Source organism: Phaenicophaeus curvirostris, chromosome 5 (assembly GCF_032191515.1).
Source record: "Phaenicophaeus curvirostris isolate KB17595 chromosome 5, BPBGC_Pcur_1.0, whole genome shotgun sequence".
Classification (NCBI taxonomy): domain Eukaryota; kingdom Metazoa; phylum Chordata; class Aves; order Cuculiformes; family Cuculidae; genus Phaenicophaeus; species Phaenicophaeus curvirostris.
The window spans coordinates 50305896-50430459 of record NC_091396.1 but is presented as its reverse complement, the minus strand read 5'-3'; the positions used below and the strand labels follow the sequence as shown (position 1 = coordinate 50430459).

The 124564-nt window shown below is 37.2% G+C and overlaps 1 protein-coding gene across 7 annotated transcripts; it reads left to right on the top strand.

The window, feature by feature from the left end:
* The first annotated feature begins 8409 nt into the window (after positions 1-8409).
* On the top strand, positions 8410-122368 carry EML5 (EMAP like 5). Of its 7 annotated transcripts, none has more exons than XM_069858649.1 (42): positions 8410-8849; positions 33129-33288; positions 36538-36636; positions 37108-37176; positions 39947-40132; positions 49055-49190; positions 51160-51361; positions 52414-52551; positions 53405-53661; positions 56357-56569; positions 58253-58420; positions 60261-60367; positions 61367-61485; positions 67559-67745; positions 68137-68242; positions 69309-69402; positions 71450-71550; positions 76072-76274; positions 77362-77473; positions 78473-78600; positions 80280-80421; positions 82231-82383; positions 83228-83359; positions 84482-84570; positions 85350-85526; positions 86408-86609; positions 87439-87565; positions 102232-102310; positions 103701-103830; positions 104522-104620; positions 106724-106744; positions 109106-109279; positions 110408-110616; positions 112604-112761; positions 113434-113548; positions 114022-114210; positions 114398-114567; positions 115806-115968; positions 116859-116962; positions 118639-118792; positions 119564-119664; positions 119975-122368. In XM_069858649.1, the coding sequence occupies exons 1-42, from the start codon at positions 8653-8655 to the stop codon at positions 120009-120011; spliced, it is 5907 nt and encodes a 1968-aa protein (XP_069714750.1). In that variant the 5' UTR covers positions 8410-8652; the 3' UTR covers positions 120012-122368. The 7 variants fall into 7 exon arrangements, with proteins under 7 accessions (XP_069714750.1, XP_069714749.1, XP_069714751.1 ...); XM_069858648.1 differs by having other exon boundaries at positions 114395-114567; XM_069858650.1 differs by lacking the exon at positions 106724-106744 and having other exon boundaries at positions 114395-114567.
* The last annotated feature ends 2196 nt before the right edge of the window (positions 122369-124564 follow it).

Here is a 124564-nt window from a genome sequence, read left to right as displayed (position 1 = left end):
TAATTAGTTTCTTACGAAACGTTTATGGAAGCGGATAGTAGGACAGAACTCACCAATATCATAAGACCTTTTTCATTTTAAAAACATAGATGGTATAGGCTGACTTTGCTCCCATGGGGGTCTTCTGTGCACCAAGCAATCGTACTTTTTTCATGAACTAGGGATGCTAATTCCTGGGCCTAATCTCTCATCATGAATTCATATTCTTACAACAAAACCAAGAACAGAACCTAAAAATAGTTCCTAAAATTCTGTTGCTGTTCTAAAATTTCTTATGCAACTCTGTGGAGAAATGTCCTTTATCCGTCAGTAGCAAGGTCATTTAGATGCAGGTTTCTGCTTCTGTCAGTTACTTATCTCTCTCAAAATGCAAGAATGCAGAAGAGAGATGTAATCTGCTGTTGTAATTAACAAGGGCTTGAAAATGAACATTGTTGTTACTGCACGTCTACCTGCAGATTTGCCTCAGCTAGAGACGTCTGGCTTGTCTTTGAAAAGATTTAGCATCATGAAAGATAACATGCAAAAAAAGGATTCATTCTAATGATTCAGATTGATTTGATATTGGGGGTATGGAGAGCAACAGAGTTTTGGTTTGTGTGCTTTGAATGAAACCGAGCAGGACTAGAGATCAGGCAATGCCAAGTCCCTGCTTTTTGAGAAAGCATATAGTTGTGGCAGAAGAACACAAAGTGGAAGTTCCCTCTTTACCTCCTATTTTCAGCAAGGACTCTGCCATCTGAAGTGGAGTTCACATAATATTTGCTTGTAGAACCCATTTCTCACTGACTGTTGAAAAATTAGGACAGGTCATGCAAATGAAATTGCATTAAGAGCAGAGTTTTGTGCTGAGGCTTAGATTCAGCATCAGGGTAAGTAATTTGTAGTTACAGCTGCAGGTTTCATTCCGTGACCAGCTAAGGCTATAACATGCATCAATGACAACTATTGCTATCATGAATTAGAATACTGCTGCTTTTTGCAGATCATACATGATATCTTAACCACAGTTACCATGGCCTAACGGAAAAGGGATCATCCAGTAGCTGATAACAGAACTTGGGTGGCAATACTGCTCAGGTCCCAAACCATTAACCTTCAGACAACTTCAGGTCTGCCCTGTTCTATTTATACAGGGACTGAATACAATCTTTGTGATCAGATCCAGAGCTCCTTCAGTGTACAGGATGAATAGGATATTTTTCAAGTGATATTGTTGCCTTCTTTTTTATCTTTAGTGCTTCCTGTGAAGCACTATTTCTTGTTTGATGCAGATGCTCTGTATGCTGTGCTGAATATAGACTGGTGTTCAACGCACTAGCAGAAATCAATGCAGCTATAAAAAAAACAGTGGCCTATGAAAATGGCTGCTCTGTTATTTCCATTTAAAGATCAGTTGCAAAAAATTGTGAAGGATCCACTGATGACTGGATGCTTGGCTTAAAAAAAAATCTGGGCTTGACTCTTTCTTTTCATGTTTAGAGTAGCTAGACTAGCACACTTACCTGCAGTGGATCCTAAATACCATAGAGGGAACTCTCTTAATAATGCTAAGTTAACACTCATATCTGAAAAGCTTGATGTAAATGGGTTTGCTCAGACACACACACACACACACACACACACACACACACACACAGATATATGAAAGTGGTGGAGAGAGAATGGAGATTACCTGGTACGCATTCTACTGTTTTAATTACAAAGCCATTCCAGCATCATAGTTCATTATATACCTGTTAGTTCCCATGAAAAATTATGTAAGTGCCTTACAAAAAGGTGCCTTTTAGGGGTGCTAGTCTGTTTGTCTGTTTTGTTATTGATTTATCATTTTTAGAGCGAAAAAGATCTATTTCCCTACTGTAAGGAGTGGGAATTTTATAGAGACCTGTGAACAGTAAGTCACAATAAGAAGTTATATCATGTAACAGTCTCTTGCTCATATTTTCTTTTACAATTGGAATCAGTTAAAATGAAGTATTTGCTGTCTTTATAGTAAGATGGTAGACTGACTTAAGTGTACTATGGCTGTAGGGAACCAGCCTACAGAGTTAAGGATCTAAATAGGAGAATCATTTAAATTGGAAGGAAACTTTGGAGGGTGCTTAATTCAACCTCCCACTCAAAACAAAGTTAACTTCAAAGCTGGATGAGGTTGCTCAGGCCCTTGCCAGCTAAGATTAGAGAATCTCTGAAGATGGAGAATCCACAGCCTCTTTGTGCCACCTATTCCAGCCCTTAACAAATCTGTTCAAGTGCTTAGTCAAATCTGACAGCATGGAGTCATACAGTGAAATGAATTAATTCAAGGTTTGCATTCCTGGATTAATAATGCTATGCTGTTTCTTAAGTTTCTCAGCAACACAAGAGTTAGTACTGTTACTTTTTTAATGTTTAAATATTTTCCTTCCATTCTTCTGAATATTTATATTAACACTGGTAAATTATATACATTTTCTAAACCTGCACTATTGTATGTTGATTCTATGTAGTAACTTGGATAAACTTTCCTGATTCGTTTTGACAGCTAAGCTTTTTGGGAGCTTTTGCAAAGTGAGTACTGTGTATTATATTTTGAAAAACTTGTCAACTACTATGTAGGAAGATGTCATCTTGACCTGACAATTTTTTAATCTGATAATAAGCATCAACCAGCTGAAATATTAAGTCATCCCATCCAGAAGTGTTGACAACATGCTTTGGGGTTGATCATCCTACAGTATTCTAGTTGTAAAAAAAAAAAAAATTGAAAACAGGTAGAAAAATTAACACTGCATGCAAACAACGTGTTGCTTTATATTGTTTATGATATCATATGATGAGCTAGAGTTAGCTGTCACATAAGCAGAATTTAAAATAAATTGCATTCTATATTTTAGTCAAGAGTTCAAATCATTTGACTTGAGAGTTCAGAATCAGATTTTTATCATAAGTCTATGATAGAAAATGCATTGGGATTTAATCAGCCTCTATGTGCCTCATTTAAGCCTGTTTAGGTTGTCATATGTTTTATTAAGTGCTGGTCCTTGACACAAGTTCTTCAAATCACCTATATGAATGACTTCAGTACACATGTAATTGTGTATGCAAGCTGAAAAAAGCTGTTTAGATCCAACTCTGTGTGGTGACTAGAGCCATGTTGTGTAAACACAATGTCATTGCTGAAAGAAACTGAGCGCTCCACTAAGTGGCTTCAAAATGCATTCTGGTGTCAGAGTGCTGGCAGTCTGAAACACAATAGTTTTTCATTGTTTATAGACTAAAAAGAAATTTTTTTAGTGGACTGTTCCCATGTGCTAAATTACAGAGCCAATTTTTAAAGTCTATGATAGACTATTTTAGAAAGAATACATATTTTAGTGCCTGCTTTTTGAGACTAATATTAAACATCATTTTACTACACAAACTTCAAATGTGAAAATAAATGTATAACTAAATGCAGAAATTCTTTTATATTTATTTGGAAAATATAGAACCTGAGATGGAAAATCTTAGACTGAGATTTTTGCCAATGAAATCATGGTAGAAACCCTTCTTTCAAGTTTCAAAAGAGTGAGAATTTGAACTCTGGATTATGAGAGACATCCTAAAATAAGATATGCGGGTAAAAATGTCATGGCTAAGGAAGCCAGTATATGGTTTTCAGCAATTGTGTTCCCTCTGCAGTTTCCGCTGGTATTGTTTACTGTGTTACTTCCTTACTGTATTTACTTGTATTACTTCCTGTCCTAAACAGATTTATCTCATATTAGAATGTCCAGAAGAAATTGTTGCTTTCTATACTAATAATAGATGAATTTAATTTCAGTAATGTTTGTACCTTGTCTGTCTCTTTACCAGCCATACGTTAGGAAACTATTGTGTGAGAACATTTCTAAATCAAATTTCTGTGACTAAATTTATTGCAGCCCTGGTTGCTGTCTGCATTGTGAAAGTGGCATGTTCATTGTCTTTTCAATAGGGTGCCAGTTTCTTCCAGTGCCCAGGATGAATGTTTACAAAATGAACACAATTCCTGTGATTATTAAGGTGCAATTTAACTTGCAGAAGCAGGACAAATTAATATCTGTAATATTTAATTTTATACACGCATGATTGTTTTATTTTAATTTCAACCATTGCATCTAGTTCATCCATCAGGACAAAAAGGAAATATATGGATTTATAGTTGCCAAGTTTATAACAGAACTTGCTTTTATAATGGTTACAGTATTGGATGGTGCTTCAACATAGGATACAATTTTAAGGAGAAATTGCATTATTCTCTTCTGAGCACGTCAGCTAGATTTTGAAATTCTCAAAACTTGTGGAGGTACAGTATAAAGTGACCATACCCTGTACGTGCTCCCATATTGTATTTCCCAGACTATTTTGTGTTGAGGAGAGATGTGAAGAAATCAGTGACTATTTTTCAATGCCATTTTCTTAAACTTGATCAGTTCCTTTGTTTCTTGATAATGCAGTAGATATTGATTATTTTTGAGGTTTCTTTTTTCTAATGCTACTTAAAAAAATCTCTCCACTGTTAATTTAATAACATATCTTAGTCCTTTAAAACTTCTTAATAACTTGCATCTTATGTGTTGGCTTATATGGTATAAGATCTCTTTCTAAATTTTCCATTTTCTGAAGGAGAATAAACTCAAATAGTCTCTAAGTTTGAGATGCTGTTGTTTTTCCTTCTTATTTTTATCCAGCAACAAACAGACCTTTGTGATCCTTAGTGTTTACCTCAGTGCTATGAAATGATTGCAGGTAATTATCATAATTTTCTCTCTTAAATATGTTTCTTAGTTCTGCAGAATAGTATTTTCAGACATTGTGTTCCCATAATAGATTGACACCTTTTTATCCCCAAGGATGTTGAAATTAATGTTGTCACTGTTGCTCATCTGTTTCGTGTTATATAATTACTACTTGAACCAGCTACTCTGTATTACTTAGGACTTAACAGAGAATAATCCCTCATCTTGTGTGCTCTGGAATTAGCTGTTCCAAGAGCATTTGTTTAAGAAATCACTTCTTTAAGCCTTGTTCCACTAAGCAGAACATGAGCTACATTGTAGATTTATTTACATTATGCTAGGAAGTACATGTTCTTATAAGTACACGTTGTGAGACATTAAAATGCCAGTTATTTGATTTATTTAGAGAGCTGATGCACTTGTGTCACTGAATACTAACGAAACGTAATTTGCCATGATCTATCTGATGTCATAGGGAAGATATAAAACATCATAGGAAAGATACAAAACACATAGGCAGATGAAGCAATAAGGCTAAACACCTCGTTTCCCTTGTAAAATACCTTACTGGAAGCACATAACAAGTCATATTTGGCTAAAAGCTCGTTTACTTCCCGCTATAACCCTACGTCGTAAAACTCAGCTTTCCTCTCCCTGGGAACGCGGCCGGGCCTCGTGGCTCGTGTCTGCCGGGATCAGCACCAGGGACAGCGCCGTCGCCCCCCGGGGCCGCGGGGCTGCGGAGGCGGCGCCGGGGTCACAGGCTTTGCGAGGGCTTCAAAAGGTCACGCCACGCTAAGTCTCTGCGTCTAGCGTGAAAAAGAATGGAGAAAGAGTGGTGTCAGAGGCTAAATGTACCCGTGCTCGTGTACGCCACTGACAGAGGGGTGTCCTGGAGGTTCCTGAAGCCGTGGCTGCCCAGGACCAGTGATGCTGGGGGGAGAAGTCCAGGCTGGTAGAGACCAAAAAAATTATGTGTGTCAGAGCTGAGTGACAGGTAAAGCAAGGGGAGACTAAGGTGTGATACTACACTGCTTCCTATTCCTGGCAAAACCAGAAGCTGTGTGTGTAAAATTTCACTTGCATCCCTTATGGAACCTTACAGGCATAAGGCTAGCAAACTACCACAATAGTTTTCCTCTTGGAATTTTCTCTCATTTCCTCATCTTTGGGATGGTAGAGAATTCTGGAACAAGCAACGGAAATACTATCTGTTTGTATGGTGTGTGGCGTGCAGCTATTCCCACCCTCCTCGCATTGCATGTATGTAGTTTTTCCAAAGACAGTTTTGGGTTCTCCTTTTTCATTACAGGAAATATGATCAGCAAATTCCAGTTACAGCCAATGTCATTACCCATTAAAATTTCTTCCTGATTCTGTTTGGTTTTGGAACATGCAGCTGGAAACAGGCTAATCAAATACACTCTTGTTCTCATTTCTGAGTTGTAAGACCGCCAGATGAAAATTTTAGCTCCATTGAAGTTAATACCACACATTATTATTGATCTCAAGAGGTCCCAAATTTCACTTTAAGCAATTACCCAACAAAAGTGTATATGTATATAGAGTAGACATAGAGACACCGCAATTATGTTTTTCTGTACATTAATGTTTAAATATGCAATAAATGTGCAGTAAAGAGAAAACTAACACATTCTCAACTTATACCATGAAAATACTCCCACTTTCAAATGAGGTTTTACAACAGCATAAGTCAAATATGTATGAAATGCCTCTGTCTGCCGATAATCAATCTAATTAACATTTAAAAGCTTGGAACAAATTATTTCAGTCATCATGTACGTTCATTATTTTTTGAACCTACTTTCTTCATAATCTTTGGCTTATAGAGGGAACAGTCTTGGAGCTGTAATATCTTACTTTTAGTCTCAATATATTTGTAACTTTATGGAACGGCATAAAATATTACTAGCAGTTTGATTAAATGTATATTGACATTCAAAACATTCTGTGGAATTTAAGAGGAAGCAATGCAGATATGCAAAATTTTTTGGTTTTGTTTTTAAAAACGGTAGACAGTGTTCATTTCCATATTATTTCCACAAAGAGACTTCAGCATGATTGTTACGGACTTTTTTCCCATGAAAAGAGGTGGGATAGCAACACAGAACAGCTATCAGATTAGAAAGAATAATTCATTTTCTACTTTTAAGATGAGCTAGTCAGGAATTTTCCAGTGTGTTTCCTGACTAGTCTCCCATCCCAGGGTGTCCTGAGAAACTGCAGCTGCCAAAGTTCCAAGGTGCTCTGGTTGTTTACGAAGCAAATGGAAAGGGAAAAGTTTCCATTTTTGTGGAAGTAACATTTGCTTTATTTGTTGACAAATACATACAACTGTTTGTCGTGATTAGGGATAAAAGCCCTTTTATTTCTTTCTTTCAAAAAAAATAATTTTAATGGAAAGAGAAGTTTCTTTGGCTATGTGTTTCAACGAAGTTTCAGGCTGTGTTAATCTCTGTGGAATTCTGTTATGTGCCTAGCATTGTTTTCAATAAATGTGTGGGACTGAAAGCTGCGTCTGATCCTGGTGTCATGAAAAATCTTTATTGTCAGGGCTTGAGAAAAATACTGTCTCTCGGTGTTCTAGACTATAAAAATATGTTAATATAAAATTAATTGACTGCATTGCTTAAATGCATGTTTTTGCAAAAGAATTCTTCATCTAAAACAATGAAGGGAATAAAATAGTATTAAGTTTACTGAAGAAAGATTTAAGAGGAAGAACTCTTACTAGTAAAACTGCAACTAGAGAAGCATGGAAAAATGTCTCCAACACGAAGTAACTAGTTCAAAGTAGATGTTTTGTGGATGAAATGTCAATATGAATAATGACATAGTACAAGAGAAATAGAAGTTAAGAAAATGGAGATTTAAAAAGAAAACCTGACAAAATACATACAGCTGGAAAATCAAATCTGTGCTAGAAGTAACAGGAAAATGATTGGTTGGTTTTATTTTAAGTTACCAAATCAGATGAGTTTCCCAGTAGCTGTTAGAACAAATATTCAAGTTTACAGTGCAAAGACGTTTCTATCATCTTGATCATGTACACGCATTTAGGCATCTAGGTGCAAAGCTGGGCAGGAGCAGGCTCTCCTGACAAAGATTTTGGAGGTGTCAAGGGGCTCCCCTGCCCTGCTGTCCCAGGCGTTGCAGAGAAGTCACTTCCCCATTTGCGAGATCGGAAAACGGTGACTTTCCCACCTAAAATGCTTGGAGATCTAAGGCTGAAAAGTTGTGTCGTGGGGAAACCGAGGTACGGATGGGGAGGCAGCTTCTGTGTGCGGTGCAGGAGGCAGGCGGCGGGGCTGCAGGGCTGAAGATCAGTCATTACCGAATTACAGCTGACGTTTTCTCCTCGGATGAAGCGAAGCTGGCGAGGCGGCGGCCCCGGAGAGCGCGGGTGGAGGAGGCTCATCCCGCCGCTACCGGGGGTCGGCGGAACGGCGAGGAACCGGCCCGTTCCCGAAAGGGCAGTAAAAATTCAAAACTAAACGTGGGGAACAGAAACGTGTGGAACGCCCCTCCGCCCCCCGACCCAAGCGGGCGCGGAGGGGACCCCGCCACCTCCTGCCGCGGGTACCCGGGGTCCCTCGCCCCGTCCCCGCCGCGCGGCGCTGTCCGCGGTGCTGGCCTGGGCGCAGGCGCAGGGCGGCGCCGGGGGGGCCGTGGCGGCGCCCTGGCTCGGGTGCCGGGCGGCGCCTGAGCGCGGCCATGTCTGGCGGCTTGGGGCGGCGCGGTGGGCCGGGGCGGCGGCGCCCTCTGTGAGGCGACGAGCGGCGGCGGCGGGCGCTCATGTCGGCGGGCGCGGATTAGCGCGGCGGACGGCGAGCGGAGCGGGGCGGGCGGCCTTCCCGCCGGTCTCCGGCCGTGGTGGGGGGGACACATGGCTGACCGGAGCGCGCCGAGCTGCCACCTGCGGCTGGAGTGGGTCTACGGCTACCGGGGTCACCAGTGCCGCAACAACCTCTACTACACCGCGGCCAAGGAGATCGTCTACTTCGTAGCGGGGGTCGGCGTGGTCTACAGCCCCCGAGAGCACCGGCAGAAATTCTACCTGGGGCACCAGGACGACATCATCAGGTACCGCTGCGGCCCCAGATCGCGATCCCGCTTCCCTGCGGAAGCCCCCCGGCCCCGCATCCCAGCGCCGCATCCCGCCCCTCTTCCCGGCCCCGCTTCCCGCTGGGAGCCCCCCCGGCCCCGCATCCCGCCCTTCTTTCCGGCTCCTCATCCCTCCGGGAGCCACTCCGACCCCGCTTCCCGGCCCCGTTTCCCTTCAGGAGTCCCCCGTCCCCGCATCTCGCCCCGCATCCCAGCCCCGCTTCGCTCTGGGAGCTCCCCCCGCCCCGGTCCCGCTTCCCGGCCCCGCATCCCTGCCGGAGCCCTTCCCGTCCCCGCATCCCAGCCCCGCGGTCTCCCCGCTCCCGCCCCGTCCCCGCCGCCGCCGCCGAGGACGCGGGGAGCGGGTGGGAATCGCTGCGGCAGAGCCGGCGCTTCCCCCGGCGAGGGCGTCCGGCGGCCGCCCCTGTCCCCCCCCCCCCTCCCCGGGCGCGGAGCCCGCGCGGGGGCAGGAAAGGTCGCTGCCCGGTGCCCGGCGGGAGGAGCGGGAGGAATCGCGTGTGCGCCCCGAAGGACTCGGGCTGCGGGGGAGGTTAAGCTGCGGCAGGTAGAGACCTTTGGCTCGCGTTTAGAAAGCGACGATTACATGAGGAATTAGCGGCCTGCCGGTTAACTCCTGGAACTTTTAGGGTGATCTTAAAAGATCAGCCTTTCTTCCAAAATTGAGGTTTCCCCTGGAGCTCGGTAGCGGCGCGGCAGCGAATGCGGTGCTGAAGTTAATTTTGAAAAGAAAAAAATTACAAGCTGATGTTGCAGAAGAAAGGTGCTGGTGTTATTTCTTAAAATGTGTTTTGACTCGGCATGGTTTTATAGGCCTGGTGGTGGTATGAGATCGAGGAGAGAATTTGAGGAGTGTGAGGGGCAGATGTGAGCCTGAGTCATCAATCCTTCCACTTCCAGTAGGTGTCATTGCGGATGGAATTTAAATTCTGATTTCCTTGGCTCTTTCTGTTGCGGTAAGAGCCATCAGTAGACAGTTTCGTAGGTAATTCGTAGCACAAAACTTGTTTTTATGATGCTTAGCGCATCGAGCCACACCTTCTGTGTGTGTTACTCATGAGTATCAGGTATTGATTGCAGTGAGCAGAATAGGTGCTGGGTCTTTCATTTAAGCTTTTAGACGCACTAGAAAACTTGGCCATAATGGCCACTTCCTTGTTTAACTCTTCTTCTTGAAAAAATTGAAGTTCATTGGAAGTATGGCTGTGAATGTCACTTAGAAGGGTGTCACAACTATAGTACATTTCTCCTCGGTGCTAAAAATGTGAAGAAGAAAGTAGGCAGACCATGTACCATTATAAACCATTCAATGCTAGGGGTGTTGAATCGGAAGCTTGAATCACTGTTACTTGCATCATTTAATGCTTTATTAACATTCTCGTTTTAGTAGAGGAAAAAGTGCTTCTTAAGAACTGCTGGCCATCCCTGATGTCAGGTGTTGCAGGAAATCCAGGTCTGCAGCTTCCCATTGTGTTAAGGAAGCTGTGGGTCGTCAGTTGTTCTAATCTAAGGTTCAAGCTTGCCCTAGTGTAATATTGCACATTTAATACAAAGTATTCATAAGTGCTTCTGAGCTAGGCATTCATTTCAGTTAGGACTTCTTACAGTGTAAGAATTAGGTGGCTTGAGCTACAGTTGCGGAAGTTGTTTATGTTTTCCTCTGGTGACAGTTTTTTGCTCACTCTCTCTGTTTTGGTGCAATGTGCTACCTTTGGCCAAAATGTAACACAAGTCATGATTCAGAATAGTAGTAAGTGAAAAAAAAAAATGTCAAAAGTCAACAAACCAGAGAGAAGGAATATAATGACTTCGCCTGATTTTTGTGGGGATGTACTTGGATTTGTGTGGGCCTGATATACTGGAGTTTCTGCTGCTTTGCATTGTACTGATGTTGAGAGAGAATGTAATTCTAAATATGTTAAAGCATTATAGTTTTATGCAGTTAGAATTTTGCATGCTTCTTAAATGCATTCATGAGTGCTGAATGCAATGCAAAATACTATACAGAAATGTTGGTATGCTTAAAGAAGAATACTCGATTTAAAAGCAGCATGGCTATTTCTAATGGTAGGATTAGACTTGCAGTAATCAGTGCTTCACTTGCTGTGTTTTCTAAAAGCAACACGGTACCATTTAAATGTCACCATCCCTTATGTTTCCTGACTGAACCTGGGTACCTAGATGTGTTAGTTCTCAATATTTGAAGCTGTCATAGTAGGAAAGTCAAGTATTACACAAAATGTATTTTTAAAATACCAGAAAACAGGTGCAAAACTGGGATTATATAATAGAGTAATCAGTGTTGCTGAGTTTTCTCTTGAAGATTGTAAACTCACGATTTTTTTTTTTGCAATAAAACAACCATCTTTTGCTTTGGGGTAGGTTTTGCAAGTAATGTTCAAATGCTGAGGCATTTGTGGATGTCTTAGCAAAAGAAGTGGAAGGATGGAGTATCTTCTTACAAGTATGGGATCTCATTTGTGCAAGCAGATCTGATGTCTAAAAATCTTATATATTTAAAGGATCAAACTTCCATGAGCACAGTTCTGTAGCTACAGAGATTATACAGTGTATATTGCATGCTACGTGGGGATATTATTAGTACTCTTTGTTATGAGAACTTTTACAACATTAGCATGCTTTGAATGACATTCTAATTTTAAGCATCAGCCAGGAAGAGAGGAATTACAATTCTTAAGTCAGAAAACCGGTCTTTAATAACAGAGAACAGCAATAGATTAGCAGATAGCTAGAGGATGTTTTCCTTTGGAAAATTTCTTCCTTGCACTGGCAATTTGCCTTCTGCAGTGAAGTTTACCTCCTGTCATTAAATAAAAAAGTATAAATCAGCTTTAAGAATTTTTATATGATTAGGTGATTTAATGCAACTTATTTCCAGTACAAATGTCTAATCTCAGTTTTAATCATGGTGTCCACACCCTCCCATCCCCAGCATCAGTTAACTGGATACTGAAAAAAAGAGAGTGCTTTTCCAGTGTTTTCGTAGCTCAGTTCTATGAAACAGGCCTTTTTGGAATAGAAGAGGGCAATTAGGATCACTTGAGGCCTCTTTTATTAGTCTGTTTTTTAACTGAACAGTCTCAGTCATTTAGTTCCAATCTGTCTCTAAAAGGAATTCTCCTGCTTTCTGAGGAGCTTTTGGGTTTTAATCTTTCAATTTTTATCGCTTCTGAGAATTATGTTCCAGAAATCAATCTACTATTCTGGAGCATAGGGAGTATCATGTTTTCGATCTTGTATTTATTATGCATCTGCATATTTTTGTTGTTGAGGTCCTGGATGCGTTTAGGCACTTGCGGAACACGTCACTTAGATGCAGAAATGTTTTGGAAACTCACATGTTTTGGGAGTGCTAATAACTTGAGTGTTTTTCTTGCATTTCTAGGAGCACTTTAGGAGGAAATTTTTGTACGTGAAATCTCAGATGATTTCCTTTGATAGCGGTGTCCATCACCAGCAGCATAACTTGGATGTCTGCTGTGTTTGCAGAAGAAAAGATCCCCTATCCAGCCTCGGCTGTGTATATGTAGGTGACACTAATTTTGAATGGAAGTGTGACTTATTTCTGCAAAGTTACTGATTTAAACTGTATGCTCTGTGAGATTACATAAATTGCCAGACTAGCTTATGAGGTGTAGATGAGGTTTGCATTATGGTAGAGGAGGAAGAATTGATGTCTTGGAGTGGTTTTTTCTGTTGTTCTCTCTGTAATTTTAGTGGTTTAAAGGAGCATGGATTATTTAATGTAGCCTGTCCCTCCCTTGCCTGAGAGACCTTAGGGGGATCATATTTAATCCTGATCTGTATAAAGATTTCAGAAGATGCCCCCTCAGAGTATTAACTTATCATCCTGGAAACTTATGCTCCTGTTGAGGCTCCTTATTTGTCTGGGCTACCTAAAGCATGTTTATGTACTTTATTTTCTCTGGTGGAAGGTGAGAAAATCGGAGACTCTGACCTCATTCACCTTTTAAAATGGCTGTCTGCTGGCAAAAGCCTTTGATGTTACCAGGACTGTTCTCTATACAGGCATGTTTCAAGGAGACTGTTAGAATAATTTTTCCTTTAAATGCTTTTTTTTTTTTCCCCCTTAATGCTAGCCATGGTGGCTGTCTTTTTTTTGTGAGCTTCAGAGTACTGGAAATTTACAGGAATTAACTTTTCACCTGGCATTGCTGATGCTGTTGAAAAGCAAAAGCAAAAACTAAGTGCAAACTAGTGCATCTTTTTGAGATGCATGCTTTGCACGACATCTGTTCTTCAGTTAAAACTTTAACACACACTCATAAGCCTGTTCTTGGGCACCATTATCGCTGTCCTGATGCAAAACAATTGCACAATCATGCGTGTCAAAGAAAGAAGAGGAATAGCATTTCTCTGTCAAAGGGAAGCAAATTAGGAAGGACTGTTATCCTTTTCAGATCTGTCAGGTGAGTTAGCTGGCAAATAATAGTGCTGTTGTATATTCTTACTAGAATTTCATTACGGTAAACCAACTACTTGATTGAGGTGTCTGTGAAACATTTAGGTTTTGTTGCTAAAGGCAGCAGCTTGTGCATCTTAAGCTAGAAAAAATGCTTGGGTTTCTGCTGATAATGCCGTCTCTAACTCTGTGTAGAGCAACTATAGGCTATGTCTAACAAGTTTGTTACCCTGCTTTTCTAAAGATGTCTGTGTTTTTTTCTTGTTTCACACTAAGTTGGGGTAAAGAAATCACACATTGTTTGCCTTGGGACTCATGTGGACTTCTGTTTTTAGGGCAGACACAGTTTAAAAAATCATTCAGGAAACATTAGAATTCTTTACTATTCAGAGGTCTAGTACCAGAAACTAACCACTCCCCTGCTACAACGATAAAGAAATTGGTACTATCTTCAGCTTGGTTAAAAACACCTGGTTCTTTCTGTCTTTGTGCCCTTCTGTATCCAAGACTGTAGACAGGTAAATTCCGTGCTTACAGAAAGCAGAGGTAAACGCAAGGGAGGTAGAAAGAATATCAAAGCATTTCTCTGTATTCTGACAGGTTTTGGATGTTCTCAGCAAAATAGTTTACTTGTCTAGAGCATAGCTTTTGTTAAGACAGTTTTTCTTATTTGTTGCTGTGAATTCTGTAGGAATAATCTTGGACTTTGTCCCTAAGGAACAAAAAAGCAGCAAAACCTCTGGTCACTCTAACTGTGGTCTTTATATGCCCTTTCTTTTATGTCACCTTTTTATATTTCGGAATTTGGCTTAGTCTACAGCAGATGGTCCTGCCTGATATTCTGTGATCTTGCTCCTCTATTCCAAGGCAAAATACACCATTTCTTCCTAGTGTGAACCTTTCCAAGGTTCTAGTGAAAACCAAAATCACTAAAACTGTGTCTGCTTCAGGATGTTAGCACTGTCCACCAACTGTTTGAAGGAGATTTTTCTACCTATTGTTGTATCCTTAATGTTAGTCTAATTGTCAGCATCTAAGAAATTGTTGGACTCCATCAGATGCTTTCTAAGACTGTTACTAGATACTAATGCTCTCCAGGTGGCAGGTCCAGGCTTCCTCTGTGTGGCTGTCAGCTGTGGTTTGAAAACAGAAATTCTAGCAGTGCAGTGATAAGTCACATCGTGGTTTTGAATGATGACTCTGGTCTTACCCTCTCTTTTTGTTAACTATGCATTGTTATGACTTTGGGTGACTGGCTGTTGGAATTTTTCTGTAAAGATGCTGTGTGTTTCTACCACCTTCTTATGTCATTCTGCCTCTATTTGTTACATTTTCATTAGATCCATGTAATGGGAAAACCTTATGAAAGAACATAATATCTTTTCTCAGAAAAAGAGCCAAACAGAAGGTTTCACAATAATGTAAAGGGAAATTATTTTATTTCCATCTTTTTTATTCCTCCAGTAGATTGGCACCGTGACATCCATCCTAGTTCTCAAAACCTCAACAAATAATTTAAGTAATTGAAAATTAGGATATCTGCTGTCAGGTTTATTGTATTGTTCTTGTCTGGAATGAATGGTGTATGTCTCTGACCTAACTCCAGATGACAGTCAAGCACAAATATTAAGCAATAAATATTATATATAGCTACAAAATTTTACCAGGTGAAATTCTGTCAATTGGTTTGGCAGCAGATCTATGCATTTTCACCCATAATTTCATGATTAGTTGTGTATTTTGTATTCCAGAGGATGTAACTGAATGAATACCACAGTTACCATAAGGAGAAATTTCTTAATTTTCTGTTACATAGGCAACCTTTTTTAATTACTAATGTGATAGAGGAAAAAACAAGCTTCAGCATGTTCTGTTGAAGAAGTCTTCATATGCCCTTGAATTCTATTCAGTCCATATCTTTCTTTCTAGAATTCTATTTATTTACAGAAATGTAATCTCCCAAATGATTTCAGCAACTGTAGCCTATGAAGGAGGCCAGTCATCCCCCTTTATATCCTCTAGTAACTTCACTGGAGGAAAATGGGAGTAAAATCCATCTTATGGTTATGCTTCAAATGTGAAATAAGTCATGCACTTGAAACTATTGCTTGTAAAATACTTAGGAAACCTAAAAAGTGCCTATATTCTGGATTATTAGGGAAAGTCCTGGGAAACCAGTCTTTTTTCTTAAGTCCCAGAGAAAGTCTTGGGTAGGAATCCTTCCCCGCTACTTAGTACTGGTGAGGTCACACCTGGAGTACTATGCCCAGTTCTGGGCTCCCCAGTACAAGAGTTGCATTTGTTACTGGAGAGAGTCCAATAAAGGGCCACAATGAGGGACTGGACCATCTCTCCCGAGGAAAGGCTGAGGAACTGGGACGTTTTAGTCTAGAGAAGAGAAGGTTCAGAGGGAATCTTCCCAGTGGAAGTAAATGCCTGTAGAGAAAGTGTAAACAAGAGGGAGCCAGACTCTGTTCAGAGGTGTCCAGTGACAGGTCAAGTGACTTTCCAACCAAAAATCAAAATTGGAGCCCCAAGGTGAATAGTAGGGGCTTCCAGAATTAGAAATTCAGTTCAAAGCTTCAGGATTTTGACTACAAACTTCCATTTATGAACTACTTCCAACATGCAAATTAAAATAAAAATAATTACCTGTAAGTTTGTAGTTAAGGAAATTATTTTTGAAATTATTTTCCCTTGAAGAGAATTAGACATAGAGAATAGTTTGTGCATTTTTTGTTATGCAATGGAATGTTTGCTGTGAAACCCGTTAGCTTTAATTGTTTGTTTCCTGCAAAGAAGAGCAGGCTTTGAAACATGTGCTGGTGCATCTCTACTCAAATGTGACAATTGGGGTTCATTCTCCGTTTGCATTTGATGAGGAAAACGTGTTCTTGTTTCAAAGGAGGAAAGCAGTGTAATGATGAAATCATGTCATGTCTACCATTCAGAGACGTTTATTACAGCAACCCAGATCACTTGAATAGATTAATTCACCAAGCTAATGTACTTCTTTGTGAAGACAATGTTTTCAGGGACTGGTAGGTTTTTTCCCGAGAAAGTTTAGATTTGCAACTTAAAAATCAGGTCTTCTCCTTAGCTTATTTTTAGGCTTATATGTGGTGCCGGCTTTCTTTTGTTTACACTAAAGATAAATCCATGTACTCTTACTTTTTATTCTCCAGATGTTTTTTAAGGGCATAATCGGTTTATTTCTCTCCATTAAAGAACTCATGACTTAATGGGACCTAGATTATCACAGAATCACAGAATCACAGAATTACTAGGTTGGAAAAGACTCACAGGATTATTAAGTCCAACGGTTCCTGTTAATCACTAAACCATGTCCCTCAGCACCTCATCCACCCATCTTTTAAACACCTCCAGGGAAGGTGAATCAACCACCTCCCTGGGCAGCCTCTGCCAGTGCCCAATGACCCTTTCTGTGAAAAATTTTTTCCTAATGCCCAGCCTAAACCTCCCCTGGCGGAGCTTGAGGCCATTCCCTCTTGTCCTGTCCCCTGTCACTTGGGAGAAGAGGCCAGCTCCCTCCTCTCTACAACCTCCTTTCAGGTAGTTGTAGAGAGCAATGAGGTCTCCCCTCAGCCTCCTCTTCTCCAGGCTAAACAACCCCAGCTCTCTCAGCCGTTCTTCATAAGGCCTGTTCTCCAGCCCCTTCACCAGCTTTATTGCCCTTCTCTGGACTCACTCCAGAGCCTCAACATCCTTCTTGTGGTGAGGGGCCCAGAACTGAACACAGTATTTGAGGAGCGGTCTCACCAGTGCCGAGTACAGAGGGAGAATAACCTCCCTGGACCTGCTGGCCACACCGTTTCTGATACAAGCCAAGACGCCATTGGCCTTCTTGGCCACCTGGGCACACTGCTGGCAATACAGAGTTTAATATTTCCTGGGTTCAGATTAGAAAGGGACTACAGTGTGTATGTTGTTTGATGTGCCTGCATACCACCAAAACCTTAATTTTGCTTAATTAAAACTACATTAATAGAAATAACAAAAATTTCCAACCAGAACTGAACATCTAAAACATAGCAGAAGTTGATTAAAGGAGAAAGACAAATCAAGGAGCTACAGGCTTTCGAGCTTGCCTTCATGCACAAGGCTTTTCATAGCCAGCAGTCACATCATTGTCTGGACTGATTCTGTAGGCACTCACAGGCAGGGTCAGATCAGGTCAATACCTAAATGTGAAAACGTCTTGGTGCTGTAGAAAATGTTTTTCTTGATTTGGTAGTTGGCTCTTTTTCTCTTTTCCCAGAACTAATGTGACAACACAAGGCTCTAGAACTATGACAAGCAGTATAATCAAAGACTTAATAATGTTTGATTAATAAAAATTTTAAAGGATTTTTTACAGAGATTTTGAAGACCTTGTGATTTTTTCCAAACTTTAATCAAAGTAATTATGTTTCTCCTCACCTATGGTTTCGGTGTCTTAATTTCTTAATCATTGTCTTCACATAGGTAAGAAGGTGGATTATATTCCTGGATGATTTTTAATAGTATTATGAAGTCAACTTATTATGTTTACAGTGTCATTATGATAGTGAGAGGCAGTAGCTTAGCATAGTTGAATAAAATAATTATTTTGAAAGATTTGTCTGAAGTCAAATGTGAGTTTTTTTAAATGCAAAATTTAAAGTTTCAGTTAAGAAGTAAAATAAACTTCAGGTTTAGAAGTAAATTACTTAGGAATTGTTTTATTTTTTCCATCTTTAAGTATTTTAGATTGAAAACCATCGTCTACTGGTTCTGTCTGACATATCAGAAAATTACTTTAAATTTTACTTTAATTATTAACACAAGCAATGTAGGCTTTTTAAAAAAAATAGTTTTCCAGCTTTTGTTTGAAGCGATGCATAAAAATTCCACCAGATAACAAAAATGATAAAAAATTATTTCTAGTTTTATGTCGTGTATAATTTTTGCTTTTTAAAGTTTAAGCTGAGGTTGACATAAAGCTAAAAGAGCCAGAGAATTTAGTTTTACATTTTACGATATCTCAAGGGGTTTTATTACTTCAAAATGTAGTTTACCCAGTTTTTCAAAACGTAGTTTGCCCAGTTTTTCTAAATATTAATGCATCACTTGCAGAGTTAAGTCTGTGACTTAGGACAGCACTTTGGTCTAGCTTCAATGACTTCAAAAGAAAAATGATTTATTACTCATGAAGTGGCAAAGCTGTCTAATCTGGACTGATAAGGATCAGTCATATACTCAATTTGAAATTTAGATTTCTTAAGATACACTTAGAATTATAATGCTGTTATAGTATTATCAAGGAAATTTGTTTATTCACAATATATTTATTTAAGTTGGAATCTGTTTCTTTTGGTACTTTCACATGGTAGACAAGGTTACTGAGTGCTTGAAATAGCTTGAAAAGAAAAATAAAGCTATAATATTCCTTTAACTTCCGAGGCAGACTGTGAAAGTTCCCTTGGCTGCCTTAATAATTCAGTTGAATGTTTAACCTAGATGCTATTGAATATTTTCTTCAAAATACATATAGAAGATTTTCTACATGGTGAAATTCTGGTGTGCATACCACCTGTTGTAGTATGAATTTCCCCTGGTACATCTGTGAAGCACCTTGCAGAATGTTACAGATATATGTATATATGTATATGTGTATAAATTACGTTCATTAGAGTGCAGATTGCTGTGCAGATTGCTACAGTGGCTACAAAAGACTTTTCTACAAGGAGTAAACAATATCATTATTTTTATTGCTGTTGTAGCTTTTATGATATTAATAGACCTTCAGTATGCAGTGCTTGATTTGCACAAAAGGTCAGAATTGGCCAAGATTGCCTTGCCTTAACTCTCGGTAGCAAAAGATATGACTGAATTTTTTGAGCAGACTTAAGATACCCATGAGTTATATATTGCAAAAGGTAGAAACCACAAAGAATTCTAGCATGTGCACCATCTGATAACAAATCCCTGGAACATTTTTTGTGTTGACCACCTTTACTTTCATTTCAACTTTTCATCTTTCAGCTTCAGTTTTGGTCATGAAAATGGAAAAGATTATGTCAGCATTACAAAGAGAGAGAGCAAATTCATATATCAGCTACTAATGAATATGGGAGTGACGGAAGGAAACGGGACAACATGCAGTGATCAATATGATCCAAGTGAAGCCATTTAATCGAAGTTCGTAACACATTTTATACCTTACTTAACTCAAGCAAGCCATTGTTTTGCAAGCTGATTTGACAATTCTCCATTAGCAACAAGTAATCATTAGTTACAATACATTATTATATTTTCCCATGAGAAACAGCTATGTGAGCATTTCAGTCTACAAATTGATAGACTACAAAGTAACAAGTCAAGGACTACCCCGTGAGAAATGAGAGGAGTATAAGGCAGAACAACTCTCTGTTGTTGCAAAGAGAAACCTTGAAGACAGTGTGTCAGTTACAGCAGCTGCTTCTTCTGCAAAGTTAGCTTTAATTCTGGTGCAAAAGCTGTGAGGCCTTATGCTAAAGTGCCTTTATTTCATTTAGCATAAGCTGCTCAGTGCTTGGGGTGCTCATTAAATGTCCTCTGGTTCGTAACCATCCATCATAGGAGTTGAGCAAAATCACTTTTGGAGACATCTTATCAGCCTGTGAACATGAAGATCACGTGTCCTCTGCAAGCCCCATGCTGACATAGCTGTTGTTTTGGTGATAGGTGAGATATTCCACTTCTATGCTGCGTTTCAAGCAAGATGTCTTTGTGTGACCATTTGCATTAGAAACACAGTTTTTCTTGGTGTTTTACCTAGCTGCTAGAGAATACCTGTATTACTAAATCTGTAGAGAAATATTCTCTCTCTTCTTCAGAATAACTTTCCTCAGTCTAGCTGAAAAAGACTGGACTTGAACAGGCAATCCTCGTTACTGCTGAGAAGCTTCCTGGTAGACTCCTTTTCTTTTGAAATGGATCTGTGAGATTATGCCTGATGCTTATCCTTCAGTGAAAGCCCTGGGTATTCAGACGTTACTTCAGAAGATACAGTGAGCAGTCCTTCCACCTGTTTTTCACAGTTTTTTAATATCACTTCACTGCTTGGTCTTCCAAGCTTTTTCAGGGGAGTTTTCTTTAAAGTGCCTATTGCTTTGGCCTGCAGACAGGAGGGATCAAGACCTGCATCTGTATGACCAGATCAGTCTGATTCTTCTGCTTTAAAAACACACGTTGCTTCCTCTCATTTTAGGCAGTAAAAATCCCTTCTTTTAGCTCCCATCCTAACAGCAATATCCAGCTACTTATTACTTACATTTTCATTTTATATTCATACCTTTGACCGATAGTTCGGGGTGCTCACTTTTTTTGAAGTGACTTGGTGTTGTATGTCTGGATTAGCATTGTTCTGAATCCTAATGATGTTCCTGTGCTGAAAAGTAGTGGATTCATACAGTGGGAGTAATTATTCCTCTTGAGCTGGGAATTGGAATGCCTCTTTTTCTGAGCCACTTTAGCCTCAGGACTTTTTTTACTTTAGACTATCCAAATATAAACAGAATTATTAGGTTCTGAGAGAGGTATGTGGAAATAAAAGAATCTTAAACAGACACTTTAGATTAGTTCCAAGAGATCTCTCTGTGTTTGATTCAACTAACAAACTGCTGGGATGTGTATCCAGTCTCAGAACCAAGACTATGTCTTCAGAAAATCCTCACCTGTGCATCTTTTAGAACAACCTGTGCCTCATCACTGGGTAATGGGCAAGATTTATGGCTGGCACAGGAGAGCACCTGGGCAGACCCTGGCATTCTGTTCAGATTTGAACTTTCCTCTTCACAAGGATTGCTGTGACTTCAAGTTGATGTTAATTGGTGGTTTGAATTCAAGAGGCAAGTGAAGTGTGTCCAAAGAGTAAGTGCCATAGCTTTGGAGAGAATCATGTCATTTTGAACAAGGTCATCAGCTTTATAGGTACTCCAGGTGGTACTTCCATTGATGATTTAGTGAAGCCTGTGACAGATGACACACGGGGAAATTTTTCATTTGCCTTTTACATTGTGTTACAGTTTCAACTTCCTTTGGCTTCATACAAGGTGTATTTATTAGATATTTGACATCAAAGTATAAAGAATCATAGAATCATAGAATAGTTAGCATCAGAAGGGACCTTAAAGATAATCCAGTTCCACCCCCCCTGCCATGGGCAGGGACATCCCACTAGATCAGGCTGCCCAAGGCCTCATCCAACTTGGCCTTGAACAACTCCAGGGATGGGGCAGCCACAACATCCCTTGGCAACATGTTCCAATGTCTCACCACTCTCATGGTGAAGAAATACTTCCTAATGTCTGGCCTAAATCTGCCCCTCTCCAGTTTATACCTTTTCCCCCTCGTCCTATCACCAAAAGCCTTTATGAATAGTCCCTCTCCAGCTTTCCTGTAGCCTCTTTCAGGTACTGGAAGGTCGCTACAAATGTCCTCAGAACCTTCTCTTCTCCAGGGTGAAGAAGCCCAATTCTCTCAGCCTGTCCTCATATGGAAGGTGCTCCAGCCCTCAGATCATCTTTGTAGCCCTCTTCTGGACCTGTTTAAATAGCTCAGTATCCTTACATTGAGGATTCTAGTAATGGACACAGTACTCCAGATGAGGTCTCACAAGAGAGGAATAGAGGGGCAGAATCACCTCCCTCGACCTGCTGGCCACACTTATTTTGATTCTTCTTTTGACCCAGGATATGGTTGGCCTTCTGGGCTGTGAGCGCACATTGCTGGCTCATGTCGAGCTTCTCATCAACCAGCACCTCCAAGTCCTTCTCTGCAGGGCAGCTCTCAATCACATCATCCCCCATCGTGTACTAAAAATGGGGATTGCCCCGACCCAGGTGTAGGACCTTGCACTTGGCCTTGTTGAACCTCAAGAGGTTCTCACAGGCCCACTTCTCCAGCCTGTCCATGTTCCTCTGTATGACATCCCGTCCTTCGGGTGTGGCAACTGCACCACTCAGCTTGGTGTCATCTGAAAACTTGTTGAGGGTGCACTCAATCTCGCTGTCAATATCATTGATAAATATACTAAACAACACCGGTCCCAGTACGGACCCCTGAGGGACACCACTAGTCATGGATCTCCATCTGGACTTCGAGCCATTGACCACTACGCTTTGAAAATGGCCGTCCAATCAGTTTTTTATCTACCCATCAAATCCATTATCTATCCAATTTAGAGAGAAGGATGTTGTGGGGGACTGTGTCAAAGGCTTTACAGAAGGCTAGATAGATCAAATCTGTCGGTTTACCTGTGTCCACTGCTGTGGTTACCCCAGTATAAAAGCCGCTAAGTTGGTCATACGGGATTTGCCCCTGATGGAGCCATGCTGGCTGCCATTAATCACCTCCATGTCCTCCATGTGCTTTAGCATAGCTTCTAGGAGGATCTGTTCCACATTCTTCCCAGGCACAGAGATGAGGCTGACAGGTTGTTAGTTCGCAGGGTCGTCTTTTATGCCCTTTTAAAAAATGGGCACAATGTTACCCTTCTTCCAGTCACCAGGAACTTCTCCTGATTGCCATGATTTTTCAGATATCATGGACAGTGTCCTGGCAACTGCATCTGCTAATACCCTCAGGGCTCTGGGATGCATCTCATCAGTTCCCATAGACTTATATGTTAGGGTTCCTCAGGTGGTCATGAACCTTATCCTCCTCTACAGGGGGAGGAGATTTACCCCCCTGGTCACCATCTTGCTGTCCCATGATGCAGGAGGGGTGAGGAGAGTGCTTATCAGTGAAGACTGAGGCAAAAAAGTTGTTTATTACCTCAGCCTTCTCCTCATCTGTTGATATGAGGTCACCATTCCCAACCATCAGTGGGGGTACATTCTCTTTGACCTTCCTCTTTTAATTGATGTACCTGTAGAAGCCCTTCTTGTTAGTCTTTGCTTCCATTGCCAAGTTCAGCTCCAGCTGTGCCTTGGCCTTCCCGACTTCCTCCCTACACAACAGGGCAGTGTCCTTATACACGTTCTAGGTTACCTGTCCCTGCTTGCGCTGCCTGTGCAGTTCCCTCTTCTTTTTCAGTTTGACCAGCAGGTCTCGACTCAGCCACACCGGTCTGCCCTTCCCTGCCTGATTTTCTGCATACGGGGACTGTGTGCTCTTGGGCTTTATGGAAAGCATCCTTAAATATTTTCCAGCTCTCTTCCGCTCTCTTGTCTTGGAGGACCATGTCCCAGGGGATCCTATCGAGTAATTCCTTGAAGAGCTGGAAGTCTGCTTTCCTCAAATTTGGTGTCCTGACTGTACTCCTCACCTGTCCCATATTCCTCTGGACCTTGAACTCCACCAGTGCATGATCACTGCAGCCCAGGCTGCCTCTGATCCTACTATCACTGATGAGTTTGCTTGTATTGGTGACCATGAAGTCCAGTATTGCACCTCCTCGGGTGGGGGTCTCTATTAGCTGGACTAAGAAGTTATCCTCAATGCACTCCAGGAGTCTCCTGGATTGCCTACAGCTTGCTGTGCTACTTTTCCAGCATATGTTGGGGTGGTTGAAGTCCCCGTATATGAAAGGAGGTTGTAGAGAGGAGGGTGCTGGCCTCTTCTCCCAAGTGACAGGGGACAGGACAAGAGGGAATGGCCTCAAGCTCCGCCAGGGGAGGTTTAGGCTGGACGTTAGGAAAAAATTCTTCACAGAAAGGGTCATTGGGCACTGGAACAGGCTGCCCAGGGAGGTGGTTGAGTCACCTTCCCTGGCGGTGTTTAAAAGACAGGTGGATGAGGTGCTAAGGGGCATGGTTTAGTGTTTGATAGGAATGGTTGGACTCGATGATCTGGTGGGTCTCTTCCAACCTGGTTATTCTATGATTCCTTCCACTAGATCAGGCTGCTCAAAGCCTCATCCATCCTGGCCTTGGACACCGTCAGGGATGGGGCATCCATGACTTCTCTGGGCAACCTGTTCCAGTGCCTCAGCACCTGGACAATTAAAGTAAAATCATTGTGCTCTCAGATCTAGCTCACTTTTCATTTCTGATGATGTTTTTTTTTTTTTTTTCAGAATTGGAGAATGAAATTTGTAGCTATTACATAGTTTTATAACAGTGTTCTAAAAGACTAAATGGGAAAGAATTGTTACAGTGTTTTGCTTCTTTCTATTTATGTGGTATATTTTTTGACTAAATCTAGTTGAGTATAAAGTTAAAAAAATAAGAATAATCCTTGAATTTTCTGAATTATAAGCTATTTTATATATTATATATAATTTTAATAATAAAGCTCCTGAAAATGTCAGACTCTGGTACAAGTGCATGCAAATGTTATGCATACATACAGCTGGGGAAAAAATGGAAAATGTACTGAAGGGTAGAAGTCACTTAAAAAATTTGTGTTTTACACATTTAAGTTGAGTTGTGGTGGGGTGTCTATTTTAGCAAGACAGTGTGCATGTAGAAGGAGTGGATTAATTCAATGTTTTGGTTAGCTGACAACTGTATAAACCTTCTCCTGACTTTTATAACTGTGTTAATCCTCATTCCCTGCTTATAATCCCTGTACAAGAGCAAGCAAGGTGAATGATGCTTTATCTTAGACAAGGTATTTGACAGCTCTTGGAAGTTGCCTGCAGATTTATTGTGGTGAATGTGACATATTAAGCTAAACAGTCTTCCAGAGTGCTTTGGCAAATAACAGGAGAATGTGAAGGACTGGGAAATGTTTGGTTTGGTGTTTTTTAGATCGAGGTTGCAGTTTAGATAGTTGTATTTTTAGTTACAGGTTCCTCATTTACTTACTGGTTTAGAGGTTGCTGTTTCTTCTACCATAGAAATTAATGCCAAAGAAATAGATAGCCTTTTGAACATTATTTAGTAATAAATTAATTTATAAATAATTATGATTTTATCTTTTGCAGGTTACAGCATATGCTTATGAGTATATATTATATTACCTCATCTAATATGGATCAATATTGCTGAGATAAACATAATTTAAAGAGCAGAAGAGTTGTATTTTCTTGAAGATGTTGCTCATGAATGCTCTTTATCCATCTTCTTTTTAGTGGTTTTCAGTAATAAACTTAGTCAGCCTACATGTGCAACAGCTTTCATTGCCCACCAAATACACATGGACCTTGGAGTTCATTTGGTGTTCTTGCATTTTCCTAAGATTCTTTCCTGTTTTGTTTATTCTTCTGGTACCTGTGAGGTTTTTGTTTGTTTTAGCAGAAAGTCTTTCATTTAAATACTTCTGTTCTGTGGCCTGCATCACATTTATTTAGTTTTTCTAAATGATAGTTCAGATGTTGTCCCAACTTTAAGTGATATCCTGGAGCATTTCACCTTTCTAGGCATGAAGTTAGATGCAGGGATGGTGAATTTGAGACCAGTGTTATAAATGTCCTTCACTTTCCTTTTCTGTATGAAAACGCCTCTGACTAACACCTGCAGAATACCTGTAGGTCTGGTGTTCTCAAGAGCTAGGAAAGAAAGTTAGTATATCTGCCTTCTTGAGAGTTTTCAGGATAAAGTTGTCATAATGCTGCTCTCTTCTGCTCTAAACCTTCTTTGGTAGGTAATCGAATACACACAGTCCATTGAAGCACAGAATATTCTGCTTAGCTCAGCTTATTTCATGAGCAGCTCTGCCACTGCCTTCTCTTCAGCATTCCTTATTTTAAGCCAACTGCTGATTTTATTAGGGTGACCTTTCTGTATAGAAAAGAAAAAACCTTTCAAAAGTTGTTACAAATTGTTCTGTGACTCCACTCTTGAATATTCAAATTATATGTTCTCAAATAGTCAGATAAGTTTCTCATAATATATCCCAGAGGAGAGAAGACTGAATTGCAGTTTAATCTACTTGTTCAGAAACGTGAAAGAAAATTGTACACATCTGTGGGGGTTTTATTCTATGTAATACTAGAAGATCTACTATAAATTTCAAAACTGAAAGTAGGAAGATTAATCTCGCAGATAAAAAATCTCTTATGGAGAAGCAGCAAGTGGTATGACTGGATGAAGAGTTTATTTGAAGGGTTTTACCATGATAGTGAAAAATTTAGAAACAAGAACATTTTGTATGTCAAGCAAGTTTACGTAGTTAACTTGTGAGGTCAGAAGCATCCAACATAATCATTTTCTGGAAAGAAATTTTTGAAATTTTCTTGGGTAAAAGATTTGGATTCAACACCTGTTTGGTCCTTAATCCTTTATTCTCTACATTTCTAATTCAGCAAACAGTGTAATGAAATTTTGTGTGCTGAAAAACGAGAGCAATTATAACTGTGATAAAATTTTTTGTCACTTTTCTTGTATTTCATTGCAAATTTTATTTGAAATTAATACTGTTCTGATTTTATGGATATACTTGTCTCTGTGTCCGCATAATTATGTGGCTTCAGCATGATAATCTTTATGTAGGCTAATTTAGTAGTTTCTTAGCTTGTAAACTGGTGAGAATGGGAAATCAAGTGTTTCCATTTTGGAAAACTGAGGAAGCCTAAAATCAATCTGTGATCATTTTGGGCGCTTGTCTGCTTTTCACCACTTGCATTCAAGAATAAAGGCCTGGTTTGTAACTTTGTGACTGAGATCCTCAGTGCTTACTGAATTGTTCAGGAACCTCTTTTGGGCCATTAGATGTAAAGACCGAAAAGAGCTGAAAAACTAGACCGTCTCCCTCTTGAGTTACTGACAGCTGATGGCAGCATCTATTCTTGCCACAGATCTTGCTCTTCTGTATCCATTTTTTCCCTTTTTCTCTCTCTTTTTTTTTTTTTTTTCTGTTGCTGGTACTGGGAGAGTTATGCTTGACAGCTTATATCTAATAATGGTTTAAAGAATGCGTCTTAAGTCCTTGCATTGTCTCATACAGAAACAAAGAAGTTGGATATTTTTTTGAGGTGGGATTCCGTACCTTGGTTGCCCTCAAGCTTTAGTGTGTCACGTTATTGTACCACCAGCTATTATTAGCAGAACTGCTTCTTTCATATGAATAGTACAAAATAATAGGACGTTGTCTTAGCAAATTTATTTCTAAATCATTTTGGTGTATATGATATTTCTGACTTTTCTCTAAGAAGAGTTTTTTGCTAGAAAAATGCAAGTGAATTTGCTGCCTTCTTTTTTAAGGGGCGTGTTATAAAGGAAGCTTGCCTGAGAAAGTGAAAACCTGATGATGATAGTGTCAAGATCATATAGAATTTGGGAAAAAACAGCACCCCCCTACTCAGTTAAAACAGGACTTCTCGTATTGGCACTGACTAAACCATTAATATTTGAAAAGAAGGGGAATATCTTTATTTTTAATCTCTTTTCTTGAGATCGTTAACTGTTTAACTAGAAAGCTTAAGTCGATCTTTCCCTCAGCAGCGAAGGACATGACTGTGCAAGGCAAGAACAGACATCTGTGTAAAGTGGCCTGTAGTTCCCAGAATCTTTTCCCTCAGTTTTCATATTTGATGAGTTGGGAACTTTGCATCAGTGTTAACTGCACTCACTCTCTGATTCTTTCCTTCTCTTTGAAGTTCATCTGTTTTTGTTTTGGTTTTTTTTTTTTCTTTCCCTGTTTAGCTGAGTTTTGGAACAGACAGGAGGCCAAAGTGGATATTTAGGATTTTTTTTTTCTTGTTAATCTAAAGCCAGTCAGATCTGAGAGTGGAGGATATGGAATGATAATGAGGTAGACTGCAGCTGGCAATAATCAATGTACAGTTTTAGTCCACTCTCCCTGTCTCCAGTTCGAACTCTGTTACTTTGGAGTTGGATGCTTGCACAATTTAAGTAATCTTCAGAAAGCTGTATTTGACATTATTGGTGCTGTGACAGTAATTATATGGAAGACCCAGTAGTGGCGCTCCATGATGAGTACTGCTTTGTTTTGGCTATGGGGTGTAAGTGTGTTCTGACTTGATCTGTTTAACGTGATGAGGTGTTTGCTGATTACAGCTCTTTCTGCTTTAACAACTTAAGTATTATGACTGAAAGGGTTTATAGTTTGTCCTGACATTCTTTCAGAGGAAATATGGATAAATGACAGCAAATATCCACAACTATATGTAAAATGGCTGTAAACGTATAATGAAAATACTTTTCTGTGTTTACTCATAGAATCAATTTCACAGTTAAAGTTAACTCTTAATTAATACATATCTGAGATGCTGTTATTTTACTGCAGTGTTCTTCTGTGCATTTTTACTGGTGCCCTAGTTTTATGAAGCTCAGTAGTAGTCACATGAATATAGTCTTGGATTTCCATCCAATATTGTTGCTAAGGAAACATCATCTTTAATACTGTATCCTTGTCTGCAGCCTGTCTGTATTAATCAGTGCCTGTTAATGCTCAGCACAAATCAAGTAAAGAGAGAAAATTTTAATTTCTCTTAAAATGAAGTAGTTTATTATAGGCTACTCTCCTTCAGGATCCCCTGCCACTACAAATCTTTTACAGATCGGAGGATCGTGTCCATGTCTCTTCTCATCCCAAACAGACACAGCATGGACAGTTTTTACAATTTTTTTTTCATAGCCTGCCATTAGTATTTAATACAATTAATCTAACCTAGGTATTGTACAGTGCACAGATCTTGTTGAAATGATGGGAATGCTTACATGCTGCTGTGAAAGAGAGGAAGAATCTTCTCTGTTTGAAGTATAAAAGAGTGCACTAAATTGCGACGCATACCTAATTTCAGTATACTGTCAAACCTGTAATACTGTATTTCAGCCTGCTTTTGAATACCTATCTAGGAACCTAAAGACCTGTCAGACCTATCAGTGCAAATCTCAGTTCTCCACAGATCCAGCTGTTCTGTTTTGTTGCAATAGTGACAGGCAGATTTTCCAATTTTCTATTTCTGAAATCTTCTAAGTATGAAATTCTATAGCCAGTTTCAAAATTAATTTGATTTAGCGCTTTGTTAGCCTAATTCCTGCTTTGTTTCATGATTATATTTACCTTTTGGACAGTCTTCATATCTGCCTCTTCAGAGACAGTATGTTAGATCTAACATCTATTCTTGAGAAGCCCAGGTCAGAAAGGCCAGAGGCAAGTCAGAAGGCCTAAAGAACTCATCTTGTTAGGAATATTTCATAGAATCACCAGGTTACAAAAGACCCACTGGATCACCAAGTTCGTTTCCTTTTATGGACAAGCAGTGATATCTCATTCATCTGCTTAGTCATACTTCAAGGAAGAGCAAAGAAATTGGGTGCAAGCTTACAGTCTAGCTGTGTGGGCTAGATGCAAGCACAGTTTCAGCAGTGTAACCCGAATAAGTCACCCCAGCTTTCACTACTAGGACCATAAAATGAACATGAGTCCTCTTGTTCTGAGTGTTAGAGCTTCTCATTCCACTAAGGAATCTCCTTCTTCTCTTTGTAGGAAAAAGATGCAAGAAAATCCATGTTAGATCACTGTACTGACTTGCACGTGTTTCATGTCGTTAACTGCACCATGCCCATGGGTCAACACAGTCCCTGCAGGGCATACATTTATGGTTTTTCATTTCCAGGCACACATTCTAGCTGCATTTTCCTTGCTGCACTAAAAGGCTATTTAGAATGCAATGTTCAGGACTATGCTAATAATGAAAGTTCCTGAATATGTGAGTTGTGTTGATGCGTTTACTCTAGAGGTTAGAAGAAGATACTATATTTGTGTATTAATTACTATGCCCGTAAGGGTTGCTTAATCATTCATAGTCCAATGGAATAATTGAAAAGGGTCTCCACGTTGCTTAAACCTGGAGTCTAATCCTTGAGTTTTGGTCAGGACTCAAAATTTCAGACCCGGAATTCTCCATGGTGCCCCACAGGCATAATAATAGCCAAGACTTGAATATTAAGGAAAGCATCTTCTTATCAATCACAGTTCAAATGAAAATCATGTGAATAAGCATGGCAGTTCCTTTTCCTAGTGTTCGTAATGGGACTCCTTTGACTCCTTGTATGCTTCCCTTTTCCATCTGTCCTGATAGCCAGTGAGATAAAATACTTGCAAGTAGTACTTTAATATCTCCTTCACTTCTTGATCTGGAAGAAATAATGAGGGAAGGTGTTATCAGGTAAGTATTTCTTCAGCCACAGCTCTGCTGTTCAGTCTCCCTGAAATCCCTGCACACTGGCATTTTTAAAAAAGCTTGCTGTTTTAAAATATTTATTGTATTCTTCTGCTTTCAGTGACTGCCTAAAAAGTTTTTTAGCAATTTACTGTGGAGGCTGAAGTGATGGGAGAAGGACATTCGTAGTTTTACAGTGTTGTCTGTTGTGATTAAAGTTCAGGCTTTGGGTTATAATTTAGGCTGCATTATTCCGTACCAAGACAGATTCTGAGCTCAGTTGTTTAAGCCAGTATTTTATTTCATGATATAGAAAGAACTGATACTATGGTATTGCTCTTAGTTATTATTTGCAATTTATTAATTGGGAAGAGAGGAAACATTTTTTATATTCACCTGATGTGCTTCAAGTGGAATTAGTTGGCACACTTGGGCTAGGATAGTGCTTTCCTAGCCCTTGGAAGCACCTTAACTTTGTCCCTTCCATCTCTGATGCGTTGTGTTTGTCATTTCTGGTCTTTAGTTAAAAACATGCTAAGCTAATTGTTGGTTGCTGGAAAATGTGTTATAAGGTGTAGCACGTGTTACTTGTGTCCAGGGTGGTGCCTGAGTGATTTTCAGTGGTGCAGTTGTGGGGTGGTTTTTGCTTGCTTGAAACTGCACAGTGCCCTGATTGCAGAGCTAAGTACAGGACTGAAGAGGTTTTGAATCAGTCATAAGATGGCTGTGTTTTTTCCTTTTCCTTTTCCTTTTTCCTTTTTTCCTTTTCCTCCTTCTCCTTCTCCTTCTCCTTCTCCTTCTCCTTCTCCTTCTCCTTCTCCTTCTCCTTCTCCTTCTCCTTCTCCTTCTCCTTCTCCTTCTCCTTCTCCTTCTCCTTCTCCTTCTCCTTCCCCTTCTCCCCTTCTCCCCTTCTCCCTTCCTTTCTCTTCCTGAATTTCTTTATCGTCCATGTGGTCTTATCTCTCTCTCTCTGTGGTGTCATTGTAAAAATTTGATCATTTCCAATGCAGCATTTTCTCCCTCTCCAGATGTTTTTCCATTTTGCCTATGTGTACACCATCTGCCTGTGTGTGCTGTGGGAGATATGCGGGTGTTGGTCAGGATTAGGTGGCAGAACTGAAGTGAAATGTGATAAGTTTTGCCTGCCAGCTCCTTTCTGCATTGTTTTTAATTATGTAGTTGCTTTGTCAAATAGAGAGGGAACAGAAGGACCAGAGAAATAAGTCCAGAATTGAAGACAAGCAAAATGAGGAACTGTCGGTTGCTGAAGCCCAGTGCTGAAGATAATGCAGAGTAGCAAAGAGGAATTCCCATAAAGAAGTTGAAAGGGCCACTTCTTACCTTTTGCAGAAACTTTGAAATTAAAGGATCCTCTCAGGGTTGTGCATGTGAAACTTATCAAGCAATATTGACCAACTGAAATGCTATATTAAAATAGAAAAAAATATAGAAGTGTATCATAGTATAACTTCATGAAATATTAACTTCTAACATGGTTTTCTCATGCTTTTTTTGTCTATAGAAAATGTGTACATTCTTTGAGTTAGATCTTTATTACTGGTCATTTCCTCATTAGCTATATCCTGGCTATTTCGGGTATATTTATAGACTCCCCTTGTCTTCACCCTTTGAACTTCATTCATCAAAACATATGTTTAGGTATAAGATCATATTGGCATTGCAAGGTGCTCAACCTTTCTCCTTTTCGGGTGATGCTGAGAAGATAAATACACTTAGTATACGTTGTTAGTGGTTCTCAAGGTCATTATGATTAGTTAGCGGGGGGGAAATTAAACAGCCAGTGTTTGAAGTTTTATCTTCCCAGTTTTCATGTGATGTTTCTCACATCATTTTAGGCTGCTGTACCTAGTCTGAGTAGAATATCATCAAGTCACTTGTTTTGGTTTCTATTAGAATATGTACTTAACTTAATTTTCTCCTCCCTTCCAGCGTGTTTGCTTTAAGAAAACAAAATCTGTCTTGCTGACTTAGCATGCTTTCTAGCTTGGATCCAGATTTGACAAAACAATTGTGATGATCCTCTGTTTGGAAGATACTGAAATATCATAAAAAAATTGTCTGTAGCATTAGAAATGTGAGAAGTTAATGATTATTCAAATTCAAGTATTCCCAGTTGTTCTATATTAAAATTAAGACATTTAAGATAATCTTCATCTGACTTCAGTTTCAGTCATCTGAAGTCTAGTCACAACATCTAGTCTAAGCTAGTCATGCTTTGGCTTGCTATACAATCAGCGAAAAGAGAGCTTCAGAAGGCTATTCAATGGTTTCATAAAAGGAGCATCGAATAGTATGTGGGATGAAGTACTTTTGGAGATGCATAACTCTCCATTGGTGATAGATCTGTAGATAGCTGAACGCTGACTTCTCTTGTCCATCCTTTATGTTTTTAAACGTTAAGAAATAGAAAGAAAGGGAAAATAAGTGTGGGGTTTTTTATATGAAAATGTGACCTAGATTAATAAAATCTGTTTTGGAAGACAGGTTTAATGATTATTCTGCAATTTGTTTAACTGGAGAAGGCTTCAGTGTTCAAATTCAAGAATGATCGTGATGTGTGCTGTATTGAGGGAATTTTACAGCTATTGTGCAATCTCTGATACAAGATGATTTGTTCATATCTACTGTCAATGGGAAAATACGATAAAAGCAGTTTTAAGAAAAAATATTAATGCAACCAACTATTCAAATGTAACAGTTTTATGCAAAAATATTTTATATCTTTTTTCTTTGGCAGCCTTGCTTTGCATCCTGATCGTGTGTTGGTGGCAACAGGTCAAGTTGGAAAAGAACCATACATCTGCGTGTGGGACTCATACACTGTGCAAACTGTATCTGTTCTGAAAGATGTTCACACACATGGTATAGCTTGCTTGGCTTTTGATTTAGATGGTCAGGTATGTAATTAATATTCTATTTTCAAACACTTAAATTAGTTGCTTTTCTGTCAGAAATCTTGTTAAGTAGCTTTTTCTTTTTTTTTTTAAGGAAGTGCATTATTCTCAAAAAAATAGGCATTAGTAGTGATACATATTCACATTTGGAAGGAAAGGCATAATTCCAAAAGAGTTTTAAATGAAGGTGGGGTGGTTGGGAGATTCTTGTGGTCTGTGCACTACAGTTTAGCTTTTACACCAAATGGTTATAGATGGTGGACCTCTCCCATGCAGGCGCATGACTTGTGCAAAAAGCAATAGTAATAATCCTGTTGTTCTACTCATCTTGGACTCCGTATGTCTTCGGGCAGTATACTGTTCTCTGTCATGCATTTTGCATGCATTGGTGGCTCTCCACATTTTGATTGTTTGTTCAGACTTGTGTGTCCTGTATCTATGATTAACGAAAAAGATTTTATTGGATTGTAATTCTGTTGTTTTAAAGCATTCTCCGAGTAATAAATTGGTTCCCAGAGCTGCTGCCTGTAAGGGAGATAATTTTTACCAGGCACCTATAAGTAAAGAGGCTTTTTTGATTGATGTATTGGGAATGGAAAATTCACGTTAGATAGCAACTGAAGAGATATTAGCCATGAAAGTCCTTTCTGCATTTGTACTCCCCTGGTTTTATTCAGCGCATCTTCACCTCCCACTAAGACTTGCAATGTGATATCTCAGTTCCTTTTGCATGCTAAAAAGGTCAGTATGTGTTATTTACCACTCCTTTTTCAAGTGAGGATGTATTGTAGAGACCACTTGCTCTATTGAACTCAAATAAAGGAAAGCCTTACTGTAACTTGTTTCTGTTAAATTATGCTATAATTGTTGTAATGAAGTTTTGAGTTTCTCTGAATGTTCCTCAGATTTTATTGTGTAGGATTCTCATGGTTTAGAGAGTCAACTTCTTTCTAGAACATCATTTCTACTTGACAGTGGTGTCTTTTCTCTGTGTTCTTGTCTGTGTAAACTCCTGTCACTTTCTCATTTGAACAGCTTTAATTTAAGGGCAAAATGTATCCAATTAGGATTGAAGTCTCCAGACTTTTTATCTTTTATAGGTTATGCGTTCCCTGGGGGTATTGGAGAGATTTGAATGTAGATCTGTGATTTGTTCCAGGAGTATGCAGTACTTACTCTTATATTTAAAGCCATAAATGGTCAGAATTTAGCCTGTCCGCTTTTCTCAGCACTTCCATATGATCACCTTTTTCGTGGCATTTGTTAGAATTTTGTGGTCTCAAAGGAAAGCTGGATTCAAGTTTTTTTAAGATCTACGTCTCCAGAATTGTCCCTATATGGAAATACTGTAAGAAACAAACAGAGTTCAGAAAGATTTGCCAGATATATTTGTTTACATCTTGCCAATTCTTTACATCCAGATTAGTCAGAGTTCCTGACCATGTTCTTTCAGAGGGTTTAATGATTGATATTAAACATACTTATTTTATATATTTGATGTTATATGGGAATTTGGTTTAGCAGAGTGATAAAGGAATATATGGAAATCACAGCATTAGCGATTGTGATGTACAGATCCATCACAAGAAAAATGTGGTTCCTGTTACTGGTCTCTGTATGATCACTGTTGCAATGCTGGGTATCTCCAGTCACTGGGGAAGAATATGTGAAGTGAAGTTTGTTTTGTATTTTGTTCAGTTTTTATACTTCATGGTGGGCTATGCTACCTACATGCTCTCCTCCTCACCCACAGCTGTTCTGGCTAGCCCAGGATGACATTATTTATTCTTTATTTTGTTAATTGTCTTGGGGACCTGATGATTCAGTGGTGCAGCTGTGTTATCTGAAACCAAGGTTACCTTCCATTCTCCCTGATATTGAGAGAAGTTCAGCTTGCTTTATGGTACATTATTCCTGCAGCTCACTGGTATTTTTGCACCTCTTGGAGCTATGCAGCACTGTGGGGATGTGCTGGTTGTTAACAAGTTTTTCTAGGAGAACTGAGGATATAATTTAATCTCCTGTTTTGAGAAGTCAGTGTATTAGTTTATGTCTGGAGAGGCGTTGCCCAAATTTTTTGTGATGGGTATGCAGTAATTGGAAAGCTAGTCTGCATTTATGCCTCTCATTTTGCAATAGGACTGGGACTGGAAGTGTAGCTGGAACTGAAACTTATGTTCCTTCCAAGAATATTTTCAAAGATGGAATAGAAAGGTTGGACTTTGCAGTATCTGAAAAATTGAAGTTGACGTTCGTAAATAAGGAGTATGGATAGCAATTGCATTTAACTTGTTTCTTTTTCTTCTCCTAATCTTGGAGCTTTTTAGGTAGTAAAGGAATGATGTAATTGGGAATAGGTTTCTGTCTCTGGGAGGAAGTTTACTTAAGCTTCCTTTCATAAACTCACTTTGATAGTCTACATAGATATTGAATCTAAATTTGTCTTTAATGTGTCTAAATATTTACTGGTGAGCAGTGAAAAAACCCTTCATCCTAAAGATTTGCAAAGCTTTCATTTATCAACATTAATGTATCACATGAACATAACAGAAAACCTTAATTTTCTTTAAAAACAAAACTCAGAAACACTCAGTTTCTTCTTATCCAACCCTTAATACTGTTAGTTTTTCTGCTGAGAATTTCTGTAGGAAAAATAACACATTGACTGATAAACACATGTGGCAAAAGTGGACTGCTAGCTACTATACTTAATGATTCATGTCAAGAAATCTGTACAAAGTATAGAATCATAGAATCCCTAAATTGGAAAAGACCTTTGAGATCATTAAGTCCAACTGTACCTGCCCTCTACTAAATAATTTCCCTAAGCACTTCTTTGTATCTCCTGAACTTGTAAAATAAATACCTAAATTCTGCGTGTTGTATGGAATTAAAGGTAAACACACGTGGTTTCATCAGTGTCAGTGAAATAATTCCTTTTTGCAAATGTCTCCTGACTGGTACTTGCCAAGTGTGCTGCATATAATTATATATATTAAACATTATAAATCAGAAATGTGCTGTTATCCACGAAGATCTTATTTTTATATGATCATGGTGTTGTAACTGAAGAGACGCATCTTTGGAAGCTTGGGCATATGATGTTGCGTCTTTAGTTTTCTTCTATGTTGAAATGTAGCTATTGCATCTATCTGAAATATATTACGAATTTGTTACCATTCGAAAAGATGACTATCTTTCATTAGTATATTGAATTATTTTTATTTATTTATTTAATTTGGACATTTTTAGCGTTTGGTCTCAGTTGGTTTGGATTCGAAAAACACAGTTTGTGTATGGGACTGGAGAAAAGGAAAATTATTATCAATGGCTCCTGGTCATACGGACAGAGTAAGTATAACTAAAGAATTTGAGAGTCAATGTAGTTTTAGTTTGTAAAATCCTGTCTGTGAATGCATACTATGTCTGAACAAAAAATACTTTATGCTTTAGAAATAGAGTTTGCATGAAGTTTGGATTTTAAGATATGTATATTTGTTTCTGAAATAAAATGGGTAACTTGCCATTTATTTGTGCAAGCACATCTCTTCATTTTTTTTCTAGTCTGTAGATGAATTATGTTGTTTTATTTTGTGTTGTAAGCACTGTAGGAAAAGAAAACCAAACAGAAGAAGCATGAGCTCTACATTGCAATATCAATTTCAGTATTGAATGAGGGCATAAAAGTCATTCTGATACTTACATTTAAAGCATTTCAGACTATCTGTTAATTTACTACAACTTTTTATACTGTTTAACATTTTAACTGTTCCATGCTAGAAAGGCCATTTCTGCTGACATCCTTGGGTTCTTTCTCTGCAGATATTTGATATTTCTTGGGATTTGTACCAGCCGAACAAGCTCGTCAGCTGTGGCGTAAAACACATTAAGGTAATGGAGTAAATCTTAACTCATAAAATATGTAAACTGCAGTAGTTTATAACACATATAAAAATAGAATTTAAAAGGAAATTCTAATTATAATATGAAAGGTTCTTTGTAAGAATAATATTACTTCTTAGGTACTGCGATCATGGATCACGCTTGACTATGCTAGACGTATTACAAGATACATATATAGTGGAAAACAGACCATCTCTGCTCAAAAGAATTCATGACCTGACAGAAGCAATGCAGAAGAAAGCAGTTGTCAGTAGCGTTGTATTTAATGATTGTAATAGAATTTGAAATTTGGGTTGTCTAAAACATGCTGTTTGCAATCCCAAGTAGCATAAGACAGGAGGCACACTTCTGAGACAAGTCCAGGTATTCAAGTTTCTGATTCTTGAACAATTAATGAATTGTTACACTGCAGAGGCGAAATTAGTTGGAAAAACCATTTCTGACAGAGAGTATGGAGATATGGGAGAAGGAGAAAGGGAAGCGCTTGGTCTTTTAATTCTTTTCTTTTCCCTGCTGTTATTCCTACCTTTGTCATTTTCATAGAATCACAGAATCACACAATAACCAGGTTGGAAGAGACCCACCGGATCATCGAGTCCAACCGTTCCTATCAAACACTAAACCATATCCCTCAGCACCTCGTCCACCCGTGCCTTAAACACCTCCAGGGAAGGTGACTCAACCACCTCCCTGGGCAGCCTGTTCCAGTGCCCAATGACCCTTTCTGTGAAAAACTTTTGAACACACACTGTGCCTCTTACATGATGGCAGTTTGGACAGTTCATGTCTATTTCAAGCTTTGATTGATCCATGTACCAACTGCCATGTAGAAACAGCTTCTTTTTCAGGTTTAACTGGCAGCAGGATTATCAGTGCTTGACTGTCATCCAATAAGTTTCATAAAGTCACTGCATTCTCACATGCACTTTCTCCTCTGTTACCACATAACAGCAGTAGATGGTATCTAGAAAGTTCTGTATTACTCTTGTGTGTAGGTTCCTGTGGTAGGAAAATGTTGCTTTTTATACCATGAACTTTTAGATTAATATATATTAATGGTTTATTGGAAAGAGTTCCATGTTTTGGCCAAATGGCATACGTCTTTGATTTAGCATAGTGTTTAGTATGTCATTTACAGATTGCCGTGAGCATGATTAATAATGGTCTTTTTTTCTGCTTCAAGATCTAAAAGGACCATTATGCCTGTTATGGGCTAATATTTGCCAGCAGCGAGGTAGGGTGTTTAAGGTGGCTTTGTGATGTCAGATCATATCTATTTAGGTAAGCAAAAGTTTATTTGAGCAACTTTTAAGGTTCTGCAAAGTCTTTTTAAATAACAGTAGCATCTTAAAAGTAATTTGGTTGCTTTGAGAGAACATTATCTAAAAAACAGTCCTAGAGATTTATAGGCATTCGGATTGGGCAAGAGATTTCTGTTGATATGTATTTTTCTTAAACCATCCCTTCTTCTTGTTCTTTCAGATATCCATAATTACTTGCATGTTTGTAATACTATCGTATTTTTTTCCTCACAGTATTTTATGCAAATTGTCACACTACTTAATATGTTAATACTTCCAAGTGAACTGATATTGAGGAATTACTTTTCTTAGGTGTGTTACCTACTTCCATATTGGAGTGAGGTATTTGATTTATGCAGTGATCGTGCAGTTACTTCTCAAGCAACAACGTAATCTGTGACCTGTGTACTTCGGTTGAAGAAGTACTAGTTAATATACAGAGATTTTTCTAATCAGTATATGATTATTTCTTAATTAGAGTAATTCTGGTATGAAAGTATATGCATTGTACCTGCTTTCATTATCCTGCATTAATTGAAGTCTCTGCTCAGAATTTTGAGTAGGTTATTGGTAATGGAGAGAGTTGCTTGAGATGTGTTTTTATGTATATGTATACAGGGAACATGCTGAGTCAATATAAGAGTAACCTGTCAGCAGTAATGAAATAAATGCTCTCACATTTTCCACTGGATTACTCTGGCAACTTGTTGACTTTCCAGTTTACATACTTGCACAGGAGAGTTTGAAGGGAATATGAAAGTGCTGCTTATTTGCAGAGATCTCAGAAAATAGTGTAGCTGGATATGTGGTTGGCCAGTATTGTGCTCTGACAGGAGACGTTGTCTGTCTTTAGTTGGGGAGTCACTAGTACATCTTGGGTCAACTAGACAGAAATTCACTCTCGTGATTTCTGTAATCACACGCTGTTTATTACAAAGTTCTCAAAAAAGTCCACTTAGGTGGCTGCTTTGCATAATCAGCATTTCTGATGAGGAGTAAGACTGTAATAAAACCAGCTGCTTTCAAACAGAGTAAATAGCAACCTTGAAATTTACCTACTTAGATTGCATCTTTAAATGCCTGAAGTAACAGAAAGTACAAATGAAGCATATGCAAAGTCTTACATCAAAGAAAGATCAAATAATTCTACTATGAAATGCTTTCAAAAAAGACTGAAAATGCAACTGACTCAAAAATTATAATTTGAAAGAATTTCAGTTTGATTTAATACTGATACCCTGAAACTCCTTCCCAATCAGTCTGCTATGCTGATTTTAAGGAAAGATAAAGTTAGTTAATAACATAAAAAAGTTGTTAAACAACTGGAGAACTAAAGCAGAGAAAAGGATAAGAATGATGATATATCTTGGAGGTAAGGTGCTTCTCTTTCAGGTGTGCATATTAAATGGTAGGATATTGATGAAATATCAATCTTTCTAAATCACTTTATGTTGCAGTTCTGGAGCTTGTGTGGCAATTCATTGACACCAAAACGTGGTGTTTTTGGCAAAACTGGTGATCTCCAAACTATATTGTGCCTAGCCTGTGCAAGGGATGAAGTGACATATTCTGGTGCACTGAATGGAGATATATATGTATGGAAAGGAATCAACCTTGTACGGACAATACAGGGAGCACATGCTGTAAGTATGTCTCTTGAAATTATTATAAAATGTTAAATAGATTTCTGTAGAGCTGGAAAGGGCAGTGCAAGATCACCTGGTCTGTGTTCCTAAACAATTTCAATGATAGAAACTCAGTATGTCTAGTTGGAATGTATTTTTGTTTCCTTCTGTTGCTTGAGATCAGTGTTACGGTAGAAAAAGTAAATGCTTGATTGAGAAATACATTTAGGTGTCTGTCTATGTACTATGTACTGTCTCCTGTTATCATTGATGAGGGACTTAGTAATCAATAGAGCCTGGAATGCATTAAAACTTACCCTTGTGTAGGTGTGTATTAGTGTGTTCAGTTTCCTACTCTTCCTTGTCTTATGTTTCTGCCTTTTATGATATTCATTCAGCTTTTTAGGACAGTATACAGCTTTGAAAAGTGAAGACATATCAATAAAAGTTTAAGATAATTTTTCAGAAGTGCTTGGTAAGATTTTCTTTTAATCAAAGTGTTTAATGCAACTATGAAGTGATTATATTTTTGCTACATGAAGTTTCATTGCATTTTGTGTGTTCTTTCAAAGCACATGGTTTTGTGATTAAAGTAGGCAGCAAAAACCCACTTAGTCATTTATAGTCTCATTTGTGTATGAGAATCTGAGAGTTGTCATTTCCGCTCATGATAGGAAGTCATACATGGTACTACAATGCAAGATACAATTTCTACCTTGCCCAAGTATCACTTTATAAACACAGCCAATTGATTTCTGTTCATTTTAACCTACTAGGCATGAAACTGCTAAGGTAACTTTATGAAGCTCTGTTATCTGCTGCTTGTAGATTGATTTTCATTTCAGAATGCATTGCACTTTTTAGAAAATACTTGAAGTTCCCTTATTAACAATTTAAAATAGTGTGAAAATACAAGTGTGTGAGTTCCTATATTGCAGTTTCAAAATTCTAGGTAAAAATCAGTAACAGCTAATTATTTTTTTGTTAGAAGAACGTGTTTGCTGTAAGTGGCAATATTGGACTGGATGGGATGATGTATGTATCTGAAGTATTAAAAACACTCTTAATGATTTGATCACGTAGAATGGAAGGGACAAAGTAGTAAATGGTATGTATGTGGGACAGATTGCAGTCTATAGTAAGGAGAGTCTTGGTTTACTGATGATTTAGAAATGTGCATTCAAGGACAGTTGCAGCTTATTGAATCAAATAATAGTTTAAAAGCCATTGGACTGCTTATTCAGACAGCTATATAATGACAGTGTATCTGATTATGAATAAAACTAAAGTTACAAAGAACGTAAGTGTGGGAGACTTACCAGGAATGTATTTTGTGTTTGAGATTCCTTTGTAGACATATGTGTATATGTAAATATTAAATAAATATATATGTATACACGCATGCGTGCATATCCTCCTGTATCTATCTACAGATATATTAAATGTATTCAACAAGGCTTGAATTATAAACCAAGAAGTATGAGGGGATATTTTAGCCTTCAGATATTCTCTGATTCTTGCTCTGTATCTTCAGATCTGGTTTTAGTGTTCAATAGTGTTCTATTATATCCTATTCTATGTTTTCCTAATGTGACGTGGACATCTAATTTTTGATGATGTAGTTAGTGAAATTAAATTTTTAAAATGCTTGTAATCCATATGCAGACCTGGATTCCTAGAGGAAAGAATGCATTTGGTCTTCTGTCCAAAGCTAGTCAGGAAATTCCCCCCGCGCCCCCCCCCCCCCCGCCCCGTTTGGTGCTGTGAGAGACACCTGTCCTGTATGTTCACATATTTTTTCTTGGAGTATTTAGAATTGCAACAGTTTATATTTCAGAGTAATGCAGTGCGTTTCAGCTGTTTCAGTGTGAAATGACCCAACTGGTTAACATAGGATGATGAGAGCTTGTTGCTCCATTACCTTATGTGCTGTGTCAGCTCTTTGTTGTCCTCAAGGTCAAATTTGAAGCATTTTGCTCCTTACCTTCAGTAGCATCAGTGGACAGAGATCAGGTGACCTTAGAGTAGGTCTCGTCTAGCCTTCTATTTTTGGCTCTGTCCTTTAGGCTCAATGGAAGTGTACCTTGCTGTACTGAAAATTAGGCAGGGCCACTAGTCCATGGCTTTTGAATTAATTTTCACAAAAGATTAGAGTCACTACAAATCCCACCAATTTCAGGGGAAAAAAAACCCCCGATCTCTTCTGGGAGCTTACTTTCCAACAAAATTAAACCTTTTTTTTTCAGTAGAAGTGTTACCTTAAAGGATAATAATTGTAGAAGTATTGTCAGCACAGAATTTAGCAGTGTGGAATGAGTGCCTCTTCAGCCATACTAAACTATTACCATCATATTTTACAGTTATTTTGTACTTAATTTCATAAATCATGTTCTTCTCACGCATTCTTTTAAGAGAAAATACAAATGTAAATGGTATCATTTGTGATGTGTGTATGTTGTTAAAAGCATAGGGTGCATTGATAGAAATTGAAAGAATTGGAGTTGTCTTCACTGCATGCCTGTTTGTCATTGTGCATCATAACTCCTCAACAGGCGTGAATTAAACTGAAAATTCATTCAAGGAAAACGTGTCTCAATATTTGCATAAAGCACCATGGATTCCTTTCTCGCAGCATAAACAGTAGGTGTCTGAGATGCAGGAAGCATATTCTAAAGCAAGTTAGTGATGTGCAGAAGGTGATGTGGTGCTGTCATAGGAGTTTAATAAGGAGTTGGAAGGAGCAGTTCCTCATAGCTGCTTGGGAAGGGCTTGGTGTCTCTGGATGAAGCCAAGATCATGACTAGCAGTCCCCCTGCTCAGAAGGCTGCATTTAGCTAACGAAGGCTCTGGAGTGAGTCCAGAGAAGAGCAACGGAGATGGGGAAGGGGCTGGAGAACAAGTCTTAGGAGGAGCGGCTGAGAGAGCTGGGATTGTTTAGCCTGGAGAAGAGGAGGCTGAGGGGAGACCTCATTGCTGTCTCCAACTCTCTGAAAGGAGGTTGTGGAGAGGAGGGAGCTGGGTTCTTCTCCTAAGGGACAGGGGACAGGACGAGAGGGAATGGCCTCAAGCTCTGCCAGGGGAGGTTTAGGCTGGACATTAAGAAAAAATTCTTTACAGAAAGGGTCATTGGGCACTGGTAGAGGCTGCCCAGGGAGGGGGTTGAGTCACCTTCCCTGGAGGGGTTTAAGGAACGGGTGGATGAGGTGCTGAGGGACGTGGTTTAGTGATTGATGGGAAGGGTTGGACTCGATGATCCAGTGGGTCTATTCCAACCTGGTAATTCTGTGATTCTGTGATTCTGTGCAGATATAATCCAATCAGCCAGCAGTGGTCTTCATTCATATAGAAAATGGGTTCTTTTCAAAGATGGACTATCTTTGTTACAGTTACACTAACTGAAAAGTCATTTTGTGTTTTAGGAGTCATTCAATGTGAAAAATAAACCATGATGTCCCACTATAAACAACCAAGAAAACAGATAGCAGCTTTAACACTAGAAAGCAAAATAAGAATTCACAGCTAAACCAGATTATCTATCTTGTCACAGCAATTCTAAGAACTATAGACAGAGGAAAGAAGAGTTTCCAACAGATTCCTATCTGAGTCTGAGTGGAATCAAAAAGTTGAAAGAAAATAGGTTGGGATGACTGGAGAATTAGTTGAAGAGGACTAGAGTGTTCACTTAATGTAGAAGTAGGAACAGAAAGCAGGAAAATACGGAAATGAGCAGGGGTTAAGGGCAAAGCCATAGAATTCTTGTGCAGGGAGCACTGGATGGCAATGGGAAACTAAAATTTTAATTCTGCTGATCTCTCCTAAATAATAATTCTAATAATGAAAGTTTTGAAAGGGAGAAAGAAAACAGCAACTTGAAAGTGTATTTAAGTTCATTTTCACTGATAGCGCTTAAGGAAGTTATTGTAGGCAGTGGAAAGTTAACATATACCTTGAGTCTTTTTTTTGTACCAGTACAAAGAACAGACTATAGATTCTTCTATTTATTTTATTATCTTACATATTCTAAATTCAAGGTAGTCCATGACTATTAAGATACATATACAAGATGTTACTTGAGTATTAAAACATAATGGTATGGTTACTTAAAAACATTGTATGTTTTAAAGATTCTTGTGTGCTGTGCCTTTGCCTTGCATAGTAAATGTACATAAGATGCTTTCTCAGGACCTGAATAATTTATTTTCAGATAGTCTTTCAGAGGTGCACGTTAAAGTTGTGTGGATTGATGTCAGAAACTGAGGTTAAATAACAGGCTCGAGGTTAAATAACAGGTACTCTGTTAAAACTATTGCACGACTATGTCAGTTGGCTGAACACTAATTAAAAATAGATGGAAACAATATAATGAACTTAAATGAATGGTTTTAAGCTGGTATCATGTACCAACACATTAAGTCATGCAGTATTTTTCTTCTGCTGCTTAGGCTAGTCATGCATTTGAAAGGTAACTGTCCACTTACGGCAGTCACTGAGAGGTGTAGAGGCAAGTATTTAATTTTTTTAATAGAAATATGCCTGGTTTTTAACTATTTTGTGGGTGATTTGTTAGATAGGAAGATTAATTTCACAGTAGTGACTCTCCACTGTAAACTTACTGACACCAAACTCAAATGTTTTCAATCCATTTCTTTCCAATGCAGTATATGTTGGGAGAGACAATTTTTTAGCTTAAGTGTCCAACATCTGTGTTGTTCTACATGCTGGTATTTATTTCCTGAATTGGCCTACATGGCACCAGGTTTGCAGGTATCAGATGGAAGCCACCTTTCTCAAAGCAGGAGGAGAGTCTTTGCTCAGGAGCTTGCAGGGCTCACTGACAGGGCTTTAAACTAAATGTGAAGGGGGAGGGGGATAGTATCAGGCTTGCCTATGACAAGCTGCAGGAGGACACACAACGTTTGGAGGGATGTAGTGCTGGTATGGGCCCTCCACCTGCTGCCTCGGTGCATGTTGGGGATGCTGAGGCACAGTTGAAATCCTGTGGAGATGAGCGGGAGGCTCCTGAGGTAGTAGGTGCCAGGAAGGAAACTTTTGCAGAACACCTTAAAGGAAATAAGGGGTCTTCCACTTAGAAGGAGGTGCAGCCAAGAGCCCAGTTGAAGTGCCTTTATACAAATGCATGCAGTTTGGGCAACAGACAGGAGGAGCTGGAAGTTACCGTGCTGCTGGAAAACTATGATCTGGTTGCCGTCACTGAAACTCGGTGGGACAAATCCCATGACTGGAGTGTGGCTGTCAGTGGCTACAGGCAGTTCAGAAGGGACAGACCAGGACGGAGGGGTTGAGGCATTGCCAGGGGACTTCTAGACTGCATTGAAGATAATTTCTTAATCCAGCTAATAGACATCGCCACCCAAGGGGGTGCAATATTGGACCTGATGATCACCAATACAAGTAAGCTCGTCAGTGATGTCAAGATTGGAGGCAGCCTGGGCTGCAGTGGTCAGGCAATGGTGGAGTTCAAGGTCCTGAGGGATATAGGACAGGTGAGGAGTATAGTCAGGACACTAAGTTTGAGGAAAGCAGGCTTCCAGCTCTTCAAGGAATTACTCAGTAGGACCCCCTGGGACATGGTCCTCAGGGAGAAGGGAGTAGAACAGAGCTGGCAAATATTCAAGGGTGCTTTCCATAGAGGGTCTGGAGGAGGGCTACAAAGATGATCAGAGGGATGGAGGACCTGTCATACAAGGACAGGCTGAGAGTTAGGGTGTGTTCAGCCTGGAGAAGAGAAGGCTTCAAGGAAATGTTATAGCAACTTTCTAGAACCTGAAGGGGAGCTACAAGAAAGCTGGATGGGGAAAGACTTTTTACAAAGGCATGTAGTTTCCAAACCAAAAAATTTAAAAAAAAAAAAAAAAAAGGACCTAGCACTAAAAAGAAGGTGCTGGCATTCTTACTGAACTGGAAAAATGTATCTGTTCTCCGTATTGCTCAGTAGTCAGTTGCTTCTGAAGTTTCCGTATGATTTTTCAAGCTCGGTCCTAATTATAGCTAATTTCAGTCATGTGTTATAGGAACTGTGTAGTCAGAGTTAAATGTGGTGGATTTTATAAGAATGACTGCATTTGGATAAACTAACACTTGATTTTTGTCCATTGGAGGCAAGATGGGTCCAGCAGCAGTAGAAAACCTGAGACTACCTCCATATTGGAAGCTTCTTGGATACAAGCAGTGTCAAAGTATTCATGCAGTAGAGACCATCTTTGTCAAGATGTTCTTGTACTTCTCCAGCTTTCAGCTGTCATTTCTGATAGATCTGGGCGTTTTATTTCTTTCTTGCTCTCATTCAGCTCTTTTTTTTTTTTTTTTCCAAATTTGAGGGAACACAGATGTGATACCAGCTGGTTATACTGGAAAAATAGGAAATATTCTGCATTCTGAGAAAACTGCTAATCAGTCTGGGATATTATTTCCTGAATTTTCCCATTCATAGGAAGTGTAGTGAAAAATTTGTAGCAGACCAATGCAGTCCATATGTAAAACTTTTTAACTTCTAAGATAGAAGACCATGATCTACACCTTTTATTTTGATTTGGGACCTAAATCGATCTTTATTGCTCACATTTTTCAGTTGGATCAAACAAACTGAATGCAGTTGTTTGCTTCTCATTGTTGCTAGGAGGCTATTGACCATCAAGAGTCAAATCATGTTAATGACAATTTCAGTCTGAAGGATTAAGAGAAGAATGAAAACTCCAAAGTTGATTTGCATTAACAATCTTCACAGTTTCTGAGAAGAAAAATTTAGTTGAAGAATTATGGGTGGCGAAGCTATTAGAATATAGATTCTGTCTTGTTTGCTAGTAAGTGTAGGCATAAAAATTAAATGAAGAGTGGCTAAGCTCAGCTTCTTCCATTAGATACTTCTTTCTAGTTTTCACCTGGTTCTTCTATTCCAGTGGCACTTAGATTGAAATGACAATGTCCTATTGCATTTCAGGAGACTGAGCAAGCACAACATCTGCCAAATCTCCTTGACAACCAGTATGTCCTTTTCAAGATAAGGATATTCTGTGAAATGGAAAACAGATTAATCCTGGATCCACTTGATCTTATCTTTAGAACATTCAGCCAGCTTCCCACATCACCAAATGTCTGATTCTTTTTTTAATGCTAATTAAATCATGGATTTTGGAAGGAGTTAATTAAAGAGAATAATTCTGTTATCAAGGTTACATTCAAAAAAGAACTTTAAAAGATTCAAATATGCCAGAACTTGGGCAGAATTAAGTGTATGGTGCAAAACAAGCCAAAATTCTGCTAGCCATTTACTTGCTCAATGACACTTAAAGGTTAATGCAGTAATACAGACAGACACACGTAGAAACAAATGAAGCTTAGGTTGTATTTTCAAAAGTCTCTAGACTAATAAAGAAACAGAAAGAGGATTTTCAGGATGTTGGAGTTAATGGGAGTTAGAAATCTAATCTGTTTATGACTTAAAAATTCCAATATGTTTCTGTTTAGGCACATGCTCCTGAAAACATGGATTGTCTTAAATAGGGATTGTACCCTGAGGATGGACATGACATGTCAAAAAATTTGAGTTCTGTCACCGTAGTCTTTCAGTTTTGATTGTCATTTCACAGACTAGTAATAATATACTTCTTTTTTGTGAAATGTGAGAGATTTCTTTTTTACCTGATGCCAGAGAAGCAAACACGGGCCATATTTCATTATGATCTGCCCATTATGACATTTTCTTTGGTTAAAATTTAAGAAGAAAAAGCAACTTGGTAGGAGAGAACAGTCATGAGTACCTGAGAATTCTCACAAGTCACTGCATGCTAGTTTCCTGTGAGCATACAGCTTTATTTTCCCCTCAAAAGCCAATCTCTCCTTTGCAAATTGCTTTCAATTTTGGAGCTAATGTGCTTCATTACTGTAAAATCCAAACAAACTAAAGAAACTGTTGGAACTTTACATTTACTTCTTGACCAAACGAAAGTTTTGGAACAATGGTATAGAAGAAATATGTGTGTTATTGGCTGTTCAACCTTCTTTTGGACAGAAGTTAGACAGGCAGATTTTCTCTTCTGTCATTTTTAATGCTCTCCTGTCTTCTACTGTCATAGCTGAATATTGAATATTTTCAATGAATATAGAAGATTTTTTTAACTTCTCAAAGACTTTCAGTAGCTTTGCTTACTGAAATGCTTGAGATACTTCTGAAAATAAAACTAGAGAGTTATTTAGGTACTTAAAGTGTGTATGCTGTTTAGCTAAAAAGTCATGTTTGCCTCAAATGTAGTGCGTGTAGTATCTTTATTTTAATAATAGATATATCATCCATGCCTCTTAGTTATCCTGAAGAAAACATTTATCAAATGAGTTAAAGGAAATGCGTTAGGTTATGTTTCACATAATACCTTACATTATGTATTTTTAACTGGTGGAAAGTTATCACTGTTTTTCTTACATTTTGCTTCTGAAGCTTTCCTTTTACATCAGTCTTCCTTGGCTTAACATGTAAAAAATCCCAGATGTGCTTTTTTCTGGTTGCGTAGAAGCTGAGTAATAGCAACAAAGGCCCCAAACCAAGCCTAATGGAAATCAGTGGAAGTCTTCCTGCTGACATTTGAGACAGTTGGACCGGGCCCTAGAGGGTATGAAACTAAACTCTTTCTGGGGATAAGATGCAGCATCACTATAATTGTCATCATCAGGATGAAAGTAGTATTGCAACATTTCTCTTACCTTACTGTGTGTCCCTTAATGTAAATTCTACTCATTTTGCATTTGTTTTCTGACTCTTCTGTATTTCAAGCTTGTATTAGTTACATGCGTTTATGCTATTTTCCACGGCATGACAGGTAGGAAGACAGGAAGACAATCAATATTGACATGGATAAGGGTTCCACTTTCCATATTGGTGTCTCTAGACTGGGTACACGGTTAAAAATAACTTTCTTCTATCTTTAGGCAGGAATTTTCAGCATGAATGCCTGCGAAGAGGGCTTTGCCACTGGTGGCAGGGATGGCTGTGTTCGCTTGTGGGACTTAAATTTTAAACCGATTACTGTGATTGATCTCAGGGAAACAGACCAGGGATATAAAGGTAAAATGACACTGCTGACATGCCTATGACTTCAGTTACAGTTTATGACATGATAAATTTTATATCAAGCAGTCTGTAGCATGTTTTGTCTGTGTCTAGATGTTGTTGTAGCAATTCAAGAAGAGAATAAGAACATGTACTTAAGCACTAATGTCACTTACAATACTTTTTTTGTTGGCATTTGGTTTTATTTGCTGCCAGTCACTCTTTATTTTCTAGTATCTTGCCAAGAATTTGACAGCGTGTTAGAATGTCGGATGGCAATCACATATTCAGGGTCAATATATAACTGATTACAAGTTAAATCTTTGTATTCTGTAATTGACTTGGCATTCCCATCAAGTTTGTGAAATACTGCACCAAGATGGAATACATTCCATTTTAAATGCCCTGCAGTACAATGACTCTGTTTTAAATTTAAATTTACTCAGCTGCTATTTCTCAGTCTTGTTACATCTAGTTGAAAGCTGTATTTTGTTCTCCATTGCATTCTTCCAAATCTGTTCTCCTCTCCAGATTGTCTCCTTTACTCTTCCTATGAACTCTTTCTTCTTGATCACTTATGTGAACTCGATCCTCATCTTTTTGACCTATCAAATGTCTGTGACAGTTAGTAGCATTTTAAAAATCCTGTCTTGACTAAATTCAGTTTCCTGAATCTTTTCAATTCAGTCTTACTGTATCCTTTTGAGAATTGCCTTTATGACCTGTCCTGCTCGTTTTCTTAATTGCATTTTTCACTGCTCCTATACGTCACATCTTGGTAGGTTTATCTGTGAACACGAACTCAAGTTCTATATCCCTGTGAATGGATTGCAGAGCAATTAATTGACTCTAGATATATCTCCAAGTAGTCAAATCGTTTTTCAAAATATCTTCCTCCACCATAAGAAGTACTGGCCTGCTAGCCCACCCATTCATCATTTCTGAGTCTTGCAATATTTTTTCAATATAAATTTAATAATATAAGATTCTTCTTCTCATTCTGCATAGTTAAAAATACTTTTCAGAAGCACATCAGCTCATACCAATACAATGTTCCTTTCTGCCATCTGATATACGTAATTTTATCTCACATATTTCTCCAGAGTACTTTTTCAAAGGTCATTCTTGAGCTATTCTCCACAAAAGTCAGTATTTAGGCGTCTACACCTGAATTTGGCAAAACTGAGCTGCACTATCAGAATGTAATAAATACAAACTCTTTTAAAATGTGCCTGTCACTAAAATTGGGCACATAAGACTGGGTTTGCAGTGTACAACTTTCTTAACTTCCATTTTATTATTCCCAGTTCTATCTACAAACAATGTGCTTGCCCCCACTGTAAGCCTGGAAACTAATTCTGTTGTTAGAAATGCATGTTAAATTCCATCATAAACCCTTTCCATCTCTTTATATGCTGTTTCAGCTTGGTATATTTTTGTTTTATATTCAGTGGGAAAAATAATTTCAGATACTATTAAGATACTACAAAAGGGAAGCATCTCAGAAAAAAGCTGGGGAGAATTTAGCCCTTATGATGTTTTGAATAGAATGCATGTTCCACTGATGCTTCTGTCAGTTATATAATTTAGATTCATCTAGCTAGTACTAAGACCCATGACTTGATCAGAAATGATGATTTATATTGTTTGCTACCTTTGTTGAAATTTAAAGACATTGAACACTTAATTTTAGAGGCAAAGGTCAGTATGATCTTTCTTTGTCAGAGATCTTGTAATACAAGAATTGGCTATGTGTCCTTTATTAAAATAAGGCACACATCTTATTTTAGAATTTCTGTAATATTGTACTAAGCTAGAGAATTTAATGTTCCAAGGTCAGTATGTGTCATATGGAATAGAGAAAAGGAATAAATGAAGGAAGAAGAGAAGGTATATGGATACTTCTTAGTATTTGTCATGTGCTAAGTTACCTTTGTTTCATAAATTCTCAAGTAGTATCTCTCACTAACAATCTCTCCTACAGGTCTGTCTGTAAGAAGTGTTTGCTGGAGAGGAGACCATATACTCGTCGGGACACAAGATAGTGAAATTTTTGAGATTGTGGTGCATGAGCGTAATAAGCCTTTCCTGATAATGCAGGGTCATTGTGAAGGAGAGCTGTGGGCTTTGGCTGTGCATCCTACAAAACCACTAGCAATGACTGGGAGTGATGATCGATCAGTCAGGTTAAATCTTGTTTGTTTGTTTAACTGTGTGTAGTTTTATATAAACAGCTTATTTTGTAAATAACCTAATTGAATTGTATACACTTTAAAGGCATTAAAACACGACACTGAAGTGCTTCTGAACCAGTTAAGTTATGCATGAAATTAGTGCTCTTCAGTAATGAAATACAGTGGAAATGTATATTTCACAAAAATTAAATGTACAAAATGTGAACAAATCTCATTCGGCCTAACATTAAGCACTCATACACAAGTATCCTGCAGTGTTTTCCTTTTTAGCAGTTATGTTAGGCATTCACAGGTTACAATGGAAAAAACTGTAATAAAACTTAATTTTTTTGCGCATAACATATTCACTTTTTCATATGCTGTGAATAAACATTTAGCCAGGGTTTTCATCGTAGTTAATGCATGTGTGGTAAATAGAACCTATATTTTGAGACAATTTGGTAAATTACTCCTTCTTACTTTTTTTGTCAAAGCCACCTTTATTTCTTCTTTCTTTGAAATTAAATGTGTTAATGTTTTTTCCATTAATGAATATTAAAATTATGCTCTAGAATTCTATATGTTTCATATAAATGATGTTGTAATGTATCTCACAGTAAAAGCTTACATGTTATAGTATTGTCTAGTTATATTGTAGGAGTAATAAATAACGCCTTGTTAATAGGAAAAGGTATGTTTACTAAGCGAAGTGTTTAATTGTTCTTTAATGTTCTTGGCTAAAATATTAAACAAAATAGTGGAATTTTTGCAGAGTAGTCTAAAAGTGTGTATTGTCATATACTGTTATTGGTTTTGTATTCAGAAAGTCAAGCAAAATTAATCTGCCCCTGCATTTTCTCATTAGATGCTTTCTGTTTTAGATGTAAGAATGTTCTTTGCTCTATACAAAATTCAGACTTTTGTCATAGATTTTCCTTGTAGAAAATTATTCTAAAATAGGAGAGTGCACTATGTCTAATGTCCTGCAGAAACTGCAGGCTTCATGCTATCTATGACACAACTACAAAACACTCCTCATGTTTGTAATTATTACTTTATTGTAGAATTTGGAGTTTAATAGACCATGCTCTGATTGCCCGGTGCAATATGGAGGAGCCCATTCGTTGTGCAGCAGTTAGCACTGATGGAATCCATCTCGCTCTTGGAATGAAGGATGGCTCTTTCACTGTACTTAGGGTCAGGTATGTTACAGAAGATTAAACCAGACATATTGTTAACTTTTCCAGGCATGTTATCTAATTGCTTTTGTGAATTGTTTCTATATGGACACTGTAGTGGCCCTACACTAAGGAGATCATTTACATTTCTGTTTTAAATTACTGATCTCGAGGGTGCTCAGATTTCTGAAATGTGTTCACTACATGTGTTCATGTTGTTCATGTGTTCATGTGTAACAGCACATTTGATAAAGCATGTTATTCCATTTGTAAAGAATGGCAGCATTACAGGAAGTGTTCTACTTCAGGTTTTAGCTTTATTAATTATTCTTATATTCCAATCTCCCATCATGGAGGGGTTGGAACTAGATGATTTTTAAAGTCCCTTCCAACCCAAACTGTTCTATGATTAAGAAATATTTTTTTTTTAAGAGATAAATTGTTTCTGTGCACTGGAATGCTGCTGTCAGTACATCATGCATATAAAAGCAGTGCTGCCCAGTTGCTTTGTTCATCATAATTTTAAAGGGAAAATATGGTCTGTGTCTCATGTGAGTGAAGTTGTCTTCCCTGAGTGAATACAGATCTGGTAAATGACCTGATTTTTTTTGATTTTTTTTTTTTTTTGTGAATCCAGATAGAACAGTTCATTTTGTTCACTTTCCCTCAACCCAATGCAGCACCTTCTTGTGTGTTTTTTCCATTCTCTTTTTTTTTGGCCATGAAGCTCTATCCAACTCTAAAAGTGTTGTGTTTGCACAGATGCTGGTAAAGTTCATTTCACCGTTTCATAGATTTGTCTCTTGTTTAAAACTGGGAACTGGACAGAATGATAAGACTCTTCTATACTTATGACATGCTTTCTTTCATACTACAGAGATATGACTGAGGTTGTTCATATCAAAGACAGGAAAGAAGCTATTCATGAGCTGAAATATTCACCAGATGGGAATTTCCTAGCTGTTGGTTCCAATGACAGCTCTGTGGATATATATGGTGTTGTTCAGCGATACAAGAAAGTTGGGGAATGTATTGGATCTTTAAGTTTCATCACCCATATGGATTGGTCTTCAGACAGTAAATACTTACAGACCAATGATGGCAATGGGAAGAGACTTTTTTACAGGATGCCAAGTAAGATTCCGAGTTTCCTTTATTATATTTGTTACTTAAACAGAAACAATATTTTGTAAAAACGGCCTAATACAGTACCTGCGTCAAAACACTGGATTATAGAAAAATGTTTTTTGAAGTCCATATAAATATTTGCTATATCGGAATAAATACAGCATTTCTGGCAAATGTTACTTAAATATTTTTATCCTTATCGGTCACAAAGAAAAGTAAACATCTTTTCGTGGTAGGGATGCTAACTTATAATTTATTTTATTTCTCAAAATGAAATTCTTGCTCCTTCTTTTTTAGAAAAAGAAAAATATTGCATTTAAATTGAATTTTGCAGCAGCTTAATAGCTTTGTACTTGTTGAGCTTCAATATTAAATTAATTGTCATTTAGTTGTGCTGTATGTTTTTCAAAATGTGTGCAAAAATTTGTTTATTGTATCTCAGAAGAGTCATCTGGTTTTCTAGAACTATGTTTGCAGAAGGACCAAAGAATTTAATTTAAAAGAGCTTTTACAGTAAGAAGATTTTAATAGATAGAAACAATCAGAATGCAAATTCGTTTGGTACTGTAAGTGGATTAGGTAACTGTAGAGAAAATAGGAGTACCTGATATAAGGGTGTCAAAATGTTAGTAATTTATCACTGGAAACAAAAGAAATATTGAAGATCTGTTACATATATGGTTCAATCATGAAACCTTAAAAAATGAAGGAAAATATAAAAATGAAATTTAGCTGGGCAGTCTACTGATAATGCAAGCTCAGATGTGGTTTTTCTCTTTTATGTCAGGGAACTATTAAAGAAAAAATAATGTATTGCATAATATAAGAATACAGTTTTCAGATTCAAAGTTTGTGTCAACCCCATTATTTTGTGTCAACACTGCCTTGAAAACTTGATTGAACTGTCCCATAGTCTTGGAACAGTTTTATCAAGACAATTCCCTATGCAGAAGACATATGCATGTAGTATATATATCTCAAAGCTTAAAAATTAAGTAGTCCTAGTTACAAAATGCCAAGGGCAGTGTTTGTGCGTACACTCTATACACGATACTATTCTGTATTTTTCCCACCCATTGCATTTGTGGTAAGTGCCACCACCACATACTATATTGTCCCTTCATTTGTTATACAATATTTATGCTTTGCACTGGACATTACTTGTAGTTCTGTGGAGCTTTTTGTGACTCTTTGCTGAAGTATTTTATTTGTTCTATGTGCAAGTTTGATTTTTTTTTTTTTTGCACTGAATGAAACAGAAGATATGGAAGAAGACAGAGTAAGTGAGATTTGAGTTAGGCTGTAACAATGTACACACAGAAGGAGAAATCTGAAGATATATAAGCAGCTTTCACCCTGGAGTTTGTTGATAGATTAGAGTGGGGGATTATGAACGCTTGTTTATGAAAAAATATTTAGCAGAATCAGTGAAGTTAGTGGAATCTCCTAAATATTTTAAAATAATGATTGGAATCATATAGCACTTGAAACTTCACTATAAATGAGTAAGGAACTTAGAGTTGCCTAATACGAGATCTGTAGGACTTAGTCATGAGTATAACCAGTATTAGTAGTCATTGTTTACATGGATTAGTGATTGAAAGAGATTACAAGGTAAACCTTGTCAAAGGGTGTAGTTCTTTCATCAGAGCTGAAGGAACTTCAAACAGGGCACTTGGGTTGCTTTACAGTTTTTTGAGGGGTATTACAGTAGTTAAACTTTTCCTCAAGTGTGGGGTTGGTTTTTTTGTTGTTGTTATTCTAAGTCTCCCTTTCTGATTTATTTGCCATTTTACTTTACCTTTTCTCTAGGGCTGCTCTTTACTCTTTTTATTCCAGTCCACTTGAGTTCTCCCTTGCATTATCTGTCTGTTGAAAACTTGCCTCCTTACAGTACCTGATCCCCGCTCCATCCCATCCCATCCCATCCCACTAGTCAGAATACTAGTAACAAGAAGAAAACAGGAAAAAAACCATCCCCGTTCTCTGCAGTTTTGGTTACACTTAAGACTGAGAGGTGAAGTGCCAGCAGTGTCCTGCTTAGATTCTGTGGCTGTGCACTCAGTCTGACTCCTATCTTTTACATGTGCTTTCATTGTTCTTGTGTTGCTCTTGCACTCAGCTTCTGGACATTCTTGAAGGCATAGAAATAATGGGAAAGACCCATTATTAAATGCATTTTTAAATGGGTCTTTCGTCTGACTCTGTATTTAAGCTGTTATATGAAACTCTGTCGGACTGGAATGATCTTATTACAGGTGTAGCAGGTGTGAAATAATGTAACAATGATCTAAGCATAAAATTGGTATTTTCAGTAATTTACAGTTGCTAGATCTAGTTGAGTTCTTCAGTTTTCGCTGTAAATAATCCAGGTTTCTAGAACAGTTCAACAAAAGTGTTTTTCCAAACTTCATCTTAGAATGGCTACATGTATTTTTTGATAAACATTTAAAAATAAGACAGCTTCAGGCGGATACTAAGAAATAATATAAAACTGTAAAGTACTAAACTCATTATCTTCCACTAAGTAGTTTTGAGAAACCTTACTACTGATACTGTTGGTCATAACAGAGAAGTTAGATGCAGATGCATTTATTTCAGTCTCACTTGGATTAGATTTCTGCAGAATTTTAAAAACTCTTACATTCTTTAAAACTGCATAAGTGAATACTGAAAAGGGGCTCTTTATTTTTGTTCTTAGGTGGAAAAGAAGTAACAAACAAGGAAGAATTAAAAGGCATTCAGTGGGCATCATGGACCTGTGTTTCTGGTGTGGAAGTTAATGGAATCTGGCCTAAATATTCGGATATAAATGACATAAATTCCGTGGATGCAAATTTTATTGGGCAAGTTATGGTTACAGCTGACGACTATGGAATAGTAAAGCTCTTTCGGTATCCGTGTCTAAGAAAAGGTATTACCTTTAAGTTCAATTATAAGTGTGTACGTTTGATGTGTATGTTTTATTGTTCAAGAAAAAAGTGTTAGAAAACTGGGTTTTTGAAAATTATTTAACAGCCAATATTTATTCTTAGAAGTTTAATTTAAGCTCAAAGGTGAAAATAGGCTGGTGTATTGACAACTGTTTGATAAATTTCATGAGGTGATGCAGTCTCTACCCTTTTATAAGATACATATCTTTAAGCATTTCACGTTGGCCTTCCAATAGTTTTCTTCCTTCCTCTGGATCTGTGATGGAGATAAGAAAAAAGAAAAAATAACGTTACTAAATGATTAGAGGCAATAAATAAGTGAACAGTGAGTTGTTCCTGTTATCAGAATATGCCACTTATGTATTTCAAGTTTTAAAACTTTTCCAATATCTTTTTCCTCAAAATTTTACTAGCGATAAGGACAAATCTCATGTGAAGTTTTTAAAACTGAAGCTTAAAGCAAGTTCTATGGTTTTAAAATTTACTGTTCAGGACTGAGCAAACAGGGGAGAGATGTGTATTTTTTAGACAAGAAGAGCTTCGTTTTTTCAGAGCTGTTTGAAGAACCTTAGTCTAGACACCATTAAAGTAGAACTGTAACAGATTATCAATAGAAGAGAGCTCTGTCTTCAAGCTGGTAACATGATGATGGCCAGAAAAAGCTTGTGAAATGCTCCCTCGCTTTTAGGAGGAGTCGTCTTAACCTCAAAGGTTTTCCTGGGGACTGGTTCAAATCTCAAAGTTTTGAGAGGGGAAACAAAAAGTTGCACTGTTGCAGCATTGGAATTTGCATCATTGCATGTTTAATGATGGCTAGAACTGCACGATCTTTGTGATGGGCCTTCGGATGTGTCTTGAAGCAATATGTGCTTAAAGAAGTGATTGTTCTTTTTTGTAAATGATTGATGTTCCTCTGTGGTCTTTTAAACTGTTTTTGTAAACTGTGATAATAAAAACCAATTCATTTAAATCTTTCCAGTTTTATTTTTAAAATGATAAGGCTTTTATTGTTACGTGAGGCAAGCCAAAAATATGTTCTAGAAAACAGTCTTATGCACATTTGAAGGAGGCTGAATTTGTTCCCTTTTTATCCTCTATTTTGCACTAGAATTATAAACCCAAAGAAAAGGCGCAAGAGTCTGTATGATGGAGTGCTGTTAGGAACTTCTTTTATAGTAACTGATTCAATGATTGTGTTGTAACTATGTAGTAGTCAGTGAAAACATTGACTTGCTGTAGTTATATTACTACGGTTGCTGCTACTACTACAACTACTAAAGGTGTGAGGATATGAATTGCTAGAAGTGCTTAGCATTTAGACTGCACAAGCAGTGGGAACCAGTGCTGCAAGCACACAATAAGGTTGTTTTCACAGAGCTAAGCATACATCCTTTAACATTTAAATAACTGCATGTTTTCAATGTAGAAATAATAATGGGCAAAATCTTGGTTTGTAAGAAAATGTAATAGAATGCAATTTAAAAAAATATCTTTCTTTATTACGTCTCATACAGCACTGTCATGTTTTCTGTCTTTGTGTTTGACTTGTTAAAGATGATGCATCATGGAACCCATATTTTAAAGTTTATCTTCAAGACTTTCCTGCGGTGCTTCTGAAATATTTATTCCACATTTATTGAAAGACATTTTTGTTCTTGTTCTAGGAGCGAAGTTTAAAAAGTATCTTGGTCATTCTGCTCATGTGACAAACGTCCGGTGGTCGCATGATCACCAGTGGGTCGTTTCTATTGGGGGAGCTGATCATTCTGTCTTTCAGTGGAAATTTGTCCCTGACCGGAAGTTGAAAGATTCTCTTCATATAGCACCTCAAGGTAAGTAGCTTATTAAAAAAACAAGAGTGGGAGGAGGGGAGGCCAAAAGAGAAGTAAAATGTTTTGATGCGAGTATAGAAGTAAATATTCAGAATTGTCATTCTGCACGAAATTATTAAGCTTTGCAGCTGCCTGAAGTGCCTGATCCTGTTGCCTAATACTTGCCTCTAGCTTGTGTGTTGTTTAGCAGGATTGTGTAAGAAAAATCACCACCGTCTTCCCTGTGCAAAGGGAAAATGTAAATTTTGGATCATAGATAGGAATTTATGAATTCTTTACGTATCATCCTTTACTAAATTGACAGCAATGACATACGTAGGTGGTCACTTGGAAAAAAAGAAGTGTATACTCATTTGATTAAAATTTTGAAGTATTTAGATGATAAGGTAAGCATTGTAATTGATTTTTTTTTTTTAAAGAAGACCCTATGTGTTCAATATTTGGGAAAAAGTGTAGATGATGTTTCCAGCAGTGACTAATACAACAGTTATTCTCAGGAATGAGTTTCCTCAAATCAAACAATTAACAATTGCCTCGCTTGGCAATGCAAGGAATTTAGGGAGTCCTTTGGAGAAATAAGTATGTAATGTTGCAATGAAGTAGACTGTTTCACCCTTTAATTGCTAAGTACAGGTGAAGATGTATCAGTGTTGTCCCGGCTAACAGGTAAAGGATGCTGATTCAGTGCAGGCCACATCTGTGCCAAACACAGAAGGAAGCCGTTATTCTCTTCATCTCCTTGGTGAAACCTACAAAAGGCCTTTAACTGCTTTAATCATTAATGATATAAATTAATTTTCACCTATTTCCCATGACCCAAATCTCTCATTAGCTACTCCTTCACAAGATAAAATTTCAATATCTTAAGTGTTCCTGGAGGAACGAGTGTTCTTTTGTTCCTGGAGACATAATCTTAATTCTGGCTATCTGACAGTATGGGAAACATACATCTGTTTTATCACTCTTTTGATAACTTTCCAGCTAATGGCTGTTCTAAGTCTCTGATTTGCTACCTTTATCGATAGCAATATTGTTTTTCTCTAGATCACTGATAAAAATATTAAGTAGTATAGCTCCAAAGATTGCTATATATTGCATATTTCTAGAAACTTTTCTGACTGAGTGATGATTCTCTCTTAGCAATTACAATTGGAGATCTTTTAAAAAGCATTTATGTTCTAGGCTGATTTTGTGTCTGGCTTCTTAATCAAAAACACGTGCAACATTCAGTCAAAGGTTGCAGAAAAATCAAAATGTGTTGTCATTTATCAGCCAGGACATTCTTTTCAGTTTCCACTGGAATGAAGCTCTTGTGCTACAACATTACCTGCCTTTCCCCATATGAAAACTGAAATGTTAAATGACTACTCATTCTCCACAGTCACCCAAAATTTTACTACGTTCTTTCCATGTATGACTTTTTTTCCGTGATCTACCTGAAGAATTGCTGCTTATGTCAGTGGACCACGTAACCATAAGTTTCTCTTTGGAGCCCATTACTTCTCATTAGCTTTCTATAAGTCTCAATTTCTGCTTTACACTCATTACTTCATTCTCTGCTTTCTTCTTTTCCTCCTAACATTAATGTTAATGAAATAACTTTAATGAGTGAGAACTAACTCGCTCCCAAAAACAAGCAAAAAAATTTATCATGCTTATTTGGATTATTTCTGCTATGTCAGCGGAATTGATCCTGTCAGGGTGTCAATTATTAACAGTCTACGTTGTAGTTCATATAAGAATTGATTATCAAATCAGAAACATTGAGCAGTTACTTCGAATACTTTCTGGTTCATAGTTTAGATTGTTTCATTTTCTGTTTCTGTTTTCTTGGTGGTAGAGAGTCTGGTTGATTCCAATAGTGATGAATCAGATTCAGATCAATCTGATGTTCCAGAGCTGGACTCTGAAATTGAACAAGAGACACAGATCACCTATCGTCGACAGGTAAAGATTTTAGTTTTAATGGCAGTTGGAATGCTTCCTGGGGTTTAAGTTGTACTTCTATGGAGTCCTGTTGAAATCTGAAAATTGGGGAGACAGCAAACTGAGCATGTACTGAACAAAAGCTTTAGAATTGTTATTTTCTGATGCATTCCATAATGTTAAGACACAGTAGAGGAGTAGAGGTCCTGATGCATTCCATAATGTTAAGACACAGTAGAGGTCACGGCGTGACCAGCAGGTCCAGGGAGGTTATCCTCCCTCTGTACTCGGCACTGGTGAGACCGCTCCTCGAATACTGTGTTCAGTTCTGGGCCCCTCACCACAAGAAGGATGTTGAGGCTCTGGAACGAGTCCAGAGAATGGCAACAAAGCTGGTGAAGGGACTGGAGAACAGGCCTTATGAGGAGCGGCTGAGAGAGCTGGGGTTGTTTAGCCTGGAGAAGAGGAGGCTGAGGGGTGACCTCATTGCTCTCTACAACTACCTGAAAGGAGGTTGTAGAGAGGAGGGAGCTGGCCTCTTCTTCCAAGTGACAGGGGACAGGACAGGAGGGAATGGCCTCAAGCTCCGCCAGGGGAGGTTTAGGCTAGATGTTAGGAAAAAATTTTTCACAGAAAGGGTCATTGGGCACTGGAACAGGCTGCCCAAGGAGGTGGTTGATTCACCTTCCCTGGAGGTGTTTAAGGCACGGGTGGATGAGGTGCTGAGGGATTTGGTTTAGTGTTTGATGGGAACGGTTGGACTCGATGATCCGGTGGGTCTCTTCCAACCTGGTTATTCTGTGATTCTGTGAAAAAAAAGTGACTACATGTATTCCTAGCATGTTCTATTAGAGTTTTGGTTGTAATTTAAAAACTGGTTACACTATTCAATGATCAGCCACAGTTATTGGAGATTTTATTCAGTTATTTCAGTGTAACTTTTTTGTGGGTAATAACTGCAGCTGAATTCTCAGAATCATGTTTTTATTAAGTCTCTTATATGTTTACTCTTTCTTGAAGGTTTACAAAGAAGATCTACCTCAACTTAAAGAGCAATGCAAAGAAAAAAGAAAAAGTGCGGCTTCTAAGAGAAGAGAGCGAGCTCCAGGGAACAGTATAAGATTACATTTTGTGCATGGGTATGAAAACTAGGATTCTTTAAGATATACAAACAGACTGTTTGTGTTTTGTAGATTGGTGTTTAATAATCTGATGAAAGTTATTTACACAGTTGCTTTGTGATTTACTGGATTTATTTATTTCTGTAAAAATAAATTTACATTATAGTAATAGAAAGCTTTGATGCCAAGCTAGACTAATTCTGAACATGAACCCTGAAGTGAGTCTGCACTGAAACTTTAGCTGATATTTATTATTAGAATAGAAGTGAATAAATATTATATTTGGCTCTCACCCTTATTTTTGAGTATCTGGAAAGCAATATTCCTCTTTGGTGTATTACTTCAGAAGCTACTACAGAAACGTGGTGTAGTTATTCTGTAGTAAGCGATGTTTCTATGAGTGTTTTATTAAAAACAAATATAAACTGTTAGTACTTAATTTGAAACAATTTCCATGTTCCTCTGTTTAGGCATTAAATTTAATTCTTAATAGATCCTGTAAGTGTGTTAAAACTCAGTTTCACTCTCTTTTTGGTGCTAATTTGAGTAACAAAATAGCTTTCAGATGCATCCTTGAAATCTTGTGATTTCGTCTTTGGCAGCTTGGTAGGGCAAAGATGTGGTGTTTTAAAGCAAACTGGCAGTAGATGTTACTACATTAGAATAATGATCAGAAATATAAATTCCTTTGATACAAAGCAAAACAAAAGCCTTTACAAAATTAAGACATTGGAAATCGGGTAATATTGTGTTTTCCTTTTTAAGGATACTTCCTTGCAGGAAGACAACTTCTTTTTAGAGATAACTAAATGAGCAGATAAGTTACTCCTGCTATCTGTCTTTATAATGACACTTAAACATTATTAGAAGGGCTCCACATAGAATGCTTAACCAATTAATTGGCTAAGAATAGTTAATCATTCAACTCAGCAATTTTGTCGGTAGAAGACATGGAGTCTGAGGAACAGTTCTGGGAAAAACGGCAACTGGGAAGCTTGGTACAGAGTTGAGGTTTTTTTTATTTCTGTTTTTGGCACTCCAGAATTCTCAGTTAAAGATTTTTATATCTATATAGAAAATGCATTAAGGTGGATAGCTGTATGTAGCCTTTAAAATTTCATCTAAGAATCAAACCAAATGATCCTGAAGAAGATGTAGCACAAACAGGGCCCTGGATTTTTGGGATTATTGTTATTTCCTTCACAACAGAAGTGAAGCTTGACCAGAATATCCAGGAATGACCAGAAGTAGAATGTCCAGTTGAGTTCTGTCTGGTTACCCAGTGGGCATCAAGGAAACTAATGAAGAATCCATGCTGAACAACAGATTTTTCTCAATGTCCAGGCTGTTAACTTTAAAGTGACCCACATCCAAGTGAGTAATAGGCATATTCTCTGATTCAGGAAGTCTGCTTTGCTTCATCTTTCTTTAGCTGCAATGGAAATGTCTTGGATGTTCCTTGAAAGTGTAAAAAGTAGTGCTTTTTTGAACTAGGGGAGTAGGAAGCTCTTTTTCCTTTCTTTGTTTCTGAGTACATTGGTTTAGTGTTTTGAATTTGTCAACTGCCTTGAAAGATGAACTTTTAAAAATCTCTTCATATCCTGTAAGAATTTTTTTTAAACCTCTGTTTAATTCCTGTTTTGGAAGGAGGTAAAACTAATAATGCTGAATATGTTATGCAGCCACTGACTGATACGGATGAGGAAACAACTCCTGCTAACAGGTTAATCTTTAAGTGCATCTTTCTTTGAGAGGTCTGATGCAATCATGATCAGAAACATGTTACTAAATTGGTATACTAATTTGCCCTCTTTTTGTCTATTCTTGAATTTTCTTTCTGCAATGTCTTTGACAACAGTGGTGGTTCAGAAACATAAAAACAAATCTTTTGAGATATTCAGAAGAACCCCCTTTTCTAACTAAATGCTTGTAATACTTTCTTTATGTGGGCAGAGAATAAGGATGCATATATAATAGTTAAGTCCTTTATTCCCTTAAAGATATGGTGCTGATCTCACAAGAAGGATTTTTTTTTTAAAAAAAATATTATTCAAAGGATTTAAGCAAAATCTAGTTTAAGTTTTAGAATATTACTTGAACTGACCTTATCATAAGATGACATGGGATTTCTCATGCTTTTAATTGAGTCTTATGACACTTTCATGGATTCCTACCAGAGGACTACAAATACCTCCCAGTAGCATCTGAAGGGAGTAGGCTGTGAGTGAGGCCTGTTGAGAAAACACCCTTCTCATGTGAAGATATTAAAAATATATATATCCCTACCTTTATGCTAAAGACTGTGACCTTTTTATTTTATTTTGACATTGAGTTCCTCTGGAGATTTTTAGGGAAGGATTGCAGTACTATCAGAAATTTCCCATATATCGTTTGAAGAGTAAAATACAAATTTTGAAACACTTACAGCATCAGACATTTGACTCTTTTCCCAGAGAGGACACTGCTTGTGAAGTTGCCCCTTAGTTGGCTGTAGATGTGTAACTTGCCAACTGTGGGTAGGATCCAGCTTCAGGTTAAAGAACTTAAAATTGTGTGCCTAGAAGTAGGTGGTTTTATGTGTGTATCTAAACTTCTCTGCCACAGTCAGTGGAAATCAGTAATCAGTGGAGCATGAGGAGTGATTTGGCTCAAGTCAAATTGAATGCTGACGAGATAGTCAGCTGAGTAGCCCTGCCTGCAAGTTCCATTGACTGTATTGACTAGAACACTGTTGATTAAAAAATACGTGTTAGATATATGAATGGCTTTAAATTGGAAGGGAAGGGATTTAGATTAGACTTTAGAAAGAAATTCTTCACAATGAGGGTGGTGAGACACTGGCACAGGTTGCCCAGGGAAGCTGTGGATGCCCCCTCCCTGAAAGTGTTCAAGGCTAGGTTGGATGGGGCCTTGAGTAGCCTGGTCTTGGTGAGAGGTGTCCTTGCCCATGGCAGGAGAGTTGTATCTTTAAGGTCCCTTCCAACCCAAACCATTCCATGATTCTATGATGTATTAACACACATGTGAGCACCTCTATTTGCATGTCTTAATGCCAAACTAAATCCAGTCCCTGTTCTTCATGACCTTGGTAACAGCATTTTTTTTTTTTTCCTGCATAGCATTGAGATAGCTGTCTGTTCTTCTGAAAGTTACTATAGTATTAACTTGAATCAGTACTGGACTGATAGTTGGAGAAGCAGTTGCTGAAGACCACTTGAAAACATCAGCTACTGTAGAATGCAGTGTTATATTTATTGTGCCTTGTTATGTATTATCCGGTAATGATGACGTAGACCCTGCTTTCCTTATTATTTTGTTTCTAGTTTCTTATAAGATATCTTTTAAATTACTCCTGTGGCTTGTTTTCTGCGTGTGAAGAATTTGTTTCTCTTTGTGCATTTTCTGAGATTAGCTAATAGTTTCGGTGCTAAATTGGTTTAATAGGGAGATGTGAGTGTTTTGGAACTGTGTAGCATGTTCTCAGGGTATGATCTTTTACACTGAAACATGCTTCTTTTCATCTCTACTTGGATTGTCTAAGCCCATCACTTTATCCTTCTGCTTAGAAGTTGCTGACGTAGTCAGGGAGTTAGTAAACCGTCATATGGGAAAGAACAGATGTGTTTAACTGGGTCTTTCTTTGCTCTACTTGGTATTTTGGCAAAATATGCTTTATTTTAATTTTAAACAACTGATTGTACACTTGTTTTTTTAATAACTGGAGGTAGTAAACTGAAATACAAACTTCTGACCACAAAAAGTTATAGGTATGAGTAATAAGAAATATTCTCCTGCATCCTAGATACATTTTGGATATTTTGGGTAGTCCTGTAATAAATGTCATTAATGTACTCAGTTTCAGTGCGCTTAACGATAGGGTATATAGACAATTGTTATGACGAAAATTGGGAAAATTATGAATTTCTGGGTTGCAGGTAGAAATATTTTTACTTTTATAGGTGACTGCTAAGCTTGTAATAAATTGCTTAATGTCCAGTATTACCACCATACATATTTTTATAGTTGCTTTGAAAAATACTCCTATTTAGGTGTGTTCAGGATTTTTTTATTCTTCTTCACTTGTAAAGAAAATCAAGTATTTTTAACAGAGCATGATGCAGAGTGAAGCACAGGAAAATGACATCTGAACAACAATAGGTCCAGATATCTTCTCTGGCACTATGCCTGCCTTTATAATCCCTGCCCCTCACTGAATATTGTCCCATCCTTAAATTGTTGATGTTGCATACTGTGATAGGTTACGTTTGTGTTCTCTCATCGTAGTTACTGTAGTTCATTGCATGTTATTTCCCTTTAAGAATTAGTGGCTGGGCAGCAAGGCAGGGCAAGCAGGCAGGCTTTGGGTCAGGCAGAAATCAGCTTCAGAATATCCACACATGTTGCTGCTGGGGGAAGTTGTTAGTGAAGGACAGGGTCGAAGGGAGCGTGAAGCATGACTGGAGAGTCTACCTGTGTTTTGAGTCTACATTGTTGGTCGCTTTCAAAAGAACAGGGAGCAGACATACAGCTTCGGCTTAGACCTTATGGAAGTTCTCCTTGCCTGTTTGTGATCCAAAGAGACTCAGCTTTGAACTTTACAGTATCACAGACAATACAAAACTGGGAGAAGTGGCTGGTACATTGAGAGAGACCTGGACAGACTAGAAAACAGGAAGGAGGAATCTCATTAACTTCAAAAAGAGAAAATGCAGCATTCTGCGTCTGGGGAGGAAAGGACCTGGACATCTGCTGGTCTGTTTAAAAACTCTGTGAGAGGATTTTAGCAATTTTTCTCTAATCTTATGTAAGTTGACATAAATACCATTGTGTGTAGTGAGCCAACAGAAATGTAGTGTGTTCAAGCCTGCTCCAGGTGTGTGTTGTGGTGTTTTCCGGTAGCGCACAGGTCTAGTGCTTGTGGACATGGATCTGCGGCTGGAGTTCTCAGAATAGAATGCATTAAGGTAATGTTGGTTAACTGCCTTAAAGATTCATTACTTGACCAGTGCATGTGGTTGCACTGTGATTACAAGAAGAGCTATACATAATTTTATGAAAGAATCTTCTAAGTGGGTTGTATAATTACATTTAAATCTTGTGTCTCGTATGTAGCAATTGTTTTAATGCTATCCCATTCATTTTGTGTATGACACTGTTATATGTACAGATGCATCTTTGTCTTACATGATAATTTGAAGAGCTGTTCTGTTGCAAAAGATCCTGCATCTCTTTTCTTCTTAAAAATAATTTGTTCTCACTATACGTGCTTTTAATTAAGCAAAGAAAGTAATATTAGTATAGATGTTAGCGATTTCTGTTAGTTTGCAGTTGCTGATGGTGGAAGTTTAGTTATTTTGTTTGCCAAGAATGACTTGCTTATCATCTTCAGGGCTTTTATCCAATTAGTTGAATTAAAAGTTGGGTGCAAGAATACTGAGGTAGAGCATTTATATCCCCAAATAAAGTTAGTGCGTGGCCAATTCAAACACATTCAAGTGTCATTCCCTCCCCGTAAATTGAACTATATGTTTAGAAATGCAACAGGATTTTCCCTGCATCTTCATAAAATTATTAAAAAGATCTGTAAGAACAGAAGAAGGAAAAGGATGAGGTTAGCTGGGGAATTCCTAGCACAGAAACAGGATGTTTCAGGAGTTTATGGAGTGTTGTTTATGTGTTGTCCACATCCTTGTGGAAACTTTTGCTCTCTGGTTTTTGAGCAGTAAGAGATAGAAAATGTCCAAAGTGTTAGTTTTGGCTATTTAATTTAATTACATACAGGCCTGAATTCTCAATGTGGCCTGGAAAAATTACTGGCTGTTAACTTCCTGCTCTAAACCAATTGTGGAGAGTAACTATTAAACAGCAACCACTTTCAAACTAATGCTAGTAATCCTGATGTCTGAATAGTAAAAGAAATGGATAAAATGGCGTTCCTTTGGGAAAATGTGTTCCTAGTCTTAAAATACAAGAACGGTAATTCGTGAGTAATCTGAGTTTTTACATGTGCAAAATGCATCCTGCATAATTTTATCTCGGGAGTTTTGGTATATATGGTTATGACCTCGATGAACAAACTTCTTTTCTTTAGTTACAGAGGTTACGACTGTCGAAGCAATTTATTTTACACTCAGACCGGTGAAATTGTATACCATGTTGCAGCAGTGGGAGTGGTATACAATCGACAGCAGAACACACAGCGCTTTTATCTAGGTCATGATGATGACATTCTTTGCCTTGCTATTCATCCCTTAAAGGACTATGTGGCAACAGGCCAGGTAGGATGCATGTTTATCTTCAATAAGAATCTGAAGTTGTTCCTGAATTTAGAAAAGCCTGTTTTAGTCTATATTTATTCAGGTGAAGGGCTGCATTTCTGTTGCAGATGGAATCATGTTAAAAAACTGCAACATAACTGTGCGTTTTCAGTTTTTCATATTAATTTTGATAAGAGTCCTTAGTTGGTAGAACATCTAGGAATAGATTAATTCTTTTTATTCAGCATTGTGTTGCTTCTTCTTGATAACAAGTGGAGGAAATGTTCAATTAAAATATTGTTTTGTAGTATCTTAGTTGTGAAGTTATGTATTTTATTATATTAATTTATTACATTACATGTCATGAAGTTAGCGGTTAGTTATAATTGGTTATAAATATGTGTGCTTCCAGGTTGGTCGAGATTCCTCAATACACATTTGGGATACAGAAACAATAAAACCACTCTCAGTATTAAAGGGCTATCATCAGTATGGTGTTTGTGCTGTTGATTTTTCAGGTAATAAGTATTTATTATTTATTTATATACAATTTTCCTTTTCTGTATGAAAATACAAGCTAATCAGTTCTAATGAACAATCGGGAACTCGTTTACACTGAAGGTTTTCTATTAAAAACTTTCTCCAGTGGTCAACGTCAAATAAGAGAGGCTGTCTTAAAACGATAATCCATTAAAAAGAGCTCCTGTAGAGCCTTGCACATCAGGAAAAGCAGGAACAGGTTCTGCACAGTTTAACAGCTAATCTTATCACTTTGGAATTTCTTTTGGTTGTATGAGGCAGGCACACAGATCTTGAGTGTTGTTCCTTCATTACAACTCTGTAAGCAAATTCTTGAGCAAATGGATCAGGTCTGCACTTTGTTTGGGATTTTTTTGCTTTTTTTTTCCATTAAATCATGTACTAAATAGGATCTCTAACCTCACGGTGGTCACAGATATGAGTAATTTGGGGTCTTTGGTGCTTCTTACGTTTCTTTGGTTCTCATTTTTCAAGATGTGAATCTCATTTCCTAATCCTGAGATGGAATGATAGTAATTTCAAAGATGGATATATGTCAGAAAGTCATTGATTGCTAGTGAGCACAATTAACTTCTTTCTTGGAGGTTAATGTGGGATAGGCATCAGAGCTTCTCAAAGACTTCGTGCTGTCACTAGGTTTAAGGTTATTTCATAAACTTCATGGTATTGCTTCAATGCTTTCCTGTGTAGAAATGAACATGGATTTTCAGAGTAAACAGAAAATTGTCACAGTCAGCCTTTGATGAAGGTTTTTGGACAGTTACATTGGCAAGTAGCTGAACAAGTGATCTGATACAAACACAGAGGATCTAAGTGCAATGTTTAGGCAGGGTAACTTGAAGTCCTAAACTCCATCCAACTGAGCACTCAAGTTTAAAAGCAAACAGACAGATATGCCTCTAAGCCCACGTCATACAATTATTGAACTGTTTGTACATTCTTCTTATAACATTTGTGAAGTTATAATATTTTTTAATATGATTTCTTATTCTTGCAACATAATGTTGTTTATCTGTTCTCTTAATCATAAATTTATTTTTCTAGCGGATGGGAAACGATTGGCTTCTGTTGGAATAGACGACAATCACACTATTGTACTCTGGGATTGGAAGAAAGGGGAAAAGCTTTCAGCAGTGAGGTAGGAATTTAACTTTGTTTTAAAATTCGTACTTAGATTTACTTTCAAATAACAAGAAACAAATTATGTTCATTAAAGAGTAATGGTTCTTTGAAAAAAATAGCAGTTTCTATTAGTTAAGTGGTACAGGTGATAACATTTAGCACAGTGATAACATTATCAATAACATTTAACACATTTAGCATTAGTGATAACATTTAACACATTTAAGAGTTCCTTTGAAAGAAAAAGCTGAGGCTCTGGAGTCCACAAAAATTATTACAGCTCAACTGATGGAGAAAGAAGACATAGAAGACAAAGTTTATTTGTGTTTATTTGATGTGTTTCAAAATAATTTCTTTAAAACTTACTCCATGCACTTCTGTTCGCCCTCTCAGAGATGGTGATATATGCTTTGCCTTCTCAGTATTACTTTTAAGATCTTTTCCATCAGAGGTCACCTCTTTCTTGGGATGATAGTTTGTAGTTGTTTTGCTCAGTTCTCTTTTCTTCACCTTCTTTCCTTTTCCTCTGAGTCCTGAGCAGCCTGACCTAACTTCAAAGTTAGCTCTGCTTTGAACAGGAAGTTAGACTAAATAACCTCCAAAGGTTAAATATTTTGGAAATTTCTTTGACTCTGCACAGATTATTTAATTTAGAGTTTTAATCTACAAGATAGAATATTATTTCTAATGTTGAGTAATTTCTTTGAAACCTTTGACTTTCTTGTTTCTAAGGTTCTGTAGCTTTACACTGAGTAGTAATGTGAGTGGGCTATTCCCCACTCTGTCTGGATTCATCATGTGTACTCTAAATGCTGTTTTAAGTAGGCTTGAAAAGGATTTGTTATTCTCTGCAGATACAGTTTTAAAAAGTATTACATTCCTTTTTATTCATTAAATTCCATTCTATCAATTTGTTGCTTTTCAATGACACTCTCATTTTCTTTTTAAACATACTTTGAGTTTCTTATCCACTGAGGAGTGAAAATGCTGAATAGATGATGTAGATAAAGAGCAGCACACCCTTCCCAGTTATTTGTCAGAAGCCTGTGAGCTTGATTTCTCTGAAGATGCTGCTTTGGGCCTTTCATTTGTCTACGTATCATGTGATTCCAATCCCCTTAGCTTCCCCCCGAGCTCTCTGAACCCACGTATCTTAATTACTTTTTTTAAAATCAAATTTAAACCAGTTTATAGTGGATTTAGTTTCTGGAATGTTTTTCCTCCTACCTCGTTAGAGGAATTTAATAGAATTTCTGAAAGCAGCATCTATACTTTTGAGGATTACAGTGTGAGTTTGGAAAGAAACTGATTCACCCTTTTTGCTACTAGTTCATTCAGTGACAGAAAACAGCAGAAGGTAAAATATTATTGCCGCTCATGAACAAAGAGCAAAAATCAGGGATTAGAGGCTTTTCTGCATTTTAAAGAAAAAAAAACCTACTAGAAAGCATTTCTTCCCTTCCATAGGTAGCAAAACCAGATGAAAGCTGTTTTTCAAATTAGAGGACTGAAGCAAGGCATTGATTTTATAAAAGGATAGTAGAAAATCTAAAACACACAACAGGTTTTAATGTTTTTTGAAATAACTGAAATTTTCAATTTAAAATGGATGTAGCAGCATAGGTCTTATTCCAACAAGAAAAATAGAAAAATTAATTAAAAGGTGGATGAGAATAGCAATTTATTATCAAAACGAGAGACTGCTAAATAAGATTTAAACTTTGCACCTTTATGTTTCATTATGAGCTGTCAGAGGTCTGAACGTCATATACCTAAACTTTTAGTACATGCTTTTGCAGAGAAAATGCCATCTAGTGAGTTTTTGAAGTAACATAACTACTCACCTGCTTTGGAAGCTGAAGGGTAATGAAAATAGAACAGGACTTGCTATATTAGTACTTTGGCTTTCTTCCTTCTGATAATAAACTATTGTTAATGAATTGTAACTAAGTTGTTAGCAAGATACAGAAGGTATAGATTAGCAAAAAGAACCCAGAATGAAAACCTGTTTAAAAATATGAATAGTTACATTTTTATTTTAAATATTTTGCTTTGCATTTCAGGGGAAGCAAGGATAAGATTTTTGTTGTTAAGATTAATCCTTTTATGCCTGATAAATTGATTACTGTTGGAATTAAACACATGAAATTCTGGCGTAGAGCAGGTAAGGAAACTTTTCCGAATTACAGCATTTTCTGTTACTTAAAGGATAAATATTGCATCTCTTATAGAATGTTTCATGCATTAAAGGTGAATGTTTTCTTTGCACATCTCTAATTTAGCTTTGCCTTAGTAGACATAACAATAATTGACATGGTAGAAGTGGGAATTCTTGTAAGAATTACCCATGAAGCTAGAGCTACACAGTAGAAAGTACCCTCAATTTTCTACTGTCTGTTTTTATACCTAATAATAATATAGCACATCTGAAAGTGTTACAGAGCTGCAGTAAAATCATAGAATAAATTTTGGGAGAAGGACCTTTGGAATATATATGCTATAATGAGGCATAAATATAAAAAAATTGAAGGTTATAAAAACCCACATACAATAATTCAGAGAGGGTATCGCTAGGGGATTATGTGCCAGTTGAGACCTGTTTATTCACATTTGTCTGTTGAACTTGACAACTGAAAACCAACATAAAGTGGCTTGCTTTATCTGCTTGAAAAATTTTGAAGAGTGAAAAATCCATTCCTTGATATTAGTGTGAACTTAATTGTTTCAAACCTTAAACCATGTGTGCTACCGAAGACTAGCTTATCTGCTAAGAATGTTGTAATTATACATGCAGAATCAACTCACAGGAGTCCCTGATAAAAATTAATTGTGGAGAAAAAAGTCTGTGACCAAAAAAAAAAAAAATACTGGTTATCTCAGTTCTGGCTCCAACAGAAATTAATCAAGATTGCCTGAGAGCAAACTATTAAAGTCAATATAAATTCTTGATTTTTAACAATTGTGTTTGTTATCTGTAGAAAGAACAAAGTGTGTCAGGATGTTTACTGAATGAATTACTATAAATTCTTTACAAAAATCTTAACTGTGATAGAAGCGTGGAGATGGTGATTTTGAACGAAGAAATGAAATTGTTTAAAATACCTCTTTTCTCTCTGACATTGAATCATAAAATCATAGAATAGTTAGGGTTGGAAGGGACCTTAAAGATCACCTAGTTCCAACACCCTGCCATGGGCAGGGACATCCCACTAGATCAGGCTGCCCAAGGCCCCATCTAACTTGGCCTTGAACACCTCCAGGGATGGGGCAGCCACAGCTTCCCTGGGCAACCTGTTCCAGTGTCTCACCAGTCGCATGGTGAAGAAATTCTTCCTAATGTCTAGTCTGAATCTTCCCCTTTTCCAGTTTATACCTATTCTCCCTCATCCTATCACCACAACCCTTTATGAGTAATCCCTCTCCAGCTTTCTTGTAGGCCCCTTTCAGGTACTGGAAAGTCACTATGAGATCTCCTTGAAGCCTTCTCTTCTCCAGGCTGAACAACCCCAACTCTCTCAGCCTGTCCTCATATGGAAGGTGCTCCAGCCCTCAGATCACATTTGTAGCCCTTCTCTGGACCTGTTCCAACAACTCTATATCCTTCTTATGTTGAGGATTCCAGAACAGGACACAGTACTCCAGATGAGGTTTCACAAGAGAAGAATAGAGGGGCAGAATCCCCTCCCTCGCCCTGCTGGCCACACTTCTTTTGATGCAGCCCAGGATATGGTTGGCCTTCTGAGCTGCGAGCACACATTGCTGGCTCATGTTGAGCTTCTCATCAGCCAGCACCTCCAAGTCCTTCTCTACAGGGCAGCTCTCAATCACGTCATCCCCCATCATGTACTGAAAACGGGGATTCCCCCAACCACGGTGTAGAACCTTGCACTTGGCCTTGTTGAACCTCAAGAGGTTCTCACAGACCCACTTCTCCAGCCTGTCCGTGTTCCTCTGTATGACATCCCGTCCTTCCGGTGTGGCAACTACACCGGTCAGCTTGGTGTCATTTGCAGACTTGCTGAGGGTGCACTCAATCTCGCCGTCAGTATCATTGATGAAGATATTAAACAGCACTGGTGCCAGTATGGACCCCCGAGGGACACCACTAGTCTCAGATCTCCATCTGGACTTTGAGCCATTGACCACTACTCTCTGAATATGACCCTGCAACCAGTTTCTTACCCACCGTATCGTCCACTCATCAAATCTATCTCTCTCCAATTTAGAGAGGAGGATGTTGTGGGGGACCATGTCAAAGGCTTTACAGAAGTCTAGGTAGATCACATCCGTCCACTGCTGCAGTTACCCCATTGTAGAAAGCAACTAAGTTGGTCATACAGTATTTACCGCTGGTGAAGCCGTGCTGGCTGCCAGTAATCACCTCCATGTCCTCCCTGTGCTTTAGCATAGCTTCTAGGAGGATCTGTTCCATGATCTTCCCAGGCACAGAGGTGAGGCTGACAGGTTGGTAGTTCTCAGGGTTGTCTTTTCTGCCCGTTTTAAAAATGGGCACATTACCCTTCTTCCAGTCACATGGGACTTCTCCTGATTGCCATGACTTTTCAAATATGGAGAGTGGCTTGGCAACCACATCTGCTAATTCCTTCAGGACTCTGGGATGCATCTAATCAGGTCCAATAGACATAAATGTTCAGGTTCCTCAGGTGGTCACAAACTTGATCCTCCTCTTCAGTGGGAGGGGTTTTATCCCTCTGGTCACCATCTTGCTGTCCCATGACACAGGAGGGGTGAGGAGAGCAGTTATTCGTGAAGACTGAGGCAAAAAAGTTGTTTAAGTACCTCAACTGTCTCCTCGTCTGTTGATATGAGGTCACCATTCCCAACCATCAGTGGGGGTACATTCTCTTTGACCTTCCTCTTTTAATTGACGTACCTGTAGAAGCCCTTCGTGTTAGTTTTTACTTCCCTTGCCAAGTTCAGGTCCAACTGTGTCTTGGCCTTCCCAACTTCCTCCCTACACAACAGGGCAGTGTCCCTATACACGTGGCAGGTTCCCTGCCTCCGCTTGTACTGCCTGTGCAGTTCCCTCTTCTTTATTTTAACCAGCAGGTCTCGACTCAGCCATGCCGGTCTCTTCCCTTCCCTGCCTGATTTTCTGCATATGGGGACTGTGTGCTCTTGTGTTTTAGGGAAAGCATCCTTAAATATTTTCCAGCTCTGTTCTGCTCTATTGTCTTGGAGGACTATGTCCCAGGGGATCCTACCGAGTAATTGCTTGAAGAGCTGGAAGTCTGCTTTCCTCAAACTTAGTGTCCTGACTGTACTCCTCACCTGTCCTGTATTCCTCTGGACCTTGAACTCCACCAGTGCATGATCACTGCAGCCCAGGCTGCCTCTTATCCTACTATCACTGATGAGTTTGCTTGTATTGGTGACCATGAAGTCCAGTATTGCACCTCCTCGGGTGGGGGTCTCTATTAGCTGGACTAAGATCCTCAATGCACTCCAGGAGTCTCCTGGATTGCCTACAGCTTGCTGTGCTACTTTTCCAGCATATGTTGGGGTGGTTGAAGTCTCCGAATAGATGGAGAGCTTGCGAGTGTGAAGTCTCCTGTAGCTGGAGGAAGACAACTTCATCAGTTGGTTCTCCTTGATCGGGTGGCCTGTATTATACACTAACCACAGGGATCCCGTTGGTTCCTCTGTCTTTAATTCAGACCCACAAGTTCTCAGCCTGTTCATGGCTACTCTTCAACGACAGCTCTTCACATTCTATCCCTTTCCTGAGACAGAGAGCAACACCTCCTCCCCTCCTACCCAGTCTGTCCCTTCTGAACAACCTGTAGCCATTTAATCAATTGTCTTTAATGCCTATCTGTGTGAAACGGCAGTGGCACCATCGCCAAGTACTCACCGTGAAACCCACTTAGCAATGTTAATGTGAGAAGCAGAGTATTAGTGCACATTATCAAATGCTAGGTCTCTGAAATCTGCACTAGAGCAGGCTCACTTGATGTGAGAAGTGATGTCAAGGTATGCTTTCGACTAAATTTTCATCAGTACCAAGTGATGGCAGAGAGGTGCAGAGACCTTCCCTCTAAGTAGGAGAACAGTATGAAATGGCAGATCCTGAGGGGTTTCTGTGTTGCACCACATGAAGTTTCTCTGAGGACTGTGAAAGTACATATCTGGCTTTCTAGCCAGAAGTTACTTTGTGTTATGCCTGTCAAATGATTTTGGATATGGTATTTTAAAGACTTTTTAAATTTATATAGCTATAACGTTTCTGTTACCTCAAGGCCAATATAGGAAGCGTTTAAAATAAAATCAGAAGTCTTCCCATTGAAAACACATTATGAAAAAGATGGAATGTCCAGATTTAAACAGGTTTTTTTTCAAATTAATTTCATTAGGAACTTATATGGGTTGTTTAGTAGATTTTAAGTTTTTTGTTTAGATGGAAGTTTACAGATGCACTTTATCTTTGTATGTCTGTGTGGATATATGCTCATATTCAAATAATGATTCAAGTAGTAAGTTTTTTTCTTGAAAGATTCCAAATAGTACAAAAATTTCATTTTGTGAGAACTCTTCTCAGGCTCAATTTTTTTTTGGAGCATAAGTGAACTGGAAAAAAAGTACTTGTTGCTCTGGATAAAATTGTTTAGGTTTTGGAAAATAAGTCTAAGCAAACATTTGATGACTTGTTCTTGATTTGAACCAGGTGGAGGACTAATTGGGAGAAAGGGCTGCATAGGTGCATTGGGAAGAACTGACACAATGATGTGTGCAGTATATGGCTGGACTGAAGAGATGGCGTTTTCTGGAACTTCCACGGGGGATGTGTGTATTTGGAGAGATGTGTTTCTCATAAAAACTGTCAAAGCACATGATGGTCCTGTGTTCAGCATGCACGCATTGGAAAAAGTAAATAAAACTACTCAATGTTTTTTGATGTTTGGACAAAGTAGTCTGTGAAGTTAGGCCTTTCCCAAACTCTGAAATCCAGGGCTTTATAACCATTGAAGAAACACATTGTGAGGTCCAGATTCAAAATAGCGTTGTATGCATATCTCTAATTCTTACGTAGTATGTTGTTTCTCAGACCTGTGTAGTCCATTGACATCATAGTAATTTTCATGAGCTCTTACTAAGGCAATAATACTAACTTATGGTAAGTAAGAGTACTTTCTGATTTAAGCATCCATAAGTTTAATGGAATATGTGAGTAGTGAGAGAGGAAGATCATACTTTACTACTTTGTGCTGTAATTACCAACTATTGGTAGAAGCATTCAGTTTGTAGTTATTAAGTGCTCGATCCTGATTCTCAACTTCTTTTGACTGAGGAAAACCTCTAAGCATATGCTTAAATGTAAATGGATGTTCCAGTTAGGTTACTTGTGTTCCTGAAGTTATATGTGTGTGTCTTTTGCTAGGTTAGACCAAGTTACTCCACCTTTCATTATAATAGGTTTTTGCAAAGCATCTTTTTGGATTTCGTATTGCAGGAATTAAATTCTTCAAAAGGAAGTACTAATGGCCTCAGTTTTAAGTATACCTCTTGCTTCATTAAGTAGCTGTTAATGCTTTTTGAAGACAGAGTGGTGCACACGTGCTTGTATTTGGACAATTTTAACACTGATCAAATTTTTGCAAGTGGTACAGTATTTAGTTTGGAGTGTTGTGGAATTCCAAAGGGCTATTGGTGCTAAATATGAAGAAAAAAAATTCAATATGTCAGTTAAATTATTTTTCTAGTATAGTTGAAGCTTACTGGTTAGAACTTCAACCTGTGTACATTGACTGTACAGAATTGTGCAGCCTTTGTCAGGAGTATTCAATCATTTTGTTGCTTCTGATCTCTTCATCTCTAACATGTAGTTCTGTGTATTACAGTGTTGTATATTGTCCATTTTCAATATTGGCAGAAATTACTGAAAAGTTAAGGAAAGAGAAAAACTGATTATAACTTGTGATATATTTCCCCACCTTCCACCTCCCTGTCCATCCAGGGATTTGTCACTGGAGGAAAGGATGGGGTAGTAGCTCTCTGGGACGATACCTTTGAACGTTGTCTCAAAACCTATGCCATCAAAAGGGCTGCTTTGGCCCCTGGGTCCAAAGGTAACACAAACTTTATCCTCTTCTTTTTTTTTTATTCTATTTCAGATACTTTCTTTTGAAAACTTTTTCTGTGGAATTGTTTTTCCCAGTAGGGGGAAATCCACATTTGACATAGCAAATACTAAAAATCACGCTTTTAAAGTTTTATTGATTATAAATAACTCATATTTCTGTTGGGAGGGGACTGTTATGTCATAGTATTTGTTTGCACATTTGTTGGTTGCAGATCATAATATTTACCTTATTATCTGCCTGAAGTCATTAATTTAACCTGTAGTCTCTCACCACGCAGGTGACTTTTTTTATTTTTAAATTTTTGGGGGTAAAGTGGCAACCAAAATATCTGTTGTATGTCTAATCATGAAGTATTTTGTCTGATCTTACTTGCTTTGAAGGAGGAATGGAATTCAGAATTGTAGTTAGTATTGTAAGATATTAGTGCATTTAATGACTTACTTTTCTGTCAATGTATATATTTAAGAACTTTTTCATTCCTGTTATTTCTATTTCTTCTGTTTATTTTTGATTTGGTGCTGATTTACAATTTTCCCTGTTTGGCATTCCAGATAGCCTTTTCTTCCCCTTCAGCTCCCCCTAAAATTACATTTATATGGTTTTATTTTCAAAAATCAGGAATGTAAACACACTAACACTTTCTACTACAGAGTATCTCAGTATCATATCTGTTTAATTAAAAGCCAGATTTGAAGGTGCCATAAAAGGTGGCAGTATAGTTGATAATTCACATGTACATTTTTTCACTAAGATTGCCAGTGACCCAGGCTGATTAAACTTCAGAGATACTCAACTGAGAAGAATGATTAGTGTTGACTGGATAATTGCTAAATTCTCCCAAAATAATCAAAACATATAAGTTCTTCCTTATAAGAATATGTTTTATTTCTTTACTACTGCATATCTTTTTCTACCATGAGAATGTAATTTGCATGTGTGGGCACACTTGAGAATCTTCTGTCTTCTAACATTTTAATGTTCTAGGTCTCCTCTTAGAAGATAATCCTTCTATACGTGCCATATCTTTAGGACATGGTCATATTTTAGTGGGCACAAAGAATGGTGAAATATTGGAGGTGGATAAAAGTGGACCAATAACTCTGCTGGTTCAGGTACATATTAAATATCAGTCGAATATTCCATACCACACACACAGATTTATTTTTCAAGTAAAGACTTCAGTGAAATAACAAGCATTTTAGTTACTAGTGAAGTTAGTGAGTTATTACTATCACTTCAAAGATTTTTAATGCTAGGCTAGACCATTATGACTCTTGTGAGCAAAACAGGTTCACAGAATTTCATGTAATAATTTGTTCAACAAGTTCATCCTTTCAAGAAGACCAACATAATTTTTTTGTTTAAAAAAACCCAAAAAGTGTGTGAGACAGTGGGTCCTCCACCAAGTTCTTTATTAACCTTTTTCTGATTATTCTAATTATTTTTAAATGTTGCCTCCTTGAGGTTTACTTTTAGACTTTCCTTGTAATTATGTAAAAAGAAATTCAGTTTTCTTTCCCATACTGAACAGACTGCGTTTCTATATGCTACAGGCCAATGCCATATGTAAAGAATTAGATTTCTTAAATAATGTATTGGAACCTAAGGTGAAGAAAAAAGTCTACGTCATAGAATCTTAGAGTAGTTTGGGTTGGAAGGGACCCTTAAACATCATCTAGTCCAACCCCCTGCAGTGAAAAGGGATAAGTAGATGAGGTTGCTCAGAGTCCTGTCCAATGTGGCCTTGAATGTTTCCTGGAATGGGGCTTCTACTATGTTTCTGGGCAACTTCGTCCAATGTTTCACCACTCACATTGTAAAAAATTTCTTTCTTATATCTAGTCTAAATCTGACCTCTTTTAGTAAAAAACCTTTACCCCTTGTCCTGTCGCAACAGGCCCTGCTAACAAGTCTGTCCCCATCATTTTTGTAGACCCCCATTAAGTGTTGAAAGGTGAGATAAAAGATTTCATTGGAGCCTTTTCTTCTCCATGCAGAACAACCCCAGCTCTTTCAGCCTTTCTTCATAGGAGAAGTGTTCCATCCCTCTGATCTATTTTGTGGCCCTCCTCTGGACCTGCTCCAACAGGTCCATGTCCTTCCTGTGCTGTGAGATCCAGAGCTGGACACAGTGCTCCAGGTGGGGTCTCACAAGAGCAGAGTAAAGGGGCAGAATCACCTCTCTTGACTTACTGGCCACACTTCTTTTGGTGCCCAGGATACAGTTGGCTTTCTGGACTGCGAGTGCACATTGCCAGCTCATGTTCAGCTTTTCATCCACCAGCACCCCCAAGTGCTTGCCGCAGGGCTGCTCTCAATCCCTTCATCCCCCAGCCTGTATTGATACTGGAGGTTGCCCTGGCCCAGATGCAGGACCTTGCTCTCGGACTTGTTGAACTTCATGAAGTTCACATGGACCCACTTCTTCAGCTTGTCCAGGTCCCTCTAGATGGCATCCTATCCCTCAGGGATGTCAGCTCCACCACTCAGCTTCGTGTCATCCAGAAACTTGCTGAGAGTGCACTCAATCCCACTGTTTGTGTCGTTGACATTAGATGTGTGTGAGGATTATTACTCGGGGAAAAAAAATTTCTCTAGTACTAACCTAGGAGCCGGGGGAGGTTTTTTCAGGTGTTCTATGTTTCTCTTCAAATATTTCTATGTTATCCTGTAAAGACAGTGCATGTTTTCTCTGTTTTTGTTTTGTTGGGTTTTTTTTAACTTCCTTAAATGTATTATTTTATATTTCAGTTTCAAATACAAAGTCATATAATTCATTGTGTTTTTTCAGGGTCACATGGAGGGGGAAGTTTGGGGTCTAGCTACTCATCCTCATTTACCTATTTGTGCCACTGTAAGTGATGACAAAACCTTAAGAATATGGGATTTGTCTCCTAGCCATTGTATGTTAGCTGTTCGCAAATTGAAGAAGGGTAAGATGCTTAGTATAAAAAAATATTTAACTGAATTCAGATGACATTTTCTAGCATTGTGAATCTTTCAAAAGCAAGACTGAATTAATTCCTTTCTTTGCTCAAATTATTTTATTCATATGTTCATTAATTATGTGGCCCTGAGCCTTTGCTAATGAATCTGTACAAAAGATTTCTATGTAAACCATTCTGAAGATTATTTACAATTGTAATGTCTATATGTCAGTGAATTAACAGTAAAAGTTCAGCCAGTTCTATAGATCTGCCAAGTTGCTTGTAGTATGATGAGCTTTTTTGAACAGTGGAGGACTTAGAATCTAGAATTTTTTTGAAGAAATCTTGGAAGTAATGTTGAATTTCTCTTCTTTGTGAATGTTAGGAGATGACTGTGGAATGTTAAAGGAAGAGACAGTAATAAAGTTCTTATTCATTTTATACTATATAACTAAATTCTGGTTTGATTGGTGGAAAAATCTGTTGTGACATCGTATAAAGAGACTATTTTTTTTAGGATTCGACCAGACTGGCCTTAACAAGCTTTTAATGGCATATATGCTTTGCTAGGCAAAGGAAAGCAATAGGTTTTATCTGTTTGGTGTTCAGCAAAGTATTTTGATCCATACCTTATAGGAAGCTTAGTTGAAGATCATTTGGATTGATAAAGTAAGCGGCACAAGCATGGATTAAACAAGAAAGTTTCAAGTTTGTGAAGTCTATTTAAATCTTAAAGTTGATGTTTATTAATATTTTTAAGAGTAGTTTTGGCAGAAAAAATAGGGACTGCAATAGCTTAATTTGCTGATGAGACAACATTTTGAGAGCTTTAGCAATCTTAAAAAGCACAGGTACACTGTACAGAAAAAGCTGGATATTTCTGCAGGCTACAGTAATAAAAATGAGATAATATTTGGTAATAAAAAAGGCAGGACTTGATGACTGTGATGTGTCTGTGTAGCTGAGGAGTAACTGAGGAGTAAGTAGAAGGCTCCTCAGGGTGTTCTAGCTGATCGCAGGATGACAATTACATGTGATAGTGAGGTATTTTTCCTAGAACATACTGAAGTGTTTGTGTAATTTACAAGAAGCTAAGCAGAATATTTTTGTGTACATTTCTCATCTGTGTTCAACTGAATGAAATTAAACTGAAATTTGAATATGGAGAAAGAGGAACTGCAGGATAATGTGTGAGAAGCTTTGTGGTGGGGTCAGCTAAATAAAGGTTTACTGTCTATAAGTTAATTGGAGGAACAAATCATAGAGAAAAATATTTATGCTAATGGAAAATTCTGGCATGGAAACAAAAGTATATAAGCTGACTGTAAACAAATATAGATTGGAAATTAAAGTGTTTTTCAAATGAAACTTGACATGCTTATTGAAAGAATTATATGACATAGTGACCGTGATAGCAAATGACTGGATTCCGTGAGTCCTGAAAGTCATTTCCAGCTGTGTTGTCCTTATGAGAGCAAATGGTAACAAAGAACTGGCACCAGGTACTAAGAAGAAAAGCAAATTAAAAAGATATAGCTAATAGTGATTAATCTATATTACTAATGTAGAACATATGTCAGTTAATATTCAAATAAATGTAATCTAGATTGTGGGGTTGTGTCCTTGTCTTTTTGCCAGTAGCTTCTGTGTGCAGTCACAGATGTAGAGCTTGGAAATTGCCTTGGCAGCATCTAAAAAATTCTGTTAGACTATATATTATAAGAATAGATTTCCTTTACTACTGGAAAAACTAAATCTAAAAGAGAGATTATGCTCTGTAAATTTACCTGAATGCCATTTCTGTATTCCTTATAGGAGGCAGATGTTGCTGCTTTTCTCCTGATGGGAAAGCATTAGCCGTTGGTCTCAATGATGGAAGTTTTTTGATAGTTAATGCAGATACCCTGGAGGATCTAGTCTCTTTCCAGCACAGGAAAGATGTTATTTCAGAGATCCGATTTTCTCCTGGTAAGCGATTTAAAATGAAGATTTCTATGTCAAGGTTTCTCGAGCAAGCTTTGTAACCTTTAAAAGATAGAAGCAGTAGCAATTTGTAGTATAATAATCTTTAACACGTAGCAAATAAGTCAGGGAGACTGATCTTAACATTTTGAAAAATGTTGGTTGTGAAGTCCTATGTTGCTCAGTTGAGGATGATATTAGAATAGATTTGCTCATAGTAACCTCCTGAGTGCAATAGTTTTAAATTATGATCATCCAGGAACTGCCCTAGGTCCCTAGGGTTCCATTTTGAGTGCTGCATAAGTTTGGCTGTTCACTGAGGTTCCTGTTAGCTAATGTGAATGCTTGAAACTGGTGTGTCAGAAAGTTCTGACATCTTTTTTCTTCTTTTTCCCCCCTACAGTGCTTAGCACTCCTGGTGAGGCTAGTTTGTTTTAAACAGTACAGTTCTTACTGAGGAATTCAAATGTATGGCCTAAACTGATACTACTACTACAGTGAAAATACTTCTTCTGCAAGAGAAATTTGATGCAAATTATTGATACCAATTCTCATGCAACATTTCCTTCTGGTTATTTGAGCCTTACCACTCTTTGAGTGCAGTGAATGTTTAAAATTTTGTCAAATGGTTTTTATTGTTTAAGTTGTAATGATATAGTGTTTTTATATTTTGTACGGATTTTGATTATGTAATGTGAACATTAGTCTTTCAGGGACTACATATAAATTAGCAAGCTCATTTCAGAGAAATCAGAGTTGCGTATAGCTTAATTCCAGAATGTGCTTGTGTTTAATATACAGAGCACTACAGTTTTCTAAAATGTGTTGTGTTTTTACTGATGTGTTTTAGGGGCTGGAAAGTACTTAGCTGTGGCATCCTGTGACAACTTTGTAGATATTTACAATGTAATGAGCAGTAAACGAGTAGGAATCTGTAAGGGAGCCTCCAGCTATATCACACACATGGACTGGGACGTAAGAGGTAAGTAGCATTCGTTCTAAAAGTGTGCTGGAAGATTGATTACATTATAGACTAAACGGGGTACATCCGCAATATGAATTTAGGGCATCGCTGACACATTTCTTTCTTTAGTTTATGGATATGCTCACAGCGTTGGAATAATTATAAAAACTGTATATATATTTTGCTACTATATATATTTATATATTTATGGTTGGACTCGATGATCCGGTGGGTCTCTTCCAACCTGGTGATTCTATGATTCTATGATTCTATGATTCTATGATTTAGAAGTTGTGTGATGTTAAGTAAAATAGATGGTCTCTGTAGATTGGTTTGCGTTTCTTTTTCAACTTCTGTGTTTATTGTTTGACTTTTACTTCTTGAAAAATGTACTACTTAATGCAGTTGCCTCTGTAACTCAGGAATACCTGCCCTTGTCAAAAATAGTAGGAAGATTGGATTTCCTGTCTTCCTAGGTCTTAATACGTGATTAATTTAAATACTAATTTTAGTCCTGTTTCATACAAAACCAAGGCAGTACAATTGTTTAGTGTATTATTTCCTGCTCATTCCTCTGCATAATCACTTTTTAAATAGTCCATTTTAATTTGCAAGAATGTTATAAGTTACCTTCCTCTGAGAAGTTTGAAAACAGGAAGAGAACAAAAATATTAATGAGAATTTCTCTCAGAAAATAACGGGCATAAAGGAAAGCAGAAGTCTTCTGCTTGTAAGCAGCCCTTGGCCACGCAGCATTTGTGTTCAGTCGCAAGAGCATGCGCATACTCCTCAGCCAGTTGTCACAAACACGCTCTGGATTAGACCCAGTACATTTTCTCTACCACCTGATGAGACAACCGTATATGAGAGAAGGGTGACGCATTGTTACAGTTTTTAAAGAGAGAAAGGAGGACTGTGAATTTAAGGGGTCAGAGGACTCAGATCTTCAGAAGCCCACGTTTCCAGATCCACTATTTATATATGCAAATTTTTTGAATGGAAGCAAATAATTTGTGTAGGGCTGCTAGCAAAAAAATTTAAATATGACCCTTTTTTCTTCTTTTTTGTTTTCATTGATCTTTTTTTTTTTTTGTACAGTGGAATCTTCTATGTAATGTTTATGTGTAATATGTTTTATAGGGAAGCTCTTGCAAGTTAACACTGGTGCTAAAGAGCAGTTGTTTTTTGAAGCTCCTCGTGGGAAAAAACAGACAATTCCTAGTTTGGAGGTGAGAAAATAGATTACCTTTTTAACTTGTTGGCGAATTTAGGGTAATGAGATAACCAGCTATTCCACATAAGAGGGAACGATGTATAAAACTATTATTTTAACTGGTCTGTTGAAAGAGCTTCTGTTTAGCTATTCTTTATCCTTTTCTGCAGTTTTTCCAATTAGGTGATGTAATCAGAATGAGAAGATGCATAGGAGATATCACCTTTGTCTCTTCTGTTAAGAAATGAACATTTAGTTGACTTAGGCACTTATAAAAATTTCACTGGACTTCTGCCTATTTTGGTACCTAAACACCTTTGAAAATCTATTGCAGATTACTTAGCTCTAACCTTGTTGCGGAAGACCTCATGTCTATCTTTATGTAATAATGCAATACGGTATACATAATATGCATAGGCAACTGTAGTATATTGTAGCTATAATATTGATTTGCTTTGTCAGGCACAGAGCGTTGTCATAGGGCAGAGTGTGAAAATATATAATTTTCAAAGACACTAGTGAAAAACGTAATTTGTTTTCTGTAGCCTGGAAGGGCAGGTGAGGTCAAAATTTTTAAAATACTTTTAGAGATTTAGGAAGTGGAAGTTAATAGAGGTAAATGTAAGGGTCTAGAATGAAGTCTTGAACAGTCAGAAAATAAGTGTTTGATATATAGAATACTGTCTTTTAGATGTGACATATCTTTCAGGGCAAAGGCTTTTTCATGAAATCAGATATGGAACGAAACTGCTTGGGAAGAAGCATGCTCTATCTCAAACAGGGTTTTTTTTGTAGGTAGAAAAGATTGGCTGGGCATCATGGACAAGTGTTTTGGGCTCTTGCTGTGAAGGAATTTGGCCAATAATTGGTGAAGTCACAGATGTAACTGCTTCCTGCCTCACTAGTGATAGCAAAGTATTAGCCACAGGAGACGACTTTGGATTTGTGAAACTATTTCGATACCCTGCTAGAGTAAGTAATTTGCAGCTGTTCATGGAGATGAGTGACCATTCTTGTTCAGACTGAAGAGTCATCTCATATAGTGTCCTATCACTGATGGTGGCAAATGGATAGGAAAAAACTGTAAGAATAGGAATGGGACAGACACTGTCTAATAATATCTTGGGCATTAGTATCCTCAGTGTGGTTTTTATCTATGTTGTTTTTAGCTCCTTGAACTCTTGTTTTGGAAGACAAGGAACATTTCATCCTCACCCTCATCTCGCTCATGATTTTATAGACCTTTGTTCTGTCCAACCTCAGTAATTTTTCTCTAAGATGAAGAGCCTTAATGTTATTTAATCATACATCACAGAGAAGCCATTCCAGAAGCACATCATATATTTTCTGCTCTTCTAGAACCTTTCTAGTTTTCCTATGTTTTTATCAGTAAATATATCTTCATTTTTTAATATTTTGCTATGCTAGGGGTGGTAACAATGCACAGTTATTGATTCGAGTTATTCTCTGTGCATTTTATTCTTAATCTTTTAGATTATTGTCTCTCTTAGGAAAAATAATCTAGTGTTTACTGGGAATCTGTTTTATAAACAAGTTCTTGTATGCTTGGTATGGAAAATGGTTAACGTTTCATGCAGATCATAGAATAACCAGGTTGGAAGAGACCCACCAGTTGGACTCGATGATCTGGTGGGTCTCTTCCAACCTGGTTATTCTATGATTCTATGATTCTAAGTTGCTGTAGGAGAAGAATATGTGATGTGATCGCAAATCATGTGATACATAAAAACGGAAAATTGTAAATAGGTTAAGAACGTGTTGATTTGCATTGGCAACTCACTTCACTTTTTCTAGCAAACTGGTGAAATTTGCTTTTTCCTTTCCCTTCTTAGGGAAAGTTTGGAAAATTTAAGAGATATGTTGCTCACAGTACCCATGTAACAAATGTCCGTTGGACTTATGACGACAGTTTGTTGATCACTGTTGGAGGAGCAGACACTTCTTTAATGCTGTGGACCTATGAGATGGAAGGACATAGGGATAGCAGGCAGTGTGACAGTGAAGAGTCTGATCTAGATTCTGAAGAAGATGGAGGTCAGTAGTAACTTATAAACTAGATGGATTATGCTCTCCCAAGAAGGCTCTATTCATGTAATAATTGCTAATTTAGAAATAATCAAGTTTAATCAACAATATATGATTGTTTTAATCTTATATAGTGAAGATGCTTCAAAAATGTTCAGTAAAATTTTGGGAGGGGGGAAATACCAATAAACTGTTGTGAAGGAAGTAAGTGTTTGAATTACTGCTTTGAGTCTGAGTGTCTAAAAAGACTCTTGGTGTCTTTTTAAATTAAAAATATTAAGTGCCAATTATTGTTAAATTCCAAAAATCTACATAGAAAAATACATTCATTGTCGTTTATATTTGGGCACTAATTTCTCTCTGCTCCCAAGTGCAATTTTTCCTCCATGTCAGTTCCTCGGTCTTCGAGTATTTGTAAACTATCACTGCTACTCTTTAAATAGTTCTGTGTAATAAATAAACTTCAATTTTCACTAAAATCAGCTGAATGACAAAAGAAACACTTTAAATATTAGAAGCATATTAAACATTAATTGGGGAAGAACTTTTATGCAGTGTCTTCTGTCTTAAAAGTGTTGAAGGTTACATCCACAAAATCATTTAATTGACTACGTTAATAGTCTAAATCTTAGAAAACTAGATTTTTTTTCTTAGAATGTCTTAATATTAACAATACGCATGATTTCTAGCTACTTCCTTTCTGTTGTGTATTTATGTTACTAGTAATACTTGGTATAACTTACTTTGTCGTCCAGTACATTGTTGAAACATGCACAAATTATGATTTAATTTTTTTTCTGGTATCTTGTTTTGATACCATTCACTGTTGTTTTGTTAGGATATGACAGTGATGTGACGAGGGAAAATGAAATTAATTACACCATCAAAGCCTTATCAACAAACATTAGACCAATGTTTGGAATTAAGCCTCATCTGCAACAAAAGGAGCCAACCTTAGATGAAAGGTAATTGCTAATTACAGTTCTATCCAAGAAAGCAATCTGAAGATATGATTAATATTAAAACATGGTTATACTGGAATATATATATAAAACTTAATAGGGTATGTTGAAAAACAGTGGACATTTTTTCTTTGGGGGGAAAAAAAAACAGACGACTTAAGAATAGTCTCATGAGAGGACGAGGCTGTATCTCTTTTTCACAGAGCACAACATACTGCTAAAATGATGTACGTATATTGTTATGTTTGTGGAGTTTCTTGAGATAATTGAGTTATTTGCTGGTATTTGATATACTCTTTTTGAAACTTAAATACCATGTGATCTCTAGTAACAGTGTTACAGGCACGAGCCTCTATGAGTGTTTTATTGAAAGACAGCTCTCAATTATTTGGTTTTGGCAACAAACTCATCTGACTAATTTGGTTGTAATTGCTCCTTGCATTGATTCTGTCTCCAGATAACTTCTGCCTTTGGAATATTATGTCCACGGTTTTCTTCATTTTCTGTTAATGAGTCTTATAAAGTGCAATTGATTGCTCTGCAGTGCTAGTTGCATTGATTGGTTCATTATCGTACGCTTTAGAAGACAAGAGGGTGGGGAGCCGAGTAAAATAAGACCACGGGTAAAGCAGATGTGAAATAAGAAAAAGAGTCTAGCCACTAGAACATAATGTGTTGTACAATCTGCCATTGAGCACAGGATGCTGAGAGTTGGTTTTTGTCCACTAACATGTGGACAGTGTAAGTGAGGAAAAAGGAAAGTGGGATTCCTAACACAATCCAGTGGCAATTGAGGAATGCTAGTATTAGCGCGGGGAAGTGAGGAAAGCGCAACACAGTATCATTAAGTGTAAGGATATATAGATATAGGAGACTGGAATCTTCCTGTAGGAATGTGAGAAGTTCTGTTGTGATGCACGTGCCTCTTTCTGCAGAGAAGTTGACAGATTTGTGTTGCCCTTGCTGAGAAATGCAACCTGATGTTTGTGAGTGTTTTGGTGTTGTCTTTTAAGTTGTGTTGCTGAGGGAGAGAATGGATGCCTGCATATAGAGCTGATGCTCCCTGTCTTGTATTTAAAATGAAAAATAATCTTTCTATTTATTAATTAGATGTATTTGATATGGAAATAAAAAAGAAATAACATGTATAGTATCAACATTTTGAATTTATATTTACTCTTTTAAAAAAAGTAATGCTTAAAGTTTGGGGTTTTTAAAGTGAAATTGTAAACCTCTTGTATTTCCTTTAATAATCATTTCTGGAAGCTGGGTGGGTTGTGCTTTCCAGTTGAAATGAAATAGTAAAGAAAATTAATTCTGTGGTAAGGTAACTACTTTCTGATTCAAAATGCATAAAATTTATGAAAAAATTCCATTGCCTACATTGTTCAGAACTTTGGGGCCCTAAAACTTCAAAGAAAAGGTTTTTCTTAATAAAACCAGTATTCGGTTACTGTATGCATTTTAACTTCTGTTCTGCTGAAGTTAATATTAGGTACAATTGGTAAATGTTTTAGTTAGTCTACTTTCATAGATACTAACTTCTTTTTCCTTCCCTTTCCTTTTGCTTCCTATGAAGGCAGGGGGTAGTGAGGTAAGTTCATTTACACAAAGTCCGGGATCAAACAAGTTTTAGTAACTTAAGCTGCTTGGGAAAGTAGCTATACTTTGAAACAGAAATAAAGGCTTTAACACTTCGCTACTAAATATTAGCTTGCTAATGGGTAGAAAAGGGATAAGAGTTAAAGAATAAACCCTTTTCTCGGTTTTAATAGACATGAATGGATGCTACATAAAGTCTTTTGGAGGAGGTGTTCCAATCTCATTCTCTTTCCCTCAATACTTCATAGTGGCTAAAGAACAGCTTGACTTAAGTAGCTATAATCAGAGAGCTCACCTAACTTATTGTGGATTTCTGTGGGACTGTGTCACAGTGGTGGTGTAGAGCTCCAACACTGAGTAAAAGGTGCAGGGAGTGTGTTGCAGAGATGTCTGAAGTGTCTCTATGAGCTGTATCACCCTGGCTGCAACCTGAAACTAATAAAGCTTCAGAGAGAAGAGCAGAGTTATTGACTTGGCTGCAGCATTTTACCAGTGCACCTATACTGCTTAAGAATCTGAGCTGTTAGGTCCCTGCTGCTTTCATATGACATGCAGAGTTGCTAGCTTAGGTGTCTGCATTAGGTAACGAGTTTTTGCACATGCTCTGTTTAGAATATATGCATACTTAAAAATGTGCTTGTAAATCTATAGCACAACAAATCCTCAGGCTGTAGGGCACTCTTCAGGCGCGCAGACTGAGCTGCCAGGTCACTTGGATGTATACTGGTTAAGAAAGGAGAAATCCTCTCATATCTACCTGGATCCTGTTTCCACAGTGCAATTGCATCTCTGTGATGACGATGATAAAATTTTGTTAATTGCTGTGTACACTTCTGCTGACAACTTTACATAATCAAGACAGCCACTGTATTCGTCTAAATTTTAGACCATACCACTAGCAACGTTTAGTATTAATTCTGGGGTTTGTGTATCTGTAAAGTCAGTGATTCTCTGTAAGTTATACAGAGCATGTATAACTTGTACAGGCTTTTCTTCCATGTTTGTTCATTTACAAAGTATTTGAGTATACTGCTCAGAGTGTGCGTAGTACATCTGTGGCCTTCCATGTTATGTGTAAGCTTATATTTATTGCAATCATGAGAAGTAATACAATTCTTGTAGAAACACTTAATTGGAATCCTGTAGGATCACAGGTACCTACCAGTGTAGAATGTGCTTCTGAGAATATTTTCTGAGTAATTTTGACTTTATGTACAAAGGAGATTTCTTATTAGAAAGTATTCGAAGCTCTTTTACTGTTGAGTGTAGGAGGAGTTTGATTCTCTGTGGGAGAAGATTGAGATGAATACTACCAGGTAGTTGAACTCTAAGGCTGTTTATTAAGCCTTTAAAGACCATACCAACTACTTAAGATTGTTGTACCTGACAACTGAAGTGGAATTCAGAAACCCTGGCTCAGTACTGAGGTTCCCTCTATACAGAAGGAATATGATTTTTAGTATCTAGAACATGAAATTAAGCAATAGAACACTAAAGGAAGAAGCATACCTAAAATCTCATCTCTGCTACTTCTGTCTCATAAAAGCACATCTGTGAAGCAAGCAGTTGTAGTCTTGAGATCATACCCGGAATTTAGAGTCAGAAATTACTCCACTGGGTAACAAAAATTGATTCTCTGAAATTATTTCAATTCTAATATTTAACAGGTTAAGTTGGTCTCATCTTTTACATTGCAAGTAGTGGGATGACATAGGAAATCAGTGTTTTAGGACATTTAATCTGCCAAAAATTCAAATACACATCACTAAGTAGATCAAAACAGTATCACTCCTTTTTACTCTCCTCTGCAAAAAGGAATGAAAGAGTCCCTAGCGTAAGAAAGGGAGAATACGCAAACAAACAGTGCAAAACACTGCAGTCTGGTGGACAGGTAACTTCCCTGTGAAATATGGAACATGAGATTTTGGTTTTGATATAGGATAATAATTTTCTTCAAGTGACTCTCAAAATGTGAATGCAATTCCCAGAACATGAATCTGAGCAAAGGACTATTTTTGTTCTTCAACAGAGGTAGTGTCCTGTTCTTTAGTTTTGCTCATAAATTACTTTTTTTCCTAGTAGTAGTCAAAGTTAAAAAAAAAAAAAATTGTTTTCCTCTTTGTAACAGCACAGTTTTACTAGGAAGAGTGGATATTTCCTTTCTTAATCATTGTTATGGCTAACACATTAAGTTGAGATGTGAGCTGTATCAACTTATACTACTAGGGAGCACTGCCTTTATTTTTTCCTTCGGGATAAACATGATTCTCCTCACTTTTTCTGGGACTTCTGTTTTGTAACAATTTTTCAGAAGCAATTCAATATTTGGAAAAAAAAAAAAGAGAGAGAAAGGTATTTTTTAAAATACGAGATGCTAGTGCCGTAAAAAATGATGTGCTGAATAGAAATATGTTGAAGCCTTACATTTCAGGCACGCTTTTTGGAAAAGCTAAGGATGCCAGAACTCAAGATTTCATTCGAATTCAATTGATTTAAGGTCTGCTTGCAGTGTACCTTAATGCCACCTCTACTAATGTTATGACATTCTCTTGTAGTAAAATTACCTTAATGCATCATTGATATTGGAATACTTATTTTATCTTCTGTTGAAAACACAAAATGGCATTGGCTGTGTGTGAGGCAGCACTTATGCCTATAATTTGAATTATTTATAATTGATTAATAATAATATTAAAAGATAATATTTTTTGTGAAAAGATGTCTACTGTGTGTCTGATGTGGTTATGTAGTAGTTTTATGGATATTCAGTGGCATGAGGTAAACTAGAAAAATGTTAAAATGTTTCTGTCCTTTACTGAAAGTCCATTCCTAGTATGTTTTTGTGCCAGGTAAATTGCTAAGAATTAAAATCTATCATGGATGGTTAATTTTGAAAGCACTTCTGGCTCAGCTGTTTCTTAACTACAGATCACTGGAGACTGAGAGAAGGATCTGAAGAGTATCCTTGTTCTTATATGTAATGAAGTGTTAAATATTTGTCCCTGTCAAAGGGACAATGATTGTAATTAAGATACTTTAGATAAAAATGACTGTGCCAAGAGATCTCAAAACTAAACCACCAGGAATTCTGGTATAATTTTTCACCATAAATATACCGTACTAAAGAATGACAAGCAACTAAAACCTCTGAAGAGTTTGTTTCTCATTGTCATCACTATCCTATTTTCTTACCATTACTCAGTCCACATGCTGAGATCTTGTGTAGAGGAAAATCTCCGTGTTTTGTATCTTTTGGAATTTTTTTAGATGCTCTGCATTGCCTCCCAGATGCAATTCAAAACCAGGCATTGTGGCAAAATTATTTATGATTAGTTTTTTTTATTCTTTGTATTGAGGAGGTGTTTTTTGTTTGTAGAAGGACATATACAAAAATACAGCACCTATTTTAAATCCTTCTGTATTCATAGTGGGAAGAGAACTAACAAAATATTTACAAGCTAGTCCTCTACTGATCCAGAAGTGAAGTTTGTTGTTTGTTTTTTACCTGATGCACACAGTAAATAAACTTAAATTGTATTTCCAAGGAGGTAAGAGAGGGAGAAAGCTATGAGGCCTTCTTTTTCTAAATCTCACAATTATCACCTTGTAATTGCTGCTGAAAGAGAAATCCAGAGATTTTATACTAACATCTTTCATATGTTTTGGATGAGCAAACAGAATGCAACTAGATTTTTCTGCTTGCTGGTCTAGTGACTTGTGAAATGCATGTAAATAGCACAAATTCCAAAGTTCTTTTTGTAAAAATCAGCTGTATCCTCTCCTTTCACTCTGTCAACTTGTGTGATTTGGGAGAGGGGAGAAGCCAGGAAACAAAATGAAAAATTAGAGCAAGGGACTTTCTATTAGCAGCTTCTTTTGTCTCTCTGTTCACTTTGTTTGCCAGATAGGTTAGATTACAGGATAGTTGAAATTTAATTTTTTTCAACAGTTTTAGGAAGAAAGCCAGGCTTTTTGAAGCTAAACTTTCTGTGAATCAGTTTCTGCACATTGTAGTGTACATTTGTGCACAGCATTAACCTTGAGATTGAAACTTGTGAAATTTCTGCAAATTTATTCTTCACAAACAAGAGTTTCATTGTAATTAGTTTCCTGTATTACTGTGTCTCTGAACACTAGCAATAGGCTAGAATAACATTATGGAAAGGAGTGGTCTCCCTTTACCGGCTTGAGGTAATTCTTTCTTCCTCCCAAAGCTGAGCTAAAACTCATGTCTTTGAGGAAATCAAAAAGCCTTGACACTAAAGTATCAAGATTTACCAAGTATCTCCAGTTTTGAATTCAAGGAAAAAAACCTGTTCATTTTGCAACTAATCTGATCAGATGTGACCAAGGAAGAAATGTCTAGAGGAACGATTTTGTGGCTTGGTAATGAGGACTGGAAGATTTGTGTTTGGGTTATGAACTGCGTCGACTCAGTTTATCAACAGAACCTAAGAAGGTGTGTGAACAAAATCTATTTATCAAAGACCTCAAGAAAAGGATAATTAAAACTTGGGCATATTGCTAGAGAGGTTGAAAGCAGCACCAGTTAAGTCTTGCAGATTTCAGTAATGAAGACAGCCTAAAATCTTTTTATGAATTCTGCTTTGTACCAATTAGGAATCTGATTGTATCTCAGTATATGTAAATATTTGCCAGCTAATAATTGGATATGTCTCATGTGGCCCATGTGCAAAATCTTGTTCCATACTTAAACCATGGGACTGGTAAAACAGAATTGGAGACTGAAGGATTGAAACTACCAAATGTAAACTAAGAATTTTCCTCTGACTATATGAATGTTTGGTTTGGTGAACTCAGGGAAACAGTAAGAGAAAACTGTGCTCCATTCTTAGAGAAACCCTAATTTCCTCTGCATAGCACTTACTCTGAAAACTGTCTGAAGTTATTTGAATTCTGTAGTCCTTGAAGAATTGCATGCTGTTGGCTGTAAAACCTGTTCAAGATACATTTGGTTTTTATTGGGAGAAAAGATTTAGCTATTTCCTGTATGAAGAAATAGTGCATCAGTCTTGCATCATTAAATGAAGTTGAAACTAATAAAAAAAGATTCAGTAAAACAGATTATTTTTCGTTGGAGGGAGATCTGTTTTTAAGTTGTTAACACTGTTTTCTAAATTTGCCAGAAAGGCTTCTGTAACAGATGAGAGAGAAATTAGAGAAATTATTTTTGCCTCATCTCTACGTGAAAGACTGATAACTAGTTGTATTCTTGCTACAGTGGAATTGCTTGGTGGTTCTTTATAGAAAAGCAAATGAAAACAAAGGAAGTGTATCTGTGAATCAGACTAATGAAAAGTGCCCATGCATAGCACAAATTGAGGAAATAATCTATACATGATCATATATTCTGATGTTTAATAATAATGTTTTGCTAGACAAAGTATGGGAGTATGCATCATGTGTGACTGAGAAAATACTTCCAGTGCAATATATATGTGAAACAGATGCCAAAATATCTTTAGTCAACATAAACTGAATTAAATAATCATGAAAGAACAGTATATATCAGCAATGCTCGCTGCTCACACATTTTGACTACTGAGAAAATTCTATTTTAGTATAACTGAATATATTCTTATGAGTGAATTTGAGCATCTGTCTTTAATAGTGAGTTGAGTGTTCTATCTTTCAGCTCATTTCAGGAAGTTAAACCTCCACATTTCTTAGGGTAATTCAGGTGTTGTGTTTGCCAGCTCTTTAAATACTTAATACATTTCAGAGGTTTTTGGGTCTACTTCTGCTTTCTTTCTCTATTTACAGTAGGAATCATTCCTAAGAATTACATTCTCATGCCAACATATGCTCATAATTCCCATTTAAGTGAATGGGAGGTTTTTGTACATATATAGATTTACATAGCCTTTGAAGTTGTGAATAATCCCCTTGTTGTGAAAAGAAGTAAGTAAACCAGAAAGTCAATATATTTTTTTCTATGAATAGTTCTTTGACACCTAGCTTTCAGCCAAAATTGTATAAGTAATCCTTTTCTCTTTCCCACCTGCTGCTGAAAAGAGGTTCCAGGTAATGCTTTTATTTTGCTATCTAGTCCATATTTTACTGACATCTCCCATTTTCCTTAAAAAGCCATCTGTCATGTTGCGTGCAATACTATGCACCTAGCACTCTTCAGAATATTGCTGTATTGGACGTCTTAAGCTTATATGTATTTGTTGAAGTTCTGTTCCATAATAAGCTAGACATTTATTTACCTACCAATATAAAATTAACTATATGGACCATTAAACTTCTGTATGTTTTACAAATCATGTTTTTCAATAATATTTATTAAAATATACACATAGTACACTTCCCAGCCCCTAGTGGACAGCTGTCCACGTCAAAAGTGGATTATTTTGTGTTGGATGGAACAGTCTCACCTGACGTATCCAGGTATATACATTAGTGAATTATTTAAGTATGAGACTATCTGTCTCTTCATTAGTGCATACAAAATGGCACTTACTAGTCATAGGACATGTGGAAATAATTATGACTAATCGTTGTGAATAAGCAGTATTGAAAAGCTACAAAGTTTCATTATCTTCTAATGGAAATGGGACCACTGAATTTTCATAAGTGACTTTGAAAATTTTACAAAGAGTAAATGGAATGAACTCCTCCTTTTACTTTTAAAATTAATTCTTTACTTCATACTTGCCAACATCTTTTACGGAGGGCAGTGCAAAAATCAATGGCAAGTCCTCCGAAGTATGAGGTGGACCTATTGTGACCCTCACAGGAAGGGACTTCATTTTTGTACCAACAGCTGTAATTTGCTCTATGAAATCATGCCCAAAATGACACTTGGATTCTTAAAACAGAAATAAATGTTGTAATTGACATTGTCATAATTTACCGTGGAACTCAAAGAATTGATGGCAGTTTATATTAACCGTAGAAGACCATCCATTGTTCTGTTAATAACTTTTGAAACTCAGGATCAATAACAAAAATGAATGAAATACAGTGTAATACAAGAGTGAAATACAGTGTAATACAAGACGAGTAGCAGTATCAATAATTTTGAAACTATGTCTAAAACAAAAAAAGGGATTTCATTGTTTGACAAACTACTTCAGAATGCTCATATTCCATCTTTATGGTCTCATAACAAGAAATAATAAACTATATATACAGCTTCTATTTTCATGTTGAAAATAAAGTGCCATATTTCCCCTATGACAGATGGCTGGAACTCTCCTTCCACATATTCAAGCTGACCCCATCCATGTGTGCATTCACCCCAAAATGTTATTCATGGTTTCCTTCCCATCTTCTGCATATAGGCTTTGAGCATGCAGCTCATAATATACACAGGTGTATGACCACTGAGTGTTGTACATGCCATTAGTCACTTCCCTGCCCATTAAATAGCAAATTAAAAATATCTTTAGCTTTTGCACCTTTAAAAAAAGCACTTGGAAAATGTATTCTGGTGTCCTTCAACATTCCTGCTTTTAAATGCACAAGTTGTCGTCTTGAAACTTAGTTGGGAAAAAAATACATACGTGCTCGTAGTTTGCATTCCAGTTCCACTGCTCTGAGTCAATGTCGAGTTCATCTTCATAGGTGGGTACTAGTATAAATTGTCTCGGTGACCTCTGGGATACTACAGTTGAGTATAAATTTTCAAGTCAAGTTTTATTGACCAATGTGCATTCACTTTATTTTTTTGTATGGTGATGTACAAATGTAAATGTACCCTAATGACAGGCTAAGGATGGACATCAACCAATATCTGTGTCTGTTTATCTGTGTGGCTTTTAAGTAAAGCTTGTGTTTTCAAGCAGTTATATGGTGTCAGATTGTTTTACTTCTTGTCCCATTCTGTAGAAGGGCTCTTTATGCTATGTTTTGTCAGTTTCTAGAGCAACAGTAATAAGCCTGTTGCTGGATTGTCCATGACAAATCAGAATTAAAACTATAAAATATTTGGAAGCTTTCTAAAGTCAGCAAAGGGTGGACTGGGCAGTTTTGCTCTGTCTTCTCCTACCCTCATCTATTAAGCAGGACTGCCCTCCAGTGATGGAGACTCCAGCCCTTGCGTGCCACCAGCCTGCTCAGCACCAGCATTGTCACTCACTTCTACTTGAGAGCTGTCTGCGTGACCTATGGTCATCAAGTTTCACACTGCTATTAACCTTCTTTTTGGCAGTTTGTTTTTGTTTGGTTGCTTGGCATTTTTTTTAAGGTTAAAGAAGTTTTGAACCTACTTTTAATTTTATTTACCTCGAACATAATTAGAGTAATTTCCTCTGCTGTTTTAGATATATCCTTTTTATTTCTTTGAATCTTTCCTGACCTCAGTTTCTGTTTTTTATGAATCTTTGTAATGACAGTCAAGCAGCACCAGCCTCTGACAGCTGGTAGACATACGCTGTTCCTTCTAAATAGTAATGTTTCTGGAAATGCCTTTTTTTTCTTTTTAGCAGGTCTAAATTGAGATGAGCATAAAAATATAGATTATAGATATTAAATCTATAGATAGACTTTTAGGAATTGTCCCAAGAGAACTGGACTTCCAGTTCCCTACAGTTTTGACTTCTTGCTTCAGATCAGGTGTGAGTTTTTGATGTTAAAGTGTAGTATTCTCCTGTCTTTGATCCATTTGAATCGTCATTTCATCTTGTGCTACTTTTCATAGTTTTGGTTTGTTTGCTTTTAAAGAGTGATATATTAGTTACTGATCTGCCTTGTAGTCTTCTGTTCAAAGTAGTAGAGGAATTTCTGCATGGCTACTGGATCTAGAATCTGAAATTCTTGTTCCATGTGCTGGCTGTAATGTAATCTAAAAGAAACTACATTTAAAGATTTCCTTGCTGTTTGAAGGGCATCAGAAGTTATGCTTCTCTTTCAGCTAGGAAGTCTCTCTGGAGCTGTGAGAGGAGTGTATCTTTTTATACTTTCCGTTCTTCAAGAACGTTTGGATTTATTTCTGCTGATGTATGTGTAGACTGGAAATCATATCTTGGTTGTTGATGCTTCCCAGCTGTGTAAGGTGGCACTGTGATTTTCTTTTTAGTCCTTGATATGTCATTGATAGATGGATTTCTTTTACAATAGAAGTCTTTTTGAGTTCTACAGTATGCCAGTAGAAGCAACACATACAACAAATAGCATGCCAGTCTCACATTTCTGTAATACTCCCTACTGTACTCGCTTGCCTACATGGGATCAGAGAAGAACTAACATGACAGTGGGAAATTAGTGAACATTGATACTGTTTATTATAGATTCCTTTTTTTTCTCTCATTCATGGGAAATTAATGTTTAGTACTAACAGAATCACTGGTATACAGTATTCCAGTTTTCAGCACTTCAATGTAGTTCCCAATTTCCATGTTTAAAGACGGAAAGGTATATGTTATGTTCGTTTAATTTCAAAAAGGATATAAAGTCAATATTATGTAAGTGATTTTTAAAAACTACTTTTGTATAAGTGTTTTTGAAGGAAATTCTTGCATTGATAAGTGTGCTCCTAGTTACCTAATACATTAGCAGCAATTATGGAGGTATCAAAGGAAATAAGGAATTATAATTCAAAGTAATAAACTGTAGGTAGGAAAAAAATTGTTTAGCAGCTCTTAATACCTTCAACCTGTTACACAAATCAGGTATTGTATATATATTTCAATGACTATACTATTTAGACAAAAAAGTAACAGTATATGTACAATCATGGGTATGTGCAATTCGTTTAACTTCTTAACCCTGTTCATTCTTCAAAGACTTCAGGTTGCACAGGCAGAGAGCTAGTTATTATTTTGCCATTTTACTTGAGAAATTGTAAGCACCAGAATTTGTTCCATTTTAAACAGTGCGTATATAAATAAAAACCAATTCCCTCCCTCAAAAAAAAAAACCAACAACCAAACCAACCAAAAAAACCACTGGAAAAACCAAACAAAGTCTTTTCTGTTAGTAGTTTGAGAGGTCAGTGTGACCACTTCAAAAAAGATACCAGAAAAAAGCAAGTTGTTCTTTACAAGAGGAAAAGAGAATCTTACTGTAAATTGTATCTGATTCCAATCCCTAGCAAATTTTAATCAGACTTGGGCTATATTAGTTTCTTTTTGTCTCTTCATTTACTTGAATTAATAAGAGCAGGATTTTATTCTGTATATCACTTAAGTGCTTTCAGAAAGCCTATTCCTCATACAGAATATGTGCCTTTCAATTTTTGTTTATGCATTTCAGTAGTTTTACTTGATTGGATTTGATTTGAGTAGTGCAGTGGTAAGAAGGCTTCTGTAGCACCGGGAGATTCTTGCTACCTCTTGATCAGTGTATTTGTATCCAGAATTGCTCATCTGCTGTGAAGGTGGGGAACAGATCTGGTCAAAGATCTTCCCCTCTGCAAAACTGTAGATGACCTCTCTATATATACATTTAACGTGGTAAACACTGTGACTTACTGGGAGCGTTTTCTGTTGATAATTGAGAAACTGATGAATAAAAGTGTAGCTTTTTTGGTTTGGTTTTTTTAATTAAAAAGTGAGAATTTTAATCATAGATACTATTGTCTAATATGACAGGCTAGATGACATGATGCTCGGAGCTAGTGGTGATAGGACAGAAGAGAAGAAAGGACCTGGAAAATGAGTAGGGAGGCTAGGAATTTCACATCAAGTGAAAGGCCTGAAAAGAGCTGGTTGAGAGACAGTAGTGATTCAAGAGCAGTCATTAAATTGGATGTTGGAATTGCTGACAGAAGTCAGATGTGTTCCTTGCTTCCTGTATTGGCCGACGCGTTTGTGTAGATGATCGGGGCAGCCCAGACCATGCTTGGTTTGTTTTTCTTCCTCTTCTCCAAAAGTTAGGAGAATAGTTTTTCACCTCTGCACATTAAAGGATGGGGTGCTATGGCCATGAGTTAGCTCCAGACGTTAACTGACAAATTCCAATGCCTTGCTTTTTTGTCTTGAGGTGTACATGAATTCCTTCTAAATGGAGACCTCAGAGAGGAAGATAAGGTCTGAAACTGAGGACATTCGAGAGTGAAGTCTTGGGGGGTACATTCCCCCCAGACATATTTCAAGCAGGACTGATAAAGTATACTTAAATGCTGCTATCTTTTAATATTTGTGTCTGAGCAAGGAGACCTTTAGTGCATGTCTGCACTGAACTCCTTTTCTGACTTGCATTGCTGTATATATTAGATGTCTCCAGGTTTTGCCTTTACTGCCAGTTTATTAGAAATCTGGTTTCCAAGTAAGAGTTCTGGAATAGAGAAATCCAGATGTTAGTTCTTTGTGAAGCTATAGAAGTCTTACTGCGTACTTCAATTAGAGTTCTCTGGTTTAACTTGCACTTATTTATGAACGAATATGAAATAGGAGCCTTAGTTGTTTTCCTTCATGCCTTGAATTTTCTTTTTAATTTAAATTATTGTTTCATACTTTATACTGACAAGAATTTGTTTAATACAGCCCATATTCCCTCTCTGTGAAAAGACTCCTTGTGTTCATTATATAATGTAAAGTAGCAATATGTCTTTTTAGATCTGGATTTGGATTTTCTAATGTATAGGTTTTGCATTTCATAAAATATAGATTTGTGATACTGAATTAAATATTTCAAGTACCTCCCTTTGGCCCTATGTAACACAATAGCGAGTTTTAATAAACTTGATCATGTTTGGATGATCCAGTTATCCAACAGACTTCTTTACCCAGGCAGAAATGTTTCATCATCTGTTTTTCTTTTGTCATTTTTTTTCCATAGGTACTTTACAGGCTTCTAAGCATAGAGGAAGTAACTGAAGTATCTCAGAACACAGTTTACAGTTGCAGTATAGTTTGTGTCATCATACATACAAATCTTTTGATCAGTGATACTTACACCTGCAATGTATAAATGGTTTTAAAATTAGGCAGGGAAAATGGAGGAATAAGGCTCAGAAAATTATTTTATTTTAATATCTGAAAAGATACATTGCAAATGTAGTTTAAAATACACATTGTACAAACAAATCATAGTCTATTGTTCTTAGAAAAGGCATGGTGATTATTTTGCGTCAAAGTAATCATAAAGCAGCAGAGATGGAATTAAAAGTGCGTTGTACTAAAAAGGATATATGAAAGAGCTGACTTGTTGCTTTATGTGTTATATTAGTTTGTCACACTGCCTACTGGTCTAAATCACCTGGATTTCATTGAATCTGTGTGTTCAATTTATTTCTAAACTGATTTTTGAATTTTATTTTTTAAAAGGGTCAAACTTTTATTTTCATGGCCACATATACTTATATATGTATAATTAAATATATTTATTTTCATGGTTTCTTTTCATAGCCGCATATACTGTAAATGTTGAATCAATAACCAGTGCTCCTGCAAATTGCTAGAAATAATTGCTTAATTTTAATAAAACTTATTTGTTTCTGTGTTTCTTTGTATATGAGCAGTTGAGCATAATCTGAAAGATACGTTACAGATATTTATCAACCATATCTAATTGAGATTTCTTAAGTAAATCTGGGCTTTTCAGAACAGTGGAACGTAAGTTGTGTGTGATGCTCCTGCAGTTGCACAGTAATGGTTTGCTTCCAACTAAGCATTGATCAATAGCTTGTTTCTGTCGATGTAAGAGTGAAGGGGCAAGTGGACCTGGAATTCTTTACAAACTATTACAACAATAGGAAAAGCTGTGGCCACAGGAATGATTGATTATCTTAAGTATTTAGATTAATCAGGTAATCCTTTAGAGTTTATACAATGAAAATTGTTACAGAGATGAGGGAAGTACCTTAAGAATATAGCATGGAAAAGCTAAGAATATTAAATCAGTGGTCATTCATTGTAAACCAAACTTTTCCATTAACCGCAGGGATTATTAATGAATTGTCAGAAAACCTAGCATGTTAAACGAAGGTGGGTATTTTTCCTTTGACAGAGGAATATATATTTGGAAGATTAATACAAATATAAGTTAAGCAGTATAGGGCTGTAAGTTTTCCGTATGCAGTAGGTGGTTGGAAGGTACTGTGTTAGTATGGAATGGGTGACGGACAGCCTTCTCTTATTCACAGTTCTTTATTTCAGACCACCAGTTAGTAGGGCATTGCCACAGCCGGAGAAACTGCAAACAAATAATGTTGGGAAAAAAAAGAGACCTATAGAGGTAAGAAAAACATTCCTCTTCCTCTTCCTCTAGGTTGTTTTTTTTTTTGCCAGGAATGGACATATTTGTGGACAAATTAAAAGATTGTTTCATTCTAAATGTATCAGAGATGGAAGTATTGAATAGTGTGTAAAGGGATAGCAAAAAAAGTGGGAGAGAATTTTTTTCCTGTAAATCCAAAAAAGCCCTAGTATTACTTTTTCTTGAAAACAAAATGGAGCATAACTTAGTTCTTACTAACAATAAAACCTTTTAAATGTACTGTATAGAAAGTATTATGTCCTTTATAGATTATTGCATTGTAAATGAGTTTATTATTGCTAATAAAACTAAGCATCTTTTACTGCAAATTTTTTTTTACTTTTATTTTAAAGCTTTGTTTAAAATCCATTGTTAACAGTTTTTAAAATAAAGAAGTGTGAGCAGCAGGCTGAGGGAGGTGATCCTTCCCCTTTACTCTGCTCTCATGTGACCTCACGTGGAGTACTGCGTTCAATTCTGGAGTCTTCAGCACAGGAAGGTCATGGATCTATTAGAGTGAGTCCAGAGGAGGGCCAGAAGATGATTGGAGGGCTGGAGCACCTCCCATCAAAGGACAGGCTACGAGAGTTGGTCTTGTTCAGCCTGGAGAAGGCTCCAGGGAGACCTTGTAGCAGCCTTCTAGTATAAAAAGGGGGCCTGTAGGAAAGCTGGGGAGGGACTCTTTATATCAGGGAGTGCAGTGATAGGACGAGGGGTAACAGTTTTAAACTGAAAGAGGGCAGATTTAGATTAGGTATTAGGAGGAATTTTTACTGTGAGGGTGGTGAGGCACTGGAACATGTTGCCCAGAGAACTCGTGAATGTCCCATCTCTGGAGGTGCCCAAGGCCAGGTTGGATGAGGCTTTCAGTCTAGCCTAATGGAAGTTTTCCCTGCCCATGGCAGGTGGGTTGGAATTAGAAGAACTTCAAGGTCTAACAGCCTAAAATTCCTCTTGGCAGCTGGAATTGGATTATGGACCATTATTTTGTCATTCTTTTTTGATGCAGAAGATATTAAGAAACAGAGCTGTGTTCTTCTTGGCTCTCTGCAATTTATTTATTTATATGCATGCGTATGAGTATCTCTTTCTGTGTATATATATGTGTGTGTTCATGCAATTACAAATGTTGTACAGCATCCACCAAACAGAGATATTGGATGACATGACTCTGTGCAACAAAAATAAATAGTAATGTAAGGTGACATGGAATACAGGATCTCAGTTTCTGTTGGTTTGAGACATCATTAATCTCCTTTTCCTGGACTACATAAGGACATATTTGAAAAATAGAATCCCAGAAAAGATTGTGAAGTTCATAATTGCTTTAAGGTTTTGAGTATCTAAAAGATGTAAATATCTTTTTTAGGACCTGATTTTGGAGCTGGTTTTTGGGTACCGAGGCAAGGACTGCAGAAACAATGTGCACTATTTGAATGACGGTGCGGATGTAATATACCATACTGCGTCTGTTGGGATCTTGTATAATGTGGCAACAGGTAGGAGAAAGCCCACGTGAGGAGAAATGTTTCTTCACACACATGGACTTACAGTGTGTGAAATAACTGGTATGCTTTATATCATAGAAAAGTATTTGGGAAAATTATTGTTATTTTTTGTTGCTGAAAAAATCAATCTGTAGAGATGGTTCATAGTAGATGCCTAAGCAAACTAAATGTATTGCAATATTTCTGGTGACTGAATTTTGAAGGAAGTAAAAATGTGATTATTTTAGTATTAACTTTCTGCAGTTCAACTTTGCTTGCTAAAATGATCACAGAAACTAAAACAACTGAACAAGGGGTAATTATAGTTGTTTAATGTTTTTTCTGAGACTAAATTAATTTGGTTTTATTTGGTTTACTTTTCAGTCCTCTATGTCACAGAACATCATTCCAACAACCAATTTAGTTTGGATAACTTAGATCTTTTAAAGAGTGCCATTTTTTTTTTCTGTGATGTTTAAGCAACTTGATGTAGAAAATATGAGGTCATAGTTCAGAGTTATTGAGTGCTATGTGGTAAAATTGAGATTATAAAAAATAAAAGTTTCTGTTTTCTGGTTTTAAGCTCCAAACTGCAACATCACTGTAGTGCTGTTTTCTGACAACTATTATAAAATTTTTGAACATTAACCATGCCTATGTGGGTATAAATGTTTTAATTAAAGGTGGGCCTTTTTTTTTTCAGGTTCTCAGTCTTTTTACCAGGAACACAATGATGATATTTTGTGCCTCACTGTTAATCAGCACCCCAAATTTACCAACATAGTGGCAACTGGCCAAGTAGGTATGTTTGTGTTTTTTTAAAAAGAAATTAACATAAGAGCATGCAATTAGGGCCTTGCAAGTTCATGATAAATCACAAATATTTTTGATTATGCTATCTCCGTTTGTATGAGTGTTACTCAGTTACCTGTCCTCTTTATATGTTTCTTCCAGTGTAATTTAATAGAGTCGAACAAAAAACAATGAGGCATAACAGAATATTAAGCTTATCTTTTGTTTGGAGTGTTATCAAAAATATTTTTTAGAAATCTTAAGCCCCATGAAATTAGCCTATTTTTAACCATCACCATGTGTTAGACCTTCCAAATACTCATAGCCCTTCCAAAGAAGCTTATTTAAGCTATCCATCATGTATGAACTGAACCCCAAATTCTTAAAATAGATATCACTTTTGTAGGTTTTATCTCATCAGGCAGATTAAAATACTTACCTGGTATTTTAATAATACATAGTTGTAGTATTCTAGGAAGAACCCAAACCCTAGTGGTGTTTCCCTACAGATAAATTTAAATGTACAGGGAAAATGTTTATATTTCATAGTAACATTAAAGCTGACCTATGAAGTAACTAGGTTTTTTAAAAAAAGAAGGGAAAACAGAAAAAAAACACTGTGCATCCACATAGCTGAACTAATACTGCTGTTTCAAAATTTTGCAGAACAATGTGATTTTTGTAGTCCACTCCAATTGCAGTTTTTATACCTTCACTTGTTTCTCAGCAGATTCAAACCGTATTTTCTTCCATACTGCATAGAATACAAAAAAATCACCTTAGTTTCTTCAGCCAGAATAGTGTGCCTTTTTTTTTCCTGTAGGTTTTTTTTAGATGTTTAATCTGAATATGGTGAGTTTTTCAGAATTTATTACCTGCTTCCCTCTCTCTTTTGGATTTTTAGGTGTATGTGTCATTAAAATTGTCTCATTGACAGTACTAACTAATTAGCTGAAATAGCTTCATTCCTTTGTTAGTTTCTTGCCTCACATCAATTAAAGAAATCATTAATGAAAATTATTCAAATGCAAAAAATTATCAGCAGACTTTGTCCTGTGATTTGATTGCAAAGAACATTTGTAGGACTTACAGACCTTTTATTGTCTTTAGGAGTTTGTTTTTTCATTGTTTTTTCAGCTTATTTCTTAATCTGGCCTTGTTTGCCTCTCCGTATGATATAATATATGGGAATAATGTAGGCATAATGTGAAAATTTATTCTTTGCATGGACTTTCTTCGGTGTTCATCTTACCCAAGAAGAAACACAGGACCCTTAATGCTTGTTTATTTCATAATAATTTCTAACAACTAGCAGTAGAACAATTTAAATTGTTTTACAATGTGGATTAAAGCATACAAATTGGGGGCAGATGACACTTAAAAATTAAACTACGAAACATATTTTTAGGTGGATAATTAAATCTGAAAAGTGAGCCAGAAGGAAAATATCTTCAAACAATATGTGTTTTTAGATTCTGAACAGATGTTAGGGAGTAGATGCTCCATAAAGAACATACTTAACTGCTGCTGCTTTCCCAGAGATGTGACTGGCACAAATATAGCTTCACCATTGTGATTTAAAGCCTCAAAAGATTTACAGAAACATTATTTCAAGTATTTTTAAACTGTAATGCTGTTGTGCAGTTTTGGTAATACTTCCCAATACCTGAACCTTTATAATCCTGATTTCTTAATGCTCCTATAGAAGAGCATGTGTCTGTTTGCCGATTGTCAAGATCAGACTCAAATGTTGCTTCCTAGCAGAATAAAAATCAGCATTTTTTTTTTTCAGTTAACTTGTTAAGATATCAGTAACATGTAAAATATGCTTTTTATTTAGTTTTGCTGAGAGATCTAAAGTACACCGAAACTAGATTTTTGTGTTGTAACTCAAAATGGAAATCAAAATATATTCCTTCTACAAATTTTTATTTCTGATGTGACCACCTTTTATCAGTGATTGTTCATCTTTAACACTAAAAGTGTTGGTGCTGCTGCAATGCAAAGAGAGTACATCAACGTGTTAAGAAATTACACTAAATGTGGAATATATTTTCTTTAGCAGTTATCATATTTCTGGTCTAATTATTTTTCTGCTGCTTTTCCATTACAGGAGACTCAGCAGATATGTCAGGTAAGGGAAATAAAATTTTAACATCTTCAGGTGTAGTTAGCCTATCTAGTAGCCGTCTACAGCTTTATAGAGCAATAAGCGACATGAATTCATTTTTAGTTTATTAAAACCCTGTATATCAGACATATTACTGTCAGCACTGAATATAAAGTGCAACAGCTCAGCAAAATGTACATGTAGAAACATTTAAAATGCAAGAACACACTTACAAACTATTTTTGTTGTAGCATATTCCCTTCTTTCTGCCCAGTGACAGTAATTTCTAATACATACTGCTACTTGTAGCATTCCTGTGTACACTTGCAGGTTTTGTAGACATGTTGGGGCTGACAATTAACATTTGTTTTAGACACTCAATTGAGTATAATTTTAAATGCGTATTCCTAAAGTAAATTCCATTGAGGAGGCCTAGGTGACTGAGTGAAAAAAAACAATCACCTTTCACATTTATGTATAATCATCATGCAGTTCTTACCACTGACCTAAAATGCTTGTTACGGTGTCAGTTCAGTTTTTTTTCTGTATCATTTTGGGTCTTTGACGGTCTTGAATGAGCGCTTTTTTTTTTATTATTAATATGCTATTTTTTCAACTGTAATCGTAAAAATTCACCACCATCATGTGTGAGTGAGTTCGTTGTTGAACAGCCATACCTGTCTTGTGACAAATCTTAAGAGATGCATAAATGTGTGTTAATATGTACCTAGAAAGTATAATAATCTTTATGTGGATCTAAAGCTTGTTCTCTGGAGAACAAACGTACAATGGCATGTTTAATGTATGTGGGCTTGTTTTAAATATGCCTAATAGTGCTTGCTCTAAGGATGGGAGGAAGAATATAGGTACCTTTTCAGATACTTTTAAACTATGTAAGAGAAACGATGATGATTGATACTCTTGTTTATATGAAAGAACATCTCTAGTCTTGCATATAATGCCTGGAGATTTTCCCTCTCTCACTTGCCTTCTTCCTACTGCAACTTTAGTTTGAGCTTGTGTTTGCCGCAGAATTTTGTTGTCACTGCCTGAAACCAGCACTCTTACTTTTTAATTCTTTATGGAACCATTAGTATGGAATCCAAGATGCTGTCTGCCTTCATTAGACAGTGGCATAGTTTCACTTACAATTTATTGATGGCTATTTGGCACCTTTCTTATTGACAACTTTTGCTTTTCTAGATCAAATTTTGTGTTGTCTACACTTAAAGCCATACTGTTTCTAATAGGTTGGAATGGCAAATTAAGTTTCATAATTACTTGGTAAAGACTTGCTTCATCTTACTGAAGATACTTTTTGTCCTGCCAGCCCACGGTAGTTTTCTCTAACTTGACACCTTAGAAAATCTCATGCAGGAGCAGATGTTGAGCAGCTGTTTTGGAACAGCTGTGGAATTGTGCTCAAAAACTTCTTTTCATGTGACTGAAGTTTTAGTTAGATCCCTGTGCCTACTGTTTCACATCATATGTGTGCCTTTGAGGGACTAGATTTAGCTGATGAGAAGCAAAAAGCATGGAGCTGGAGGAGAGTTTAGTTTATATGAATCTGCATCTATGACAGTAACAAATAACCTCCAGACTCTCCAGTCAGATATACTAGAGATCAGAGGTAAAGAAGTTTGAAAGGAGATCTTACTGTCCTGGAAACACCCTAGATGCTATTCAGAGATTGCAAACTATACGTGAATTGCAAGATATTTGGAGAAAGCTTTGCATTTGCTGAAAACTAGCAGTCATCATAATAAAAATAATTGCATATGTTGGCAGCATGGAAGGATGGCCTGGACTGCAAAGAGTTTGCAGTCTAAACAGCGCAAACTAAATTAAAAATTCTAATTCTTCTACATCAGTAAGCAAGCTGATTAGTCAACTCACGTTGTACTAAGAGAGCATGCATTTCAGACAGATGGCATTTCGTAGAAAAGGAGATTTTGGCCTTGCACTGTAAACTAATTTCTTTGTAGCTGTCAGTTGTCCAGAAAAGCTCCGTGTAGAAATGAAATTTTTGTTGATCTACTCAATATTTATGAAAGTTTTTGAGTTAGCAAGCTTAGTTTTTACCTGCAGATAAACAGGAGAAGACGACTTGCTTTCAGAACTTCTGCTGTGCTTCAGAAGTCCAGGAACAGGTTAAGAGACACTTTCATATCCAGGAATGTAATGAGGCCAACTTTTTGTCTTACCTAAAAGTTCTGTAAATCGGTTTCCAAAGGGAGGCCAAAGTCTCCTTTTTTTCTTTCTTATGTTTTTTCTGTCTGACCAGAACAATTTTATTTGTCTTATAAAAGTATACACTGCTTCAGTAAGCAAATCATTAGATATTTTCCGGATGTGTACTGATTATATGTTTTTCTATTTGTGTAGCTACAGCTCCTTCTATTCACGTGTGGGATGCAATGAACAAACAGACGCTTTCAGTGCTGCGGTGCTACCATTCAAAGGGCGTTTGCTCAGTCAGTTTCAGTGCCACTGGCAAACTGCTGCTCTCTGTAGGGCTCGATCCCGAACATACCATTACCATTTGGAAGTGGCAGGAAGGTAGGAAAGTGGCTGGTTTTGTAGAATGTGTTTCTATTCTTGGACGCATATTGGTTTCAGTCAAGAGCAATTGTAACATAAATGTGTCAGCCCGTTGAAAATTATTACAATAAATCCTGTGCACTATGCACTGTACAAGAAGACAAAAAATAAATGGACTTATAATAACTGCTGAATGTATCTCCTTTGGGACTTTTGTGTAGAGGTCAAGGTAGTTCAAGGATTTCCGCTTAGAATAATAAAAGAAAATTGCAATCTTCACTCATATTTTTTTTCAGTTATTTCTTTGCTGTTTGTTTAAAAACTCTTCAAAAAACCTTTTTTTGCTCCTAAAATCATCCCCCTAAAATTGCAAATTGAAGAGATGTGATGCCAGTGCAGCTCCTCTGTGCAGCTCTGTAACTGATGTCTTTAGCTATAGTACAGTTTTTCAGACAGCCTTTGGACTTTGGATTTAGGTTAAAGTGATTTTGTCAGCTTCTTTCCTCATCTCCTTTCTGTCTGGCAAAACTATGCCCAGAATATGAAACCGATTCTCTACTCTTAGTCAATAATTTCCTCTCTCTTCAGAGTTTTCCATTGATCAACTACTATCTCTCAGAAGTTTAAGGATCAGCTATCAGCCTAATAAAAAGTGATCCATCACAGCTTGTCTACTTGATCTGAAGAGACTGGAAAAGCATTACCTTTGACTCTAAGACCATATGCAATGAAGCCGGTTTCTGCAGAAAGATAGAAAACTTTGGACAAAATTTACAGAGAAGTCATTCTTTAGTCTCAAGTTATTTGCCCAGAGTTCAGGATTTTCAGAGGAGTCCTGGGAATTTAAGAGAGGATGGAAACTGACTTGGATCTGAGCTCCTAAGCCTTTTATACTCCTAAACAAATTGAAAATTATAAGTAGATGACGCCTTCATCAGCTGCTGTGCTTTGCTTCTGGGTCTTATTAAATGATTTTTTTTTTTTAATTTGCATCTTAATTTAGTTTAAGTTTAGGAGCAATTTGTGCTTTTCTTCACAACCTGTGTGGTCTTGGATGATTCATAGTTCTCCATAATTTTTATATTTTTTAACCATAAATGTATATTTTTCTCAGTGAATTCAAAATGTCCATTTCATTTCTGCCAGGTGCCAAAATTGCCAGCCGAGCTGGTCATAACCAGCGTATATTTGTAGCAGAGTTCAGACCAGATTCAGATACCCAGTTTGTTTCTGTGGGAGTAAAACATGTGAGGTTTTGGACGCTGGCTGGAAGAGCTCTTCTCAGTAAAAAAGGGCTGCTCAGCTCCATAGAAGATGCCCGCATGCAAACGATGCTATCTGTAGCTTTTGGAGCGGTAAGTACCTTAACAAACTGTTTTAAAATGCATGCAAATGAAAATTTTTTACTCTTCTGCTTTTATTCGGTTCAGTGAGATTTTTTCTAACCTGCTAATGAGTATGTCAGCTGATTTACTAAACTCAGTTTAGTGTTTCTGAGACTTGCCTGCTAGTTAGAACTAATACCAGCTTCTTTAGAACATTAAAGAAGGTGAATTATTATATATTAATATATTTATTATTACATGTTTTCAAAAGAAAAAAATACATAGGTGCTTCAGACTAGTAATATGCTACTTTGTATTTAATCCAGGTAAAACAAAGCTGACTCTAGACTGCGGGAACTGAACAGTAGAAAGGAGTCTAATTTTAATTAATACCCGCATAGGGGTGATTGTATTATAATCTATACATATTGCTACTCATGGGTGATCTCAGTGCAGCATTGTCCTGGGGCATTCATTAACATCTACGACTGTTAGACATCCGCAGTAGAGTTGTGTTTTGCTTTGGGGTTCTTGTGACAGATGCAGGCCCTGTTGCTAAGTTATATGTCTTTGCCATTTCAGGAGTTGCTCTGTATGAGCAGCACTCATCTGTTCAACTGTGCAGATAGATACAGATTTCTTTTGGGAAGCGGTGCTTCTCTTTTATGGCGTGCATTACTGTCCTGCTTGCTGATCTGCCTGTGGGTCTGGAGTGAATTTATAGTGTTGATTTTTCAAACTGTGACTGCCTTGTGGATTCACTTTTTGTGAGACTCTTACTTTCCCAGAGTGATGTCTGTCTCTCTCGGGTTCTTCTCTTTTAAGAGAACTACAAAGCAGTAAGACATCTTGCAAATGGTAGCTGTTAAGTGATGCACAGCCCAGGCATTAGTCTGGAGTTTGGAAAAATCTCTGTGAGCTTTATTATGGAGGAACAGATTCTTAGCATGAAAATCAGGCTTTATGCTGAATGTCCTGGAATATGATATGAGGTTGTTTGAGGATGAGAAGCTTGCAGGGGGATTTTAAAAAGCTGTGCAAACTGAACACACCAAACCTGTTGTGTTCCCCATACTTCCTATAGGGAGAAGATCTAGTGTTTTAATTCCTTGATTTTGTCTCTGAAGGAGTTAATTTAGGGCCTCCTAAAGAGGAGTTTGAAACAGCCAGACAGTCATGCTGTGAGGACAATCAGAGGATCTGCTCCCAAGTTCATTTCCAGTCCTCTTTTATTTGATCTTTTATTAGGGCACCACCACCCCCACTTCTTAAAAAAAAAATTAAATGTAGAACATCAACCCACCTCAGTCAAGGAAAGTGTTCTTACTAAACCTGTAAGTACGTACTGGTACTCTAGAATGCTACGCATGATACTGAATTTAAGGATTGTTCACATAAGTTACTAAACCAGTTTTACTCAATTACCAGTTACTGTTCGTTTTAAAGGTATCCTAATCAATAGTCCTTAAATATGAGAGATAATTACATTTATCTGTATTACTGTTCAAAATCAGGAAGCAGAAATAAAGAGCAGGTAGCATTTAGCTCTGACTTAACTCAGACTTTTCTTCATAAACTAATCGTTACTGTAATTCAGTGAGTCCCTTCACCTAAGAACAAAAACAAGTGTAAGCACAATGTACATAGCAAGGGGTTGCAAATTGCCTGCTTGTGCGAAATGTCAAAACTGCTTGGTTTTCTGATTTTTTGTGCCACAGTTTGCACACCTAGGAGGCTGAGAACATACATAACCATGTGGCTGAAGCTGAAGTCGTTGCATTTCTTTTTGCAGAACCTATTAGCTACAAGAAAGCATGCTTCAGAAATCAAGAAAGAATGTGGTAGCTCATTGTGTTGTCTCTATAGGTTCTTATTACCCCTCCCACAATTTGCTCTTCTAGAGCAGTGAATAAAAGGAATTTAGCCTAAAAGCAAATGGTGATGATTTTAATTTCTGATTGTTTTTCTTCCTGCCTTACTCAGAATCAGATGATGAGTATGTTTTTCCCCTTTTCAGAATAACTTGACATTTACAGGTACTATCAGTGGAGATGTTTGTGTCTGGAAAGATCATGTGTTGATACGAATTGTAGCCAAAGCTCACAATGGACCTGTTTTCACAATGTATACTACATTAAGAGATGGCTTGATCGTTACAGGAGGCAAAGAGAGGCCGTGAGTCATCTTTATTATAAATAGGCAGTTGAGACATAAGAGCTAGAAGAGTAGTCACTTTTGGATCCCTGAATAGCTGGTAGGAAAAAAGGTTGAAAAAACTTTCAAGTGGGTGGGAAGTAGTTACTGCTTTCATGATTAAAACTTACTAGTTTGGTATCTTGTGCAATTGACATCATGTGATTTTTCTCCTGTATCTTTGTAATTTATTTCACAGCAGTGAAAATATAAAAATTTTCTCAAAAGTGAAAATCTTTTGATACCTATTTCACAGTAGTAAAATACCTTTCCTGTTTCCCTCAATTATGTTTTGATGTTCTCTGCCTGTCTTAATAATAAGATTGCAGTTTGTTCACACACATAACTGTTCCTTTGACTTGACAAATTTCCTGAGAGCTGCTAATTCTAACTAATCTTAGCAGCGATCATCTTTCAGCTTGTTCTGTACAATAGTATGACAAGGACTTTGCATCAGTATTTCTTCCTTAGCTAGGAGGCTCAGCATATTAATGTTACCTATTCAGTAAAAACAAATGGAATCTTTAATGATTTAAAAATAATTAAATGTCTTGTTTACAATTCATTAGATTAAACAATATAGTTCTTTCATACAGTAATTATCTTTTCTGTGCCAGCCATTATACTCATGGTTGTTCCTGATTTTTTTCATAGATCAAAGGAAGGAGGAGCAGTTAAGTTATGGGATCAAGAGCTGAAACGATGTCGTGCCTTCAGACTAGAAACAGGACAAATGACAGACTGTGTTCGCTCTGTCTGTAGAGGCAAGGTAAAGCAAGCATCATGTCTTTACAATAAAGCTTATAATTTATCTATAGCGTTAAATATATGTTAAATAGTTTGCTTGCTTTTTCTTTTGTAGTTAGTATTTGAAATTAACACCTAGAAAGTGTCTACGACTTATTTTACAGCAGAAGAAAAATCTACTTTGGGAAGTCTTAGTCTTACTTAGGATAATATTCTATGTATATTTTTATTAAAGACTAACCGAGGATTTAATTTCTATTTTCACATTTCAAATATCTGACTTAAAAGCAATAACTGAAATAGCATCATTATTTATATACAGCTTTGTACTTTAATAAATCATAGAGGGGTTTAAAAAAATAAATCATCTTTAATGATTTGATTATTTGATTTCAGCAAACTTATTGACAGTACTATTGCTTTGGATTCTATCTATTACTGTTCATCATGAATAGAGAAAGATTATCAGAGATAATTCTTTTACTATTGTTCAAGGGGAAAATTCTTGTTGGGACAAGAAATGCTGAAATAATTGAAGTTGGAGAGAAAAATGCTGCATGTAACATTCTAATTAATGGTCATATGGATGGACCTATCTGGGGCCTAGCAACACATCCTTCCAGAGACTTTTTCCTTTCTGCTGCAGAAGATGGCACAGTAAGACTCTGGGATATTGCTGAAAAGGTAGGTGTTGGAAAACATTTGTTGTTTAGGAAAAAAATGGAATCCTAGGCTTGTGGTGATGTTGAGAACTGGAAATCTGTTTTCTAATATATTCTGAGAATAATGGCAAATGGTTAGCAGAAGGTACTTTTGAAATAGGAACAAATAGAAACATTTAATTTTCTGTGTTTTTATTTCTATGTAGAAGATGCTAAACAAAGTCAGCTTAGGACATGCAGCTCGTACTGTTTGTTACAGCCCAGAAGGTGACATGGTAGCTATTGGCATGAAAAATGGAGAATTTATTATCTTGCTTGTGACCTCTTTAAAAATCTGGGGGAAGAAGCGGGATAGAAGATCAGCAATTCAAGATATAAGGTCAGAAAATATAATGTGTTGTCTGTTTAAGTGTTGTAGAAATCTGTGTTATGTTGATTTTTAAAAATACAGTTTTATGTTCTAAGGAGCGTTGCAATGGTGTTTTAGAGCACTGGAAACAGTGAACTGTGGAGTTTGTGTGATTACTGTGATAAGGTATAAAGAGTGTGGAGGAGGTACATGAGAATAAGAGATTCATGAGAATAAGAGATTTGTGAAAATAAGAGATAGCAATCTGTCAAAAACCAGACACCTTAGAGGGAGTGTGATGTGGCCAAGGATTAGTTAAAATGAAGGGTGAATGGGGAAGTAAGTGGACAATAGGAAGAGAAGATTGGAACAGATGAGTAGGTGTGAAAAGGAGCAGAATGAGATCATGTGTAGGAGCTAAAATGAGACTGGAAGTTTATAGATGAAGACTGAGTTGTGAGAGATGATGGAAATGCCCATAATTAGCAGAAGTAAAACTTTGCTTCTATTTCCCAAATGGAGGATTAGACTGTTCCTTCTGTGAGATAAGTTGATCAGCTAAGGGAAGCTTCTGCAGAGCAAACTGGGATGAGGCGGGGAAATGTGTGCAAATAGGACTTTTCTGCAGGAAGGCAGGAGACACACACTAGGAGTTAGGAGGTTGCTGGAATTGGAAAGCTGTCCCAAGGTACATCTCAGTACAAAAATAAAGAAAATTCCCTAGTAATAAAAAAGGGGCTGTGAGGAATTTGTTCAAGTCAGGAACACACTGAGTTTTAAGACTTAAGCTAGAGGAAAGAAATCACTGTGCAAAGGTACATTGCACAGATTAAAGGTTTGATTTCACGTCTTTTTATTCAGTGTGTTACATATAGAACGTCTGGATTTCTTCATTTACAACATTTTAATTTTTCTGGTTTGCAGCCTTGTAATTATAGCATTAGAGTCAGTCATCAGGGGCATGTCACAAATTTGTTAGTTGTTGAGATGGTAATGAGATCAGATAATGAACAGAATTATTCCAGAGATATTCTCAGTTTGCTTATATGTGACAACTGTACCAAAATTATTGCTACCTTCTACTGTATATACATTCCCTGAAAATTTTACTTGTTTCAAAAGTTATTTTGCTTGCAGGCAAAATACTCTGCCTCCCTCTTTAGTTCTGAATAGCAGGTACTTGAAATGCAAATTTACCCATGCTTCTCAAATATTAGAATCTGTTTTAAGTGCCAACCTGTACTTATGAAACCCACTTACCTGTTCAGGTTTAGTCCGGATTCTCGTTACTTAGCAGTCGGTTCCAGTGAGAATGCAGTGGATTTTTATGATCTAACGCTGGGTCCCACACTAAATCGAGTCAGCTATTGCAAAGATATCCCAAGTTTTGTGATCCAGATGGACTTCTCTGCAGATAGCTCATATCTCCAGGTATCAGTCATTGATTGTTTTCTATTCAGTATTGTAAACATACTCATGACAAATACTCTGCAAGTATTCTTCTTTGACAACTGCCAAATTTTGTAATGGAATGCTGGAGTACTAGGTTACTGTCACAAGACTGTTACTTTTTTGTAGTGATAAATGGATGACAAAAATAGTTATCTGGATATTAAATACAAGAAGTAAGTTTAGAAAGGAGAAACAGATTTCAAAAATGCTGCAGTGTGTCTCCCTGCCTTTTTATCTCTGTGATGCTGATGGGCTGTCGTAAAAGAAGGAGTTTGGTCTATCATTCTGTAAGCCCCAGGGACCTGTGAATTCTTCATGTCCCTGACCAGAATAATAGCATTGTTTCAGTGCTAGCCTTCATGGAGCAGCACCAAAATCGTGGTGTTGAAGCTCCCAGCCAAAGTGCTGAAGACACTTCTTAAAATCAAAATAAAGTAGGTATACTTTGCTTTCTGTATTTTGTTCATATCTGAGAGGAGAAATAATCTTTCACTATCAAATCAACATCTACAAACTGAGATGTTTGTGCCAGTTTTAAAGATAAGAGTTTATTTTGCCTTATTTATACACACCGGTACATACTAATACATCCAATATATAAAGAGAGTGTGTAAAGTTAGATATTTCAATTTTTTTTTTTAATTAGATATTTTAAAATTTAAGATTTCTTATGCTTTCTCACTGTTGCTTTATGCTTGTGTAGATTTTTTAAGAATTTTCAACTCATCAGGCAAGTTTTATTAATAGCTAGGTTACTTGTAGAGTAAAAGGTAACTGTCAAAAATGTTTTTCCAGAGCCCTTCAGGATTACATTTTCACCTTTTATAAACAAGTTCATGTATTCTAAATTCTCTTTGGTCATCTCTAAGGTCTCTACTGGATCTTACAAAAGGCAAGTCTATGAAGTGCCTTCAGGAAAACAGCTTGTGGACCAGGCTGTAATTGACAGAATAACATGGGCGACTTGGACAAGGTAAATGATTCACACAGTTACACCTGTTAAAACACTTGTAATTTCCAGGAGAAGCACATACTGTTTTATGCCTTCATTTAGTCAGATCTTTTCCTTTAACATACCCATCTGCTCTGGCAACTGATCAGATAAGTGCGGAACACTAACCTGAAAAAGCAAGTACATAGCAGATTCCCTCAGTAGAACATGAGAACATTCTTGATCAGTAAGGACATCCGATAAAAACTGATCTCTGTAACGCGTGCCTTTCCATTTGCTGCGTATCTCTAGCTTCCTTTGATATATCTCTAGCAGCCTCAGTAGTTTTTCATTGCGCTGTGCAAATTACCTGGCATACTGCACTATATACTTCAAAACAGTGATTTGAGGATAAGAGTGCAAGGAAAATTAAAACATATCAAAACATGAAAAGACAATAAAAGACTCTCATAATTCAAGTTGTATTTGCAGCATTACACTAATGATATCTGTATATTAAAATTACTATTAGTATTTGTATATTAAAATGTATGCAAAAGTACTTTTAAATACCTTAAAGTTATCATATTTCATTCAAAATAGACTTAGAAATTATGTAAAGAGTGATACCGTATATTATTTCTATTTTGCTTTTAAATCATTTATTTTCTAGTCTCTGTAAATCTGATTTCCTGCACCTTATTTCAGGCTTCTGTGCCTCGTTTCAACTATTGTTCTCTGATTAGGACCCTTGGACAAAATCTGAGAATAAATACTTCAAAATTTTCCACATACGAACCACTTTAAGCAATAATAATCCTGACTGTTTGCTGCAAGACACAGATGAAACTTTTTACAGAGGGCTCTGAAAAACTCATTTTGCAGCCATTTCTGTCACATCTTTGATATGAAAACAAGAAACCTCTGTTTTCTCCCTCAGCTCAGTATATTTGAAGTAAATAATTCCTTTTTCAGTGTAGGGTACTGTGATTGACCTTGGGGGAGAGAATCACAGAAAAATTCCCAAATTGTTCACATATTAACAAATGATTAAATGCTTTTTTTCTGCCTTGGAAATGTGCGTATGCACTAGAGTCAGGGCTGAATGAAGAGTAACTTTTCATAAAGCTTTGCAAAGGAAGTTTTCTGTAAATGTCTGGCTTGGAATGTTAAGTTAATTGTTTTCTGTTTGGGACGATTTGTCTTTCTTTTTCTCTCACTGACTGTAATGAAGAATTTTCTCTTGACTCAAGGAAACTTTTCATCTAATCGATACAAAAATGTTACAGAATCAACAAAGCATAGTTATGATGACAATATACATATTTTTATTTTCCAACAGCTGAAACTTATTCATTTAATGCTTATGCTATGGCATTCTGGTTTTAGTTGTCCTTTCTTTAGTCATTTTCTTGGGCCAATTCCTCACTGGACAACTGTAGTACTACTGGTATCACTTCTGCTGCCTAGTGTTGCCGTGGGCCACGTTATTTTAGGAATTATATAATGGAATCAATTTCCGAAGCAAATATGGAATTATATAAAAAAATAATTACAGAGTTACATCTATATGAGATGTGTATATGTAAGAATAAAATGTAAAAATCAATTTTTTATAAAACCAATTACAATATGTGAGAGCTGCTTACTACTATTTCCTTACTCTATTGGAATTTGAATTTCCTTACTCTGAGGAATCTCTTGCTCTTCTGTTTCAGTGTTCTAGGGGATGAAGTGATTGGAATCTGGTCCAGGCATGCTGAAAAAGCTGATGTAAACTGTGCCTGTGTCTCTCACTCGGGAATCAATCTTGTAACAGGCGATGATTTTGGCATGGTCAAACTGTTTGACTTTCCATGTCCTGAAAAATTTGTAAGAACATGTTTTTACATTGTTTCAACAAAAAGTACTGTTGATATTAGGGTCTTGTATCATTTCTCTAGAAAGGTGTATGATGGAAATATTTCTTCTCTAAACTTGTAGCTTTTTAATCCATCTGTGTAACTTTAGCTCTGTTGTGATAGGAGCATGCTTCATCTTGGAGTTTTCCTGACATTTTGTGCAATGATTCCTGCTACAAGCTCTTGTAGGTGTTATCTGTCAGTCTGCATTAGCTTAGTGTCTTCATACTGAAAACCTCAAAGCCCTTGGTTTCATTTATCCTCATTTCCAATCTCCCTTTGACAGATGAGGAAGACAGCTGGTAATTTTAGTCCCATCTGTGTATTTCCATGGATGAAGTGTTTACAGGTTTTTTGTTAACGCTAGCACTGTTAATTTTCAGGATTTGAGACTGCACAGTGTAAACCGCTTGCACACTTGCGATGGAAATAATGTTTTCAGTGTTAAGAATTCTACACAAAATTTAGTGATTAATCATGTGACAAGATCTATTTAATATTATTATTTTAACTTGAGCATTGTTCCCAGTTTGCAGGTGCAGTCTCATTTGGTGACAGTTATAGTGCAATAGTAGTTCTCCTTCCAGAGATCTTTCACATTTGAAAACCTATATAACATTTTGAATTATATAAATACATTATGCAATAAAAAGGTAGATAAAAACATGTGTGCCTTGTTTGATTTAGGAGAACATGGAGTATTTAGCTCTCTCATTTTATTGTTGGTTTGTTTTTTTTCCAGGCAAAACACAAACGATTTTTAGGTCACTCTGCCCACTTAACTAATATTCGATTTACCAGCGGAGATAGGTATGTGGTCAGTGCTGGAGGGGATGACTGCAGGTACGTATCCTTTCCATTATTATCGAAAAGTACACAGCAGTGGATGTGGTCAGTCCATAACAGTATAAAGCTCAAGTTCAGAGTCTTCATCTTTTTATCTGTGTGCTTGCTTTTCTGTTTGTATATAAAGAAATGAGTATTTGCAACAAAATAAATATCTCAGATGTTAATATGAACAGTTAAGATTTATAAATTAAAATGTTTAAATTGTACGTTTAACTGAAATGTTTGTTTTGATTGTATTAGCCATTTCTTTAAACAATATCGTAGTCTTTTATATCTCTCATTTAATATCTTTTTGAAAACACAGCTTATTTGTCTGGAAATGTGTGCATATGCCTCATTAAGAGAGACGTGGAGACTTGCAAAGAGAACACTGCATAAAGTACCAGGCATGAATTACCCAGGACTGCAATGTGACATTCTACTGTGCCCTGCATGCATAAGAAATGGTGCTGATCCAAGACACAGAGGAATCTGTGTAAGACAAGAATCTAGGGTCTGTCAGAAGGATGGACTGTAACAAGTATGCTGAGGCAGTTAGATTTGCATCAGTATCGAATAATCTGGGTTTGTATTTCACTCACTGCCAGGCTGAAAATGAAATACATGGATAAAAGGAAAAAGTGAATTGTTAATCAATGTACAGATTCACAGTAAGATCCTGGGGTTTTAATCATGAGATGTTATTTCTGACCTAGTGCGGTACATTGATCTATTTTCAGCATGAATGTTTCTCCTTTAAGTTTTGGGCTCTGAATATCATTGCGGAAAAAAAAAAATCCATATTTTAGTACTAAAAGAAACCATATATTAACTCAAATATATAGTATTTTAATAAATGTCTAATTGTTATAATGGAAATTATATTTCTATGACTGGTCAAAAGGAAACTTCATCTGGTGAAGAAGGAAATAAGGGAGCTGATTCCTTAGGATTTAAATGTTTCTATATTTAGAGGCCTGGGACACGGTCATGTCTGGTGAAAGCCGTTAGATATGCATGATCTTCATGGCTAATTTAGTGTTTTTGTTGCACTTAAACATTAAATTAGTTCTGTGAGTAAAAATAGATTTGCTCACTTTGCGAGTGCCTTCCCACAACCTAAAAGTCTATCTCCAATTTTGCCTTGTGAGTAGAAGTATTCTCAGTGTAGGAGAGATTATTGATGTGTTACTTGACTGGGCTGTTAGCCTCTTTCTGGAAATGTGGGCTAGGGTGAGGATTTTATAGTCTTCGTAATCGATAAAGCTTGGGATGTCACCAGTTGCAAAAAGAATTTCATAGCAATATGAATTGATTTTATTTTCTCAGCATCATAGGGGGGATTCAGAGAGAATATAAACTTTACGAACATTATATTTTGTAGATTTGAACTTTTTAAAAGAGTTAGGACTAGCTGGGAGAGGTGTCTACTCCGATTTCTCTCCCAGTTGTAAAAAACGTCCAGTCATATGCTTCTTTAAATGGACCTGCTGTCACCACTAGTGTAAGTGCATTTATTCTATCCTGTAACATAACTAGGACTATGAGTTGAAAAAAACATATCAGTGATAATGAAAAGCTGAATGAAGCTGTATTTCAGGTACAAGTGGAGAAGATTGCATCCGCTCATTTTGTCTAAATCATGTCATAGAGAGACATTACAGACTGAACCGGGTTTTTAATCAGTGCAGTTAATTTTCATGCAACAGTGAACAGAAGTCACTGATTATTAACACTACTCTCCTAATGACATTCTGCTGTGAGCATAAGGGTTTTTTTTCTGTGTAAGCCAGCATTGCTTTAACAATGGCATTTGTTTAGGTCAGTCAGTAGACTTTGATATGATTCACCTCTTGCACTCTTATGCCAGATCAAAGGGAAAAAGAAATAAACCTCATCTCTTCCTCTGAGCATCTTCTGTGCATGGCAGTTATAGAGGGAATGAGTGGGCTCCCATGTAGAAGAGAAAGGGGGAGAAAAGTTAATGAGCCAGACTTTTGTGCTCTCCTAGGTCCAAAAATGCTGTTATTTGCTATAAAAAGCTAGTTACCCAATGGTCTTAGATAATATATTTTATATATCAAGCTATAACAAACATTTATTTTAAGAAGTCTATGAATTAATAATTACCATGTTTCTTGGCATGATGGTTCTTAGCAAAGTCTTGTCAGTCATGCAGCTGCTATTCTACAGGAGCTATTCTGTGGATTTGGTCATGAGTGCACAGGGAGATCTTGCCAGTTATGCTTTTCACTTGAGGGGAATTGCATATGAGAATGGAGGTTAGACCTGATCTGTCTCACAACCTTGTTGCCTGCTTGCCTGTTTTATATGAAAATTAGTGTCTGGCATTTAAATCTTACCTATGCCGAGAGATCAGTTGCAGTATACTAGTCCATAGCTGTGATTCTGTCCCTTATGAAACACATCTAGGCAGGATTTCTTGATTTGAAGTAAGATTTGTCCTGCCTCTGTCTTAAAGCTGCCTTTTTTTGGGTCACGTTGGATGGCTTTTAAGAGCTCCCTCATAGTCTACCCTACTCAGACTGCCAGTTCAAAGTCCAAATTTTTCTGCCTTTCTAAGTTTTCCTTTCAAAATCCTAGTCTCAGTGTCTCCCAGTCTCCTGATCTCCTGTAGGCCTTCACTCAATGACAGAGATTGGTGGGCTATCAGGAGGTTTGTTCCTTGGATTCCTGTTGCTAGTCTTGTTCTCTCCCTCCCCCTTGTCCCTCAATTGCTGTGCCTCTCCACTGATCATTTGTTCATTGGTGCTTTCGCCCGGAGGAATCTCAATGCCACACCGGCAGCGACCGGTGAGAATCGGTGAATTCCAGCAAAGCTGCCCTTGGTGGTGCGAGGCTGGTAGCTGCCGTGGGAAACTTGGAGTATCCAGATCTCCCTGCTTCTTCACTCTCTTCCAAACCTCACTGCTGCTGTAAAGGGCTGGGATGGGAGCTGGAAGCTGAGGAGCTCTTTAAAAACAAAACTACCAGCCTTGTTCCTCCTGTTGTAGCCAGTATTTTCCCTGGCAAACTGCCCAGGGGTTTACCAGGAAAAATGGGGTCAGCCAGCTGGGAACGGTCATTGACGTTGAGGGGAGGAGTGAATAAAGCCTCAGTTGCAGCTTTCTTCCTGAGGACAATTTGGAGCATATTTTGTAGGGGGAGCTGTGATTCTCTGCTGGAGAGAACAGCTGGCTGTAAGCATGGTTAAAGATGGTGTTTTGGTGTTCTCATGGTGTTTTGGTCTTTTTGTCTGTGATGGTGCTCATTTTTGTGCCTCATTTGCTGTTTACATGAAATCCTACTGTAGTAACTTGCTAATTGTTGCCCCCCATGATTAAAGCATGTGTGTATGGGAACAGACTGCCGGTTTCAGCCAGCAGTGTGGGAGCTTGGGACTGGTTGCTCAGCAGAAAAGTTAGAGGACGACATGACCCTGTAGGGCAGATCAGGGAAGAAGTTGGAATGTGAAGGGACTAGTGACAGCCTTCAGTTTTGAAGCATCAGAGAAAAGAAATGTGGGTGGGAGGGCTCTGTCTGAAGCTGGAGAAAGTCCACGGAGGAAGGGGAGGCAAAAGTTCTCTGTATAATTTGTTTGCTCATAATGGATCATTTCATTCTCTAGTTTAATTGTCTTTCTAGCTCTCTGGCTAGGAGCAAATATACATCTTTGGAATCATTAAAGTCAGCAATATTTCATGTAATAGAAGAAATTAACTAGAAAACAGATTCAATAAAAGCAAAATGACGTTTCACTTAAATAAAAACCCCAAAACAATCAAACAAATAAAACTATTTAAATGTGTTTAGAAAAAAAGAGAATGAGAGAAGGAAATTCCAGCTCCTAGGAACAAAAAAAAATAAACACATTTAGAACTGAAAATTGGCATAGTATAGGAACTGAAGAACACAGTTCTGATTAGGACAAAGAGAACAAATCAGCCAAGTGTATTGAATCATTTAGTCTTGAAATCTTAATTCTTTTATCCTTCATGAGGCAGCCATCATATATGACTTTCTGATTTTGATAGGGAAGCCAAGAGATGGTGTAAAACTAAAGATAACGTGTTTCAGAAAATGAAAGCTACTTTATCACTTGTTGATGGCTGAAGGAAAGCACAAACCCAGAGTAATGTCTGACTTTGCTCTATATCAGGGTTTCAATATTAGCAAAATTCACTACTGAATAACTCTGAACTTCATAGCAAGTTGGGATAATGCTGATCTGGAACTGTGCCATCAGAAAGCAGAGGCATTGCAGACGAGTTATCTCCTGGATTGGAAAACTAGATCAAAGTAAAACACTTCAATACCAAGAACAGGACTTCTGTTAGCATCCAGGGATGGCTTAGCTTAAAGCCATGATCCCCTTCTCTGAGCTGCTGCCTAAACTTCCCTCTTTGATTTGCAAGTTTGCCAAGGCAAGCAGTGCCCATCTTTCAACAAGCATCTTGCCTGCGCAGCACCTCAAGCTGCTTTACAACAGAGCTCAAGTTTCCACATGCCAGGGATTTCACTCCAGACCCATGCATTGGAGTCCCTTATTGGACTCACTGTGCATGGTGTATAGTAGTGTGACAAGTGGAGGGTCTTGGTTTCAAAGCAGTGCTTACATGAGCAAGGTGACCTTCCTCTGTTTTATTATCAGTGTCACAGATGTGACAAGCCTTAATCTTTAAAGATTTTTTTTTCTTTTAATTCTGTTAGCGTAAGCTGTAGGCAAACATTGTCTTGTCAGTATTTTGGATAAAGAGAATCATCCTGTAGACTACAGAAAGGGAAGAAAAACTGCAATTCACAAAGTAAATTGCCACATCAGTGATTTTAACATCACTGGCTGCATTGCATTTACACACTCTCTTGTTCTCATGGTTTTCTGCTGCCTCCTTGCAATCTGCTCTGTTTTCCTGGG

Coding starts and splice junctions, on each gene's coding strand:
- EML5 (XM_069858648.1), top strand. CDS start 8,653: ATGGCTGACCGGAGCGCGCCGAGCTGCCACCTGCGGCTGGAGTGGGTC. Junction 33,289..36,537: donor CTTTTGATTTAGATGGTCAG/GTATGTAATTAA, acceptor GGACATTTTTAG/CGTTTGGTCTCAGTTGGTTT. Junction 67,746..68,136: donor ACTATGTGGCAACAGGCCAG/GTAGGATGCATG, acceptor GTGTGCTTCCAG/GTTGGTCGAGATTCCTCAAT.